This window comes from Cinclus cinclus, chromosome 14, assembly GCF_963662255.1.
Source record: "Cinclus cinclus chromosome 14, bCinCin1.1, whole genome shotgun sequence".
Taxonomy (NCBI): domain Eukaryota; kingdom Metazoa; phylum Chordata; class Aves; order Passeriformes; family Cinclidae; genus Cinclus; species Cinclus cinclus.
The window spans coordinates 16,837,820-16,965,408 of NC_085059.1; the positions used below are offsets into that span (position 1 = coordinate 16,837,820).

General features: G+C 46.4%; 7 protein-coding genes across 12 annotated transcripts; 4 read left to right on the plus strand and 3 right to left on the minus strand.

Annotated features, from left to right (window-relative positions):
• The first annotated feature begins 742 nt into the window (after positions 1-742).
• CYFIP2 (cytoplasmic FMR1 interacting protein 2) lies at positions 743-40,873 on the plus strand. Of its 5 annotated transcripts, none has more exons than XM_062501881.1 (30): positions 743-859; positions 2,869-2,958; positions 3,038-3,115; positions 4,656-4,757; positions 5,436-5,617; positions 5,930-6,026; positions 6,698-6,826; positions 8,171-8,275; positions 11,146-11,237; positions 13,983-14,100; positions 15,505-15,624; positions 15,934-16,059; positions 16,972-17,138; positions 17,419-17,566; positions 17,903-18,056; positions 18,583-18,739; positions 19,473-19,569; positions 20,116-20,192; positions 21,050-21,158; positions 21,465-21,584; positions 22,233-22,432; positions 22,894-22,981; positions 29,835-29,978; positions 30,820-30,910; positions 31,560-31,690; positions 34,769-34,841; positions 35,353-35,447; positions 39,300-39,538; positions 39,996-40,143; positions 40,706-40,873. In XM_062501881.1, the coding sequence occupies exons 1-30, from the start codon at positions 743-745 to the stop codon at positions 40,871-40,873; spliced, it is 3,762 nt and encodes a 1,253-aa protein (XP_062357865.1). The 5 variants fall into 5 exon arrangements, with proteins under 5 accessions (XP_062357865.1, XP_062357866.1, XP_062357870.1 ...); XM_062501882.1 differs by having other exon boundaries at positions 11,149-11,237; XM_062501886.1 differs by lacking the exon at positions 4,656-4,757.
• Positions 23,807-24,469, minus strand: FNDC9 (fibronectin type III domain containing 9). Its single transcript, XM_062501845.1, has one exon. The coding sequence runs from the start codon at positions 24,467-24,469 to the stop codon at positions 23,807-23,809; it is 663 nt and encodes a 220-aa protein (XP_062357829.1).
• An 8,862-nt stretch (positions 40,874-49,735) lies between the features above and the next one.
• Positions 49,736-56,623, plus strand: NIPAL4 (NIPA like domain containing 4). The gene is made up of 6 exons (XM_062502039.1): positions 49,736-49,772; positions 51,454-51,702; positions 53,554-53,610; positions 54,576-54,666; positions 55,760-55,920; positions 56,019-56,623. The coding sequence occupies exons 1-6, from the start codon at positions 49,736-49,738 to the stop codon at positions 56,621-56,623; spliced, it is 1,200 nt and encodes a 399-aa protein (XP_062358023.1).
• Positions 56,624-58,201: 1,578 nt separating this feature from the next.
• On the minus strand, positions 58,202-90,527 carry ADAM19 (ADAM metallopeptidase domain 19). Its single transcript, XM_062502165.1, has 23 exons — positions 90,464-90,527; positions 90,148-90,227; positions 87,019-87,089; positions 77,658-77,736; positions 76,535-76,611; positions 74,405-74,597; positions 73,914-73,979; positions 72,578-72,649; positions 71,579-71,745; positions 70,607-70,691; positions 70,222-70,361; positions 68,881-69,058; positions 67,964-68,053; positions 66,578-66,773; positions 66,220-66,328; positions 65,539-65,731; positions 64,893-64,973; positions 64,055-64,163; positions 63,817-63,952; positions 63,532-63,598; positions 62,777-62,983; positions 61,289-61,435; positions 58,202-60,552 (listed from the first exon to the last, which is right to left on the minus strand). Exons 1-23 carry the CDS (start codon positions 90,522-90,524, stop codon positions 60,478-60,480), a joined length of 2,679 nt encoding a protein of 892 aa, XP_062358149.1. The 5' UTR covers positions 90,525-90,527; the 3' UTR covers positions 58,202-60,477.
• A 4,753-nt stretch (positions 90,528-95,280) lies between these two features.
• SOX30 (SRY-box transcription factor 30) lies at positions 95,281-102,655 on the minus strand. The gene is made up of 5 exons (XM_062502081.1): positions 102,049-102,655; positions 100,574-100,813; positions 99,158-99,331; positions 97,552-98,029; positions 95,281-95,650 (listed from the first exon to the last, which is right to left on the minus strand). Exons 1-5 carry the CDS (start codon positions 102,653-102,655, stop codon positions 95,281-95,283), a joined length of 1,869 nt encoding a protein of 622 aa, XP_062358065.1.
• A 381-nt stretch (positions 102,656-103,036) lies between these two features.
• On the plus strand, positions 103,037-108,121 carry THG1L (tRNA-histidine guanylyltransferase 1 like). Of its 2 annotated transcripts, XM_062502082.1 has the most exons (6): positions 103,037-103,212; positions 103,943-104,119; positions 104,573-104,742; positions 105,438-105,526; positions 106,134-106,241; positions 106,813-108,121. In XM_062502082.1, the coding sequence occupies exons 1-6, from the start codon at positions 103,037-103,039 to the stop codon at positions 106,972-106,974; spliced, it is 882 nt and encodes a 293-aa protein (XP_062358066.1). In that variant the 3' UTR covers positions 106,975-108,121. The 2 variants fall into 2 exon arrangements, with proteins under 2 accessions (XP_062358066.1, XP_062358067.1); XM_062502083.1 differs by lacking the exon at positions 103,037-103,212 and having other exon boundaries at positions 103,990-104,119; positions 104,668-104,742.
• A 1,893-nt stretch (positions 108,122-110,014) lies between these two features.
• Positions 110,015-117,494, plus strand: LSM11 (LSM11, U7 small nuclear RNA associated). The gene is made up of 4 exons (XM_062502340.1): positions 110,015-110,417; positions 114,378-114,517; positions 115,277-115,360; positions 116,860-117,494. The coding sequence occupies exons 1-4, from the start codon at positions 110,015-110,017 to the stop codon at positions 117,244-117,246; spliced, it is 1,014 nt and encodes a 337-aa protein (XP_062358324.1). The 3' UTR covers positions 117,247-117,494.
• The last annotated feature ends 10,095 nt before the right edge of the window (positions 117,495-127,589 follow it).

Sequence of the window (127,589 nt, forward strand, 5' to 3'; positions counted from 1 at the left end):
CACACAGGTTTGTGGTTCCCTGGGGTAGGCGCCAGGGAACTTTCAGAAATGTTTCCCTTTGATTTCATTTTGTGTATATTTTTTCATTTATGCAACTGACGCTGTTGGGCAGGCTGGGACTGGGTAGGGGATGCCACGTCAGTGGTAAAAGCAGGGAAATTTAACAGCAACTTCTTTTTCTTGCTGCTTGCAGTGGCACAGCTTTGCCTGCACAGCACTCGAGCCTTTCCAGTTCACCTCTGGGAATTAATGCAGTTGGTTGTTTACAGTTTCCAGGGCTGTTCATGTGTGTGAGAAGGAGAGCATGTGAGTGCCAGCATCCGTCATGCTTCTCTAATCAAGCTGCTTCAGGAGATATTCTTGACAGCACTGCTTTGCATTTCTGGGCACACACTTTCACCCGGGGCTGCTAAAGCTGCACTGCAGCACCCAGCTGTTCTGCCTGAGAGAGTTTTGCATAGAGTTAGGAGAGAAATGCCTCGGTGGGTAGTTGTGTTTCTCTTATTCTGCATTCCTGGTCTGCTGTTGAATAACAGGAGAGAGATGACATAGAGATTTAGGTTTAACGCATAAGAAAAGGGAAAACAAATAAATTGAGATTTTGTCCCTTGCAATGCCAGCCAGTCGTGGTTCTGGTTTTGTCCTTTCCCACTCAGTCTCCTGCCTGCTGGCTGCTTGTCTTGTCTGTCTGTCACCCTCTCTTTTGCTTTGAATTTAGCAGGGGAACTGAACACCCGCAGCCATGACGACCCACGTCACGCTTGAGGATGCCTTGTCCAACGTGGACTTGCTGGAGGAGCTGCCCCTGCCAGACCAGCAGCCATGCATTGAACCTCCTCCCTCCTCCATCATGTACCAGGTACTTCAGCTCCCCGAGGCACAGGGTAGGGAGAGTTGTTCCAGTGTCTCATGCAAAGCACAGGGCCACACAGTGCTGTGAGAACCAGCTGAAAACATCCGGGGTTCAGCGTGTGGAAGGAAGCATTCAGAACAGATATAGCCACAAATCTGTTCCCAAGGACTTTGAAAGGAAGGCACCAGAGACTGGTGAAAGAGACTTTTAAGGCCGAGCAAAAATGAGGACCAGAGTGCATGAATGGGTTGGAAGCGGGAGATAAGATTTGCGATAACAGCAGAAAGTTCTCAGCAATGTTTATTTGTGCTGGTATTTCTGTGCTTCCTTTTCATGATCGTGCGTGCATCGAACTGAGCAGGGCAGGCTCAAAGTCCTGCCTGACTTTGTCTGGCCTGTGCCTCTGGCACAGCTAGAGCTGCTGGCTTGTGAGGGAGGGCAGCTGCTAGAACCACTTCTCTGCCCTGAACAACTCAGATTTAGCTGCAGCTGCACTGACCAAGCAAAGCTTGGCAGGGGCCCAGGGCATGGCTCAGCTCCTGCTTTTGCTTCCACAGTGGGATGCCTCTGCTGCTTGGCCACCACACCCTGCCCTATAGCACACACCCAGGGTTAAATATAACAGGGGGTTCCTTTCTCCATCCTGCCACTCCTGAGTTGCTGGCTCACCCATGGCAGTGTATAAATACACCAGCACTGTGATTGTTGTGCCTTGTATGCAGGGCTCTGGAATTACATGATCTCTTTCAGCAGATCAGACCCCGGGCTCATTCCAGAGCTGTGGTATCTCTGTGGGTTATCAGACCCAAAGGTCATTCTGGGCTGTTCAAATTTCGGCTTTCCCTGAAAAACCTTGATGTAATTATTTGCTTATCTCTTCTTTCAATAGATTTTAGCCTTTGCTGCCTTGTGTCTCTAGAGGGGCTCAGGGTCCAACCTTATGGCACAGCCTCCTTTCAGGGCCATGAGTGTGTGCACACAGCTGGGCCTAAAAACTTCCTCTAAGCTGGATCTGGAGGTGTTGGCCAAGCCTGTTTCCTCATCATGCTCAGTTTGTGTGTAGCCCTCTCCCCTGCTAGCCAGAAATGCACATGCAGTCTCAGCTTTTGTTGTCACACTGGTCACATGTGATGTCTTGGAGGCACTAAGAAGAGTGGCCCTGTGGCCACAGGTCTGTGCTCCAAGCTTTCCTACTCAGGAAATCAGTTATTGAGGTGCGTGTGGTCACTGCAGTGCTGCTGCCATCACAAGGAGCAGCTCTGGGTGCTTGGGTCTCTGTCTGCTCTGCCCTGCAGCAGATACCATCAGCCAGCCTTGGCAGAGGAAATTACCAAGCACAGAGCATGTGAAGGGCACTCCAGTGAGCCAGGGGAGCTGCTTTTCCATCCCCCACCTGCTTCTGCAATTTCTTGCTCCCCTGTCCCAACCCAAAACTGTTTCACAGCTTCCAGAACAAATGTTTGTCCCAACAACTGTTCGTGCTTGCAAGAGCAACAGTAGCACTGATAAAGCACCTGGATGAGGGCTGACTTTCATATTTATGTTTTCCAGACAGTTCATCCCCTGCTCTTTCTCTGTGTTTATCTCTTGTACTTCCTGCTGACAGGATGTGGTCTTCCCCTAGCAGCCAGGGCACAAACAGAAATTAATAAGGCTGCATCTGTCTTTGCGTTACCAAGCTAAAATCCTTAGAATAATTGCTGTAGCTTTTCTCTCTGGTGTGGCTGCAGTAAAGTTTGGCTTGATTTTACAAGGATTTGTCAGTCTTGACTGCCATATTTCCACAGATATTCCCTGCAGGATGACCATGTGTGATTCCAAAGTATCTCAGGGTGTGTGCATGTATGAAACTGCTTCAGACCTAGAGGTGCAGCACCTCAAATAGTTCACAAGCTCCTCCTGTGCCCCAGCAGCCCTACTAATGCTTTTTGCCCACAAATCTCATGTTAGGCTATACCAGGTGAGCAAACAACCAGCTGTGTGTTTTAATCCCCATCTCTTGGTTTTGCCCACAGGCTAATTTTGACACAAACTTTGAAGACAGGAATGCCTTTGTGACAGGCATTGCCAGGTACATCGAGCAGGCCACGGTGCACTCCAGCATGGTGAGTCCCCCAGTACTGTCCCCACGGTGCTGAGCCTCCAGTGCCTGCCCTGTCCCACCAGCCCCCCTCTGTCTTTCAGAATGAGATGCTGGAAGAAGGCCACGAGTATGCTGTGATGCTCTACACGTGGAGGAGCTGCTCACGAGCCATCCCTCAGGTAGTCAAACCCTTCCCAGGCAGGGGTGCTCCCAGAGCACCTCTTTGGTTTTGTCTTGAGTGTGGGTTAGTTTGGAGTGGAGACAGAAGAGCAGGAAAAGCAAAGGAAACTAAAGCAGATGATGCTGAGACCCAGCCATGAGGAAATTTCTGCTCTTGGCTGGGTACTGTGTACGTGCAGCTGTGCTGCTATTGCCTGCCCTGGCTACACCAGCAGAAGCCTGTGGCTGAGCTGATGGCAAGACAGCAGTACAAATGATTTAATTTAGTGTCCTCCCTGTGATATTTGTGCTTCTCTGAGCATCTTGTGGGGTCCCTACCCTTTAAAGCCCCCTGTGCTCCCCTCAGTGCTGTGTGTGATGGAGGAGCAGAGAATGCCACAGCAGAGGGTTCAGTTACAGATTGACCAGGTTTGATCTTGCAGTGACCCCTGTGCTTTGCCATGGGGCTCATGGATGTGGCCAGGGGGTTCCTGTGCTCGACCCCCCAGTCTCCCTGCTTGGTCAGGTGCAGCTCCCTGCTACATCAGAGACTGTGGCTTCACAGGTGAAGAGCAGAGCCTGCACCTGAGTGTGCACCACTCCTCCCTACCCCGACTGCATCCTCATGGCCGTTGATGCATGGTGGGATTCTCAGGGCTGTCCTGGGCAAGGCCAGGAGCTGGACTTTGATGATCCTTGTGAGTCCCTTCCAGCTCAGAATATTCTGTGATTCTGTGGTACTGCCTGACTGCAGTGTGGAACACCAGGGCAGGGACATTGGATTGCCCACTGCAGAGAGGGCAAGGCTCCTTTGGCATTGTCCCCCTTGTCAGGCTGCCGTGTTCCCCCATGCCCTGAGGATCAGCTGCTGGGTTACTGAAGGTGCACCAGAGCTGTCAGCCCCAGCACAGCCTTCTGGGAGCAGCAGCTGCAAACAAAACCAGAGGAGGACAGAGGATGCCCTGGGCAGATGGTGTTTTCCTAGTAAGTTTGATAATGACTCCAAGTAACTGTTTTGGAAATTAGATGGATGACAATTGAGTAAGTCCTTAAATTTAGCTTCCTGGGAGTCCAGCAACAGTGACTCAGTTCATTGCTGTCAGCCACAAACAAGTCAGGTGATTTTTAATGGATTCTCAACAGAACCAGAGTAATCCCAGCGAGGCTCTAGCAGAGCTGTAACCTGGTGCCTTGTATGTCTTGCAACACGAATCTCAGATAACTTCATGCTACATTCCCACATTATACCTACATTCCCACATTATACAGCAAATCCAGACTCCATACTGCTTGTGTTCTATGCCAGACAAATGCATTCGGAGACTTCTATCTCCCAGAGTCAGGACTGTGCCTTCTTAGAGTGCATGGAGAGAATTTCAGATATGAAATATCCCCTTTTGCTTTCATCTGTTGTATTGAGAACCAGCTCCTTTTCAGCTCTCTCTGTTGTCCTTGGGTGGGGACAGGACTCCCTGTGAAACAACAAAAGGATGGTGCTACAGTGACCCACAGCTGGCTTAGAAGCTGATGCTGACATGGATGATTTTTTTTGCAATGCAGGTAAAATGTAACGAACAGCCAAACCGAGTGGAGATTTATGAGAAAACAGTGGAAGTCCTGGAGCCAGAAGTCACCAAGCTTATGAAGTTCATGTATTTTCAGGTAAGTGGTCAAGGAGAGAGGCAAAAATAATTAGCATCCTAAGCAGGGCTGTGCGATCCTTGCCTGCCAGGACAGCCCCCAGTAGGTCTCTTCCTTGCAGCCACCTGAGCAGAAACAAATCTGAGATCTGTGTGAAGGAAAATCTGTGTGCCCCTTGCCCCAAAATCTTCTATACAGGTTGGGAAAGAGCACACCTTAGCCCTTCAGGTTTATGAAGTCTCAGAGCCCCCACTGTTTGGAGCTAAGGGTGTCACAGGCTCCTGTTTTTTGGGGATGTTGGCTGATGTGAAGAGCTGATTCTCCGTTGCCATGTGGCAGTCACAGAGCTGCTGTGGGCTCCCCATCACCACCTGCATTATAACTGCCTGCAGCTGAGTTCCACAATCGTTTTTAGGTTTTATATCCTTTGAGGTTTTTATGTCCCACCTAAAAAATGCAGCCTGATTGTGCAGAACACCCCACACTCGGGGCAGGTGCAGCTGGAGTGTTCAAGCCCCTCTCTCCCCTCAAGCACTGAGCATGTTTGTCAGCAGTGATTTGCAACAATGCTTCATTGCATGGGAGCAGCTGAGAGAACCTCAGAGCCTCCATCCCCAGCCAAAAAATGCTTATTTTGAAGGAGCTGGTGGGTGGAGGGGGTTGCTATGGTGGTGCATGACCCTGTGCCCTGCCCTGCAGCGCAAGGCCATCGAGCGGTTCTGCAGTGAGGTCAAGCGCCTGTGCCACGCTGAGAGGAGGAAGGACTTCGTGTCTGAGGCCTATCTCCTCACTCTGGGCAAATTCATCAACATGTTCGCTGTCCTGGATGAGCTGAAGAACATGAAGTGCAGCGTCAAAAATGATCATTCTGCTTACAAAAGGTGACAGGGGACAAAGCAGTAGGAATGGGGACAGGACCGTGCCTGGTCTGCAAGGGAGCATCTGCTCTGACCAGAAGTGAGGGCAGGAAGACATCAGGGCTGGAGATGGGGTTTCTGTGCTGTCCCAGGCTCTCTTTGTGAATTTAGGCAGATCTCTGAGCCCTGTTGAGTTTCAATTCCCTCTTGGTGAATAGTGCTGTGATGCAGGGGTCCGAGGCAGCAATATTACTGCAGGTCAGACAGGGAAGGTGGGTGGTGACAGTTTCCCACTGGCCGAGTGACCCTTGGTGATGTTGGATTTGTCCCTTGCAGAGCTGCGCAGTTCCTGCGGAAGATGGCAGACCCCCAGTCCATCCAGGAGTCCCAGAACCTCTCCATGTTCCTGGCAAACCACAACCGCATCACTCAGGCAGGTCCCTTTTCCCTGAGCCTCTGAACCTTTCATGAGTAGAGAGGAGCAGTGATCTTGTTGAGGCTGACAGAACTTCAGAGCAGGCTGTGGCAGCAGCTGGTGGGTCTTTGCCACTGACTCTGGTCAGTGGTGTTCTGGTGACTTTGGTCAGGCTGTGTAATTCCAGCAGTGTCTCCTCATGTGTCATCCTGGGTGGGGTGGCTTTGAAGGTTTCTGTGTCAAGACAAAGATGAAGGTCTAAAAGATGTAAGAAGAGCTCTGGGTGGTGAAGGTTCTGCCAGAACTCCATCCCCTGCAGCTGCCTGGGAACTGCAGTTCAGCCCCCATGGCCCTCCACACTTCACAGGCTCCGTTGGATCTGCTAGCTAGTTAAAATATTGCACAGAAACAGGAGTCAGACAGTTTGCTCAGACACCCTCCTGTACATCTCACTGTCTGATGTTTGGGTGTTGTGATCAGTCTGAGGAAGAGTTGTGTCTTGCAGAGGAAGGTTGTTCTTTCCAGGTAGTACCATGACCTCAGTCTTCTGCTGGTAAGCTTAAGAAAAGCACACAAATGAGGTTTGAAGGAACCTCTTACTGTTCTACTCTTAATCTTTAAAGTGTTTCCTGCCTGGTTTCTGCTGTTCCTCTGCCCATGTGGATGATCTGGCTTCTGTTGTGTTTCAGTGTCTGCACCAACAACTAGAGGTTATCCCTGGCTATGAGGAGTTGCTGGCTGATATTGTCAACATCTGTGTGGATTACTATGAAAATAAGATGTATCTCACCCCCAGTGAGAAGCACATGCTCTTAAAGGTAAGGTTGGTCCGTGCCTGTAGAGCTGGGTGCTTGCATAGTTTCACTGTTGTTTTAGTAAAATGAAATTCACTCCTAGGATAACATCTCTTCAATTTCTTGATTTTTTTTGCTCCTTTGGTCTGACATGCATCCCTTCTCTGCAGAGACAATGTTCTCTGCTCACACAAGTTGCTGTGAGTGCTCTGCAGGCAGCAGCAAAGCTACTTTGCTTCCTCTTCTTCCTGTTCCCTTTCTGATCCCTGGTGCTTTGTGTCCTCTGCTGTGGTACCTCAGTCCTCCCACTCACCACTTTTTGTAGCTGAGCGGGCTGGACATGGCCCTGAGTTGGGGATGTCCCACCCCAGTGCTCTGAAGTGGCAGCTTTGCTGGGAGTGCCCAGAGCTGCCTCTGTTCCTGCCTAGCTTGGAGCTTCTCCCATCAATCCTCTGCTCTCCTTTATGGCCTTCTCCCTTATTCCCATATAAAAATCTTCTTCCTCTCTCCCTTTCCTCTTCTCTTCCCCATCTCCATCTTTCTGTTTTCCCCACAATCCTTCCCAATGCTGCCAGCAGCTCTGTCACCCTGGTACTAAGCACATGCTGGGTGAGAGCACTGGTGGGTGCCCTACATCATCCAAGACTGGAAGGGGTTTTTCTATTGTGCACGGATGTGCAGAATCATGGGCTTGATCTGTGTAACTGCAGAGGACATTGTAACATCACCACCAACTTTGTAAACCAGAATTTTCTTCTTAATGCCCATTCCCAGCAATAATTCCCTGCAGATGCTCCCAGGTTTGTTTTTCTGGCTGTAAAGAGTCCTCAAGATAAACATGCCAAAGTATCTCTTTGTTGAGTGTGTTTGTCTTTGCTGTCACTCAGTTATTGGCAATGATTGCAGTCGCTATTGCCATAAAAACTTCATTACAATGCTGTGAGTCAGCTCAAGTTCTCTGAAGGGTAATACAAGGAGTTTGATTCTCTGTAATGATTTGTACTGAATTAATGGGGGGGGGGGGGGGGGAGGAATCATTCCAGGAGAGTATTTTCAGTTCTTCTCCAGGAGTAAACTTCTGTCTTTGGGTGGAGAAACTTTTGGGTTGTTATGTGGAGAGAAGAGGAACAAATAACCAAGGGAAGCATCCTTTGTTTTTGCACACACAACAGAAGCAGTCCATCGTGTGTCCTCTGCCTACCATGTGCATCCTGGCAGATACAGGCAAATTTTAAATGTTTCCTCATGAGGGTCAGGTGGCAACTGGAACCTGAAATGTTCTTTCCTCAGGCTGAGTGATTGAGAACTGCCTTTGACTTGTGCTGCTGACTTCATGCTGATGAAACCTTGCCTTTCCATCTTCTCCAGGTGATGGGATTTGGCCTGTATCTCATGGATGGGAATGTCAGCAACATTTACAAGTTGGATGCCAAGAAGAGAATCAACCTTAGCAAAATAGACAAATTCTTCAAGGTCAGTGACCTGTCTGTGTGAGGCTGGTGTTTATTGCAGACCAGTGGATTAGCAGCCTGTACCTCTGCACGTGCTAGCAAAAAACAAACCGCAGGAATCATGTACAGGTCCAGAAAAACCCAAGGGTTGAGAAACTATCTAGGCCAAAGGCTGAGGAATGGAATTGCTGTGAGCAGGCCTGGGCACAGAGCTGCAGCAGGGGTGAGGTGAGCAGTGCTGACCCTCAGTGCTTGCAGGGCTGTGGATGTAGAGCAGTGCTGGGACTGGCTCTGGAACTAGTGGGAGCTGCAGCTCTGGCTGCTTCCTGCTAAGGGGCACAGGATGGAGAGGCTGTTTCATGGATGGAGGAAGGATGTGCCTGTCTGACATGGCTTCTGTCTCTTTGCACATTCCTGAGGCAGGTTTGCAGTTTCTGTGGTTTCAGGCTGCAGCAAACCTGGCTGGATTGCTGAGGTCTGTGTGAGTGATGGTTCTGCTTCTCTCTTCCTCTGCAAGCTGCTGAGCTGAGGGACAGAGGGCACAGCTGGTGAGCCAATGTGTGATCTGGAAGTTTTATTTCATGTATAAACTGTGCTCCCTGCAGTGCAGAAAAAGCTTTTGTTTCAGTTTGTGCCAGCTGGGATTTGGAGGTGCTCAGCAAGGTCTCCAAAGGGTCACTCTGTGGTTTGATGAACTTTTTTTGTCTTGTCTGAGATGTGGATTTTGGGGAAAGGCCCAAAACCTGGGTGTTGCCAGTGGCAGGGTGGGAAGCAGCTGCACAACCTCTCTCTGCTTAAGCACATCTGGCCATGGTCTGATCCACAGCTGGAGGCCAGGCTGCATTGCCCTGAGACCACTCAGCACAGGAAAGGTTTGGGATAGCCCTGTTGGTGGAGAGGAGGGCTGAGAGCCACACAGCACCTCAGGGAAGGTGGTACCTCCTTTCCACTGCTTCTGGGCACAGCCTGGGTCTGGGAGGCATTTTGGGTTTGGAGCAGGTCAGCTGTAGGAGGCATGGTGGGATCTAGCAAAAGACAAATGAGTTGGTGGCAAAGAGCAAGAGGACAGCAGAAGAATTTTCCAGATGGAGCAATTAGTTTTCTTTGAGACCACCTGAGATTGAGCAGTCTTTCCTGAGTCCTTTATTAATCTTTCCTCTGAGATGGAAAGATTAGTTTCTGTTGCCAACACTTGCTCCAGATCAGGGAAAATGAGAAGGCGATGATTTGTGGGAGGGCACAGAGGGCTCCTTCCCCTCATTCTTCCTGAATCCTGAAGTACCAGGATTCTCCCTGGTACTTCACTTAGAGGTGGGGTGAAGAGCCTGGATGGAGAGATTGGTTGTGGTGTTGGATAGAGAATATCTCCCTGCTTATTGCCCTGAGGTTCAGTTTACGGGTGATGTGCTGGGTGTATGCAGAGGAGGGAATAGGTGAGCCCAGGTTTGATGGAAGGTTGGTGTGCTGGCTGCTGCAGCCTCCCCTGAAGTGGGGGTCTATTTACCCCAATTTGCACCATTTCCTGGTGACAGCCCTGAGAGCAGAGGGCCACAGTCACATAACAGGTATCTGTTCATGGACAGGGTGATGATGAGGTGTTTAAAAAACCTCCCATCACTGGGGAGACTGCTCTGCAAAAATTATTTTTCATGTCATTCTTTAGAGTCTTCTGGTTTTTCCCTGATTCAGCTTTGCTAATTCACCTAAATCTTTAAATCAAGCCTTCAGTGTAATCTGTAGAGTTTGGTCATCTTGGTGCATTCAGACAGATTTGCTGTTCATTGCAAAGTGCTGTGGGCCATCAGAGAATGAAGTAAAATACCTTCCATTGCATGGAGTAACTTTCTCCTTTCCAGCTTGATTTCCATTTGCACTTCTCCATCATCTGCCATGGTCTCACCTCATCACTTAAGTACCACTCCAAACTATCAGATCTCAATAAGGAAAGACCAACTACTCCAACCACGTCTGCTTATTGCCTTCTGATTAAATTTCTAGTGGATTGCCCCAAATCTGAGTAGTGAAAATTAACTACCCCGTCATTTAAACCTTTTATGGAAGTGCCAGTGGGAATCCCTGATGACAGCATTACACATCCTGTGCAAAACTCAGCCTGAGAAGTGTGTGATAATAGGACATTTTAGGGAATTTACCCTCATCTTCCCTGAATTTAGGGGCAAGGCTTTTGTAGCTGGGTGAAGCTTCATATTTTATAGATGAGATGTCAGTAGTCCTTGGTTGGATTTTGTTTGCAGGTAGAAGTTTAGTGAGGGAGGACCTGTCTTAGCTTGAGGTATCTTCAAAGAACTTGGAATTTATTTCCCATCCAAAACCTTCTGAGATGTAAGGGGCAGGCCATGTTGTATTGCCTGTGTCTTTCTCTTTATGGAGAAGTTTTAAGACACATCACAAGCAACCACAGTGCTGAGTCCCTGGGGAAGGCTGACACCTTCCTGGGTGTCCAAACCAGCAATGTGCTGGCTTTTCACCCCTCTGTTCTCCTGAAGGATTAGGCTGGGAGGCAATAAAGCCTGCTCAGGACCACATTTCTCTTTTTTTGTTGTAAAAAGAGCCTTTCCTCTGGCTGGTGACAGCACTGAACCGTTCTGGCCATAACCAGTCTGGTAGCAGTGAGCCCAGGGCTCCAGAGCATCACAGGGGGTGATGTCCTCCCACAGAAAGGCTTGTGATCATTCTCAGTCATTCCCTAGGTGTGAAATGACCCTGGGTCCAGGTTTGCACTTTGCTTCAAACAGCCTGACACTTTCCAAAGCTCCAGAGGTGCAGCATGCCTTTTTGGAGTCCCTTGTGTTGTTCTGGTGCCAGGCTCTCTCTTTCTCTCTCTCTCTCTGTCTCTGCCGTGTTTCAACCATCTTTTGTTTTCTTTTCCAGCAGCTGCAGGTGGTTCCTTTATTCGGCGATATGCAGATAGAACTGGCCAGATACATTAAGACCAGTGCTCACTATGAGGAGAACAAATCCAAGTGAGTGCCTGCCATAATGTCTCTTGGCTTCTGTGTGTGTCCTGAGGGCCCTGCAGGTGTGCCCGTGTGTGTGTCCCCGTGAGGTGTGAGTGCCAGCTCTGTGTGCCCGTGTGTGCCTCCCTGTCCCTGCATGGGGAGATGTCCTGGGGGTGCAGGCAGGGCGGGGAGGGGGCTGGCAGTGAGGCAGGAGGAAGGAAGGGTGGCTGGTGCATGGACTGGGGCAGTGCCGAGTGCTTGCGAGCTGTGTGAGTGTGAGCAGTGTGTCCCTGCTCTGGGGAGATTTTAATCCACAGTTTGCAGCCCGAGGACAAAATCCTCCAGAGCATGAACACAGCAGTGGATCTCTGCAGTAGCCAGGGTGTCTCCTCTAGCTCAGGCAGGGTTCATGAAGAAGGACAGCAGCAATGAAGATTGAACCAGAGGCGCTCAGATGCTCTGGGAATTAATGAACTGGGAAAGACTGAATGTGGTACTAACAGCTAGATGTGGCACTCAGTGCTCTGGTTTAGTCACAGGGTGGTGATCAGTCAAAGGTTGGACTTGATGATCTTAGGGGCCTTTACCAACCTTAATGATTCTATGATTCAGAATATTGTGAGAGAAGAGTAGGAGTGGAGAGCTCAGGAGCAGCCTGGGCTCACGGGCAATTTGCTGCTGCCCTCAGATGAATCCACAGACGTTGTTTCAGTCACAGCAGGCACGTGAGAGCCCCCACTTGTGTTTGTAGCTTTGCATCACACTCAGTGATCACCAGAAGAATCGTTTTTGGGTTTGGATATCCTTGGAATAAGGTTTGCAGCCACATGTGAGCAAAGCCTGTCTGAGCTGTGTCTGGCTGTAGTGGCAGGTGGCAGCCAGGTGGCTTTCACCAGGCAGTGACCTGTGGGATTTCCACCTGTGGGACTGTTTTGTGTGGAAATCAGGTTTCTCTGGTGTCTGTGAAGAGCAGCCAGGCCAGGCTGTCTCTTCAGCTGGACAGGAACTAACCTGCAGTGTCATCGCTTCTGTTTGCTTGTCCCCTTCCACCCTGGAGGGTCTGGCTTCTCTGCCTGCCAGGAGCAGCCCTCCTCCCCTGCCCTCCCAAAAACTGGTTGAAAAGTGCCCATTAATTGTTCAGGAGAGGTTTGAAAGCAACGTGGCAAAACTCCTGAGCAAAAAGTTTTCAATTAAAGTTTGGGGGGGGTGAAGAGAGTAAAATATGATTCTGTGTAATGTGAATGTAAAGAATATTTTTGAAAACTCTTTTTGAAAGAGAAAAATTGTCTGAAGATTTGCGCCCTTTTTACCCCAAATCATTCAGAAAGCACATTTCAACGAAACAGGTGTCAGCAGCTTTCCTCGTTTTCTCATCTCAAAACCAAGGAGACTCATGGGCTGTTTTACCTGTGCACAGTTTTAATGTGTGTCTTTGAAATCTGTCTCACCAGGTCTGTGTGCCATACTGTGCTAACCAATGTTTCTTCCTCACTCACTTGCCTTCCCAGCAAATTGCATGGGACTCCCAACTCTAACTCTGCCAAGGTCTTCTGTGTAATCCCCATTTCTTACTAATACTGTTTTTGTCACTTTCTCTCCCTCCTTGTCTCCGTGCAAGTGGAATTAATGAGTGTTTTTCCCACATGGCGCTTTGTTTCTGCACTGTGGAGTAGGTTGTGTGTGGCAGGGAGGGCTTAGGCAGCCCTGGCCAGTCCTGCTAACCTGCCCCAGCCTGGTGGGGAGCACATGGAAACGGGTAAGAGCCAAACAGGGGGACTGGGGGAGGATGGATTTCACAGGGGATGATGTGGCCCAGCATTTCCAGGACCTTCTACCACCACAAATACTGGCAACAAGTGCAGTTAAGTGTAGGGATATGTGCATGTCCATATCAGGGGATCACCTTCATTTGGTATGGCCAGTCTAAAGTGGAGAACAGGATTATCATAAAATGGACAATCATTTAGGGGGAAAAACTTCTACATTGTGGTGACAGAGAAGGACACAAGAATTTCACTGATAGGCAATTGCTTGCACAAAACATTTTGGTGAAGCCATTCTGGTTCTTTATCTGGGGTTAATACATTTCAGGAAGAAAGGAGATACTAAATTAAATAGCACTGGTTTGTCCCATTCCTTCATACAACTGTGGCTTGGGAAGGGGAGTGCTGCCTTTTTTTTAGGATGACATTACACTGTTGCATGGTACATATGGCTCGATGCAAATGAAAATCTAGTTCTGGTAATCATATTCTGCTTATCATTTATACTCAGGGCTGTTCACTGAGCTGGTAACATGAGTCAGAACCAAAAACAATGGAAAGGCTAGTTCTTGCATAGTTTTTCTTTGCAGGAGAAGGCAGCACAACCCAAACCTGGAGGGAAGACCTCCTAAGGGGATGATCATCCTCAGGTTTAGCAGAAAGGATGCAAAAGATGCAGGTCTTTGAAGTTCATCCTTCCTGAAAGCTTGTGCTGTGATAGCCTGGGAAACTGCCATCTCTGCCCTTGGGGTAGGTGAGCCCACATGGAGAGCAGCCTTCAGGGTGGATGGAGCAGGCACATTGAGGCTGAAAGGTGAGGCAAGTGTCCCCATGAGCTGTGCGAGACCACCCCTGGAGGACCCCACACACCAGAGAGACGACACAGGCTGACCTGTACCACGAGAGTGGCATGCCTGGAGCGCGCTGAAGAGAAGAGAGCAGCCGTCCCGGGGGTGTCTGAGTGGAAGCTGTGACCTGTCCTTGACACCGTCGCTCTTTTGCCCAGGTGGACGTGCACTCAGAGCAGCATCAGCCCCCAGTACAACATCTGTGAGCAGATGGTGCAGATCCGGGACGACCACATCCGCTTCATCTCGGAGCTGGCGCGCTACAGCAACAGCGAGGTGGGTACAGCTGCACTCCCTGCAGCCAGGGAGTGACGTGGGCAGGCCTGGACAGAGCAGTGTGACAGTGGCACTATTTAATTAGTGGGTTTTTTTGGTTTGTTTTTTTTTTTTACTTAGAGGTAGGATTAAAAGATACGCTAAGGAAATGGATTTTTTTGTGTTCGGGCTTGGTTGTTTATTAAATTTTATCAAAAAGTACAAAGCGTTCAGCAGCACTTCTAGCTGCTTGCTAGAAGTGAGGAAAATGGAGGAACATCTAGCTGCTTAAAAAGTCCAGTAGAGAATTAATACCTATATTATTTATCCTTTTAACCCAATAACCAAATTCCCATGACCCTCAGTGTGACACTGACTGACCAACCAGAAACTACTGCCTGAAACCTGTGAAGAAGAAGGAAGATGAGCACCGAAGGAGACACTGCCTAAAATCTTCCACCTTGTCCCATACTTATTGCTATATTATAAAAACCTCAAATTTAAAGCCATTTACCATGTGAAAGCACATACTTCTATTTAACTACACACTCGTGATTTTAACTTTATCACTTAAATTAGAAGCTTTCTCCAAGGTCTCAGGTCAAAGGCAGTGCTCTCCAGGGGTTCAGTGCCTGAAAGCACAGAAAGCTCACAAACCCCAGGTTTCTGGGATGTAACATGGCAGGACCATGGTCTGTCATAGATGTACAGCAAGGACAAGAGTGGAACAAACCGCTCTGGATGCAAAAATAGAAAAACAAGTTACAGAATGCTCCTGCAGGTACAAAATCATGTGCACCAGATCTGCAGCAACAGCTTCTGCTCCTTGACCACATCTTTGTTAAAATAAGAAGAAAAAACCTGGCAGCTATAATGTTTAAAATCAGGCAAATGTCAGAACACCAGTTACACAGCCCTATCAGTCAAGGCTTTGAGGAACATTTAAGAAGGCATCTCTGTTCTTTTCATTACTCAATGCCAGTGCCCTCTCTGATGCCACTGGGACTGTTTTTTGCACACCTGTGATCCTCATTCATCAATGTCAGTTTAACAAACCATAGCATTCTCAGTTGCTTCTTTTTTGGCATTTGTAAGAGTTTATTTGAACTTTAATTGGTAAAGGACTCTCAAGGATTTCAGTACTGTTAGACCATTGAAAAGGAATGGGTAAGTGGAATAAAAACAGTCAGTTATTTGCTCTGAGGTGACAGGTCAGGCTCATTTTTTTTTGTAGGGAATAATTTGACTGCCTGTGTAAAAAGAGCCTTGCCAAGGTCCCTTTTCCTTATGCTTTACTCAGTTTTAGCTTGGTCATACAGTCAGGAATTCATTTCAGGTGGGATTTGGGAGAGAAATCCACTGACTGAGTGAAGCCCCTGCAGCAAGTTGCTGACTGTAGCCCTGACCTGATGTGATGTCTTCCAGGTGGTCACTGGCTCAGGCCTGGACAGCCAGAAGTCAGATGAGGAGTACAGGGAGCTCTTTGACCTGGCTTTACGGGGACTGCAGCTGCTCTCCAAGTGGAGTGCCCACGTCATGGAAGTGGTGAGTGCATCCCTGCATCTCTGAAAGCAGTTTGGGATGAGTCTGGGTCTGGAGCAACTGAAACTGTAATTCAAATGCTGGTGGAAATTCTTAATTTGCAAAGTTTTGACCACATCAAAAGGCCTGTCAGAGGCCTGGTATGACTGGCAGCCTCCCAGATAGAGAAAACCAATTCACTAAGTGATAATAAAACCAAGAATGTCAAACTGTGGTTATGTCTAGGGAATGTTTCTTTGGCATATGGCCTAGTCTTTCTAGCCTATCTTCTTCCTCATTGCAATGTTGACATGGTCTCATTCCATCTTCTAGTACTCTTGGAAGCTGGTTCATCCCACAGATAAGTTCTGTAACAAGGATTGCCCAGGAACAGCCGAGGAGTATGAGAGAGCCACCCGGTACAACTACACCAGTGAGGAGAAGTTTGCCTTTGTGGAAGTAGGTGCCACTTGCACAAGAGTCAGAGCCAGTCCATGCTCGTTTCCTGTCCATGTTCCTCAGGCCAGGGAAAGAGAATGGAAGGGTGTTCTCACCATACTCTGTCATTCCTCATCCTTGTGACCCATGTTAAGGGATTAAGGGTTCCCACATCCCTTAATCTGTCCTTTAAATTGCCCCTGGCCAGCACTGGGTCTGTCATGGAGCCAGCTGACATTGGCTCTGTTGGACATGGGGGGAATGTGAGAAGCTGCTCCCAGCTGCTTCCAGCAGCTTCTCACAGAAGTCACCCCTGTAGCCTCCTGCTTCCAAAATGTTGCCACACAAACGCAGAACAGGGGGCTCACAGAGCAGTGTGATCTGGAGCAAGAGCAGCAGCTGCATTCAGGAGCTGTGCAAACAGCAGAGATGCTCAGCCAGCCCCCAGGACACATCAACTCTCAGCCTGGCTGGCTGTAAACAGTGGGAACAGTCCTCTGAGCCAGGCTCTGGGAGGCTCTCGCCTTCCTCCTGCCTTACTCAGTCCAGGGTGGCTTGGATGTTGCCTTAGGGCTTCTTCCACTGTTCTGTTGGGCAGGGAAGGCTGCGCCCTGTGCAGATGCAGCTCTGTGCAAGCTGCACCCACTCATGGAGCATGGGCAGTTTCCTGGGATTGTGTGGTATTAAAGATACCAAGAGATCAGGAGTGAAAACAAGGGACAGGGGCCATTTGCAAGAAACTGATGGTATAAATGCTTTCCTCAGCTTCTTGTGACCTGTAAAGCAGCCAACACTCAAAAATTAGCAGCCTGATCACCGGGCTATGCTACTTGAGTAGAATTAATTCACCCTGGATCCTCTCAGTGCTGGATTTATCCCCTTTTCACACAATGGAAAAACAGCAAATACATCTGGGTTTAACTTTTTCTTCAGGTGATTGCCATGATCAAAGGCCTGCAAGTGCTGATGGGGAGGATGGAGAGTGTCTTCAACCAGGCCATCCGCAACACCATCTACGCAGCCCTGCAGGACTTTGCCCAGGTCACCCTGAGGGAGCCTCTCCGACAGGCTGTCAGGAAGAAGAAGAATGTTCTGATCAGGTCAGTGTGTCCCTGAAGGCAGTGCAAAACCCATCTGTTTATTAGTGTTACACTTTGTCATATACAAGCACCTGGCCCTGTGTGTGCTCCAGTACACAAGCAGCCAACAGTCCTTTGCCAGCAGCTCCTCCAGAGGTGCCTTTTGACCTTCATCTCACCAATACCAGCTGTGTATGATCCCACCTCAGGCACCTTTCCTCTCATATGTGCACAGCCATAGGTGTTTTCATCTTGAAGTAAAATCAAGCTTAAGCACTGCTTTCGCTCTCCCCCCATCCAGTGTCCTTCAGGCAATTCGGAAGACAATCTGTGACTGGGAGGGAGGTCGAGAGCCTCCAAATGATCCTTGCCTGAGGGGTGAGAAGGATCCCAAAGGTGGATTTGATATTAAAGTCCCACGACGAGCTGTGGGACCATCGAGCACACAGGTAAGTGAATGTCTGTCTCCTGTGTGGGGAATTGATGGTCTTGGAGCCATGTAGGAGTCTCCCACCCTGAGGATTAGCAGCTGTTTCCGTGCTCTGTTCCACAAAGTCTTCATGCTGTTGTGTGTTAAATGTTGCTGCGGTGCCTAATTTGTTGTGTAATTCCCAAAGCCTCTTCTTTAAGGGGTTTAATTATCTCTGACTCTGAAGGGTAGTGGCTTATGTGTGCAGAGGGTGGTCACCACCTTGGAGAAGTGTTACTTTCTTGTTCCCAGAACACCAAGGCTGTGTGTGATGGTGTCTGGAGAGTGGTAACTGCATGTCACCTTTTTTCCAAAGCTTTACATGGTGCGGACCATGCTGGAGTCCCTCATAGCAGACAAGAGTGGCTCAAAGAAGACACTGAGGAGCAGCTTGGATGGGCCAATAGTCTTGGCCATTGAGGAGTTTCACAAGCAATCCTTCTTCTTCACCCACCTTCTCAACATCAGTGGTGAGATTATGGCAGGGGGAAGCTTGAACCCAGCCCTTGCATGCTCAGAAAGGCAAAAGCATATCAGCTTTGCTTCTCACTGACCTATGTAGAAGATTTTCCTTGATTTTTCCCAAATGTCCTACTTCTGCCTGATTTGGGCATGCTTCTGTGTAGTCATCATTGTGTGAACAGAGCTGTCAGCAAGAGCAAATAGCTGCAGGTGGTAGTTTATTTTCTGGGGCTGGACTTTCCTTCTGTCCCAGACAGATTGTGGCACTGGGCACAGTTATTCTTCCAGAATAACTCTGAGGCATTTGAGTGTTCTCCCTGGCCCTCTAGAGCAAAGGGGGTGATCCCTTCCTTCTTCTTGTATTACCAAGTGCTCAGGCCGCGTGGACATGGTCTGGATTTAAAACCAGAGACGTCCTAGAAAAGCATTCCATACCCAAAAGCAAGGCTGCAGCAGCTGCCTCCTGTGTCATGCCCTGACTGCCACCCCCGGGGCAGTAACGTGGGGGTAACATGGATCCTCTGTGCATTCCAGAAGCTCTGCAGCAGTGCTGTGACCTGTCCCAGCTCTGGTTCAGGGAGTTCTTCTTGGAGCTGACCATGGGCCGCCGCATCCAGTTCCCCATCGAGATGTCCATGCCCTGGATCCTCACAGACCATATTTTGGAAACCAAAGAACCCTCCATGATGGAGTAAGAGCTGATGGGCTCCACTGGGAACACGCACGTGCTGGGGTTTGGGATTTTGTTCAGGAAGAAGGGTAGGCTGGTGATGAGCAGTCTTTCTGATGTGGGAGGTACATAGATGTTCCTTGGTCTGCTGTCACATGAATGTGCTGTGTGAACACCTCCCTAGCAGACACAGGGGTGACTTCCTGGCACTGGCACTTCTTTGCATCATAAACAGCAGCTGGCAACTGTTGGGATGTGGGCAGGACACGGTGGCACTGTCACCTGCACACAGCACTGAGACAGATGTGTCACCAAAGGGGGTGACACACCACCCAGGCTAAGCCACCTCAACTTTTTTTTTATATGTGGGATAAATGATGAGAGGAGTTGCTGTTTGGCAAGTGTAATCATCTTCATAATGTCTTCCTTGTTAGGAAAACTTGGTTTTCTGTTGTATGGGCATTGTCAGAGCACTCTGGAGTGAGGGCAGGGTGAAAGCTTTTTTAAGGGCAGAAAAGAAGCAAGTGTTAATTGAGCAACTCATAATTATCTCACTCCCAGGTTGTTGGGTTGTAGCTGCTCCCTGCAGAACCCAGGGATAAAGAGGGACTATTTGAGGGGCTGCAGGGAGTGGCAGGGATAGGCATGAAGTCGGAGAAAAGCCTTTTTTATTGCATCAGGCAGGGCATGACTGCAGTTTGTGCTGATAAGCTCCAAAGTTAATTTTAGATGTGGTCTGTGTTCTTGCCCTCAGGTATGTGCTGTACCCCCTGGATCTCTACAATGACAGTGCATACTATGCTTTGACAAAGTTCAAAAAGCAGTTCTTGTATGATGAAATTGAAGCTGAAGTAAGTTCTCTTCATCTTTATTATATAGAAAAAGCTCACTGGGGTCACACTGCCCTCTTTGACCCAGCATTTTTCTGGGCACCTTTCTCCTGAAAGAAATATTACATCAGACTGAGAAGTTCTAAAAAGATCAACATTTCTAGAGACCCTACAGACTCTCCTGATTAAAGGCCTCAGCTCAGGTGTACCTATAAGGGAGCCATGGAAGCCAAAAGCTGTCGAACGCTGGGGACATGAGTCTGATGAGCAGAGGGTTTGAAACATTGGAGGAAAATGAGAAATTCCCTGAGAGGGAAGTATGATGGAGGGTGGGGAACCAGGACCTGTAAGAACATGCAGAAACTATGGAGAGAGAAATATAACTGCAATTTTCTGCTTACCTTCAGCATTGTGAAAGCTTCAGTGTGGTTTTTGGATAGTGTGACCTTTAATACATGTTTGTGTTAAATGAGAGATCTGTGTTGGTTTGTACTGATCTTGCATGCGTAGGAAGGAGCTGTTCTGTGCTGGTGACACCCTCACCAAGTCTTGTTTTTTCTCCCCCAGGTGAATTTGTGCTTTGATCAGTTTGTGTACAAGCTGGCAGATCAGATCTTTGCCTATTACAAAGCAATGGCTGGCAGGTAGGAGACCCTGATTGCTGATGGTGACTGATGATATTGCTGCATTCAAATTGCTGTTAACCAAAAGGTTTCCCTCAGGGAGCAGCCACTGAAGAAGACAAAACATAGATCATCCCTGTCCCCCAGAGCTGGCTGTCCACATCAGTCTGGTGTAGATGGGGAAAATTAATTAAGGAGACACAGTTAAAACTGAAAAAAATAATAATTGGCATCCAAAGCTGTCAGAGTACAGTTTGTGAGAACAGCAGAAAAGCAAACTGAGCTTATTACAGGCATGCTCTTGCTTGGCTTCTGTTTGTGTACCAGGCAGAGGACTGGAAACCTCCCATCTCTACAAAACAGGAATATGCACTTGTCCTCACCCTAGTAAAGCAGCAGGACTTGTTCTCCCTTTAGGGAGGTCAAACCTTTGTGGCATATCCTCATTACCAATTTAAAGGGCATGGATGAAATCTAGTGAGAGTCTTCTTCTTGTGGCTCCAAAGGTGAACCAAATCTTCCATGTGACTGCAAGTTCTGTCTCTAGGTCACATTTGGCCTTAGAGAAGGAGGACAATCCCCATCACCAACCAAATGTTCCCACAGCAGATCTTCAAGGAGGGAGCACACCAGGGGAACCACCCAGTACCTGGCACTGATATCTTTCAGCACATTTTTTTATCTTTTTTAATGTTTTAGCCACAAAATACAAACAGGGCAGTCCCCAGATGACAACAACTGCTCCGTGATTTAGTGTGCAGAGATTTCTTGGCATACAGAGCCAAGATTAAAAGACGGGCAAAAACAGTTCTGGGAAGATGCACAAAGAAGCTGATAGTGTACATTTCTATTCTCCTAACACTGCTTCCCTTTTTTAGTGTTTTACTGGACAAACGTTTCCGGGCTGAGTGCAAGAATTACGGGGTGATCATTCCATACCCACCATCCAACCGCTACGAAACGCTGCTCAAGCAGAGGCACGTCCAGGTAGAGTGCAACCAGCAGGCTCCAGTACTCATCACCCCGGTCTCTTTTCCTGTTGGTGATGGAGAACATCCTAGCTGAGATCAGCTCTGGGCTGAGGAGGGTTGAATCTGTTTGTGGCACAAAAATGAGTTATGCTCCACATTTCCTTCGTTCCTTCTTAAGTAAGCTGCACTCAACCAAAACATTTGAGCCGCCACTTTCACATTTAAGGAGACTTGGAGGTTTGGTTTTAATTTGTGTGTTGACTGAAAAACGAAATACCTTTTCCCCATCAGTATATAACGTGCAAATCTCTTCTTTTGCCAGCTGCTGGGCAGATCAATCGACCTGAACAGGCTCATTACCCAGCGCATCTCTGCAGCCATGTACAAATCATTAGACCAGGCCATCAGCCGCTTTGAGAGCGAGGACCTGACATCCATCGTGGTAAGAGCTTCTATTGACTCTGAGTATGAGCAGGGAGACTAATACACTGCTGTGGATACACAATCAACTGTCTTCTGTTTTGAGCTCCCCTGCAGTAGGTTTCAACCAGCCATGTGTCTTCCTTTATGCTGCTGAGTCTTTACCGTTTCTGTTTGTGCAGCTTTAATTGCATTATTACCAGACCATTAAGTATCTGTGTAAATCAGAAGGTGACAGTCAACAGTTAGACTTCGTAGAGCTAATAAAAGACATTCCTGTAAACTGGGAGAAGGAGATCTTGGCTTTAATTCCCAGTTGGATGAAGGTGGCTGTGACATTGTTCGCGTGTGTACAGGCTTTGCTGTCTTTGATATGTTACAGGAGCATCGGAGTCAAGTAGTGTAAAATTACCAGTTTCCACCTTCAGAGGATTCTGAGGTGAAAGCCAGGCAGTGCTCAGTGGGGAACAAATTAATTCTGCTTCCTGCAGGTTCACAAAATACTAGACCAGAACCCCCTTGAGTGGAAGTGCAAAGTGGCCTTGGCCACTGAGTTAAATTGATATCTTTAGTTCTGCGTGCGTGTGGATAAAAAAAACATTCCCCTGACAATTAAATCAGCTGTTTCTGTTGAAATACGTTGCATTTTCTGCTGCTTTATGTGCTGCAGGAGCTGGAGTGGCTCTTGGAAATCAACCGCCTGACTCACAGGCTGCTGTGCAAGCACATGACTCTGGACAGCTTCGATGCCATGTTCCGCGAGGCCAACCACAACGTGTCCGCGCCCTATGGGCGCATCACCCTGCACGTCTTCTGGGAGCTCAACTTCGACTTCCTGCCCAACTACTGCTACAACGGGTCCACCAACAGGTGAGGAGGGAGAACAAGGCCACCTGAGACCCTGCTTTTCTTTCCAGAAGGTCAAACAAGTCGCATAGAATTGACATGCGTTGTGGCGAGGTTTGTGAGATGCAGCAGTTACTCTTAAAATGAAGTTGAAACCCACCATCTTCTTTTGCTCTTGAAACTGTTAGTAACCAATTCAAGCAGCAGTCAGGCAGTGATTGAAGTGGCTCAGGGTTGGTTTACTCAGCAGGAGAGCTCTGATAGCTGCTCAGATATTGTTTTCTCGCCTGCCGAAAATGAGAGGAAATTTCTCTTTTGGTAGGTTGTACACCTACCAAGGACTGTGGCAGGATTTTGCATTCTAGTTGATGTAGCTCTGGTGATGAATTTTAACCAGCCTGCAACTGCGGGTCATCGCAGCCCTGTGTGTGCTCAGTTAACCAGGCTCTGACCACTTCCCTCCCCATCTCCCATGCTCACCACAGGTTTGTGAGGACAGCGATCCCCTTCACACAGGAACCCCAACGGGACAAGCCAGCCAACGTCCAGCCCTATTACCTCTACGGGTCCAAGGTCAGTAAATGAGCCACAACAACCAGCAGGGGTGGATGTTGGAAATATTTATTTAGGAAGAGAAATAAATGCAAGGACTAGTTCATCCACAGAGCGCTGGGTGTGAATGAGCAGGGTCACATTGCTCTGTGCAACCAAACAGCCATGCAAGAAGCAGATTCAGTGTGCTGTTGCTTTTGTATATTCTTCTCCATAAAATGTCCATTTTAAGGGATGTCAGCACTGCTCTTGCTTGGTGTTGGCACTGAGACTGAGTCACATCCATCTAAACACTCACTCAGGGAAGTGAGCCAGCTGGGGCTCTGATGCAGTGATGCTCCCCAGGGAAGGTGTCACTTCAGGAATCCCATTTTCTGTTCAAAATGGGAATTACTAAAATACTTGCGTGTGCACTACTTAATACTGACAAAAAGCTTTTGTCTCAGGCTGCAGTGACTATACAGGTGTTACAAAGGGCTTGGGGTGTGATGCTAGTGGAGGGGCACTCAAGTGTGAAACTACCTGAGTGGAGTTCATTTCTTGTGCACATTGATTGATGACTCTGAAGTGAACCTACAGCACTGATGCACATGAGCTAATGACACTACAGTCTGCCAAGCTGGGCTGTTCCCAGAGAGCTGACTTGGTTTCTTTTTTAGAAATCCTCAGCAAATGAGAGTATTTTTGTCACTTGACAAAAATCTTTCTCCTGTGACCAATGTCTATGCCTCATGTTCACCCTGGGACAGACAGCTGCTGTGGACACACAGACAGTCCTCTTGGCAAGAGCTGGAAAAGAGCAGGACAAACCAAACCTCTAAGCAAGATTTTGGGGGTTTTTTGCTTTCATTGAAGACCATGCTGTGGCAAGATGGCCCTTTTATCATCACTGTTTTTATAGGATAAAAAACAGTGAGGGGAGTTATACGGGCTCTCTTTCACAGAACTGGAGCTCCTCATTAGCACAGTGGTCATGGGCACTTCCAGGAGCTCCTCTCTCAGTCCATCACTCAGTGGCTCCTCTGGTGAGCTGCTTCCTTCCACCACTTCTTCAGGGCTGCTGTCGGGGTGTTTCAGCCTGGCAGCCCAGTGGCACCTTGCAGACCAGAACTGCAGGCAGCCATAGGCCAGGAGGGCGAGGAAGCAGAGGAGCAGGAGGCTGCTCACCATCCACATGGACGTGGTGGGCTCGTGCTTGGAGCCGCCGAAAACCAAGGGGATTTTGTCCAGCGTGTGGAAGGTGGTGCAGTGGTTGCTGGAGGGGTAGGAGTTCTTGCAGGTGATGCAGAGGACGTAGATGGTGGATGGTGTGAGGCGGTGCAGCACCAGGGAGCTGAGGGGGTGCGGGACGCGCTCCTCGCGGTGGAAGTTCTGCCGCAGGTAACCGGCAAAGACGCTGTTCCAGTTGGGGCGGTACATGACGTGGTAGTAGTTCTCTGGGCAGGGGCTGCTCATGGCCCAGGACACCGTGGCACTGGTGTAAGTGATGTTGTGCACTTCGATGTTCATCGTGCCCCTGGAACCAGATGCAGGGAGAGGCTCAGTTTTCTGATTCGTGTCAAGGCTCAAAGGACACCAGCATCAGTGAAGTCTTTCCACTGACTTTTACTCTCCCTTAGACTGGGTTCAAGTCTGTCCTGGCTCACTTAGGTTGCACGCTGAAATTACAGAAGACAAATCCTGCTGTTGCCCAGACTACTGTATCACTCTTTCTTCATAACAAAAACATCCAGTTGGAGCACGGGGTATATATTTTGCTCCGGTTATGTTTTTTTAAAAAATCTCTGACTGCTTGTCTGTATCAGAAACTTTTTTAGCTTTTTGTTTCCCACAAAATAAAAAGGATACTGCAAGCGTGATTAACATAAAGTAATCATTAAACTAGCTCCAGCTTGCCTCATGAAGCTGCCAATCAACAGATATTTTGATTTTACGCCTCAATGCTATTTAGAAAGCTCCATAATGGTTAATTCACTGTTTTAAGTTGTCGCTGCATTTTCTGTACCTTCCTTGCTTAATAAAGTATAAACTCTTTCTGTTCCTGCAGCATCTCACACTGCACTAGCACAGTCTTAAATGTGAAATCTGTAGGTTGGTGACATATAAAAGCAGTACCTTTAAGGAAACACAAATATATGAATAATAAGAACGAAGATGGAAAAAAGAAACTGCCCACCTAACGAATTTAAACATTTAAACTGATTTGAGCCAGAGAATAGTAGATTATGATCCCTGATGGTGCAATGCCCAGTAGTTTTTTAATACTCTTTGAGCTGTGTGGCTGTTTAGCAGCAGCCACAAATTACTTGAACCCATCTCTCCTTTAGATCCCCAAAGTGCTCTCTGAGCCTCACTGCAGGGTTCTTCTCTCTCCCAGCCAGCAAGTGCTCAGAGCAGCACCTCTGTTCAGTTGAGCTGGTTTGTTCTTTCCTTTGTCCTTTCTCTCTAAGAATAACTAACTTTCCTTTAATTCACTCAAGAGTGAGCTCATCCTAATGACTGCTTGTCTGTTCTTACATGAGGCTACAGGTGCCCATGCTGAGCCCTCCCAGAGCCAGCACTTACCTCCAGCCAGGTCAGGTCCTCGGTGGCCCCGTGGTGGTGGCTCTGGTGACAGTGTCCTCAGGCAGTGCCTTGTCAGCACTCCCCTCCCTCCTGTCTCTGCTAGATCCCTTCCCGAGCATTCCCTCCTTTATACCAGGCTGGGCTCGTCATCTCTCACCATGGCAACCAATAGGAAAGGATGGGCAGGCATCTTCGAGTGATTTGGGAATGTTATCCCTGAAAGCTTCTGTCTGGGAGAAGTGTGCATCTTCAAGGCAGGAAAAAAACAAGCCAGGTAGGGGGTTTTTTTGGCTTGTTTTTGTTGTTTTTTTTTTTTCCTGTATCCACAGTCCATCACTGAGCCTCAGCAGGGTCTGGGGTTACAGCCACGTTGACACATGGAGTGAAATCTGGGATCCTGGCCCGTGGTACACATTGACTCAGAAACTTTAATTCTGCCATTTCTTGCACACTTAAACTGCTGATTTAAGTTAGGGCCATAAGAAGTACGTTTTAATCCCTGATGGTGCTGCAATTTCTAGTAGCCTTGTAATATTTTCTAAACTCTGTGATGGGAGTAGGAATTGGGTTTTTAAAGATTTTGACCTCTTGCTGAACTATATGGGATTAAGACCCACTCTTCTTTGAATGTCTCTGACCTACAGACAACTTGGGGATGTCCCCTGTCAGTCTGGTAAGAGGGCAGGAGGGAGAGGCACAGCCAGTGCCTGTGGTGTTCAGGGGAGCAGGTCGAGCCTGTGGCCAGGAGGGGACAGATGGGCCTGGCTGGGAGAGGCTCTGAACAAGTCAAGTGACTTACTCCTCTCTAAAGCCAGAATGTGCTCAAGAGGAACTTTCCCAGAAATGTTGATGCTGAGTTTGGAGTTACTCATTCCACTTTCTAAGATACTCTCAGCTGTTGCACTGAAATTAGGTTGGCTGGGAGCCCTGACTTGTCTTGGGCTGTGTACAAGTTCTTTTTTTGTCTCTGAGGATATTGCTCTTTCAATAGCTCTTCATTTTTTCAAGGGAATTCTGTAACAGTCAGTACCATGTATTATCTCTCGCTGTTCAATTTTAACAGATAAAATTCTCCCTGCCTTTCCTCAGGTGAGCTCAGACAGGTCTGAGTGATGGCCAACAGCAAGGTGTAAGACATGGAAATAGAACAGGCGTTTGGTTTGCTTCATTTGTTGCTAAAGCTTCTCCAGAGCATCACTGGTAACCTCCTGAGCTCCTAAAGCCATGCTGGGACCTTGCCCAGATGCTCACAATTACAGATGGCTGTCCCTGAGACCTGGGTGCAGGGTGGGCTCTGTAGGACACTGGGAGCTCTGCCCCATGCTGCAAACCCCAGCCTCCCATCCTTCAAATCTGCCCTTTTGGCCCCAAACCAAGGATGGGGCAAACTCCGCAGTGTCTGCAGCAGCTGCTGTTCCCAGGAAGTGTCAGGGCCAGGCTTTTACTTTGCTTTTCTGAGGGGTCAGAAGCAGCCACCCAGTGTGGGGGAGTGAGCTGTGCTGTGCTGTGCAGCCAGCTTGTGCCTTCAGCTGCTTTGTCTTAAAATACCCACTGGTGTCATTTTTTACATCCTACAGTCTTTACCCCCAAGCTGTGTATCTCACCCTTAAATGGAGCTATATTTTTAATTGCTGGCAGAGCATTATTATTAGACACAAGCCTGCTGTTAGTGCACTGTTGGCTCTGCAGAGAGCTCCATGAGCCCACCTCATCCTGCAGACAGGCAGGTGTGAATCATCCTGCTCATCTGCAGCCAGTGCACATCCCAAAATGTGTCTTCTCCCAGTCAGGCTAATTGCTGAGACCCCTACTCAAGGGAGAAGCTGGTGGGGAGCTGCTCTCCAGCCCCTTTATCTCATTGAGGAGTGAGGGGGTGCTACGAGGTGGGGGCTGTGCAGCAGCACCAGCTGCTGGCTGCCTGTACAGCCAAATATCAGCCCTGCTGTGGGAAAAACCTGACCAGCTGCACCATAGCTGGTACCAGTGGTGGTAGCCCATCTCAGGGGAGCAAGGCACACGCACAGACAGAAGTCTCCTAGCCATGGAATAGCAAAGAGGCCTCCAAAAATGAATGTGGATTCATAAGCCCGCTGAAATAAGGATTTTTTTTATTCCTCCAATCTGGGATGAGCCCCAGTGTGCTAAGCCTGGGGAAATAACAGGGTAAAGGAGCCTGCAGGGAGGCATGGAAGGAAGGTGCAAGGAGCCATCTCTGGGTCATTTGGATCACTCTGCAGCACTGGCTTTCTGGGGACACCTGGGGCTGGGACAGTGCCTTGCAAAAGTTAAAGCAACAAAAGCTATGGGAGTATGGCTGGGCTGGGGCCCTGGAGCGCTGACTTCCCTCTGGGATGTTCATGTTGGCCATTTGGCAAATGTTCCAGGTTGGGCATTACCTGGTGTTCAAACAAAAACACTTTTCAAAAAAACACATTGCAGTTTTTCAAATGTATCAGGGTGCATAACCAGTGGTTTTGGGTCTGTCTCTACCAGATTTTTAAGGACTCAGTTTTCTGAGGATGCACACAGAAGCCTAAGCAGGGTTCTCAATTCTCTTAAGAGCTGGTATCCAAAGAGCTTTGAAAGTAGGCTTCTGTCTGCCTAAATAATTCTTAACTCTGATACATACTCAGAGCCCTTTTCTTTTTTTTAACCTTTGATGGGAGAGAAAGTTCTTGCTTATTGTGAATGAGCTTCCAAGGTGGTCTTTCTGCACTTAATAGTGTTTCAGGGCTATTTACACCTACCAGGAACAAGAGGTGAAATTACATTTCACAGAAAATTGGGGACTTTCTGGCTGTGCCTTATTTCTGCTGCTTCAAAGAGCACTTAGGAATTAAAGCACGTAACAACCTCCTGGACCACATCTGTAGGGCTGTGACAAAATGAGGGACAATTAATTGATTAAAATTACTGACAAGTCTGTGAAAGCGTGGTCAGTACATTGGTGAAATTCTGTAGTTGAGAGCAAAAGAAAATACTTTTCCAATTTTTAACAAATGATTTTGTAAGCCATTAGCAGCTCAGATGAAGTGCTAAAAGTAAATCTTGTGGAGTGAGTCAGGAGTGGAGGATGAAGGGAGCCTCCAGCTGGGGTTATTGCAGCAGTGGTGGAGCAAAGACAGCATTTTGCCCTGTTCTGCTACTCCAACCCTTGCTCCCTTTCACCCAAACCTCCCCAGTGTTTTCATCCCCCTGCTCCCTTGGCTCCATTACTCCCTGTAGAGTGGAGTCTGCAATATCCACAGGGAAGCATTTGGGATTTAGTCTGATTTGTTTCCTTATCTTTGCTTTACCTTTAGGTAAGCATGAGCCTGGGGTCAGTCTCTTGTGCTGAAAGGGGCACTACATGTCAGGATCTGCTCCGGGATGGTTTTTTTGCTGTTCACTGAGGCTGCAGTGGAGATGTCATGGGGAGAGAGTGCAGCCCCTCTGCTGGGCTGAGCTGTGATGCCAACACTTCCATTGCAGAGCCCTCTCTGAGCATCTGGTGTCTCAGCTAAACCTGATTCTCAGTACTTTTTCTCTACAGAACACACAAGTGAATTAATTCCCCCTACTTCTCTTTGCCTCACACCAAATGGATCCTGTAAATGTTCCAATGATGAAATGTAGCAGCAATTTCCATTTTTCCAAGATGACACTGATAGAGTACATTCCTGGAAATCACTTTCTGTTCTCTGCTACTAAGAATTTTTGTGGGTAATGTACTGGGCACCATTCTCCCTAGACCAGTGTCAAATTCTTACCTTGTCACAGATTCATGGGAGGTCTGTTAAGTAGAGGCTGATAGAAAGCTTTGCAGGATGCAAAAAGGATCTTTTCTGTGTCTTTTCCATCTGCTCTTAAACTCAGCTGCTTCAGTTCCTGCTTTTCTTAATAAACCTCATTTAAAGCAAGTGCTTATAGGGGAAAAAAATCTGTTTGCTTAAATGTATATACAACTTTTCATTTTTGCAGAGAACCATTTGATTTTGAAGAGGCAAAGGGCCACTGAACTGAAATATTTGGTTGGGAGTGTATGGGAGAGTAAATTACCTTGGAAATGAAAGTGGTGTTGCTACATAGCAGGATAATAAAACCTTGTGACATGGCAGTGTTGAGGTTAGAGTATATCTGAGCACAAAGGAAGAAAAGCAATCTCTTCTCCTACAAGAAGCAGAGGCGGGAATGGCTATTGGTATCATTATTTCTCCTCCTTCTCCTCCTTAAAAATGATTTGTAGTGATGGAACATAATACTGTGATAAGAGAATTACAGGTGTGGTCGATGGCCCTGTCTGACTGTCACTGTGCTTCCACTCTCCCAGCCCCTCAACATTGCCTACAGCCACATCTACAGCTCCTACCGCAACTTCGTGGGGCCACCTCACTTCAAAACCATCTGTCGGCTCCTGGGCTACCAAGGCATTGCTGTGGTCATGGAAGAGCTGCTGAAGATCGTCAAGAGCCTGGTAATTCTGAGCCTGGCCCTGGTGATGGAGAAAACCCAAAGCCTGGATAGGTACAGGCAGTCAGGATGGGCTTTGGGATCAGGGTGTTCGCATCGGGCACCTCCATGGCTCTTGATCCACGCTGGAGCTCTTGGAGCCGTGGGCTGGTTTTCACTGGTGAGGAATCCCAGTCATTCCTGTGGGATGATGGAGTGATTCCAGCAGGATCAGATAGCGTTCAGCACAAAGATTTTATGGTTGACTAAATGGAATTTAGTGCATTATCTCATATAATGCATCCACAGGGTGCAGGTGTCTAACTCCAAATGACAGCAAGGGCTTTAAACTAAGCAGTGTGCTCTGCTCTAATCCATGTGTGTCCAAAACATCAGATCTGCAGAAACTTGCTCTACATGAATGTAAATTCTTTATTAAACTCTTGAGTATCCAGTGATCATTCCTCAGGTGGAAGGAGCATTTCCTGTGCTAGGGAGTTGAGTTCTTTGGCAGCTCTGGTGAAATGCTTTTTGGGGTAGAAGCACAAGCCAGCTGCATCTAAAACTGAGCATTGTTTTGGATTTCAGCTTCAAACAATGCAAACACAGCAAGCTGTATTTTGAAGTCGGAAATCCATGCAGCTGGGATTTATTCTTTGAGAGGAAGCTGTAAAAGCACTCTGACTCCATACACTTGGGCTGAATTTCATACTTGAGTGAGAATCCAAATTAAGCAAGTTCTTCTCAGGCTCCAGCTGAAGTTTCATCCTGTGCTGTCAGATGTGGACCCATCCACAACCAGCCTCTTTCAAACCCAGTGCCAGGAGACCTGGCATTCCAGTTTAACCTCCCTTTGTCTCCAACAGCTCCAAGGCACCATCCTGCAGTATGTGAAGACTCTGATTGAAGTAATGCCCAAGATCTGCCGCTTGCCAAGACATGAATATGGCTCTCCAGGTGGGTGCTGCTGATGGATCCTTGAGCAGGAGCTCAGCCACGTGTTGCTGCACATTTACTCACACTCATGGTTAATCCAGGCTGGGCACCTCTCCTGCCAGTGCCACTTTCAGCCAGGTTTGCTGGGATACTTTCAACTGCTCTGCTTTTGACATTGGAACATGTATAGGAAACCTTTCCAGGAAATCTCCTGCTGGAAACCTCCTTTTGAACACATAGATGGCTGATAAGGGGATGTCTTCTGGTAGCCTCTCGTATGTTTTCAGGATTCTGTAAGCTTTTGTGAGTTTACTGGTATTTTTTAAATGCTCTACTTAGCTGGTGAAGAGATTTTTTGCAGCATGGCTGCAGTCAGAAACTGTGGCTGCTGTACATGAGCCAGCACCAAGTCATCCATCAAAGTCTGGAACTCATTCCTCCTCTGATGAAGAAATCCAGGGAGTTTATATGACTTACTCCCTATTTCCCAAGGCTTACTGAAAGCAGGATAAGACACTGCATGTTAATTCTTCCCAATGCCAGTCTGCGTGTATCCATTTAGCAGCTGAAATTCGTGATTAAGGAAATACCAGACACTGATCATCTTTTTATCCAAATTACTGGGAAGTGATTATAATCTCTTTCTGACTGTCCTTCCTTCTCTTTTAAGGAATCCTGGAGTTTTTCCACCATCAGCTGAAGGACATCATTGAGTATGCAGAGCTGAAGACAGACGTGTTCCAGAGCCTCAGAGAAGTGGGCAATGCCATTCTCTTCTGCCTCCTTATCGAGCAGGCTTTGGTAAGGCAAAACCCCCACACCAACACAGTACCCGAAATTTCCAGCTCAAGAGTAGAAGTGCAAGTGGGTTCTCCAGCAGAAGAGTTTGGGAAATGTTACCTTCCAGCTTCTCCTGTGGTCAGGGTCCCTCTGGGGCTGTGTTACTGGAGTCTTTGGGCATGTCCATGGGGATGGTGTGCCTTGGCACTGGTCAGGCCTCTGGGATGGCTGAATCTGAATACTGGAAGATCCAGATTTCATTCTTGGACCCAAAGATGCCCCTTGTTTGTCCTGCTTAGAAACAAAACGAACTGGAGTTAATTTCTAGATTGTAAGCTCTCTGGGGCAGGGATCAATACTTTTTTATATACTTATTTGTACAGTGAGAGGCAGATTTGATCCCTCTGCTCTTTTGGGGTGCCAGTGCAATGGAAACAACCTGATTGATTGTAGTGGTGAAATGGATAAAGCAATCCAACAGGAAGGAAATCTGCTGATGATACATGTCCTGTGATATCTTCACTGAAAATTTGGCTGGAGTAACAACTTGGTATTGTCCCCTGCACAGGAGTTTTATGTGCACAAGTCTCTCAGCTCATGTGATGCCCTTACTAAAAAAGGCTGTGGCTGAGTGCCACTCATCTTTTTGCTTCTAATTTTTCACTTAACAAATTTACCCAGCAATTAATTTATCTCATAATTTGGCCCAGAGCCAACTGAGGAGTGCTAAACCACACAATTGTACATTAAATGTGCATACTGTGTCATAATGGTTTGGGCAGGGCTGTTTCAGTTTTTCCAGAAATATTTCAAAATTACTCCCTTAGCAAAGACAGGACTTCCAAGCAAAACCAGAAGTTTTGTTCAGGGCAAAGCCATAAGAAAGTTCAAAGATTCCAAGTTTTATCTGATCATAGAGCACAGAGAAAACTAGAAGGCTCTGCATGTCGTCAAAATGGATATTTCTGCCTTTGCCTTTGCATTTTAACTCCAGATCTAGAGGTTTTAAAGTATTGGTACAATGTATCAAACATTCAGTGAGCAGTTACTGGATAAGATGACGAAAACAAGAGGTGTGTATCACCTAGCAGCTTGGCTTTTATAGAATTTTATGGAATGACCAGAGTTGCCAGCTATATTCTGGCAGTTTCTGTTCCTTTCGTGGCTTTGTCAGTGCTTTCTGCTGTTCTCAGTGTTGGGTTTTCTGCTGGATGCACTGCATTTGCCTTTCCTGTGACATCTTTAAAGGGACACTCAAGGGACATGGTGGTTTCTTTAGAAATCCTTCATTTCAATGCAGAAATGTTCCTTCAGCCCCAGGAACTGTACATCAGCAGTGTACTGGCATTTTAGAATAGCAGAAAATACAGATGGTGGGAATCTGGGGATCCTTTAAGGAAGGCTGCCCATCAAAGTTCACATCTGCCTACTTTCTATGCCAGACAAAGCGTCTCCTTGGATCCTCTGTTTTTCCTCACAGTAATAGGCTCGGAATACAAAGCCATTTTGCATGCAGTGGGCACTGGTTCCCACTTGCTGGAGGATGTCAGATGCACAGAGCCATCACAGAACAAGATTTTTCCCTCTAATGGAGCTCTTGTGCAGCAGGAGGAATTGCTTTTATACTGCGATTACCTTCAGAGCTGTCTAACTGATCTAAGGCTGGTGGTATTTGCTGACAAAAAATGGCTCTGATGCAGATGTCCAGTCTGCTGCATTTTACCCCCTTTTTATTGTTTAAGTTTGAGGAATGAGGGGTTGCTTGGGATGAAATTTCTAAGCAGAATTTGTGCTCTTGGTTAATGGGCCTTGGGGAAGAGGTCTGTTAATGACATGAACTAATTTTGGGACAGATATGAGGTGAATGCAGGCTGAAAATGGCTGAAAATGCTCAGTTTATTAGAGGAAAACAACAGTGGAAGAACATTCACCTAGCAATGAACAGTGTTTTGCAAACAAAATGACCAAGGTGACAGGCCCACTCCGTTAGCATCAGCACCTCTGTGCCCATGGAGGGGCCCCAGACTGTTCCTGTCCCTCCAGCACTGTGTCACAAACTGCACTCCCACAAACTTGCTCTCATCCCAGCATCCATGCGCCAGTGCAGCCTCCTGCAGCTCCATGCTCCACTGTCCTGCTGGCTGGAAGGGTGGTGTCCACCCCTGCATCCCAGACAGGCCCAGCCCAGTCATTCCATCCAGCCCCGGGTACCTCCTGCTGCGCTGTCATGATCTGCTTCCCAGTGTGTCTACATCTCTCCAGTGAGCTCAGAACTGAAAGCATGTCCTAGGAGGAGCTCTTGTAGGGGCAGGCTGATGCCTTGTCGTGACACGGTGCCTCTGTGTTGAACAGCTTTGGTTTCCTCGCTGCTGTTGCCCATTGCAGACTCGTGTACAATGTACTGTTGGCCATCGCTCCTCAGTCTCCACCTGCCTATTTCTAGGTTTCTCCTCCTTGTGCATCTGTGTCTGGGATTATTTTTTTCTCAAGTGCATTGGCATGCATCCCCTCAGGTGGCATCTCATGGTGTTATTCCTCTCTGGACTTCTGTTTTATTCTTCCTGGTGCCTGCACCACGGGGATTCTGATAGCCCTGGCTGAGAACACCACACCAACAGCCAAATAATTTCAGATCAGTTATGATGTACCTATTTGCAGAAGAGCCTCATGTCAGTATGTTTTTCATGTACACTTCCTAAAACAACTAAGCCAAAGGATAATTTCTACCTGGGTACTCTCTTAAAGAACAGGTTGCAGGAATTAATTCAGGGTAAGATGAAATGCAAACTTCTATATTCTTTATCCCCTCTTACTTTCAGAGCTAGTAAGTAGGACAGAAAATCAGTATTAAGGTCTGGCCTTGTACAGGCAGGAAGTAACTTATTTGAGTTAGGGAAATTTTTCCTGACTGAAGCTTAAGCGTTACTTCCAGTTTTAGATCATTTAGGTTCAAGCCACTAGAGTTACTAGTGAGCTGGGTTGGATCTGAATAGGTGCTGTAGGTGTGATCTGTTGTAGTGTTGCCCAGGCCCCTGAGCCATTCACTCTCCCCCATAGGTATTTTTTAACTTACTTTATCTTTCTTTCTTCCTGCCTCAGTCCCAGGAAGAAGTTTGTGATTTGCTGCATGCTGCTCCCTTCCAAAATATTTTGCCCAGGGTCTACATCAAAGGTAAGAAGCTGAGAGGGAAGCAGTGGGCAGACTCAGAGGTCTCTGCCCAGAGGCTGTTTTCTCTCCCATCTCTGCTGAGGATTAGCTCTGACCCTGCTTCCCCCTCCAGAGAGATCAGTGGATACAGCCAAACATCAGGTGCAACAAAAGCCAGGGGTGCATTTCCTGTAGCATAGTTACAACCTGAAACCTCAGTCAGTTTGGGGGTTCCCTTAAGGTTTGGAAGCCATTTCACAGCCTCTCTGGAGAATGACAGCATGAAATGTCCATCTCAACAGGAGTGCTCGGTAACAGGGACACGCTTTGGACATGTGTGATAAAGCTGCTGCTGAGACTGCACTCGCCCATCCCTCCCTTCTCTGCATCACTGGTCCCTCATTGCTGTGGTTTGGCTCCCTGATCCCACAGTCTCCTCGGATGGTTGCTGGGGGGCAGCTCTGAGCAAACTCTGCGGAAAGTTGCGGGTCTCCACTTCCTCCTCTCATTTCACTGTTTGCTGCTCGCTTGACAGAAGGAGAACGCTTGGAGGTGCGCATGAAGCGTCTCGAAGCCAAGTATGCCCCACTTCACCTGGTTCCCCTAATAGAGAGGCTGGGCACTCCGCAGGTAAGGATTGCATTGGAAGGGATGGCTGTTGGAAACTCGTAGCAGTCCCCACATGACCTGCTTGGCCTTGGGAAAAGTGATCCTTTGTTGTTTTTTTTTTTGATTGATTGGTTGATTGATTTTTCACCCAAAACGTCAATTGGACGAATCCTTGCCTGAGCAAACACTCTTAAGGGAAATTTGTGAGTTGGTCCAGAGATGTGTTGCTGCCTCCAGTCAGGAGGGCTGTAAGGCAAGTGTGCTAGAAGCCAGTTGTGAATCAGAACAACTCCAAAATCCTCTTCTTCTCCACTTTAAAAAGATAGAGAATTGCTGGAGTGGTTTGAGGAGAATCTTTGCAGGGTTGTCATAATCAATTGCCATCACTTTTGGGGACCCCATTTTAGGACTGCAGTGTGGTCCATTTAAGCTCATCCCTGTCAAGGAGTACATCTGAGAATGGTTTCCCCCCCAGCACATGCTTAGAGCTTCAGCACATGCTTGAAATTATGGCTCCATTTAAGTATCTTCTTGACGTGGGTCTCAGCTTGGGAAAAGATCTCTTGTGCAGAAACTCAGTACTGTTTAAAATATCTCCATAAACTGATCAGTGTAATGGGCAAAAATTGAGCTCCGTTGATAGTAATAATCAAACTTCAAGTGCCCATTTACTTGGGTTTGATGGGATAAGAATCTTCCAAAGTATCAAATGAATCAACACCCTTTTCCTGTAATGTACTGATGAGGGAATGGAACAAACACTCAGCTGGTGTAGGAGGTGACAGATCTATGGCAGGCAGAAAGTGGTTGATATTTGTTCCTGTATTTTTTTGTCATGGATCAAGGACATTTTGAACTTTGCATCGTTGGCAATCATCTGAAACAGAGAAATTGGCTGGATAACTGAGGACTTTGTCTTACTTTGTAGACACTTCCTTTTAAAGGAGATGCTCAAGAAAAAGAATTCACCTCTGTGTTTTTGTGTCTTTGTGTTGGTCTTTCTATCTCTCCTTCTTTCCATGCAAAATCATCATTGAATTCTGCTATTAGAGTCCACTCGTTGCTTATCTCTGCTGTAGTTATAATGAAAACAAAAGATATTTCATGCCCCACTAAAAAGTTATTTTTCTGTAAACTGTTCCCATATTCATCACACAGGTACAGTTGGGTACCAGATTTTATTTGTTTTTTTAGCTCAAATGTAAATGAACACAAGAATTGCTTTCTATAGGTGCCTCCATAGCTTCTAAGCTTGCTCCTTTTATGCAGTTTTGGACATGCATTTTGGAAATGCAGTTTTGGACACAGACCATACAGGATTTTTTCCTGCAGAATGTGTAAATGCCTTGTAGCAATTGTCCAGAATCTAAGCTGAAGTTGTCTGCCCAATGCCTCTCCCAAAAGGTGGCCCCATGCATAAAATAGTGGGGATCTATTGGTTTTTTCAGGTTTTGGGTAGGGTTCTGGCAAGTTCACCAGTAAACAGGCTGTAAAAGAGGTTCAGAAATTGGAAGATCAAAACTGGATTTGTGCAATGGCAGGAGAACTGCCAGTGATTGTTGTAAATAATTACTTTGCATTGGAAATCCAGAAGCAGCTGTTTGATGGACCATTTATGAAGAACCAGGGGGGTCAAAATGGTTCATTAAAGGAATCCTCTCCCTTTTAATGCTGACCATAAAGGTATTTAGTAAGGGGTTTTCAAAACTGCTTGGTCAGGCTGGTTTCTTCCCTGGAAATACTCGGAGCCTTTGCTTCCGAAGACAGAAGGAATAATTTGAGTCAGTACAGTGGCATCCTGTGACAGTTGACCTTGAGAGCATCCTTCCTCTCCTGATCTTAGGAATCAGTGGGAGCCCAGACTGTGAGGCAGCTCTGAACACAGGACCAACAGCTCCCCAGCTGCTTTGCCTATGTTAAGATACCTACTCTAGGATGGTAGTCCTCTATCAAAGACTGGTCTTATTGTGATGAATTTTAGAACCAAATTCTGTCTGTGAATGTGCATAACTGAGTGGCACTACCTACACTGGAAGCCAGATGCATCCCTTTCTAAATTAAGATTTCTTCAGAAATCGTGTACTAAGATCACTGGAGAAGTTTGTTCTCAGAAGTATCCCTTTTATCACTATGTTTTAGCTAAACAGTAATGCTAACACCTAATTCATATTTGAAATGGCTCTGTTTCTACTGTGCCCTCATCTTGCCACGATAGACCTGTGTGTGATCTGTGCCCATAAGAGCATGGAGCAGGCAAGGAGAGGGACAGTGTACAGCCTCTAGCTAAAAAAAAATGGATGAAATAAACCTTTACTTGCCCAGCAAGCACATGCAGGTGTGTGCCATAGAACCAATGATACCATTCCTGCTTTTAACAGATCGAGGGATCCCAGACCATATGTGGCCTCTGCACTTGATAACAGCTTTCCCTTGATATTTGCTATTAGTTGAACACTCATTGAGCTGAGCTCCCCAGAACTTCCTTGCAATTGTGGCACAAGCAAGAATTGAAACACTTTTAGTTTCAAGAGCAACCAAACTTAAAATGCTTGAGGTTACTGCCAGCATAAATTGGTTATCAGGAATGGGGATGTGCAGGCACATCCATGCATTTTTCAGAGTGGAATGAACACCCAAGTAAATCAAGCATAATTCATGTTCTTAATGTCTGGCCAGGACATGTGCCTGCCCTTTGTCCTAGCTGCTGCCAATCCCCATTGTGATTTATTGAGATAACATTTTTACAGGCATTGCAGGGTAATTGAGCAAATGCTTTAAAACTGCTTAAAACTCCAGGAGGTGGTCTGGGATAGGGTCTCAGTCAATGTCACACTTGCTCTCCGTGCCTGTTCCTGAGTGGTGGGAGAGGTGAAAGGCTCTGCCTGTGCAGCCACTCCCCAATGAGGTGAGCATGACAGAGCCAGAGCCTCCCACAGCCGCAGGCACGGCTCTGACAGCACTCAGCTCCCATGCCATGAGTTATTCTTGGCAGCACTGCAAAGAGAAGTCAGTCCTGCCACTGGAACAGCAGGAAATGGGACAGCTGAGAGGATACCAGGGCAGTGAGAGACCCCCACGCCTGCACCACTCAGTGAGCTTGGGGAAAGGCTCTGCTTGCTTGTTTTATATCTTTTTTTTTTAACCTCTTGCAGAGCAGTGAGGCTGAAATGAAGTTAATTCTCTTTTAGTTTTCCTGTAGTGTAAAAGCCAAAATAACTTCATCCAGTGGAGCTATTCCAGATTTGTATATCTAAATGTAAGCAGGGATGTCACAGAAATTACCCACACCTGCAAAGCTTCCACATCTGGGGAAAAATTATTTGGCTTTCTTATAAACCACAGCTTTTTTCAATATCAAGTTTGCAGTGGCTTCTCATCTTCCTCAAAGCTTTTTAACCTCAACTACAAAAGAAATCAAGAAAGCTGTAGGCTCTCTGCATTTTGAAGGGATGATGGTGATGCCCTGGGAAGCAAGGTGTCCCTGTTCTTTCCTGTTTTATCTTCATAATCTGCAGAAATCATGAGACTAATCCCATGAAATGAAAATCATGAAACGAAACGCTGAGTAGCACACTAACGGGGCAGAACAGCATGCTAGCAGAATTAAGGATCAGTATTTCTGGACAGAGCTTTGCCTTCAGCTCTGGTGTTCTGATGTACATAGTTATTCCAAAAGATACTGAGGCCAGTAAAATAGAGCAGAGCACAACATTAAGCCTGCTGTTGGAGGTATGAGTATCCTCTGGTGGGAAGTGCCATGGGAGCAGCCATCAGAGGTAAGGTTGGACCGCTGGCGAGCGACCGGGCAGCGTTAAATGCGGTGGGTGTGGGTCTCGTCCTCACTTGTGTCCCTCTGGCTGTCCCTGTCCTCAGCAAATAGCCATCGCCCGGGAGGGGGACCTGCTGACCAAGGAGCGGCTGTGCTGCGGGCTCTCCATGTTCGAGGTGATCCTGACGCGCATCCGGAGCTACCTGCAGGACCCCATCTGGCGTGGGCCGCCCCCCACCAACGGCGTCATGCACGTGGACGAGTGCGTGGAGTTCCACCGGCTCTGGAGCGCCATGCAGTTCGTGTACTGCATCCCCGTGGGCACCAACGAGTTCACAGCAGAGTGAGTGTCCCCAGCCAGCCCTGTCGCTGCTGTCACAGCGCCGGCCAGCGTGCCCTCAGCACAGTGGAGCCTCTGTGGAGCTAGAAGGGGAGTGTGGGTCCTTGGTGAAAGGACTTTGTTGTGCTCAGCTTTGTGTTGCAACAGCTGGAAGAAAGAGCAGGGTAAAGGGACGTGCCCAAGGTGACGGGCAGGAGATGGGTAGATGGACCAACAACCCGACACTAGGTCCTCACCCATCTTACCCCGTGGTTCACCCTATCCGGCCTGGCCTGATGTAATTCTGTATTGTCTCCTGAGTTCGTTTTCTCTAGGTGTATACTCACTTTCTAGGAGCAGGACTGAACCCGATCTCCCTTGGAATTCACCAAAGAAAGTTCCTGATGCCATGATACTTCTCTTGCCTAACTCTATCCTGTCATCTCTCCCCACCCATCACCCTGTTCCTCCCTCCCTCCAGGCAGTGCTTTGGAGATGGTCTGAACTGGGCAGGTTGCTCTATCATTGTTCTCCTTGGACAGCAACGACGCTTTGACCTCTTTGACTTCTGCTACCACTTGCTGAAGGTGCAGAGGCAGGATGGAAAGGATGAAATCATAAAAAACGTGGTAAGTTGAAGGGTGAGGTCCCAAAGGACCCAAGCCAGAACACCTCTTTCTTTTTTTTATCCTGCTTTGTCCAAACTCATCAATTACAACAAAGCCTGGTGTTAATCTTACTCCTACTGGATGCCCGTGCTGTAAGGTTTCCATCTGCAGTCTCAGCAGAGAGGCCAAGGTTTTAATTGGCTTGAAAAATCAAATCTTTTTTCTCCCAAAGCTTTTCCCTTCATCCTGGGGTTGGGAAGCTGGACTTGAGGAGCTAGTATGTCCATCAACCATCCTGTGATCTCAGTGGCTTTATCAATAAGCAGTTGGGAGCCTGGACTTTGGAATGGTTAACTTAGGACCACTCACTGATCCTGTTAATGCTCTGTCTTGAGTCATCAAACCCAATAATGAATCGAGTCACCAGTCCCTGCGAGGTGCTAAGTGGAACAGGAACATGTGTTAGAGCTATTTTGCCTTAGCAGAGCTTTCCAGCAGCAGGACACTGGTTCTGCTGCCTCCTAGCTGGTCAGATGACATAAGACCCTTCATGTACTGTTTCTCTCCCTCACCATCCCTCCAGCCCTTGAAGAAGATGGCCGACAGGATCAGGAAGTACCAGATCCTGAACAACGAGATCTTTGCCATCCTGAACAAGTACATGAAGTCGGTGGAAACAGACAGTTCCACGGTGGAGCACGTGCGCTGCTTCCAGCCCCCCATCCACCAGTCGCTGGCCACCACCTGCTAGTGTGGACACAGAGCCTGCACGGGTTGGGAAGGGAGCAGGGACTGAACCCAAACCAGCTGGGAGGGGTAAACTTGATGGTGTGAGGCCTGACAGGGGAGTGAGGCTGGGTCTGCCTCTCCACACGAGGACACGTCTTCCCCTCAGCCCTGTTTGAGTGCATGTTCCTCTGTACCATCCCTGTGATCGGTTTTACTCGTAGCTTTCAGACTTGAGGGGGGGTGGGGGTGGGAGGGCAAAATGTGCTTTTCTTCCATGAAGTGGTCCAGTTTTCCCTGTGATTCACCCAGTCCACACATCGCTCTGAAGCCATAGTGCAGCCTCGGGTGGGAGATTTCCACGCTCCCATGGCACCGGGAACCCGCTCCCACCGGGACAAATCAACACCCCCGTGACACGTGCCACCAGCCACGGAGCAGGAGGGGCTGAAGATAAGTCCCTGCTCCACTCTTTGACGGGAAGAGGGGATGAAGGCAGGATGTCACCCATGGCAGTGCCCTGAGGCTCGAGTGCTGGGTGCAGAGGAGCCCTGCCAGGCTGGTTGTGGATGGATGCCTGACCCAGGGTGGGGTGAGCTTTGTGCTCTCTGCTATGTCCTTGGCCTTGCCAGCAGTTGTAGGGGGAGCTTTGGCATGTGGGCTTGAGAATAGCAATGGTGCAGTCACCAGATAACTCCTCAGCACTTCAGAGAGCTGGGGAGAGAGAAAACAGCAAACAGCCTGGCTTTTTCCATGCTATGGGACGTCCACTTATTTTAGTGCAGAGGTTCTCCCCTGAAGACATATCTTCCATGGACTAAACCAGGTTTCCTGTGGACTACAGAGGAGGCTGCATTCATGTGAATGTGCTCTCAAACATTAGTTTGGGTGGAAATAATCACTGGTGCTGATAGGATGCAGGTGTAGTTACCTTGAACATATGGAATCTTTGTTCTTCAGCCAAGGGTGAGAGCCAGGGTGTGCAATCTCTCTGTGTTCTGGGATGCTGTTTCCCTTGGTTTACACAAATTCCTAATGGCACAGCGAACAAATACCTTTCTCCAGAGTATGATGACTACCAGCAGGGCTTAGGAAACTTCCCATCACTCATAAATTATGTGATTGCTTAGAAAAGATAAAATATAGGATAAGCTTTAAAAAATATCCAGAATTTTCCAAATTCGGAGATGTTCAGAGAGACCACTGGAGTCTGTTTCCTTTTCTCACTCAGCTAATCTAAGATCCCTGGATATTGACAACAAAGTCAGGTGGAACTTCAAGGAGGATTTCCTAACTCCTGGTCTAACCTGCTTCCCCTCAGTAGTGTCGTTGGAGTGATACAAAAGCTTGTACTTGATGTGAAAGGAGATCAAACCATGTGCTCCAAGAGGAAATTATGCCAACCTCACCACTGGCAGTGTTTCCTCAGCTCTAGCCTGGCCACAGCAAAAATTGCTGTATCCAGATGTGATAATATATATTTGTTCCATGCATTTCATCATGCCTTGTAAACTGCATGCTGTTACAGATGTTAAAAAGGCAGAGCCTGGGCACTTATTTTCTCAGAGGGAACATATCATTAATTAGTAGAAATATCCCAGCTGGAGTTTTTGTCTTAGGAAACAACAACCAGCAAACTACTGCTGGTAAGAGGAGATCTTGGTGTGTTTTTTGTGCTCCCAGACTCTCCACCTCCCTTGATAATCAATAAATATCCCACAAGTGCTGGACATTTTCACACCTTGAGTTTCTTTTAATTGCTGAGACAGACATTTTCAGCTGCAGGGAGGAAATTGTGCAGCACAGTAACCTGAAAGTAAAATGAAATCCCAGGAAGTCTGGCTGAAATCTTGGAGTGGCAGGGAAGGACCCAGCCCAGCAAGGCAAGTTCTTTCCTCCATGTTGTGAGGAAGAGCAGCAGAAGAGCATCTGGGGCTTGCTCTCTACTTACTCTTCCACTGCGGATGTCACTTCTGGCATTCCATCATGTTCCAACACTCCTGCACTGGAGTGAGGGTACCTAGATATATATATATATATATATATATTTTTAAAAGGAAGAGAAGAATCAAGCACTTTATTTTTTGTGGAAAACAAGACGCAAGGAAGATTAATCCAACCAAGATCCTGTTTTTCCTGACCTAATTAGTAAGTGCTTGTTATTTTGGTATGAAAGTCTTGCTGAAAAGTTGGCACAAGTCCCTGTCTGGCTTTCAGAGCTGCCTCTAGGCACAGCACAAATTAAGTATCCTACTACATCTGGCAAGCTATGGAATGCTGGAATCTTCTTGGAATCCAGCATGAATAAGAAGTTGCTACAAAAGGATGAACTGTACCACATGGCCCAGTCTCAGCTACCTGGACAAAATGGGATATAATAAGGTGACTTTAAATCCCTGTTTTCATCGGTTTAGGTCTGGAGTGAGTCATGAGATATTTCACCTACTAATCTGCAAATCTCTTCGCATTCTTTTCTGTAGTTTTGCCATAATTCCCTGAAACACTGCAAAACACAATTGCACTGGAAAGTTGTTGTACTTTTACAGGCTGTGCTTGAAAGAACGGTAGTTGAAATCTATTTGTTGCCCTCGGATTTGCTAGCAAAAATGTAAAATCCCTCTAGATTGTTTTGAGCAAAATGTCAAAGTGCATGAACAAAATGTAAAGTGTTTTGGCTGTAGAGTGTATGCAAGTCTTTTGCCTTGTTGCTGAAGTAGTATGAGATATCAGCTAGTAATAATCACAGTCTTAATTTCTGAGATTTGATGTTACTGTCCTTTGATTATCTCAAGGGTTAAGCTTCCTTAGCTTCAGTTTTCTCACCCTCCTTGTCTGTGTATGAGAAAGGTCCAGGCTTAGGTCTTCAAACAACTCCATGATAATGGATATTTTTTCCTCCCGTGCTTTTTTAAATGTCATAATTGTTAATGGAAATAGGGAGCAAATGTGTAAGAGTAGGGCTAAGTAGTAACAGATTGCCAGAAGGTCAAGCATATTCCCCACACCTGCACACTTTCTGCCAAGTTTGGGAGTCTTCCTTGCAGATGTGCTTCAGTCCTATATTTTTCAGTCCTTTATAATCTGCAGATTTCTAATGTTGTTTTCCTAGGAAAATGTTGACCCTTGTCTGAATCCCCCCAAGTCCACTGACAATGGACTTGCTTTTTTTACCTATATTTTCTTGCTTATACTGAAGTAATCTGCAAACTCCCCAGCACTCACCAGCCACCCCTTGGAATGTATACTCCAAAGAAAAGTTGTTGGCTCCATGCAGGAATTACAGGGGGAGAAAGGATGGCCTGTGTCAGGAATGAAGTAAAACTAGGTAATTTTAATGTTCCCTCTGGCTTTGCCATTATAAAATGTGACTATTGGCAGTGCACATGCTTTTCTGGGATGATGCTACACTTGACTTGCAATGCTACAATGGAAAGGGGCAGCAAACTAGATCAAATTAAGCACTTCAGTGGTTTTCCTTTTAAACTCTGACAGCACTTAATAGCATTGAACAACATTAGTCCTTTTCCTCCTGCGTTACTCCAGTCCAGTAGGTTCATGTGTGTTGGAGAACAAAAGAGAAAAGAATCGAAGGTGTAAAAACCCAAGAAAATATTCTCAAAAACTCTTGTCAAATGTACCATATTTGTATGAAAAGCTGCTTGAGTTATTTTGTACAATGAATTTTATTTATGGTGAGGTATATTTACGCTTGTGATCTGATACAGTGTTAAATTTTTGATCCATATTTGCTATGCAGCTGAAGATGATATTTTTGTTTTGTATTATTTTGCTGTTCTAAAATTCAGCCAACAGAAGCTTCCATCTCCATTAGAAGTGCTTCTGCAAGAATAAAGCATCTGATACCTGGTGATATGTCCCGTAACACAGCAACCAACAATGTGTACAACAAATGTGGGATGACTTTTGTGATGAAGAGAAATAAAAATTTGGCTCATTCATGAAATGGGCAGAATTTACCTTGTGGTGTCATCATCATTGTGATAACTGTTATTTGGGGAGAGGTTCCAATTGTACCTAGCACCAGAAAAAAAAAAAAAAAGCTAATTTGATAAAAATGTCAAGCTTTTGTAAAAACCAAAGGACAAAAACACAAGGCTCTGTGGCCAACACCAAAGCAGGCATATTTTCCTATCAAAAAGTTCAAGATTTTTGAAAATAATTTCCTTGCACAACACATTTTTCATTTTAAAACTTGTCTTAATATGAGGGGGTCAGGGGAGGGAAAATCATACAATCATTTTTAATAGACCTTGACAGGCTCTATTCAAAGCTAAACTGAGGAGCTAATTTCCTCTCATTACTGCAGCCTTGTCAACTCCACAGGGGTCCTTTTTAATCCAGGAGATTCTCCTTGCTATTATTTTCCCAAATTTCCATTTGAGACAATTCTTAGTTTTGTGTTGAAAGCACCCGAGGAGCAGCTGTGGTTGTTGGCTGCAGAGGAGAAGTGGGAAGCGAGGGGAAAAGATCTGGGAGCTGAGGAATTGGGGAGAAACAACTGGCATGGATCTATGGGAGTTGGACTCCTGTGCTCATCAGCTCCAGCCCAAACACTGTCACTGGTGTTCCCTTTCACAGCTTCTTCCCAAGGTTTCCTCATGGGAGCAGCTTCATAGCTTAAGAGGAACAGAAATGCAATGATTCTTCACATAAAATTGGAAATGAACTTTACACCATGACCGGGCAGCTCTGTTGATCTTTCCAGTGTGCTCTCAGGCTGTGCTGCAGCTCTGGGTGACATCCTGTTGTGCAGGACTGTTTGATTGTTCAAAGTTGCCCAATGTTTACTGATTTCAACATGGTTTTGCTACAGGGAATGGCAGAGAGGAGAGCAGGATTTCTTCCTGCATCATCCACTGATACTGGGCAGGTTGTTTGGGCTTTATCCTTTCTCCCACCAAGATTTATTTTTTTTTTCTTTTATTAACTAATTTTAGCTGCTGTGCCATGGACACCTCAGTTCTCACACCAGCCCTGTGAAGTGCTGAGAGCTCACATGGTCTCACTGGAGCCAGAAGCAATGCAGGGTCCAAGGCTCTGAATTTTGAACGACCAACCCTAAAGGAGCAGTATCAAAGATACAGGCCCCCATCTTTCTTCTTCCTAATGCTCCTAAATATGTTTACATCTCCAGATGAAAGTCACTTCACCAATGCAGAGAACAGTTCATTAATGATTGTTTTATTCTTTCAATAGCTTAACAAAATTACCCTTTCTGTGACCTGCAAGTCAGGAGTGCCTTTCACATGCAGCTTTGCTTGATTTAGAGTTCTGATGCAAACGCCTCCAGATAAGAAGTCTGCAAACAAACGATCTGCTGATTACGTGTCACTTCACCCACCGCAGTCCATCACCAGCCCACCGCTCCTGCTCTGCTGACATGTGGCTTTGTGGGCCCACAGTGACCTGGATAAAATATTCAGCAACCCCGGGAGAAAGGAGCCAGGATGTGTTTAATGGCCCCGTAGCCCTGGATCACTCAGCGGCTCAGTACAGACCCCCAGGTGCCTGCACTGGCATGGGGAGGGCAGGACTGCAAGGGCTGGAACCCACCATGGGTGTGGCAGGCTTGGGAATTGTCCCTTGGTGCTGTCTTAACTCTGGTGGCACCAAATGACAGCCACTGCACGCACGGTTACCTTGGGATAGGCTGAATTAAAAGCTGTCTGCTCATCAAAGTTCAGTCTTTCAAGCTTTGGGCATCCTTTCATGTAGTGCTGCAATCATCCAACACCAGGCAATTCCCTTAACCCCAACCTTATAAAATCATTGCCAGAAAAAGGGTTCACCCTCTCTTTGAAGCAGCAAACAGCTCCTTGGAGCTCTAAAATGATACAAAGCCAGAGCAGAGTATTAAAAAACTGTTCAGAAACTTTCCACAGAAGCCATGCCTAGCAGACATCAAAAGGCAAAAGTTTCTATCACCTGTTAGCAGGATACTTCCACCATTATTTTTAAGAGAGGACAATTGGTACTCAGTAGTTTTCCATCACTTTTTCCAGAACAGAAGAGATCAGCAGACGAGCAGGGGAAGGAACAACCTTTTGATGTTGCTGGAGAGGTTATTTGCATGCAAAGCTGCCTTGTTCTGCTCCCTGGATTCCAGTTAAGGTTTTGGCCTGGAAGCCAGTATTTCAGGAGGAACTGCATTGTTAAAAGATGAGCTGCTGAGGAAGACTCCCTGATTTCTGATGAGTTATTTTTAAGGCAGCATCTGATGTGAGTATCAACCCATGAGGTCATAGCTTGGAGCTAAATTCCCTTAATTACAGCCTTCCCATTAAAATGAGGATATGAAGCAATAAAAGAGGCATTGGCTGCATCCCTGTTTTATTGTTATCAGTCTCAACTTGCCCTTGACTAAGCACAGAAGGTTCCACACCAACCCTACCTGCTCTTTACTCCCATATTGCCGTACACAGCCTTGCTTAATCCATCAAATGCAACTCTTGTGACTTCGTGATTTTATAGACTGCACCCCCCGCAGTCCCTCTGCCAGAAAGAAGGAAATACGTGACACACTTGTATCCATGGCTGATTTCCAAATCTGGCTGAAGCTTCTCCCTCAGTGGCGTCACCCACCAGTGGTGTCATGCTCCTTCCCCAGTGTATGATAGAGCCAGCTCACACTGCAGTGTCCCCTCCTTCTGGGGACTTTTTGTCCATCATGTCTCTCTTCCTAGGACTTAGAATGGCTTCTTTTGGAGATCTCACCCCTTGTCAAATCTGGCAGAAGTAGCCCACAGACCCAAATTTATCTTTGGGGATGAAACACACGTGTATGTGGTCATATGAGCCTTTTCCTTTAGGAAATCAAGCTGACAGGGGAAGCTAAAGATGTAGCTCAAAGTGCCTTTTTCTTCTGCCTGCACCATGCTGTGGCAGTAATGCATGAAGCTGCACCATGACCAAAAAGATTATTCTAACCCCAGATCTCTTTCATAAAAATTTGTTTCCTCCTTCACACCTCTTTGTGCACAGTGAGGGCAGATGTCAACAACACTCATCTGAAAAAGCTTGGAAATTTTTTTGGACACAGTTTAACTGCCAACAACCACACCACAATTAGGCCTCCCCAGCTATGAGCAAGACCTCAGGGTGTTGGAAAAAGCCCAGAAAAGGGGAGAGCCCAAGTACCAGAGTGAACAGGCAGAGCAGTCTGTGAGGGGACAGGGGACATGAATTCCCCCAGCCAGCACAGGCAGTCAGCACTGCAAACACAGAAAATACTTGTCCCACTTCACCATCAGACTGGTTTTCTACAACCAGCCCTGTATTCACACATTACATTAATAGATCCTAACCAGCATCAGCCAGTAAATTTACTAAACAGACGCCAAATTCCACCATCATCATCTTGCCCAGGGTCTTGTCCCTTTTGGTTGCATAATAAATAACAGCAGCAGAAGTTGCTTCCAGAACACTGATAAATTAGCACAAGTTTCATTTCCTACTTCAAAACCTGCTGCCATATGATTTGGATTGATTATCAAGTGCCCTGTAATAAAGGAGAGGACGTGGGATTTGGCTGGCACAGTCTCTCCCAGGCAGTGACCCACAGGACTGTGATGGATGAACAGACTTGATTAAAATCAAATGACTCACAAAGCACTTGAGCATTACATTTGCTGGAGAAAACAGTTGCTCGGAGATAAGATCAGGCGCTGAATGAAGGAGTCATGAGGTGTTAGCAACGCTGCAGCCTGATGGTCTAAGGGTAATTCCTGTAGTAACAGGCAATTTATTTTATGGGGGGAAAAAAAAGGCAATTTTCCAAACATGTTCAGATCCTGCAAATCTTATATCTTTATATTGGCTTATGACAGGGATCCTTTCTACCTATAAATGTGGGCTTGTTGAAGCAAAGCTTTTGTTTCACTATTGGTTTTACTTATCTCTGTCGACCTACAGCAGAACCTGGCTAATGGCAAAGAAAGGACTTTTCTATCAGCAATAGGTTTCTATGTACACACAGCCAAAACTGAGCACAAATGCAGGAAGGGGGGCAGAGGGGAATGGGGATGAAGGCAAAACAAGGCAGAGAGCGTGGGGATAAGGCAAAGCTGATGTGCCACACACTGAAACATTCACACACCAGAATCAGCAAGGGGGGCTTCGGCTGCCCGGGGACGGGGAATTGATGGAGATTCCTCTTCTCCAGTCTGAACAAACCAAGTAACCTCAGTTGCTCTTCACATGGCTTCTCCTCCAGACCCTTCTCAAACTTCATGGCCCTCCTTTGGATGCTCCCTAACAACTTCACATCCTTCATATATTCGGCTCAAAAGGCTTGAAAGTACCTCTAAACTCGAGTCCAGCCATTAACCTGACATCGCCACTAACATTTCTCTTGTTTCCCTTTAATTTCTATTTCCACCACGCCTGTGTTCAGCCCCTGGCTTTGCACAACCCCTCAGCGCACACCAGGCTCCCCTAACCCCGCACCTGGGCTCACACACCTCCTGCTGCCCCAGCGCCTTCTCCAGTCCCTGCAGCAAAGAAAACACCCTCCAGAGGAGAAACCCCTGCAGCAGGAGCCTCATCCCGGCTCCGATGGAAGGGGCAGAACCCACCGGAGATGCCATCAGACAGGCGGGGACGGGGATGGGGACAAGGACCGGGAGGATGGGGACAAGGACCGGGAGGATGGGGACACGGGATGGGAGGACGGGGACAAGGGCTGGGGATGCGGGGACTGGCCCTGAGGACCGTGCCAGGCTCGCCCGGGCGTTACCGGCGCTCCCAGCCCAGCGAGGGGCTGGCCCGGCCCGGCCCGGCCCGGCCCGGGGGAGGAGCGGGGCGGGCTCAGGTGTGCTCTGCCCTGCCCTCGGCCCGGGATGCGCTGAGCGGCCGGAGAACGAAGGCAATGGAGCCGCTGGAGACGAACAGCAGCTGCAGCAACGGTGGGTGCAGCCCCGGGGCAGCGGGACCGGAGCGGGACCGGACCGGGACAGGAGCGGGACAGGTCCGGGACAGGTCCGGGACAGGTCCGGGACAGCGCGGCCGCTCCGGCTCCGAGCCCGCCGCCCCCCTCGGCCTCATCCCCCGGTTTGGGGGCTGTCCTCCGTCACTGCTCTGCTTTGGGTTTTCTTCCTGCCTTTGGGGGTTCTGTTCCTTTTTGTTTTTTTAAGTCTGTATAGGAATGGGGAAACGTGAGCAGCCGGCACCACGCTGTGCCTGCCTTAAAGTGCACAGAGAAGGCAGGAGTTGTTTTTTTTTTTTTTTCCTTTAAGGATTACTTAATCCAGTCGGTAATCACCTCATCCCTTATGCTTGTGCCCGGTAGTACCTTGTGGAAATTTCCACCCAGCCGAGGCAGCAAGTTCCCCGCCTTATTCCCCAGGAAATATTTCCGCGATCAAAAATATTTTTCCTAGTAGGAAAAAAAATGTTATTAAGGAACCCTTGGAAACTCATCTAGAAAGTCACTGGTATTTTTTTCCTTTAGAAAAACGTTTATGGCCGGTTCAGATCCAAAACCTCAGCTGTGTGTGTTGGAGCCAGGGATTGCAGCTGTGTAAAATCTAAGCCAGGCTCCTGGTTCAGGAGAGATGTGGGGCCCATGCCCAGGTTCCTGACACTGCTGGGAGCAGTTCAGCCATTCCATACTCTGCCTGCAGAAACACAAATACTTGCTCTATAATTCCTATGCGAGTTGAGGGGGAAAAAAAAGAAGAAAAAAAGAGTCTTTTACTACAAAGAGGCTTGTGTACTCCACCTAGCTGCTCTGTTCCTCAGGGTCACAGTCACACCATCTTTACTACACTTGGAGTAAAGATTGCAGTAAAAGATGTGCTGGGTGTGGTAGGAGTGTCAAGGGAGGAAGAAACTCAGCAGTTTTCCCACCCCCATGCAGCAACACACCTTGGCCAGAGCCACAGGGCTGTGATGCTTTTGGTGTTAGCAGAACCTGTGCCTGCTCTCAGTCCTTCCACACTGGCAGGACTGGGTTTGCTTTAGGAGCACTCGGGCACTCTGCAAATAGGTAGAATTAAACCATTATACAGTAGAGGAAATTAATTGTCCGAGATGAATCTGGTGCTGTCTTATGACACAGCTCAGCGCACAGAGTAGGAACAGATGCACAGCTATAGTGTTGGCATCACTCCACATTAAACCCAAAGTTAGAATTGCAGATGAGCTGGCAGGTGTGAGGATTAGCTGGCTGGAAAGCACCAAAGCCTTTGGATCAACAGGGTTAAGTGTTGATAAGGCCTAGTTCAACCCCATAACACTGAAGTTTGGTGGAGATACTCTGGCATATAGATTTGGAAATTCAAACTATTTTTTAGAGATCCTTGTGGCCTGCCAGCTCAGTATGTAGACTCATACAGTGTCGAAGAGATGCTTGAACTGCAGGCCATAAATCTGTCAGCACCCTGCCATTTCCACATGTGAGTAAAGAGGTGTCCTGAGCTTTGGGGATCTTTGAGTGTTGTTAGGGTGACAGCACGGGTGGCTGTGCAGGGGGACACCTGAATGAGCCTAAGGGAATAGGGACACTGTTGATAGTCATCAGTCATTTGCTGTTTTGTAGGGACACTGTTGATAGTCATGTCAGTCATTTGCTCTTTTGTCTCCAAGGGTCTCTGATCACCCTTTCGTGCCTTTCCCACCGGGTCGTGTGCCAAGTGATCAGCAGTGATGTCCCATCTGACCCTGTCCTTGACAATGGGACTTCAGATAGCTCCTGGATAATTCGGCTGGAAAACAATTATGGATTCTACATTGGCCTGGGCTTGGCTGTCTTCTCCAGCTTCCTCATTGGGAGCAGCGTCATCCTTAAGAAAAAGGGACTGCTCCGGCTGGTGGAGAAGGGAGGCACCAGGGCAGGTAAGGCGTTCCTGGGGGCAGGAGGGGGAGGGACCACCTGTTCCTAGGACTACAGCACAATCCACATTTCAGCACGCCTAGGGCAAGGGAACCCCTCTGGATACAGTCCATCTTCCATCAGCCATGTCAGTAGGAGCTTTTGTGGATGCATCTTTGTGTGTGAGACCCAAACAGCAGTGCTGTGTGGGAGCCGAGGAGCTAATTTACAGGTCTGGCATTGGAAAGGAGTTAATTTACAGTCTCTGTATTGGAAAGGAGCAAATAGCAAGTGATGTCCTGTGCCCGAAGTGCCCCACAGCAGAACAATGCGTGCCCATCACTCAGGAATGTGAGAGGCCAGGAGGAAGCCGAGTGCTAAAAGCTCTTTGAAATGGGTCCTTTTGCACAAAGCCACAGCTCAGGGCCGTGCCCCAGCCCGGAGCAGAGCAGCACAGCCCTGACCCCACTCCTGCTCTAAGTGAAGCACCAGGCAGCTTTGGCACAGGTCACCGAGATGAGGAGATGAGGATGCAGGGATTGCAAGAGCCGTGTGTGAATGCAGGACAGGCCGGCTCTGTGGGAACTCTGGATTCAGAAGGGATCCTTTGGAGCTGTGTTGCACAACAACCTGCAGATAACTTTCCTCTAGCACCAGGCTCTCAGGGCGAGGTGTGTGTTTATGTGTACACACACACATATATATACTTGGATGGGCAGTGGTGGAGCAGCACTGCCTAGAGCAGAATTGCACTGTGGAATTGGACACATCCCATCAGCATTGCAAACATTCTCCAGCAGCAGGGTAAGTCCTACCTGGCAGCTGACCTACTTGCATAACTGCAAAATAGAGCAATGATAATTAAAATACTGCTGCTTCCCCGTTCTGGCCTAGGAACAGTCGTTAAATAATCTTCCAGAGGAAGTAAATATCACCATCCCCGTTTTACTCTGTGCCCATATGGGAACACAGAGGCATGGAATGCTGAAGTGACTGTCCAGAGACAGCCAGCAAAGCTTCCAACAGCAGCTCAGCCACTGGGTAGTCTGGGGTCCATCTCCATCCTCTTGTCACTGGGCTGGTTACATATGGTTGCTGAACACAAATAGGTTTGCTTTTTGACATCATACTTGAACAATGAAATATCAGTATTGCTTCAACTGTAGATGTGTCTCTCCTCCTTCCCTCCATGAACTCTTCCCACAGCAGAGCCAAGTGAGTAAAACAAGAGCAAGCCCCTCTCCATTTTTCAGAATGTTTAACATTCTGAAAGGAATTAGAGATTAATGATAGAAAATTGTAGCTGACAAAAAGAGTTCTTGGGAAAAACCTCGACCGAGCTGAAAGACCCTAAAACAAATAAATCAGCAATATCTGAGAAATACCAGAGCATAACATCTGAACTTCAGCATTTATTGGATTGTTGAGGAACCAGAAGAGACTGAACTCTAGCAAATAATTTTACCCTGTGTCCCGAAGTCTTCCTGTTCAACTCTTCATTGCCCCTTGTCCTATCTCCCCCTGTAATCTCTCAGTCTCAGTGTGTCACCCCTGCTATCTGAACACATCACTTTTCTCCGAGGCAAGCCAAACACTGCTGTTACTGACAACTCCAGTCAGGTCAGATTTATCAAAAACATGGACTCTCCCTGACCCAGCAAAATCAGGGTTCACTGAGTCAGCCAGCTCAAGCTCCTTATGTCCAACAGCCTTTGGGTTAGAACCAGAATTGGATTAGCTCCCAGCACAGTCCATTCTTCTCTGTTCTTTGTGACACTCTTTGCCTTGCAATTTATCCCTTTCCAAAGGGACAGTCTCATCTCTTGCTCTGAAGAATATGATTATTAACTCCTGCATGTGCTTTTCTTCCCCAGGAGATGGAGGCCATGGCTACCTAAAGGACTGGCTCTGGTGGGCTGGCTTGTTAACCAGTAAGTAGGAGCTGTTTCCCTGAGTTTGCAGCTTTTCCAGGGTCTGTCCTTGTGAAACAAACTGAGCATCGTGCTTAAAGCCTTTTTTCTGTTCGAGTTCCCCCATCCCCAGCAGAGGTTCCTCAGGGAGAGGAGAGGCAGTGATCCACGCAGGATCTCCCTTTCCATCCTCCTGCAGGACTGGCAGGACCTGCTAGCTCAGTTTTACCTGATCAAAAGCATGAAAAGCCAGGTTTTAATAGGGCAGCTGGCAGGTCTGCCTGTGTACCAGGCACAGGGCAAACAGCCTCCCCTGAGTGCCTGGGGGCTCCGGGAAGGTTTCCTGCTGCAGCACAGGGAGATAACAAACAGGTGTTGGCAGCACCTCCTTCCTTGAAAAAACTTGCTTTCCCTTAAAACAAGACTTAAAACCTTTATTTCCTGCTGCAGCATTCCAGTATCTTCTGGAATTGGACCCAAAGCTGCGCGGAGAGGAGCAGATTTTACAGCGGGGTGTTTCAGAGCCCTCTTTTCTGGCTCTCACCGTGGCAGCTGCAGCCCAAGGTGCCCCACAGTCACAGCTGCTGTGAGCCAGCACAGCCCTCACTGCCCAGGGACGGGGACAGCCAGAGAGGGACACCACAGCCCCAAGGACAGGGTGTGGAGGGGACAGGCAGCCTCCAGTGCTGGGGTTCCCACAGCCTGGCTGGGCTGGGGGATTCATGAGCCCACGTGGGGCAGCCCTGACCTGGCCAAGCCCTGGCACCCCCAGCCCTTCCCATGGAGGGCTTCCCTTCTCCAGGGGTGCCTCTTTGAATTTGAAATAGATTTTTCACCTGCTGTCTGCCCCTGTTCAGCAGCAGGATGAAACCCTCAGCATAAAACCCACTCTCCGAGTGACATCTTGCTGGTTTGCAAACCCCCAAGAGAAAACACAGAAAGTTCTCTGTAACTCACTGGTATTTATTTTTCTTGTGTTTGTTTAGTGGGTGGAGGGGAAGCTGCCAACTTCGCTGCCTATGCCTTTGCTCCTGCAACTATTGTCACGCCTCTGGGGGCTCTGAGCGTGCTCATAAGGTGATTTTTGCCTCTACAATTTGCAATTTGCCTTTTTTTTTTTTTTTTCTTGTTTGCTTGTTTGTCTTGTAAAAATACACTAGAATGGATATTAATATGATTTATTCCGCCCAAAGGAAAAAAGTCTCATGTTTTCTAAAAGACACTTTAACGGTTGTTGTCCTTTTGGGAGATTATTAGGGAACCATTGAATTAAGTAACTTGCCCTTCTGGAAATGCTGGATGTGAAGAGCAGCCACATACACTGCAGGTTAAGTTATTGCAAATATCTGCATTACTTCATTCCTTATTCCAGCTCTTTAACCATTCAGGGTTGGTGGGGTTTTGATGTTTGTTTCTTTTGTTTCGTTTTAAGAGGGTCAGAAATACCAGGCTTGTTTTCAAACTGTCCTTCACTTGCCTGTTATTTTACAAGCTTTTAGGGTCCTCTCATGTTTTTGTCTGTTCTCAAAAGGGCTGAAACCCTATTTTATTTCTTTATTTTTAAATAGGAGATTCCTACCAAAATACATAGCTTTGGCCACTTAAGGTTTTATAAAAAGACTCTATTATGAAATGAATAAGCAAACTAAGAGTTAGGACTGCTCTTGCCCCAGATTTTTTTTTTTTTTGGACAACTAGATATTTTTGCAGATATATCTGTAGCCTCAGTAATTTCAGAGTTTCTCTGAGGCTTAATAGTTCTGATGATTTAATTAAAATTAACATAGCTTTTTTGCTTTTTTGTTGTTAGGTTCAGGTGGTTTCTGTGGCCCTTGAAGTAATTTTCTTGAGCACTAAAAGCTTAATAATGCCCAGCAGTGACTAAATGATTCTGCCAACCCTGAAAAAGTATTTCAGAGGACGTGCTAAAACATTCAGCATTTTTGCACCTTGCTGACACAAGAGTTGTGATGTGCAGGTCACACCTGCACCCCTGCAGGTTCAGCTGTGATAGATGCCATGTGATTGTGTATTAACCCACTGGAATCCAACTAAATTACACCAAAATTGCATCCTTGTATCACATCAAGCATTCTTAACCTTCTTAGGGCTGCTGTTCCTTCTTCAAAGGAGTGCAAAGCACTGGCTGATGTTTTTGTGTCCCATGCAGTGCCATTCTGTCCTCATATTTGCTTGGAGAACGGCTCAACCTGCTGGGGAAGCTGGGCTGCCTGCTGAGCCTGGTGGGCAGCACTGTGATGGTCATACACGCCCCAGAGGATGAGGAGGTCACCACTCTGGAGGAAATGACTTCCAAGCTGAAGGAGCCGGGTACGCAGCCAGCAGCATTTTCCCTCTCGGGGCTGGGCAGTGCAAGCCTCTGCCCATGCCCACTGCTGGAGTTTTGAGTTCTTCTCTCCCTCCTGCAGGTTTCCTGGCTTATGCTGCAATCCTCCTGGCCCTCTGCCTCCTCCTGATCTTCTACCTCGCCCCCCGTTATGGCCAGAGCAACATCCTCATTTACCTCACCATCTGCTCCGTCATCGGCGCCTTCTCCGTGTCCTCCGTCAAGGGTTTGGGAATTGCCATCAAGGGCTTCTTTGCTGGCCAGCCTGTGCTGCAGCACCCACTGACCTGGATCCTGGTCATCACGCTGGTGGCATCCATCACCACACAGATCAACTACCTCAACAAGTCTCTAGACATTTTCAACACCTCTTTGGTGTTCCCCATCTACTACGTGCTGTTCACCACCATCGTCATCACCACTTCCATCATCCTCTTCAAGGAGTGGGTCACCATGACTGTGGTTGACATCATTGGGACAGTCTGTGGCTTCCTCACCATCATTTTGGGGGTGTTTTTACTCCATGCTTTCAAAGACATGGATGTCAGTTTAGGGAATTTACCCCAAGTCCTTCAGAATGAACAGCCAGCGCCGGTGACCACAGATGACAAGAACATCCTGATAGAGGTGGACAACTCCAGCATTGCCCCAGAGGATAAACCCAAAGTATTCATGCTCTACACTTAGGGTGTTACATGCAGGGGGCTGGAGGTAGGGTGGGTGATGTCAATATTCCAGTGCCAGGGGAAAATTTTAAAAAGGAAAAGTAGAAAATGAAATTAACAGTGTGTTTTCCAAAGTCAGATCTTTCTCCAGGCTTTTGGATGGGATCTCTGTCATGGTGTGGCAGCAAGGGATGTGTTTAATCCTCTCTGGGCCCTAATACATACAGCCACTGGAAACAAAAATCCTCTAGAAATATGATAGTGCTGGAACAAAACTCCTCTTTGAGGCCCCTTCCCATCTCTTATTCTTGGCACGGCTGATGTTTACCCTTCACTCCTTCCCCCTGGTGGCCATTGATGTCTTTGTGTCCAGGCCTTGATGGATCATTGATAAGTGGTTTTTGTCTTTTTTTGTTTCCTTTCTAGACACTTGCATGAACTCAAAAGTGCACACCAGCATCTCAAGAGGAGGTGAGAGACAAGGACTGAATGGTGCTATTCAGACTCTGCTCATCCATGTTTAATCACTTGCTCTGCAAATAAGAGGGCAAGAATATTGGTGAATATGGGCAAAACACAGTGAATTTTGCAATAGCTGCTTACTCAGGCTCAGTGATAGGACTCAAGCCATGAAGTGTTTTTACAGAGAGATCTTTTTCAGCTTTTGTTTTTTTTGTTTTTTTTTTTTTTTTGTGAGGTGCAGGAGTTTCCCTGAAGCAGTGCTAATTATTTTTATGAGTTTTGTTTGTTTGGATTTTTGTTTTTTTCCTGAGCAGCTCTGGTGCCCAGGCCTTGGTGAAGTTGCTGGGCCTGACCCAGACTCCACCTGAGGAAGGGCAGGGGAGATCTGGAAGGGTAAACCCCATGTCAAGAGAAATTCTACCATTGTCTCCAAAACTTCTTGTGACAATTTTTTCAGTCTGAAAGACCAAGTGGCTGTAAATAGTAAGTATTTTTTTCCCTCAGGAAATCTCTTGACCTTGGAAAACCCCCCAAATTCTTTGAGCCCTGTGAGGTGTCCTGCTGTCCTCTGAGATGCTCACCTGATTCTACCTGGGTGTGAGCATCACTGAGCAAATCCAATGTGGGGCTTTGAGAGAGAGGACAGTGCAATCTCCTATTCTGATAACATTTCAGTGCTATCTTTTTGGAATGTGGAAAGGGAAATAAAGGTTTTTTTAAAAAAAAAGTTGCAGGTGGATCTGAAAGTTTTTCATTATTCATCTTACTAGTGTAGCCCTAAAGGATAAAGAGGTTGAGGGACAGCTGAGAACAACAGAAGGAGCATCTGTAACAGAGTAAAACGGCAGCGACCTCCTTTGGTGGCAGAAAATAATCCAAGTCGCTCACGTTGGCTTTGGCATCCTAATCAGTGTGGTGCTTAGTGCATTGTATTTCGGGAAATGGCTGTAAATGGGACTCATCTTTCTTCACTCTAGAAGTACATTGCATTAAAGCAATCCTGCCCTGCCTGCAGAAATGCCATGTAGAAAATGAAGATTTGAACTGAGGTAATGAAATAATAGACAGTGAAAGAGTATTTGTTAATGATAACTAACAAATTTTATTAAAACTAGGCAAAAGGCACAATGAATTGCATTCTTCAAGTATTTGCATAGATGCATAGAGAGTATTATTGTAAACCATTAACATGTGGACACGGGAGAAAGTGAGATGTATTTTGGTATAAGTTCTCCCAAGTAATATTATCTTTCCAAAAAATCAGGTTTAACCATCTTTTACTCCTCCTGCAGTTCCCCTGGTCTCAGTCACTCAACTTGCACAAATCTGAAAATTTAAAAGGATTTATTTAAAACCACCTTTTGGACATTTTTGTGATATTCCAGCAATAAAGTTTTCTATTAGAGTTTGGGCAGGTCCAGTTGTTCTCTGAGCATTTTTTGAAACCTTGATCCCATGCTCACATGAAATGCAGTGAAAATAATTTTAGTGACTTTTAGTGGCCATTTGCTGAAGATCAGGGGTTGGAGCAGAAGTGCTGCTGCCCTCAGTGAGGGCTCAGATGTGAGATCAAGTTCATGTGGTTGAATCAACAGTTACAGTGTATGTACAGTCCTGCTGCATTGTATGCATATTACATACAAGGAAACAACAACTTTGGGGGTTGTTTGTATATACATTTTTATATGGAATATAGCCCAGCTATCAAAAAAAAAGACAAATATTAGGAAGCTGTTGTCTTTTACTTGCCCTCCCTTATTTCAGAAAGAAGTTTTTTTTAGATTGGTTTGTTTTTCAGGCACACAGAAGGTAAGAAAAGGTCTAAAATTAGTAAAATGAGGAATAATCTGTGAGAATTTCAAGACACACCATGTGAATTGTTTCCTTGTGGAGAAAGAGGTAGTAAAGTTGTGAAAACTAATGCGACCTAAGTAATCCTACAGATACACTACTACATATAACTACAAATTTAATGAGTTCTTAGGGTTGATGTGGGATTTCTTTAATGAGCAGATCTTAGGAAAGAGAACCAGCAAACAAGACTCATTTTCTTTATGCCAATAACACAGTTTTTCACTCATGTGGAGCAGCAGTCATGCTCTTTAAGGATTTGTCCATAATAAATCAGACACAAGAGGACTGTTGTAACCACAGCTCCAGCTTTCCCTGTGTTCTCCTAGGAAATAATTTCAAGGAAAAAAAAAAAATCTGGCATAACAAAAGGTCTTATTTAAAATCCTGAGGAAATAAAAAAAGCCCCACATACAAAAGCCAAACTATAAAATTCAATTCATAAGGGAGGGTCCTCAGGGTCAGAACCATCAGCTGTGTAAAGTGCACATAGACAGCTCTCTCCATCCATGGCCTGGAGAAAAAGCCTGGAGTCAGAGAGCTGCCCTACAAAAGCACCATACATTGTATTAATATTCTGGCTGTTTCACCACCTGGGCATTTTCCAGGTAGGTTTCTCACTGGTTTGGGGAGCAGACAGCCCATGCTGAGTTACAGCTCAGCACAGACCAAAGCCTGAAGAGACAAGCAAAGGCATCTCGTGCTCACGGTACCGCACACTGCAGAGGGCTCTCAGCACTGCCTGCTGCTGAGATTCCTGCTGCCCTTTTGCCCTGGATCTGGGCCAGAGCTGCCCTATCGTACCTTGAGTGTGTCCTAATGACATGGACTGGAGCTCACGGGCCATGCTGGGGCTGCTTTTGGGATTTACAGCACCAAGGGAAGACAAGCGAGTGCTGGAGGATAGAAGGGCTGCAATGCTCCTGCTGAAGAGGGGTTATATGGGTAAACAATTAAATAAAAAATAATCCCCTCTGCTAAAGCTGACCAAAATCCACAGTGACCCCATAAACTATATTTCCACTGCTGCCTGTTGGGGCCCCACTTGCCACCCCCTGTAAACAGAGAATAAACTGAAGAATGTTATTACCAGCTGCCTTCTGCTCTCCCCAGAGGCAATGGGTTCTGTATAGCACCAATATGCTCCTGCAGCTGCATGGGGGGCTGAGGAAGCCAACAGGGCTCACATGAAAGCCCATCAAGGCCAGCACCTGCACTCACAGCTTGTTCTCCCTGGTAACACTTTAAATAACTGATTAAAGACACGTGAAACCCACATCACCCCATCCCTGCTCTAGATATTGCACAACAATATTTAAATACCATATAAACAAGTCATCCCTATGTGGAAAAGGCAGAGAGGGTCCAGCTGAGCCTGGCGTGTACCTGGGGCACTCCTGCCATGCCTGACTGGAGCCTGGTGAACCACAGAGGGAACAGGGGTGGGGCAGGAGGAGAGGAGCTGGGACACTGTCCGTGGCAGTGAAGGTGTGAGTGTGTTTTTGGGTGATGAAGGCCATCCAGTGGCCTCTGAAGATCAGAGCCAGCCAGGAACAGGCTGCTTCAGGAATGCCCACGGGAGCCTGGCTGTCCCACTTTCAAGTTGTTCACTGCTCCAGCTGTCCAGGCACCAGCATTCTGGGTGAGATGGAAAAAGGGGAAAAGGAGTGAGCACTGGCGGAAGAATGAGCCCTGTCCTTGCCCTCTCCTGGAGCTGATGTTAGCCTGCCTGCATTCACAACCCAATGCATCACGTAGGAACTCTCCCACAAGGAAGTTTCTGCAATTTTCTCTGTTTTCCACAGCTGCCTCCAGTGTATTGCAGGCTGGAGACACACAGCTGGGCTGTGTGGAGATGTTTTGTGTTAAAGGGCCCAGTTTGCAGAGCACTGAACTCAGTGCCTAGAAGTCCCTCATTAAGTGCCTGTGTTCAGGATGGTTTTTTGTGAAACACTCCCTGCAGAGAAAGCATCTCCTTAGCCACAGCTAGAGAGGCTGAGAAGAATTTTTTTTCTTTACTGGGATCTTCAAGTCTTGTGTGAATTTTCATGTTTTGCTGCTCTTCACTAACACTTCTGGGTCCCACAGCCCTTGACCCCATTGCTCTGCCCCACTCACACAAATGTCTTGCCTGAGGAATTGTTCAGGGATGTGGAGGACTGAGTTCTTTTGTTGCTTTGCTCAACCCAATAAATTGTCAATGTGAAACAGGCAAAAACAGAGAACCCTGCAATAAAGTTGACCAACCCACAGCCTCTCTCTCTCCACCCACCTGGGCTGTGCATGAAGGTGTGTTGCAGACTGATATTCCCTTCAGAGTGGTTTTATTCCCCAGGGGTGAATGGTGCTTCCCACCACCCCTCTCAGTGCCCACCTCTGCCACAGGCTGGAGGCATCCTGGAGCTCTGGTGTGCCCAGGAGGCAGTGGGACAGCAGGGCTGCTCCCCTGCCAGCCTCTGGATCTGGATGGGATGGGATTTGCTGGCAGAGCTCTCTGGGGTGGCTGGGGCCTTGAAATATCCTATGGAACAAAGAAATAGTTTTGAATTTAAGCCTTAAGTTTTGGAAGTAATAGATAACTCGTGTTCCAGAGCCTTTTTAATTAGCCACATTAACTGATGCACCTCGTGGCTGGAAGCAAGTTCCACACACATACACTCACTGTTTGTTTCATTATACAGTGCCTGTAAACACTATATATATGCACGTTCTTGTAGCCATACAAACACACACAGACCCACAAACAGTTATTTGTTTGTGCGCACAGCTATCCCTAATAGGATGCTCAGAGCATTATATTTTCCATTCATCTAATGAATTTCAGTGGAAAGCATGTCTCAGGGGGAGAAGCTGCCCCCACAAGAGCCAATTGCCTGTTGTTGCTCAGGCTCTGTGCTTAGCTGCTGCTTTACAGGTGTTGATTTAACAAACACAGCTGCACTCACGACTTGGAGGGCACCCAAAACCCCTGCAGTCTCCTCAGACTACACATAAATGCAATGCTTGATGGTTTGGGGATCTATTGCTCTCCAAGGATCTTGCCCTGTGACTTCAGGAAGGACAAGGCAGCCTAAATTCCACCAACTGCCAGGTCTGAAGAGTTCCTATAGGAATAGCAGGAGAGCAAATCTGGCAGATGCTGCAAACATCTAGGAAGCACACTGCAACTCTCAAAAAATGACATTATTTTCCCTGTGTCTTCCCCGACTCGTGGTCCTCCACTAACCCAGAAACAGCAAAGTTTCTTGTGGAAATCCTATGAAAAGTGTTCCATCTCATAAGGCTGACTGAGATAAAGAGACTGGATGTGTTGGGGAGGGAACACAAAGGAGATCATGGGGAACTTGTCAACAAGCAGCTGGGAAGGATACCCATTCCTTATTGACAACTCAGCTTCCTGCTTTTGTTTTATTTTTCTTTCCTGCTGAAATGCTGGCTGTTCACAGGAACAATGGAGCTAGAAACAAAACCCTTTCACTAAGATTTTGCTCCACAGGATTTGTTTTCCTCTATGTCCTTCAGAGAGAGACTGCCTGGGAGCCAGCCTCCTGCTACCTGCTGTAACTGAGCCCTTTGCTTCTTTGTGGGCCCCAATAGAACAATGTTATTTTTCTAAATGGCTTTAAGTCAGTCTGAGTGACTTACCAGTAAGAATGTGGACTCCATACTAAGTTTAGAACAGAGCTGTCAGCAAAAGAAACAAACCTTTCCTTTTAACCCTCAAAATAACCTCATGGAGGGGATGCTCACATAAGAGGGGGTCGGTTTGGGTCAAGACTAACAGCTCCCCTGGGGCGAGAGGCTTCACCAGAACAAACCTCCCACCAAACAGCATCTACAGGACAGCAGCAGGACTCCATACCTGAGGAGCTGGAGGTTTGGGAGCAGGAGGGGCTGGCCTGCTTGGGGGTGTCCTTCGGGGAATGTCCTTCGGAAGCGCTGGTCCCACGGGCTGCCCCATGCTGCAGCTGGGGCTGCCAGAGAAGCTGGGTGGCTGCTGCCTGCTCATCTGGAGCCCCAGAGCTTGCTGAGAAGGAGGTTTGGGTGGGATTTCAGGGAAGCCAATCACCTGTGCAACAGAGCCACAAATCCTCATGTATTTCCACTTCAAACAATGCTTTATACTCGCTGTGACGCTTCTGAGGATCTACGTGAAGTCTATGAGCCACAGGGTAGAAAATATTGCCTGCAACACCAGAATCTGACGTGTATGTCTAGTAAGTGTTGATTAGATGGACTGGGACAGCTTGGGATCATGAGGCAGAAATGGAAATCAAGAGAACAGAGTAATCCAGGCATCAGTGTGACACTTGCAAACAAACCCAGGGTTTGCCATTTCTCCAGTTTTGAGATGGGGGCTGTGACAACAGAGGATCCAGCAGGAGTGACAAGCAGCCACACAGGCCTGGTCAGATCCCAGCTCCTGCCTTTGAGGAAATCACTAGGAACAGGTGCTACACTCAGCTAACGCTGACTTCCAGCCATGGGCGATGTCTGTCTCCTTTTCCCATCCTTTGATAAAGCCACTCCCTCACTCCAGTGTGAGGGGAAACCACATCCCACACCTTGGGGCAGCTGCATCTCTGCCCTGCAGGAGGAAGGTGACCCTGCCCTTACCTTCCTCTGCTGCTGGGGCGTTCTCAGCTTGAAGGCAGGGTTTGCATGCCCAGTTCCAGAGGTGTCGCTGACAATGAGGGAAAGAAAAGTGTTAATGACTTGATATGTTTTCTCCTCTATTTTCCTGTATTTACTCCTTTTTCTTCACTGGAGTGAAAAAATGAGAAGCCAGTAGTGACTATACCAACAAATCAGTTTAGTGACAATCCTCACAGCATTTGCAGTGCCCCTTCTGTCCTGGCAGGAGGGGGGACAAGCAGACAAGGTGCAGCACTGACAACTTACCTGAACTGAGGTGTCTTCTTCAAAGAACAGATGGCAAATTTACCCCAGCATTTCAGATAATAGAATAAAAACAAGATTCCTTTGAGAAGGAGAATGGGAGCCAGGATTGCCAGAGCTATTACAACCGCTGAAGAGCCTGAGAACAAGAAATTAAGAGTTTGTAAAATGGAAAACTCTCTGCTCCCATCCAGCTCGAGTCCTTCTGATGTGGTCCTGCCCCAGAGCTGGTCCTTCTCACCTTCAGGCAGAGGGGGACCACTGTCCAAGCTTCCTCCTGTCCCCTCCTTGTTGCAGAACGGGGGGGCCCACCCCTGGTTGCAGTGGCAGTTTTTGTTGTTGTTGCACACCTGGGGTGGGAAGATTCAGAGAATGAAGTGGAAGCTACTAAGAAACCTGCAAGTGAAAACAAATTAAGCCCTTGCTGAATTAAACACTACAGGAGAGACTCCTGTGTGCCTGGAAATTCTTTTCTTCAGGGAGTGGAAGTGCCCTTCATTTCCTCAGAAATTCTCTCTCTCTCCAGAAGACAAGGGTTCTTCAGCTGAAGTGCAAATAACCCAAATTCAGCAGAAAAGCAGCATTTAGAAATGCCTTTCTCTTATGTCTAAGCTGAAGGAAATGAGTTTTCCCTTTCATCGAGTGAAGATTTCTTATTTTTCAGGCTTAAGAGTTTGGCTCATTGGTATTTGTCTTTTCTTCTCATCCCCTGGGGGCTTTATCCCAAAGCAATTTGGGATAAAATGCCCTAAATGTTACTTTTTGTAACACTTAGTAAGTCTGATAGTTTCTATTCAATCTAAACTGGACCCAGGATATTTTGCTTTAAGATTAATCTTTGTTTTTCATTTATTGCAATTCATATCCCTCCAAGAGACCTCCTTTAACCCTATATCAGAGGGACATTCACGGACCAGAAAATGCATCAAACAGGAAAGAAATATGCAAACTAATAGCCAAGAAGCCAAAATCCAGAGCAAACCTAAGGAAGGTATAAAAAGAGCTGAACGAGCAGCCACAGAAGAATGGAAGCCCATCCTGCTTCAGCCTGGAATGAAGATGAAAAAGAGGACACTTACTCCATGCCCATGGCACTTCTTGCTACAGCTCTCAGAATCAAAGATGATGGACATGTTCTGGCAGTGCCCCTCAAAGCAAACCTGCACAGAAAGCATCCAAAAACCAGTGTTAGCTCTTTGAGTTATCTACCATGTCACTGCCTTGTGCTATTTTGTCACTTGCAGGTCCCAGACACCTTGGACATACAACTAATTAATTCCCTGGGGCAGAATAACAGGAAGTGAAGTTAACCTGGTTCCCGAGCGAACAATTAATCACTACTGTAAATCCCAGCCAATGTGAATCAGAGAGAAGTGGGAGCTCAGCTGGCAATAGCTTGGCCATAGCCACAAGTCCCTGAAGGAGCTCTCACATGTCTTGGTTTCCAACTGTGCCTCATCTTTAAGGGAGACAACTTCAACCAACCAGCAAATCCCAGACTTAGCACTAGCCCTGAGCTTCATCTGGCAGAGACATAAAGCCTTTGGTGTGCGTCCTTCCATTGCTTCTCCAAAGCCTCTAAGGAATTATTTTTCTAGCAAATACAGAAATCTCCTAGAAAAGCATTAGATGTAAAAAAATATTAGCTTGATAACCACAAAGCACATTCTTGGTGGAAAAGAGACACTCTGAATCTCCCCCAGGGCACTCCAGGCTTGTACCTACATGATGGCTCCCACATTTTGTTCCTGTCAACACCAAGCCAGGGTCCAGCATCTCCTTCTCCTCGCTGTCAGATCTGTACACGTGGGTCCCTCGGCAGCGCTGCCTGTTCACTGTGGTGTCTATGGGCACTGCATTGGGCTGCAGGGGTTTGAAAGCAGAGCTCTGGCACTGGATCTTCCCGCATTTAGCATCCCTGATTTCAAAGGAAAGGCTGAAGTGATTATTCCTGGCTTGCTGAATGTTTTGCAGACATGAGCTCTAAATGTAAATTAAAGCAGCAGTGCTGAGTCACTGTTAAATGAGCAGGCAGCTCCCAAGAATTATCCCAAGCAGCAATGTCTGATGGATACTGATGGTATCACCCAACAGTCCCCATGGATGGCCAACTTCAACAAAATCAAAAGTAAAACTGAGAAAATTCTGTCTTTTTTAGAAAGCTATGTTTATCTAAGAGATTAAAAAAAATCCCCCCTCTTCTGTTGCTTTGGAAGAATATCAACTAGATGTTTGAAAATGGTGAACTGAAAGCTTCAGCTGTAAGGGCTCCAAGTCCCACAAGGATGCAGCTGGTTTCACAGGAGGCAGAGGGAGGGAGTGAACCAATGCATGGACCCATAACTTTGTAACATATAAAAACATCTTTTCCAGTGAGCAACTCTGGGCTGCCACTCTGCTCTGTACCTCATCTCACACTTCCTGTAATTCCCGTAGATGTCCTTCCCACAGTTCCCATAGATGTCTCCAGCAGCATTGACCTTCTCAAAGCAGGCATCTGGTGCTGGCTGTGCTCCTGCACGGAAGAGACTCGAGTGGCTGCTTCATCTCACCCCATGCCAACCACTCACTTGTCCTTTTTCTGGAATGGTTGGAGCATGGGGAATTTTTTGCTGCCTCCTCCATGTGAGTAAGGCAGGAGAAAAGGCTCCTCAGACTCTGCTGCTACCAGCAGGTATAGAAGGCGCTCCTGCCTTGCACAGGGTGAGGAGTAGAGCATTTGCTGGTTCAAAGGACAGCGTGTTTTGCTGCAGACAGTCCTTACCAGGCCCCCAGAGCTGCACACACTGGTCCCTGTAGGTGAGGCACATGCCACTGTAGCAATAAGCCTTTCCTCCATCACAGGGAGCCCCATCAATCTGGTAAGAGTTGAGGGGGCAGAACGGGGACTCGCCAGTGCAATATTCTGGGAGGTCACAGAGTCCTGAGCTCTTCCTGCAGGGAGTTCCTGGAGACATCAGCTAAAAAGAGACAGTGTTAAAAAAAAGCAGAATTATTGCTTGGCTCCTCTGTGGTTTCATGTCTGTAGATAAGGCAGAACCATGAGTGTGTCACTTGGTCCTCCTTGTCTAAGGCTTTTCTGAGGTCAGCAATGACTGGTGCCTCTGGGACTTCATTAGCTGTGTGAGCAGTGTAGAACAAAATTAGTGACTGGATCCCTTCCCCAGGTAGTGATGAGATCATGCATGGAATGTAAGGCTGCCAGACCTCATGGGGACACTGATCCATCTCACTCTACCCTAGGGTAAGATCCAATTTACCTGAACTATTTCTGACAGATGTTTGTGTAATCTGTTCTCAAAACCCTCCCTGGCTGGGAAGTTTGTTTCTGTGTTTGCCTGTCATTGCTGCTGGAGGAATTTTCCTGATGCATAACTTATGTCTCCCTTGCTTATGAATTTACTCAGTTCATTCTTCTTTTGTCCACCACACATGTGGAAAACAAAGGGCATTCACAGTTACATCTGGGACATTGTTCAAAGTGAGCCCAGGTGAATTTTTGGAAATTGTTTTCCCCATGCTCAGGATAGATCAGAAAGAGCATGCATTCAATCTGCAAACATAAAGGTGATCTTGAGAGAAATATTTGCCCATGTTTTTTGGGGGTTTTTTTGAGGTTATTTGCTGTCAAATTTGAGATCTTTGGCTCCAAAACAAGAAACATATTTTGACCAGTCACTATAAGGAAAGCTGAGATTTTAAATTATACTCTTTGCCAGCAGTTCTTCAGCAAGAACCTGAGCTAAAGGAATTCAGCTGCAACCCAGAAAAAAGGGTTCAGAGCAAATACAGCATCCAGCCTAATCCCTGGAGGAAATGTTTGCTCCAAGAGCTCTATCCAGATTTCTTCTAGAGCCAATGGAGAGAATATCAACTCTGATTTATCCCTCAGTGTTTAAGAGAGGCAATGAGACTTTACTCCAGCAGCCTTCACAGATCATCTTGGGATATCACACGAGTCAATTTAATCAGACAGAAGAAATGACCCCACTAGTTTGATTACACTCTAGGCTGTTGCAGCTAAAGAAAAAACCAAACCAGGTGAAGAGTTAAACTCCATACTTGGAGTTTAACTTCCTCTTCCAGTTTTCAGCCTCACACTTGCACCCCTGTTATTCCCTTTCCTCTTAGGAAAACCCAGAGGTCCCACCTTGCACTGATGGCAGCAGCTGCCATGGGCACATTCAGCACCAGGTTTCAGGGAGCAGGTGCTGGGGTCACAGCAGGGGTTGCTGCAGTCCTGGAAGACAGAGAGACGCAGCAGAGTTCACAGGGCAGATCTGAGGCTGGTGCTGCTGTTCTCTCACACGACGAATCGCAGAGACACCTTCCCTTCCACCTTATCTCACGGTACCCAGCACGAGCTGAATGCCAGCACTGCACATCCACCCTCTGATGGGATACAGCTGGCTGTGCTTATCACATCTGGAGAGTCTGGGCTGCTGGCTCCAGCTCCCTTTTCTCTTATGAGACAAAGGATGGATCTGCAGAAAGGAGATGCAGTGCTGAGAGAAGTCCTGTCCTTAACAGGAGTGGAGCCATAGGTAAAGTGAACTTATATATGAAACTGCAACGTCTTGAAGAATTTTTTTCTCTGAAAGGGCTGTTAAGCATTGGGGAGGGCTGCCCAGGGAGGTGGTGGAGTCACTGTCCCTGGAGGTATTCAAGAAATGACTGGACATGGCATTCAGTCCTGTGGTTCAGTTGACAAGGTATGATGGGTCACAGGCTGGACTTGATGATCTTGGAGGTCCTTTGCAACCTAAATAAATCTGTGATTCTGTGACCTAAAATCACTTTTTAATCTCCTTTTCAAACTGAGTTTTAATCACCTCTGTTCAGCCCTGGACCACACCATCCCTGGGTTCTGGGATGGATTGTGCCTCACGCTGTGAAGTCAGATGTAATATCTAAGAACCTTGATTTACACTTACATAAAGGGAAGATATTTTTGCCTCCTGCACAAACGAAAGCTGATTACAGATCACATAACTGTATTTACAAAATACATAATAAAAACACTGTGTCCCACTAAACCCCAAACAGTTGGATCTGAACACTTTTTACCTCCACCTCTCCACAGTCACACTCCTCCCCCTCTTCCAAGTAGCCATTTCCACATTTCCCTCCACCATACATTCTTTTGGTGTCTGGCATGTTGGAGAGGCACATGCCTCCACCAGACTGCAGATACTTCTCCAGCTCTTGTCTGTTGCACTGGTTGAACACCTTGGGGAATGGATGCCTGAATATGAACAGGGTAGAAAAAAAAAATGAAGACAGGTCTGGGCAATGGTTTAGAGAAGCAGAAAGGAGCACATGAAAATCCTGACAAGTGCCAAAAGACACAGGTCTCTTCCTGAAATTCTTGGAACTGTGCTAAAGCAGATTGTGATATCCTGTGCACTGCACCTGAAAATAAGGTGAGACTGCACTGCAAGATGGTTCAATGATATAATTGCCTTACAGAATAAGCTTTATAGAACTAAAATATGCTGAGTTACATTTGACTGTGATTTCTGACAAGCAAGGCTGTCCTCTCCTCAATACTGGAGCTGTGGCTTATTCCTAACTGCTTGAACAAGCCTGAGAATCCAGCACTTGGCCTGTGAATAACTGCCCATGAGCCTAACTGCTAAAAATAATATTAATTTTTCCTATCTACCACCTCATTTTGAAGAATGTGAATACTGTTTGTAACATAAATTATTAATTTCCACATTATTAATTTCTATAACAAATGAATTAGTTGCTACAACGCCTGTGCACTCCATGTTTTGTTGTGCATGTGTGTGGATGTTGTGTGCTCTATGTGCATACCACTGTGCCTTCACTTCTCACCCAAATGGTTTTGGAGGAAATGATGCACATAAAAGAAGATGCTTATAAAAAAAACAAAACAAACTGTTCAAACAGAGGAAGGTTTGTGAAAATGGTTAATGTGGCTTTAAGCGTATGGGTTTATGTTTCGTGACTGCATTGTAGAAATTTCTTTTGTTTCCTCATCCAAAATCAAATTCTGAATTCATATGGGCTTCTAGAGCCACTTCTGCTTCCCTTTTCTCTCAAAGACTTCTTTCCTGTTAAAAACAGGCTCTTAGAAAACAAGGAGAATTCTAAAGAAAAGGGAACAGGAAAATTTTCATTTTGCCTGACAGTTCAGAGCTCCACTTTTAAATGCTGCCATTACCTTAGGCTAGTCTCAGACAGGAATCATTTCCTTGGGAAATACTAAATTGCTACTGCTCCATCACCCAGGGTTTGTCCCTGCGATTTTTTTATCTATAAACACTGACTCCAGCAGGCAGCAACAAACCCACTTTCACTCTACATTTCTAGTTCTTACTCCAAGGCTCTTGTAACAAAGCCCTTTGCATTCATCCCTGAGCCCATGCAAGATGAACTCACCCAGTTGCAGAAGCCATGATGCAGCCCCCATCTGCTGCAGGGGTGGTACAGCAGCCAGCAGAATCGTGATTCATGCCAAAATTGTGTCCCATCTCGTGGGCAATGGTAGCAGCAACACCAATGGCATTATCAGAGTGGTCCTGTGCAAAGTCAAAGAGGAAAGTCAACATTTACCTGTGCCTGTCCTGTGCACCTCTGGGTCAGTGGGATGAGGGGACCTTCTCATTTGTACACATAGAAAATATCTACTGAAGGTATTCTTGCCTATGAACAGGTGAGTGGAGAACTTCACAGGAAATACTTTCTCCCTGGGCCTTAGGAGGCATCTATCATATGTATTCACTGCTGGCAAGAAGCTTTATATTGGATATTGGCAATTACTTACCATGTTTACTCCTCCTGACTGGAAATCAGAGCACATGGCCATCACGGGAGCCAAGCCTACTGTGGTACCTTTGAAGGGCACACCCCTGAAATCAACCCAGAAAAGAGCATGAAATGGCACTGAGGCACTCGAGGAGGCAGGCAGAGAAATGCACCCTGCAGTGCACAGCTCCTTACACAGTGTCTTTATAGAGGCTTCCAGTGCAGGACATCACAGCAGAGCTACAGAGCCTTGAGGTCTGTTTATCTTGGACTGCTACTCTGTTTTATGGGCCAGCCAGACAATCCTATTTTTTATAATGGTTTGGTTCCAAAAAGTGTTCCTGCTGAGCTTTGCAACTAGCACAGAAAAGACTGTTTCTGGATGCCTAGCTGAATACTGTTTGCAAATACTTAATTTACCATAAGCCTGAAATTTGTCAGCTTGGGATTTGGGGACTTGAGAGAATAGTAGGTAACACCTCTGAGGTGCAGCCACGCTCTGCTCCTGCCTCTGAGCTGGAATTCTGCCCCGCCCTTACAGAATCTTTGAAATTGGAGCCCTGGAAATTGTGCTCAGGACATGACCAGAGGGAGAGGAAATACAGTAACGCTAAAGGGGAAAAAAAACCAACCGAAGGAAACAAGGAAAAAGGCATTGTATCTCTGCATATCAGCCCTAACAGGTCCTCTGACCCATCCTGGTGCATGGATTTCCGTGGAAGAGGTAAAGAGATCTGAGAACTGCTGCAAATCTTTCTTGCAATGCCATCTGCATTGCTGGCCAGGCTACTGGCCATGATGACATCAGTGGCCCATCAGTCACAGGCCATCATCAACTGGCTCCCAGCACCAGGACTCCATGTGTCAGTGGGATGGGTTAGGAATGAGTGCTTTCCACAAAGCCACTTGAAATCCTGGAAGGATAAAATGGTACAAACTGGCTTCCCAGCCACCCAAACCACTGTCTCAAAAACAGGAGAAATGAGCTTACGTGATTAGTTGAGCATTATCATGTTTTCTGTGCAGCCTCTCTTTGCTACTCCAGGCCAGAAAGGACTTGAGGGTAGAGTAGGGATTCTCTGTTATATCAAATTTATCCCCATAATTCCAGATCTCCAGGCCTACCAAGGCAATCCGGATATTCAAGGCCCTGTAAAACTAAGATACAGAAAAGAAAAGAGATGATAAAATGAGCACCATAAAGTTATTTTTACTATATTTTAAATCTTGAATATATACTGCTAATTGTTACTAGAGATCCCTATGTCCAGAGAAGATGCTCCCTTTGGAAGTGCATTTCAGCTTAGTGCTGAGCTCTGCAGACAAAAATGTGCAACCACCCAAAAACCTAAACTCAACTGAAATAGAGACATTGAACTTCCATTTTTGAATGAATGGCAAAGACATAATCTGGAGAAATGAAGACTGGAGACTGACATATTGTTTCATCTATGCAAAATTGTCATATGTCAAAATTCCTGAAAAGAGTAAGGAAATAATCTTCTGTCCACGTCAAGACCAAACAGGAGAAGCATTCATGAGTAGTGGGGTGAAGGGAGTGGTGGAATGAGTTTAAGGGGAGCAGAAAGGGAGTAGATCTGAAAAACAAAGAAGTTTTACTTCAGCAGCACTAGATACCACTGCAGGGATGACTTCTGAAAGCTCTTTCCAGCTCTGCTTCCCAGGTTTTCTACTATTTCAAGTGAATACCTCAGCCCCTTTTCAGAAAGCATTACTTAGGTAACAGTACCTACAAAGATGTAGCAAAACACGAGGTGCTCATGCTTGCTCCAAGGAACGGAGATCCCCCCACCCTGCTCTGGATTTGCAACAAAACAATTGTTTGGAAGATGCTGTCCCCAAGTCACTGGGGAGAAGTGCCAAGACATTATTCTTTCTCCCAAAAAGCCAGCCTTCCTCTGACCCAATTAGTTCTCATATTTCATTATCTGAGCCTTGCTTTCCTCCCTTTACACACAACCAATCTCACCTTATCTACATAATTAGCAGCCTCCACTAATTTCTGCCGTGTTGCTTCGATGCTGAAACGATGTTTCTGAAACTGAACAAAAAGAACATGTCAGGCAGCACCAAGGCAGCTAAAAAGAGCTGAAATGTGTTAAAACAAACCATATTATTCTGGAAATAAGAGGGTAACTATGAAGTGAAGTCTCCCTGCACTGCACAGGTGACTTGAAATGTTTAAGTACAGGTATATTCAGAATTTATCCCTGACACACCATGGCAGTGATGGTACTCAAGTGGTGGCACAGTGGAACAACCCAAAATTACCAGTGCCCCCAGAGCCAGGAGCTAACAAAGAACTGGCAAATGTGCCAGGTAAAATGTGTGATAACAGGACTTCATGTCTGAGGTCAAGGCTGCCTGAGCTCTCATCACGTCTCACTCATCCAACCAATTTGCCTATTTAAACCACCTGGCAATTAATGAGTTAATTTTAGCAAAGTGGCAAAATGCTCATATTTTTGTTTAACAGATGACAAAATCTGTGACTTTTCTACTTATAAGGGACACAGCAAAGAAAGGGCAGTTAACACTGTGAGACTGTCCCAGTTTTTCTGATCAAATGGTGAACAACATATGGCAGTTCCTGGGTATTATGTGTTTTCTCAGTATCACTGGTGTCCTGCAGCCTAACAGAGAAACCAAAATAGGTTCTGCCTCTTTAGCTTTGTTCAGAATAAATTATAGCCCAGAGCACTGTGTGGTTTTCCCTACTGGAGTTTCAAGTTGTAAATTATGGATAGGACCAGCCTGGCTCCCGTCTGTGCTGGAGATTAAACAATCAGTAAAACACTGTGTGGTTTGCACTGTCAGTGTCTGGCCTGCCATCCAGGCTGGGGATGGGGGAGGGACTTCTGACTTCACTCAGCTTCTCCCAGACCTATTCTGTGATCTGGAGCCTTAAAAATGTCTATTTATATATTTGCTAGCAGCTCAGAGCAGAACGTAATCATGGTTATCTTCTCTAGAGATTAAGTGTACTGCAGTTAGAAGCACATCACTCCTGGAAACCCCCAAATTTCCCTATTCTGAAGGCAGACTCTCCCAGTCATAACTAGGACTGACCACTATTACCCTGGAGAACCAGAACTGACAATCAGCCCTCATCCAAATCACAACTTGCATCTCTCCCCGGGCCAGGACAAAAGCAACCAAGACACAGCTCTCCCTGTCTGCTGAGAACCACTGGGATTGCAAGAGAAAACTTGCTGAGCCCCAGCAGCCCTCCCTGCCCCAGGAGAAGCTGCAGGTGGGATACTCTGTGCCCAGTGCTCCATGGGTATAAAAATCCCATTTCTTACCTCTGCATAATCAGCCACAAGCAGGAGCTCCACGTACTTTGTAGCCTGCAGGGTGTCCCGTTTCATCTGCAGCAGTAATGACACTGGGTTATTGGGTTACTCCCCCTATATTCTCCAAGAAACTCTTCATAAAATATATGTAGAGGTCATTTTCCCCAGTTTGTTACTCACTGGCCATTCACCCCACCCCATCATGCACAGGGACCTCAAAACGTGATTGATTTAGGGTAGCCAAGGTCAGTATAGCTACAGCAAGTGCCCACAAGCCTGTCCTCAGCCCACCTTTTGTTCCTGTATCAGATGTAGGAACAGCTACAGCCACCACAGCCCCCAACACTCATTTACCTCCCTGCTGGAGCCACTGTTTCACCATCAGCTTGTTAGAAAACCCTTTAAATATCATCCTTCATTTCACTTTCTCAGCTGTGCTCCTAAGGAACAGGTGGGATATTTGGAGCATCGTGCATGGACTGAGGCTGAGCCCTGCTCACCCTCTGGCCTGGTGATTTCATCCCACTTGTGAAGTTCCTGAGCCAATCTTCAGCTGCATCCCCAGTGCCCTGGTAGCCACAAGCTCCTCTCTGCAACTTCAGGTTGTCCACCCTGTAAATCAAGTGCTGGCTTGTGCTGTTGGGAGCTGGCTCCAAGATATAGCTGGAATTGTCGCTCAATATGATAAGTCCTCTGTTGAAACAGGAAGCAATAAAAGGGAAAGTTAATTACTATCACAGCAACTAGAGACAAATCCTTCTGCTGTTGCTGAGCTCCCATCTGACTATGGCAAGACACTTAACCTTACTAGGCCAGCCAGTTCATTAATAAAAAGGGTGGGAGTATTTTGCGTTCAGAGGGGGAAATCCCTGAGCTTCCATATAGTAAAATCCATTCAGTGGGCCTCAGACATTGAGAGGCCATTAGAGCATGCACTGCAAGCTGAGAAATTTAACTTACAGCTTTTTCTTTAGGGGCACTGAGCAGAAGCTTTTCTACCAAAAGAAGAAATTTGACTTTAACAGATCTGACCTGAAAAATGTGAAGACTTTGTCAACAGGAAAAGCAGAGTTGTCTCTGGGTCATGCACACACCCAGATGGTTCTAGTTTTCTCAATGAGCATCTTACAGCCAGGAGAGCTGGAAATCTGTGTGTGATGCCCTCTAGATGTGTGGCTTGATGGGCACCACCCACACTGTGCAGGCTCCGAGTGAGAACAGCCACGTGTGCTCAGCTCCTGAGCCTCCCCAGCAGTTTGGAAAAGATACCAAGGAGTTACCAGCAGACACTGACAGCTCAGGGCTGCAGGAAGCCTCTGCACAGGCACACTGAGCATCTCTGTCCCTCTGGAGCTGGAAAGCAGAACCTAGGAAAACACAGGCTGAAAGCACAGCACACCTGCGACTGCTCTTGCTTTTGGAGTATTTATTGCAAGCCACAGGTGGCTGCACTGTCCTGTCTATCTCACTGGGCCCTTTGGCCTGTGCTACACTCACTAAGATGTCTCAGGTTTGCTTTGGCAGGGGCTGTTTCCTGGCTGGAGCCAGTCCCATCAGCACAACTTCCAGCCGGGCTCCACAGCAGATGACCACTAATGTCAATAAAGCCTGTGTGATGTTTTGGAAACAAACTCTGAGCTGGTGTAAATCAGTGCAGCTCCTTGGTCACAACAAACCTCTACATTTAGTCCTGGCTGAGGACACAGACCCCCTTTTCCAGCCGAGGACTCCATTACTCCCAAAATAAAGGTTTTACACACACAGCCCTGGCACCACCCAGGGAGAAAGCAGAGAGCAGAGCTGACAACTCAAGGGAGAGCTCAGACTTGAAGACTTTGCCCCAAAACACACCAAAACAATTGCCAGCTGTGAGAAACTGGGGGAAGGTTTCTGCACAAGTGTAGAGCACTGGGCTGTGATGTGGTGAGTCCTGTCCCTGCCTGTGACAGATGCAGCCCTGAGTCACTGACAAGAGTCTTTTGTTGCAGTGGGCTCAAGTTAGACTCAGTCCTTGCAGTCCACACTTGGGGAAGGGTCCATGGTTAGGAAGAGGTCATGGGTACTAATGATGCCCCAATTCCTGCATTTTTCCCAACATGCCCCTTTTTATGCCTAGGTTGGGTGGCCTCTGAGAGCTGGCCCATCCACTCAGAGAGAACCAGGGCAGCCAGGCTGCTGCGAGAAGAGCAGGGGTGGCAGCACCTGGGCAGAGGCATTCCCATGGACATTGCCAGGGGCATTCCCAGAGACATTCCCAAGGGCATTCCCAAGGGCATTTCCAGGAACATTCCCAAGGACATTCCCAGGGGCATTCCCAAGGACATTCCCAGGGCCATTCCCAAGGGCATTCCCAAGGACATTCCCAGGGACATTCCCAGGGCCATTCCCAAGGACATTCCCAGGGACATTCCCAAGGACATTCCCAAGGACATTCCCAAGGGCATTCCCAAGGACATTCCCAGGGACATTCCCAGGGCCATTCCCAAGGACATTCCCAGGGACATTCCCAGGGACATTCCCAGGGCCATTCCCAGGGCCATTCCCAAGGACATTCCCAGGAGCATTCCCAGGGCCATTCCCAAAGACATTCCCAGTGGCATTCCCAGATTCCCGCAGCTCCAGGCACTCACCGCAGCCCTCGGCAGGTGCTGAGCGTGACACTGGAGCGCTCCCAGCCTCGCACGACCCCGTGGTAAAAGCAGTGTTCCTGCAAGGCAGGGGGAGCCAGGGTTGGATGGGATGGACACGGCACATGTGCCGTGCTTAGCGCCACCAGAACGCTCCCGACACTCCGCAATCGTTCCCTTCCCGCTGCATTTGGCAGCTGATCACCGCCTCTACATCTCTGAGGCTCCGCAGCGAAATTTGGCCTTTCAGCTGCCGTGTGCTGCCCGTGCCAGAGCGTCAAACAGCTCCTTGTTGCCAGCAAAAAAATGGAGAGCTTTGAGTCCCCGGGGAAAGGACTCGGATGGCTGCGGCACTGGGGCAGACCCAAAGCTTTGTGCCCGTGGCAGGAGCTGCCATCGATGGCAGCTGGTCCGGGGTCAGACCCCAAGGGATGTGGCTCCAGCCCCGGAGAGCTGACACCGTGGGCACTGGGGCAGCCCCAGTCTCAGGGCTGCTGGTGAGACAAAGGCAGCCTCTGGCTGGGACAAGGAGGCTTTGGGGCAGAAACACCAACATATTCATTATATCCCTTCCCCTCACCCCGGGGCAGCAGTAGGAAAGATGATCTCATGGGGATTTTATCTCTTATTTTTGCTTTGTGACCAATGCACATCTTTGTGCTGCTGCAGCACTGCCAGCCAAGCCTGTGTGAGATCAGTAATTTATGGGGTTTTATACTGAACGGGAGCAGGCTTATAGGGACTGTTTTCCCCAAAGGCTGGGAAGGTCCCCAGCGTGGGGAACTTGGTGGCAAAACTAAAAGCAAGAGGGTGAGCAGTGTGAGGAGTAAACAATTCCCCAGCACCCAGAGAGAGGGGAGCGATGCTGGTGGCTGACCTTGATTCTCGTAACAGAGCTCAGGCAAAACAGAAAGATGTTTTTACCATTTTTGGGGGATGGAGCAACTTTCCCACTGGAACCTCCCAGATCAGAAGGCTGGACTGCCCTCCCCTTTAGCTTAAAGCTGTGGGGATCTGTGCCCACAAACAAAAAGCAAAAAAAAAGGCTTAGGAGGAAGAGGTTCACCAGCTTCTCCAAGCCCTGGTGTCCCATGCAGGCACAGGAGGGAAGGATCTCTGCACTCACCGTGTGGGTCAGGGGGGTGCTCTGGGCTTGGCCAGTCTGGCTGTAGTGGGTCTCGGTGTAGCCTGGTGCAAAGAGGTTTCTGCAGACACAGTGGAGGGGGTGAAAGAAGGGTAAATTTAAAAATCAATATGCTAAGACCTTTCTTTTGACCTGGATTTCTGCTTCTTAGGGGTGCTGGAAAATCAGCTAGATTTAACCTGAAGTCAGTGTAAATATTCCTCCTGCTGTGAAGCACTCCTGCTGTGGATTTGGGGCAGTCACTGGCAGGTGAGAGACAGGGATTCACAGGACACCAGCTGTGCTCTCTCACTCTGCTCTCAGCGTGCCCCTCCTGCCAGGCTCATGATCAGGGAGCAGTGGCAGCTCCTGGTGGCCCAGAATCCATGGCAGGACCATCACCATGGGCTGTGCAAAGCACATTGTGATGGCACATCTGACCTTGCCACTTCCATCTCTCTGCTGCCCTGGTGGGAGCTGAGCACCTCTCACAGAGCACATCCTCTTCTGGAAGGGCCCCACAAGCCATCTAAGTGCTCTTTCCAGCCATTTATTAAATCAAAACAATAACAGAGAGCCTGGCCTTGAATTCAATTAGGCACCAAGATCCAGTTCCAGCAAGCTGCAAGTGAACAACTCAGTTTTACATGAGGACTTTTAAAGACTCAGCATCCCAACCTAATCACTAAGCCTTAATGTGTACAAGTATCTGTGCAGAGTTTTCTTTCTATTGCCAAATTATGCCCCAGATACACTGGGATTAAATTCAAAGCACAAAGTCCAGCATAGCAAGCACAACACAGGTCAGTTCAGGACACGTCTGGGTGCTAGTGTGAATCCTCAGCTCAAACCCAGACTGTCTCCACTGCCCAAATCTGAGTACAATCATAAATCAATCTGTATCTGCATTTCAACTGCTGCCCAGAAGCCAATTCACATCTTTGTTATACGAAAATGCTGATTCCCCAATTTGAATTTGTTCATGTCATCCGCATGTACACAATATTCTCCCTGTCTTCAACCCCGGATCAGACCAAGAGCCTATAAAAGGAGCTCCTGTGCACTGAATAGAGAGCATTTTGATTTTGTTCCAGAGGAAACAGCCTTCTCCTTTTTAAACATCTGCATTTGTTAAACAGTGATGTAAAAGTACAGCAAGTCAAAATCTGGGCCAAACCAAGAAGGTCATATCCTGTGTCCATCTCAGCAGCCATAAAATGTAAATTTAAAGCAGTTTTCAAAAACAATAGTTTGTCTTGCAAAAATTTGGAGCAGGATCACAGAACATGCCCTATTGATGAAGCACTCCCCTGCAGCAATCCCACGGTGCTGTCAGGCCACCAAAAGTGCCACATTTGCCATCCATGAGGATGCTACATGCACCCTGGGCAACGTATTGTCAGATGCAGCTGCAGCTCAGTCCCTTTGCATCCCTGTTTAGAGCATGCCATGCACCAGATTTTAGAGCTAAACTGCTAGAAAGTAGGAAAAAAAAGTTTTCTTCTTTGCCTGATTTCTCTGAGCTGGATGAAGAAAGCTGTATCACAAGAAAACACAAAGATGTTTCCATCTTGGTTTTTGGTACTTGTCAGTCAGATCTTATCAACCTTGAAAGTATCTCCATTTATAAAAGGAAGCGGGTGCCTGTGATATCTAATTAAATTACACCAGAACAACAGGAAACAAAGCCTTTTATCGGTGTTTGAAAGAGCTTCACCCACCTGGCATCCCAAGGCTCAGACAGCTGAACAAGTACCCACAGCTTAACAACAGACAACTGTGCCACTGTTGTGTTTGATAGCATCTGATGTCAGGAAAACAGCCTTTTATCTCCACTTTTAAAGTTCAGCATAGCCCAGGAAAACTCATTTTGTGTCTTTCTGATGTGTTAATTCTTATCACCAGATCAATCATCAGAAGGCGAGGCTGCTGCATTCAGCTGTCCCAGGTCTCTAAACCCAAGATAAGCAACATCCCACAGAACATAACTCCCTTCATCTCCCTGACTGCAGCAGCTAGCTCAGCAAGGGCACAAGAAACAAATATTTAATCAACAGATTGCATTAACTCGCAGGAAATTGCCCTGAGCAATGCTCTGGCAGGTATCTGGCCTGTGTCAGGGGCAGACAGTAAAGCAGTGTCATCTGCCCTGTGCTATTAAAGCCAGACACGGTGGATTTCCAGTAGCTGAGGCTTTGCACAGCCTGCTTGTTTCATTCCCAAACAAGCACGCTTGTGTTTTCCTCCTGCTCTTTTATTCTTGGAAAGCATTAGCCATGAATAGCCACTTGATCTCCCCTTCTCCTCTCCCCTGGGAGGCTCCTCAGAGCTGTGACTCCTGCCCAGCCCTGGTGCAGAGCACCAGAGCCCAGGGCACAGGATGAGGCCACACAGCACAAGGGGTGTGCACATCCCTTCCCACTTGCACTCAGGTTCCAGCCCCTCCTCGAGTGGATTAAGGAGCTTTGCTTGAATTTTCAGGAAGACTTATGCAGCTGCTCAGCTGAAAGCCTGTGTCATCTCCCTGCTGCAACACCCAAGCCTCTCTGCACCAGCTGAATCCTACTCAACACCACAGGGTCCCTAAGAAAAGTCCAGTTTTTATTCTGAGCTTGAAACAGTCCTATTTTGAAGACAGTTCCCAGCCTTAATGTAGGGAGAGCCTGGGGCTCTTGCAGCACTGCCAGAAAGGGCTATAACAGGGGATTGCACAAGGTGTGGTGGGGAGGGCAGTGAGGAAAGAGGAAAAACAGGACATCTTGCAACATCCTTGGTGTCTTATTTTGAGCCTGTAAAATTTCATTCCCAGCCCAACTCACTTTTTTAGCAAGCACCAAGCTTTTCACCAAGCCGTAAATAAACAGCAAACAAACCTTGTCACCAAGAGTGCACCAAAGTTATCAGCCAGTCTTGACTCTCTTTTCCCAGTCAGATAAACAGCAGAGAAACACCCATACCCCAAAACCTTCTCTGCCATCATTTCAGGACAACATCCCTGCCAGGTTGAACAGCTGACACCAGGGGAGCTCAGCCCTGCAAAGCACTGATGGAAGTTTCCAGAAGAACACAAAGTTCATCTCCTTGCTGGAGAAGGAGAGTCTGGAAAAAAAACCTGCACAATTTGGTTCTTCATTCTCAGTTACATTACATGCTTCAGTGACCACTTCTCAAGCAGCTCACACTGAAGCTGCAAAAGTCTGGATGCAAAATAACATCACTTAAAGGCTTCTGAGATCCAGTCAGGCAGCTGGCACATCGCTAGCACACATCATCTTCCTAAAAGGCAGCACAGAGACTCTCATTAGAGGAGTTATCAGCATGAAGAATTGATGAAGTCAGAGACAAAGCTGCTTTGGGACAGGAGCAGCCTCCTTTGTTGGAGCTCGATAGCAGCTGCAGCTGGTTTGGGGCCAGGAAAGCTGCACACGAGCACTTGGGATGTTCTAGAGAAGCCTCACACCTTTCCAACAGGGACCAGCTTTCGGCAAGACCAGTGAACCCTCAAGATCCAGCTCAGCCTCCAAGCTCAGGGTGGAATAGCCTGCTCTTGGCAGGAATTGCTCCCCAGAAAGCTTTGGGAGCCAGGTTGGATAAAGCTGGGGAGCCAAAGGCCGGGAGAGTGGCTCGGTGCCATAATGGACAGATGGGCTGGGCCGGTTCCTGCCGGCGGAGCCGTGCTGGTCCCTCTGCAGCCTGTCAATGAGATCAGTGTTTGACACGAAGCCTTCCTCCCTGGGCTGCTCCCTGCCTGCAGAGCTGACAGCACAGGGCAGCCTGGGATGCTCTGCCAGGGGGTCACACGCTTCACTCGTGGACTCTGGTGGCTTTCAACAGGAGAGGCTGAGGGCAAGCCCAACTCTCTTGGCAGGCAGCTGCCCCTGTGGCACTTGGGGACAGGGAAGGGACATGGCTTTCAGCTCATCTGGCCACTGCTGAGGAACAGAGGAGCAGCTGGGGGAAGAGGGGCTGCACGGCACACCCAAACACTCCCAAAAACAGCAGAAGGAAAGCTGGACCCTGCTCACAGGACCATGTCCTCTTGAGAGAGTGCACATTTCCCAGCTGCTCTAGGACAGAGGAGAACCTCACCCCTATTTTCCTGATAAATGGGAGCAGTTTTGGCTATAAAACATCACTTCTCAGCACAAGCCCAAGGGGAGCTCAGGGCTGCCATGAACACACTCAGTTGCACCAGCCTGAGATCACCCAGAGTGCCCCAGCAGCATTCTGCTGCTCTTACTAATTAGGGCAAGAAGGACTTTTAATAACTCTGTCCCATCAGCAGCCTTGTTTGGAATCATTTTACAGAGGGGCTAGTCTGCATGAACAGCTGCCAGTTTAGAAATACCCAGCAGTATCTAGGAGATGGACATAGTTTTTATTTCCTCCCCAAAAACAAAAGCTAAATATCCCATGAAGCTCTCATGAGAAACACAAACATTGATTTTTCATTTGTAGGACCAAGAGAAGTGAAGCCTGCAGTCTCTTGCATCTCTCTCAATGTCCCTTTCCTCAAATCACAATAAATCTGTCCACCCAGGCTGCCAGCAGCTGGGGGTGGAGGGAATTGATTTTCCCAAGAAACTTTAGACATGAGATTTCCATCTACAATCTGTGGTCCCACTCCATTGCCTCTCAACAGGATCCAAGTGGGGTAAGAAGGAGAATGCGAGCTCTTGCCTCTCAGTCACTTAAATGTTCCCTAAAGCCAGAATTTATTAACAAAACCTGAAGTGGCCCCATCTTGAATACCACCAACACATGACTCATGACAGCACAAGCAGGCAGGCCTGCTTTCCATATCCACCACTAGTGGGAAATGGGAGATTTCAAGCCTCTGGAATATTGCAGTCAAGATCTGGCACTTCATAAAAACAATGAAATCCAATTTTTTTTCTTGGTGAGTTCCATCCAGATGAATCCTGGAGCTCTTAAGCTCCCTTCCTCTAGAGCTTTTGCTAAGATCATGTTTATTGTGTAAACACAGCAGTTTGGAAGGAAAAAGTGGCTTCCCAACTATTGAGGTGGAACTAAACAAGCCATTTATAAGGCCTAGGAAAGCTCACAGACTAAAAGACTTCTCCCACCCACAGCATCTGTGACATTCACTGTGTAAATTATGTTACAGGACCCAAGCAAGATTTGTCACATAAGCCTTGGCTTACCAATAGGAACCATAAAGGTTGCCCAGAGAGGAAAAAGGAAATGAAATAAATGGAAAACTGGCTGATAATGAGTCTGTGCACAAAAGATTTTAAAGGCTCCATTTCCCAGTCTCTTCCTCTCTGCCCCACACAGAGGAATCACTGAATATCCTGAGGGAATCAGGAAGGTGAAGAGCAGCTGTGGCTTTCCAGGTCCCACCCCTGTTTTTCTGATGAGTCCAAGAGAGAATAGAGCAGGATAAACTCAATTGCCCCCTCTGCATAACCCTTAACCCCTGCCCATGAAGGAAGCCCATTAGACACTGATGATGTGCAGCCCATCAGTGGAATAATCTCATATATCCTTCCTGCTCAGAAACAGGCAGCAACTTCCTCACTCAGTTGGTAGGCAAGGCCCTGGAAATGTGCAAAAAGCTGGAAACACTGGAATACAAGTGACACACAGGTCTTTCAGTGCACCACTGAGAGCATCAGGCTGGGTGGAAGTGCTTGTCACCTACCCGGTGGGGACAGCAGAGCCTGGAAATGATACTGCTCCTAATCAGAGTGGCCTAAAAACAATTTTCTGTTGGCTCCTGAGGTCAGACCAGATGGGCTCTGGACCTCCTTTGTTGTGTCTTCAGGCAGCTCCTGCACATCTTCACTGGGGCTCTGCCACCCAGTGCAGGGACCAGAAATAAAGAGCTGAAACAAACAGCCCCAGGCTGTCCCAGGGATTCACCCACAGGCAGGGACACCCCCTGGAGAAGCCTCCAATACTCATGGCAGATTTCCCAAGCCTGGAGGAGGGGAGAGGGAAAGCACTCTTTGCTCCCACTTCTTCACTGAGGTGGGAAGACAAATTCCATGCAGGTTTCTGCAGTGCAAATGGGAGCTCTCCACTAAGAAAAAGCCCACACCAGGCAGTGCTGCCACACACATTGAAAGGCTCTCAGCCTGTCCCTGCTTGGCTCAAATCTGCTTTTTATTAACAAATGCAAATGCCTTTAAAAAAAGTCACTTTTCATCCAAGGTTTGCAACTCAGATTCTTCCGCTCCTAAGCCCCGGCCAAATTTAAAGCTGCTTTATAGGCAACTCTCCATATATTTGTTGTTTGTGCAGCTTTGAGTTTTCCAATCCCACAGCTGCAGGACATGGATTTGAGTCATTTAAAACAAGCCAGAGTCATTTGAGTGATATATTTTGTCATTATCCTGAAATGTTAGTGTGTCATGAACTCTGCTTGAAACTCCAGTGTGCTTCTGACTTCTTATCAAATTCCTGGACAGGAAATAATGCAATATTATGTTAACTGCTAATGCAATTACTGTATTCACAGATATATGAAGCCCAAATGCAGATGTGTCATGGGCTCATTACAAAACACTGGGTTGGGCAAAGCTCTGAAGCAAGATGTGCAATAATTTCTGTGTTTCACCTCCGTGGATGAACACAATGTCCTTTTTCATATGAAATATGAAATTGGATGGTGTGAACATTTCTTTCACATATTGAAACTAGAATGTTTCTTCTAAAGCTACCATCCCTACCAAAGTACAGGTTATGACACTTCCCCTACATTTCCAAGCAATTTTATCAGTTGTCGCTCCAGAAGGAGAGTGGGAATGTGCAATAAGGCTGCCTAATCCACCAAGAAACCTGAAGCAGTTTCAGTGGCTTGGCATAGCTCTTTTCTAGTTTTGGGAGCCACTGGGTAAGTCGTATCCCAACCAAACCCAAACTATGCCAATCATTTAATGCTTTCCTTGAATGATGGGAGCCTGGGATGTGGATACAAGAGCAAAATGTGGGCCAGGTGGGAGCATCATTCACATCCCTGTGCTGAGCCCAGGGACAGAAGGGTAGCACAGCACCAACCTCAGCAGCAAAGCTGGCTTCCAAAGGCTCCTCTAAGTTTAAGAGCAATTAAATGGCCCAGTACGCTGAGACTTATTTTAGTTTAAAAAGTCTCAAGTGCCTTCCTTGAAGTTGCAGTTCTCTTATGCTCATTTTCATGTGAATCTGCAACCTGAAACTTCAAAGTTTTGTACAGCTTCGATGGGGCACTTCCCACTTGGGGGATTTCACTTTCTCTCCTGCTGCCTGGGCAACGAACTCCTCCCAGAAGTCCTGGATGCTGCAGCTACTCAGCACTCCAAACCTCATCCAGAACCTCATCCAGAACCTCAGCTTCCCCTGTAAGACAAGCAAGGGCAGTGATGAGCTCCTGGATGCTGTGGAACAACCCCAGGCTGGGCTCTGCCTTGCCACACTCTTCAACAAAGAGAGGAGGTTAAAAGTGCTCTGTAGATGCTGATAAATACACAGGGCTCCCAAGGACTTCATAATTCTTCTTTAAATCTCTAAACTACTTCAGCACTTTCACAAGGCTCTGAGAGGTGGGGCCTTTCCCCTAATTGCATTTTGTGATTGTACCATCACCTTTCTTGAACAAGAACTTGAGGACTGGCAGGACTCCCACATGAAGCACTGCTATCTGTGAATCACCTGCATTTTCCACCGAAAGTAAAAATTAAAAGTTCCAACCAAAACCAGTTGCTGTATTTCATCAGCACTTGTAAAGGAGACCCATCCTGCAGTGGAAGCGTGTGCACACATCCAAGCCTGTGTGTATACATCTCAATGAATGAAAACTTATTTTAGGAAACAAGTACAATAGGAACCTTCTATTATTATAAGTCTGTTTACTAACACCAGCAAAGGGTTTTTCTGTGCTGGAAATAGCACAGCACCTCTCCCATGAACACCTGGACCTTACATCATCGTGCTTGGAGCTCAAACAGATCAACTCGGCAAGGATCCTTTCTTTCCCTGACCAGCTTCTGCTGGGCCAGAAATATTCACCTTTGCATAGCAACTACAGAATCAGCAAGACCTGGCAGTCCTGGAAGGACACCAGAGGCTGTGCTGCTTCCAGGCTCAGTTCAGAGCTGCCACGGTACCACTGTCAGCAGCAGCAGCTGTTCCTCCAGACACGACTGGCTTAGCAGTGCTCATGGTGCCTGGTCTTATTTTCCCAGCTGAAACATGCTAAAAAAACCACAGAATTTATAGCTGTTTCTGTTTAGTTCTACACTGGTGCATGACTGCCTGTGAAAAGCATCCAGTTTTTGCAGCACTGGAACTCTCAAGTAGCTTTTGTGATTTTTTACAGAAAACACCTCACATAGGAGGTACTCATCTTCCATCAGCCATCGCATTTACTGCAGACAGTGATAAAAAACCCTCTGGTTTTCCTCCAAAACACTCTGAATATCATTTAGGTTTATGCGCTGCCATCAGAACTATTAAGATCTTCTGACAATTCACTCTTTCTGGAGGAAAGCTGAGCCCTCAGTCTATGTGGCTGGCATGCCCATAAAATACATTTAAAATATAAACAAGGGGTCATTATTCCAAGGTTATTATTCTTACTGATTCTAGCAGACAAATATTTGGTTGTATTTCCATAGATAAATCTTCAAACACATTTAAGAATAAATAAAACACCAACAGTGCAAGTGGACTGCTGAGCAAAGACAAGTTCCTTCCAGCTAAATTCCCAGCTGCTATTTCACTACTGGAAACTAATGTACTCACAGGGCAGAGGGGCTCTGGGGTGGCCTCCAGACCAGAATCCTGCTCCCTACCTTAATCTCCTGCAGCTTCAGCTGAATTCAATATGCATCACACCCTATGATAGCACACAGCATTGCTCTCACATGCCTGAGAGGAGGCTGCAATTCAGTTAATGCAAAAACAATTTTTAAGTCTGCTTTAGCATGAAGGGCACTAATGGAATTGGAACTGTCAGATCATTTCTCCTAGGAAGCAGAGCAGGACCTCTTTGGATCACAGCAAATTAAATCCCCGTTAGAGTCACACTGACTCTAAAGAACTGAGCCATTTGGTACATAGGGAGCTTCATATCAGCAACATTTTCCAGTTAATGTAGGAAGAATTATGATGCAAAAATAAGTTTATACACTGAGGGCCAGGTCACCATCTGTTTTTTTTTTTTTGCTGACAAAGCTCTGCTATAGTGTGCTGCTTGGCTGATTAGCATCTGAGGGGACTTGGAACAACCTTGAAATTCAGTGAAGGACTTCCACATCCTGCCTTTATCAAAACCCTGTTGAAGTCAGTGCAGGCTTTCCTGTTGATCTCACTGTATTCATTATTTAAGTGGGATCACAGTGCAGGGCACAAGCACACTTACCTATTTTTCTCCAGTTCCAAGACGAGCTCCCGACCTTCTGCCTTTACTGTAACTTCAGCTCGGAGTGGATGCTGCATGCAGGAGAGAGGGTGCCTGTTACTCATACATCATATTTATGAACACATCCACAAATACAATCTGGAAACTGCAGCTGACCTTAAATCACCCCTTGCCTTCCTCCTACTTCAGACCTGGAGTGATGGGGAAGGGAAGGGATGCTCCCAGCTCTAGGCATGCTTCTGCATCTCACAGCAGAGCCAGGCAGAGCCAGGAAAGCAGTGCAGGCATCTGCTGGGATGCTGTACCTGAGCTAGAGACACCACCTGATGTCTCAGGAGCAACAAAGTGCTCAGGCAAGGCAACAAGTCCTGCTGCTGGAGTGCTTGGAGGTGCAGTTGGATGGGAAGAGCTCCTTGCACCTTCCTCTTTGTAGACTGTGCTCAGCACAGCATCACAGGACATCCCAGCTTGCCCCAGAGGCTGAAGAGTCAAATATCTGAGCTAGCTAGCCAAAGATGCCTTTGTTGTTACAGCAGGAAGACATTTTTAGGAGCCTATTTCAGGATGAGAGGAATCACGCTTCTTCCAGAGATTTTCACATTATTCCTTTAGTCGAACAAAGTTCCAGAAAAAGGCAGGGAACAGGGACCCTTGGATGCCTCCAGACTCCAGCACAGAGTATTTCAGGCCTGCCCGGGGACTGCTGGTGCACCCTAATTTCTATGGCAAATGCATACACTAACCCCAACATTTAAAAAAGAAGGAAAAAAAAATCATTTCAGAGACAAAGGATAGAATAAGATTTTTAGAGAAGCAACTAGAAGAGGCTCTGAGGTCTGCAGTTTTACCTCCCTCAAAGCAGAACCACTACATAAAGTCAGCTTGGGGTTTCCAAGTCTGAATGCTTTCTTGTAGAGAAAATATATGGACGAATTCCCCAGAAGAGAAATAGCTCCTATTAATATAACAATGCACTTTATTCAGATGGAAGGAAAAAGAAATCATGAGGGTTGGTGAAATTATTAACCCATTGTATTTTCTAAGTCAGTGTTGGAGGAGACTTTGCAGAACAGAACATTGAAAGTGAAAGACAACAAGGCTGACTGAATAGGATGTTCTGCCAGCCCAGAGATATGCTCATTTGCCATTTCAGCAAATGCAAATATCTCTTCTCATCAGCTCCCTGCTCATATTCTGGGTTTTGCTCATCCTTTCTTCAGTTTCCAGGATGTGGCATCAGACCCACGCAGATGATGCAAAACAAGTAAATACATTTAGGATACACAAAAAGGCATAATTGCAAGAAACAGAGCTTCTTTTACTAAATCACAGGTGCTCAATTCACCTCAGGGTAGGTCTGTGCTTCACTCAGTAACATGAAAGCAGTGTAAGTTTGCTTTGCTCATAGCTGAAGGTCTCCATCACCATAAAATCTCTTCACAAAGGTTGAGCAAATATCATTATTACTAATATCACCCTCACTCCTCCTTTAGTAATCCCACTGCTTCACTGCATCACTTGCTGTGTAAATGAAATATCCCAACTGTATATAAGCTTTGCTAACACTCATTTCAGAGCCAATGGGAACTTGCCTGAAACAAATCAAGTGTGACCCCTGAGACTCAGCAAATTTATATAAGGGGAAATGCTCTCCAGATGTATTTGCATCACTATCAATAACAGAACCAAAACTTGCAGGCAGTATTGCAAGGGCATTTTAAAAAGAATTAAGATCACAAGAGAGTCATTGTAGGGTTTTTTGTGTTTTTTTGTAATAGGACACAGTAAGTTTTAGAAAGTCTCATCATATGGAAAAGACACAATAATAAATTCCCAATTAACACCACTATATTCAAGAGAAATGGCATGTCTCCACAATGCTGAGCTTCCTTTTTTTTCTTTTTTTTTTTTTTTCACCATGTAGAAAACACCCTGTGGACTTTCCTCTTTCTGTTTACCACAAAACTGCAATTCCTTCTTGATTGCAAGAACACCGTGGCTGGGAAGCTTGTGTTCTGTGTTTGATGATGTCTGGACCTCAGTGGTTGTCAGAGTCTGGAGGGTATTGAGACATCACTTCATTCACCCATGGAACAACACAGGGGTGTATTAGCACACAGTGTCTGAGACACAGACAAACCCACCTGAGCTGCTGGCTGGCTTTTCTTACCTAGTGAAGCACCCTCACAGCTGGGATTCACAGAACCAGAGAACAGTTTGGGATGGAAGGGATCTTACAGATCATGTTGTTCCATCCCCATGCCATTGGGCTGGAACACCTTCCACTAGGAAAGATGGCTCCAAGGCCCATCCAGCCTGGCCTTGCACACATCCAAGGATGCATCCACAGCTTCTCTGGGCAACCTCTCCCAGTAACTAACAACCTCAGTCAGAAATTTCTGCCTAATATATCATCTAAACCTGCCCTTTTTCAGCTTCAAGCCATTCTCCCTTGTTCTGTCATTCCACACCCTTGTTAAAAATCCCTCTCCAGCTCTCTTGTAGCTCTTTTAGGTACTGAAAGGAGCTACAAGATCTTTCCAGAGAGTTCTCCAGGATGAACAACCCCAAGTCTCTCAGACTGTCCTCACAGGAGAGGTGTTACAGCTCCTGGAGCATCTTCCCTGCCCAGCCCTGGCCTGGCTCCAGCAGGTCGATATCTTTTGGGTGCTGGGGATGACAGACACAGCACTGTAGGTTGGGTCTCACCTGACCAGAGCAGAGGATCAGAATCCTCTCTCTTGTCCTGCTGGTCAGTTATTTTGAGGCAGTCCAGGACACAGATGTCTTTCTGGGTTTATCTCCTCCTACAGCAGATCCTTCTATCCAGCTGTTCCCTAAGTGCTACCGATTGTATGGTCCCACTCCCCTTTCACAGGCACAGATCAGGTAGACACAGATCGGGGCTTTGAGGCATGGCAGAGGGTGACTGTAGTTCCCAGATGCTCCAGCCAGCTCACGCATCCTTTCCTGCGATCTGCAGGAGCTACGGCACCTCCTGGCTCATCCCGGCAGCTCAACAAACCCGAAACGCGCATCGTGCGGCGCTGCGCTACAGCGACAGCCCCCCTGTCCCCGCAAAGGGGGGTCTGCAAACAAAACAGAAACCGAGCGCTGGGCGCGACCTACCTTGGGACTGCCGGGGCCACCCGGGGCTGCCCAGCGCGGCAGCACCACCTCGGGCTGGAGCCGAGCCTCAGCGGCCGCGGCTGCGGAGACAAGAGGAGCGGCTCAGCATCCCCGGCCCGTCCGCAGCCCGGCCTCAGGCAGCACCGAGCCGGGGCGGCAGAGGAGAGGAGCTCTGCGCTGGCTGTAGGCAAAGCAGGAGGATCCCCCAACCCATCCATCCCTCCATCCATCCCTCCATCCATCCCTCCATCCTCCCCCGGCCGGAGCTCTGGCGCGGGGCTGTCGCTCAGCCCCAGACCGGGCACCCCGCACTCACAGGGCGGTGGCCACAGCAGCAGCGAGAGGGCGAAGCCGCAGAGCAGCCCCCGGCCCCGCATAGCTCCGGGCAGGGACCGCTCTCCGCCGCCGCCGCCGCCCTATAAACCCTCCCCTCCTGTCCCCTCCCACCGGCCCGCGGCTCCGCGCCCGCCCCGCAGCCCCCTCCTCTCTTCTTCTCCCTCCGCACAGCTCCCGGTGGTCTGGAGGCTCTGCCTTGCTGCTGCGCTGGGCTCTGTCCCCCCTCGGGGCAGGGGGAAGCCTGAGCCCCTCCCTGAGGCTCCCTCTGCAAAACCTCCCCTCCAGCGCCTTCGCCAGCGCGGAAATCCATTGTGCCTCCAAAGCTAGGAAAAAAGAGGGAGAGCTGGGGGAGGGAAAGAGCTCGAGAGTTGTTTATTTATTTGTCCGCTGTATTTATATGTAATCTTAGCATAGCTGATCCCATGGTTCCAGAGACTCCTGAATTTCTCCATTCCTGGGAAATACATTACTCCTGGACCGCTGGAGGGACACAGGATAGATTTTTATGTGCCTGTATAAAAGGGCAGAAGCAAAAGCGTGTTCACTGCCTCTCTTCCCTCATGGTCGATGAGGGAACCAGGCTTAAGGAAGAACACCCTTAGGAACATCCACAGCTCGTTTTCCCGGTGCTGCCCTTCGGGGATATCCCAGTCACCGCCGTGAGGCTCCCAAAGGAGCATCCCTGTCTTCTCCTGCATCCTTCAGGGCTGAGCCAAGGCTTGAAGCCCACACATCATCTCTTTGCTGGATCTCTGCCGTTCAGGGAGCTGAGCACCTGGGGACTGCACGACTTTGTCTCACTGCTGAATTATGCCGTGGGGTCGGGATCACACCCGGACAGGAGAGTCCAGGTTAGTGGAGCCAGAGGTTACCAGCTGCAAACACTGGGGGACTCCGTGGTGCTGTAGGAGCTGCTGTGAGCCCACAGAAAGCAATTGCCTTCCCTGTGTCAGCGTGTGGCTCCCAGCCAGCTCAAGTGTAGCCCCACTCAAGGCTGCAAGGGTTGGCTGAAATGGATTTTTATGGGGTCAGCTCCGAGTGGCAGGAAGAGCCATTATCTCTTAGCCACGCTCTTCAAACAGACATTGATCTGCATTATCCATTCAGCCCTTTCCATTCATCTCTATCCTTAAAGTGTCTGTGTAGGTGAACCACCAGGGAAATGAGAAATGGGGAGAATTTGCACATGGATAGGTTATAGGTATATAAGTAAATCAGGCTGATAGGAAGTGAACACTCACTTCAAAATAAAGGTTTGCCAGATAACAGTAATGATTTTGTCTCTTGTCCAGAGGATTATTTATGCTATCGAAAACTCCAATATCTTTTGCACTGAAGGTCTTTGCAGGCTCCTGCCAGGGATGCCCAAAGGAAATGTGACTGTTCCCATTTGCAGACACCATTTTGGTTCATATTTCACACATGTCCCCTTTGTCCCCCAGCACTTCACAAACTTAATCTCTCTGATCTGGTGAAGGTCATTTTATTCCTGATATCACCCTGGCAGAGGAAAGTCAGGCACTCTTAGGGACACCTAGAGGGAATAATCAGGGTGAGAGGGCTGTAAGAGACATTTCAGCTGACCCACAGAGAGGTCATGAATTTTCATGACACAACTAAATCTTCTTGTTTCAAAGAGCAAAAAATACAGGGGCAAAATTTCAGCTCTTTTCTAATCATATGGAATATCCCGAAGGGAAATCTTGACTTTTTTTTTTCCCTGTGCATTCCCCTACTTATTTATAGCTGCCAGTAATATGGAAGAAAACAATGGCACTATTGTGCATGTCTATATTATAAATAAGTAAAAATGCAAGCCAAATTTAGACACAAATTTAACTACTCTGCTTTCATTCTTGCATGAAATTTCTGCCTATCCAAAGGGAAAAAAAACCACTTTGATGAGGAGCATGTATGCTTGTACTAAAAGATGGTCACAAATCTTTTCAGTATAACAGATCTTCGCAACAACGGCTCCATATATTTCTCTAAAAGAAGATCAACTAAAAAAAAAAGCAGATAATTGAATGAGCCTTATTTTAAGATTATTAAAATATTCAGGACAACAACCATCTGCTGGTGATTGTTTTCAGTGTTCAAGTATCATAAAAATAAAATATGTGCAGTATTTGCATTTGTTATATAGTGATATTTTTACCTTTGGATCTTGGTAATATGAGAATTGATATCTCAATTTAAAACCACCAGAAACTCACTGAATAAAAATATAACAACAGGCTGTCCAGTGGTTATATATAGGTTAATCTCTCTCTCTATATATATATATATATATATGATATATCATTTACATTATTGAGATATTGTTGCATGGAAAAATTCAGGATATTTTAGCCTTATTGACAGTGCTCAGGTGCTGTCTGGCACAGGGTGAGTCAGATCCTGCCTGTGCCCACCTCTTCAAAAGCTCTTAGTGAAGTCAGTGGGACATTTGCTGGATTTCACAGAACAAGGTCAGACTTCTGGTTATCTAAGAATTGCACAGGCTCAGACTCATTTCCTCCAGGATCCAAACTGCCTGATTAAGAGTATCAGCTGGGAATTTCAAGTCTGCTCTGTTCCCTCATCTGTTACATCTCCTGTGGCCAAGGCATGGAGCAGCAGCCTCTGTGCAGCACCTGGAGCAAGGGTCCCTCATTAGGCTCCACAATGAGGTGTTTCAGCCTCCCCAGGCAGAGCTGATGACAGAGCTTTTGCAGAGGGGGTTCTGCACTTGTTTGACAATTTTCAAGATGATTTAATGCTGTTGTTGTTAGCTGGGGAGCAAAAGATGACGATTCTCCCTTTATGTTCATAGTAAATCAGGAATTAGGTACCCGGAAAGAAATGGACCTAGGGAGAGGAAAATGCCTGCTCAAGAAATGGACTTGAGCAGAGAATGACTGAGATGTGTACCAGAGCTCAGTAATATTTAATTGGAACTCTTTCTTAGGAAAAACTGTGGAACAAAGTTCCTGCTGGCACTGAAGGAAATGTTACCCAGAATCAGTCTCAGGAGAAGGGAGAGGACTGTCCTGCCTAAACTCTGCACTGTGGACAGTCTCACTCATGAGAGAAATGGTACAGCTTTGGCTGACTTGAGCAGAATGTGAAATCTCCCCTTTTACAGAACATTCTCCTGGTCCAGATCATTTGAAACGACCAAAAGAAGGAGGCTGTGAATCCATGAAGGAAACTGGAGATTCAAGAATTAACTCCTTTATCCAGTGTCTTAACTGTTGACAGCAGCTTTGGCTGATGCAGAATATTCTGTTTAGCTTTGCTTTTCCACCACCCATGTAGGACAGCAGGAATATTTGGTAGGGCCCTGGAGCAGCTGTCCTGCCAAAGAGGGAGAAGTGCTGTAAGATGATCAGGAGTCAGACAAGGGCTTGTCCTGATGTGCTGATAGCAAAAGGGTATCAAAGCACTCTCCGTGCTTCTTTTAAAGGGTGTGTCACTGCTACCACTTTCTGCAAGTGAACTTGAAGATGATTATTTCTGCAGACACATTTTTTAATTCTATTTCCACATGTGAAACACTATAATCCTCCCTGTGCTGCCTGCAAACTTCTCCAAACAACAGTGATTATACTGAAACATTTAATTCTAATAAGAGAATGGAAACAGGCATAACAGCACAAGGGCTTTTAAAATCATCCAGTCCATAAAACTGTCCAGTAATTTTGGAGAAAAAAGTTGTCTCTGTAAAGGGATAGTAGTGATGCACTGGGAAGCACTGAGTGTCTTTAGACTTTTACAGTAGCAGGAGAAAAACAAACTTTGTACAGAAAACCTTCACCTGTTTTTCAAGCTGAGAAGGACGAAAAGTGGTTTTTAGTTTAGATTAAGGTAAACAGTAAGGAAGAAAATAATTAAAAGAGAGTAGAACATGTCCCTCTTATGTCCCAGTTACCCCTTGCACTGACATTAAGGCTTGCAGGAGGGCACACAGCCACCAAGACACTTCACTCATCTCAGGAGGAGAAGTAACTGCAGAGATACTTGGCACTTCAGGAGTCTGCTTTATGGGAAAGTTTTTGGGCGAGCTGAAAATCACCTAGAAATGGGAACTCTTCTATCGTGATTTCCCAGCTGCAGGGCTGCCAGACACGCTGAGGGATGATGCAGATGAAGCCAGGTTTGAGTGGGTTGTTTGTGTAACTTTCACTTCTGTTGTAGACAAGACAGAGAGCCTTCAAGAGAGCTCAGCTGAGGGCTGGCTGCAGTGACAGAGACCTGCAGACACAGATGCCAACAACCACTCCAGCACATCAGCCCTAGCTGGGAGGAGAGAAGGGATCACCCTCACGTGTAGTTTCCCATTATTATGTCCAGGATGTGTTAAACCAGTTTTCTCTTTCTCTGAGCTTGGCAGAATTAATCACAGCAGTTGTGTACCTTTCTAGATTCTGGTGCATTGAAATATCTGATATCCTACTCCACGGGGTATAAAAAGAAAGATGGGAGAAGAAGGAAGTTAGAGCTAGAGAATAATCTCACAAACAGCTGTTTTATACCCTGAAACATACTTGTGGAGGAATTTGTACACTTGGCCACATGTATTCCTGCAGGGTTGATCAGCTTTCAGTGAGAATTTAGAAATGAACAGGTATTTTCTGCTATTTGTAAGACTTTCCTCTTATTCAAACAGCTCATCAGACTCTTCAAAATTACCTGTGCAACTTATTAAAGCTACCTGGGTTTCCCATTGAACACACTGACTGAAAAGGTGGTGTTGAGGAAAGCATTTATTTCCCATTTTATAGTATTTCTCTGGATTATGAAACGTTTTAAAAATTACAATACTTGAAAAAACTTAACTTCCTCTTCTTCATCACTGTCAGTTACATTGACAATATAAGTGCTGGAGGGAGTAGATGGAGAGGATGGCAAAACCTCCTCTACCACTTCCACATCCAGCTGTGGCAGGGGGCTCAGAACTCGCTCCTCACTGCAGGTGCTCTGACAGGACACAATTTCAGGGCTCCCACAGACATGCTGGTTCTCAGGTAGCCTCTCTTCTGAGTATGCCCTGAAACGATAGTCTTCATCCAGAGTGGAAAATATGACCTCCTGCCTCTGGTTCCTCTCTTCATAAAAGCCAAAGCACTGAGGCACTGAGCTGGAGAAATTCCCATAGCCAAATGGAGCTCTGAGTGGGAATGTACTGCAAGGGAAGAGATTCAAAGTTGGCTTTCAGAAATGCAGGGCTGCACAATGACACTGATGTACAGTGCTACTCAGCTTATCCTGTCTTTTAAAATACACAGATTTAAAACCATGCCTCAGTTCAGCACTAGGGCCATAGCAAGAGCTGTTCAGATTCCATTTCTGTGCATAAGCATTTCTTCAACTTCATGCACACAAGAGGTTGCTCTGAGGACAAACATAAACCCCACTGTATTTATCAATCAGATGATACCACAGATAAATCAGCAAGCAGTGAGTTAACCAACATACTCAGATTAATAAAGCATCAAAAGTCAGTTTGTGTAATTTCTGTATGCCAAAATTTGTGACAGACCTGGGGTAAAATGCTCTTATTTATAATCTTTAGTGAGTTCTTGCATCTGTTACACTGTTATCAAACAGGACAGAGAATCCTTGTGCCTAATCCTCAATGCTAATATTTAAAGAATGCACAGTGATAAATTTTTAAAAAGTAACCACATAGTAAATTGCAGGAAGTTACTATGTCAAATGGAACTGTATTCCTCCAGTGGCAGATGCTTGAATTTTTATTCTGATGCAGAATGACACAGGGATTGTAATTTACAGTGTTTCAGAGAAATTCACTACATTGGGAAGAACACAAAATATGTGAAGTAGTAGAGCTCCACAGTGCAGGCACTGTAAAGGCATTGCTAGAATATCTATTGAGGTTTCAAGGGGACTATTCATCATTCCAATCTAATATTTAAATTTTTAGTGCATATGTCTGCCCTTTCAATTCAGAAATCATTACTCATGTATGCAAGAAATGAGTTTATAGGACAGAGGACTTATAAATCGTTGTATTATAAACACTCTGGTGTTAGCAAACCTGACAGCCTTCAGAAGTCCATTAATGTGTGAAATCAGAACAGTAGTCTTTTATGCTACAGGAACTCTTCTCTCTCAGAGGCCTCACAAAACTGTCTCATTTCAGACACCAAGGGCTGAGCAAAGATCATTTTTAGCCATTTTGGGAATATGTGTCCTGTGTTTCTTTAAAGAATCTCAAAAATAGAAATGTCTAGTATTACACTCATCAGCTCATGAAGTTCTTCTGAGTTTGATGGGTCATCATTAGCCCTAATTAAAGACCAGGTGGTCTTATTGCCAAAAGAACATACTGGTTGCTGCTACTAGTGAGAATTAGCAGTGTATGAACAGGCAAAATTTAAATCTAATAATCATAATAATTTGTTAGGTTTGCTACTGCACAGTCATGAAAGAAAAATGATGCCTGTGAAGAATAAGTGTCAGATGAGCGGTGTTTGAGCTGCCCACCTGCACCAGGGCACTGGTGCTTTCTGTACATGCTCAGCTCAGCAAACACCCAAGGGACACTACACGTGTTAGCTTGGAAATTCTTTGATTAGGGGACCTCTGATTGACTGACAAGGAAGAACTAGGAATTACTACTTACACAGGAATTCTGCAGATACTTCCCATCAGGCTGGGTTTCAGAAATATTAGCACTTATGTCAAACACAGAGTACCCAGGGGACATCTCCAGGATACACCTACTTCAATTCTCTCTGACCATTTTCAAAATATATTTACATTATCTCTACCTAATGCTCTTCTGCTGAAATCAACTGCACTTAGACCCATAAAGTGGGAAGAAGATACTTCTGTTTTCCATGGCCTTGGGAATGCCAATTACTGCAATAGTTCTATGGAGCCTTCAGTAACTGAACATGTTATTATGAGCAGGCTGAGGCCAGGGGGTCCCACCACACAGCAGCTACAGGAAGGTAAGAACTCCTCTTCCTCTGAATTCTCCACTTGCTGTCTGCAAGTCAAAAGACTCTCTGCCTTTCAGTATTTTTTTTTTTACTGGTATTGAAATAATTTCATTACCTTGAGGGGAAACAGCGAGGTCCAGGTATAAAGGAAGGGTGGCAAAATGTAAACTGAGGAGCTCCTCCAAACAAACTGTCTGGTTGTCCAATGGGAGCAGGCACATAGGCAGGTGAAGGAATAAAAGGGGTAGCCTGGGGAAGAGCTATGCCTCTAGGAAAAACAGAAATCCCTGGGATCTCACTGTTAGAGACAGAAAACCTGCCACTAGTGCTGCTGATGTTACTTGGGTTTCTGTTGCTGAAGCTCTCAGCGAAAACGGGTGCAGGTCTCTTCAGGGAGAAATTGAGCCCAGGTGACACAAAAGCTTCTGTCTGAGCAGGTTCAGCAAAGTGCTGTGATGAAACTACAGGGCGCAGGGGCAGGGTTGGAACTGCAACAGCCACTGATGTGGTGCTTGCAGCCGTGGTCTGGAAAAGGGTCATGGGCCCAGTGTGCTGGATGGAAGAAGCTGGCAGACAGATGGCAGGAGACTCACCTTCAGGAAACAAAAGAGTTATTTATCAGACATGAGCAGAGAGTTCTGATAAACAGCATCACAGCAAACCACAGCACTTCCACATAGAGACAGAGAATTTCTTCAGAAACTTTCCTGGCAATTCACCCTCATGTCATACAGATCGTGTGTTCTGACAAATGGGTTTGGAGCCCACACATTCAAGTTTCGTTCCAGAGAAACCCAAGGGAGGAAGGAAGGAAGTGGCTAATGAGGGTCTATTGGTCTGTGAGGCTGTGTCTTGTCCTACTAAGGCCCCACAATGGAGTGGGGCTCAGAATACCTCACAAGTCTACAGTGTGAAAGGAGCCAAATTATAACAAATCTGTGCGCACCCTAATCTACAATATATTTCCTTATTTCATCAATAAATATACCCACTACATAATTTTACTTTGAAATGTTTTGCAGAGCACAAACTTCAATGGACACTCTCAAATCCCACCTCAACAGGGTTGCCTTTACAGGGAAATATTTCAAAACACATTGCATAGAAATTTGCAAACATAACTAACTCGAAACTTCACCAGAACAAAGCTGAGTATTCTTTTGCTTTAATATCTCTGAGTATCACCACACAGCATAATCAGGCATTTCATTTTCTTGTCACATTGCAAACGAAGCAGCCCTTTCCAGGATGCTTAAAGAGGAAAATGCCACTGCCTGGATCTGAGCTATTTGCTGTTGAAATCCACTATCCATGCACTGACAGAGCCAGAGCTCTTTCTCTAAGGAATATGCAGATGAGTTCTTACACTGGTCCGGGGGCTCTCATACTATTTCACTGCCAGTGTGGACTTTTTGTAAAAAGAAGAATCCTTCCAGGGTATCTGTGAGGTGGAGACCAAACAAGGGAAAGAAGCAGCTGTAGCTTAACATCTTAAGTAAAAAGGAAGTGTTGGTAAATAATGACAGCTTGTCTGGGCAACCTGTGCCAGGGCTTCACCACCCTCACAGCAAAGTTTCTTCCCAATACTTAATCTAAACCTACTCTCTTTCAGTTTGAAGCCATTCCTCCTGGCCCTGTCACTACCTGCTCTTGTAAATATGAACTCTTACTGGAACAAGGAAATTCTGAATTTTTAAAATAATTCACTACTGAAAACTCACAGACTGGACGTCCAATACTGTTCTTAATGTTGGAGTTGACAAAAGAGTAAGTAGGTGATGAGAAGGGCAGGGTGCCAGCTGGATTTGCAGTCATGGTACTCTGGGAATTGCCCGAAAATGCAGCAGAGCCAGGTGGTGGAGAACACTTCTTTTTGTTTGGCTGATAAACCCAACCTGTCAGAGATGAAAAAAAGATGCAGACATCCAACATTTTGGATGGTTTCATTATTTATCTAAAGCTACGTTATCTGTAATTCTGAAGGATCTGATAAGACAAGTCCAAAATCTGCTCCTTCAGGCAATAGCAATGCTCCACTTGTTTTGGTGAACTGGAAATGGGGAATTTTACCAGGAATGGAAATGAAATGTTTGGGTATTGTTTAGAAGTTACCAAGTAGTAGCTGCTTGTGAGAAGAAGAAATATCAAACACTGGGAAGTGATGTGGCCCAGCTGAGGAAACCACACGAAGCAGAACATGACACTTACTGTATCACGGACTTTTAGTGTGGAGGAAAGCCATGACTATTCAAAATGTGGTCTTTCCTCATTGTTTCCTTAACCCTTTGAGTCTCACACATATCTGCAGGTTACAAGACACAACAGAAAATGTGACCCACTGGGAACCCTGGATAGATTTTAGAAGAGCATGTTTACTTTTGCCCCAAACTCTAACAGACATAAGAATATATTATGAATTTACACTGAGCTGCTTGATTTCTTACACAGGTTAACTCTTAATGCAACTTTAAAGAAACACCTTTTTTTTTTGAAAGGTGCAAGGAAAGAGGGAGAGTGATGCTCTTTTCCTTGTTTATGACAGATTAGCAAGATCATGAACAAGCAGCATTATGTCAACAGAGAGAGAAAGAATCACACCTGGTACCTCAACAGCTTTTTAAAAGTGTTACTTATGTTCTGTTATTTTCTGGATAAATGAATCTGTTAAGGGTACAAATTTTAACACTTGACAAAGGGTTGAGAAACCATTTTCACACCATTATTTGGGAAACTCAAGACTACATGTTGAAGAATCCCACAGAATACAATGCTGTTTGTGCTTCCTGTGACATTTCCCTTTCCTGCTTTTAAGGAATGGATGCATGTGTCACCACAGGCCACCTGGGCAGCTGTTTCTGGAGCAAGGAAACTGATGCAGCAGGCCACGTTCACAACAAACACTCTCTGGCCATTAGACTACTAAAGCATTCAGAAGAGCTGTTGTAGTTGCAGTGTTCTAAGCACCAGCATTTTGGATGCCTAAAAAAATTCATAGTTTCAAGCACACAGAAGGACTGTGTGCTTGAAATATCTGTATTTTCTTTTCTATCTCTATTAATTGCTAAAATGCGAGAAATCATTTTTCCAAAAAGCCCTGCACTTCTAAAGCATTCAGGTAAATAACTTAAGATGTTTACCAGGAAATTCCTCCCTGTGCCTCAGTTTTATTTTGTTTGCTTCCTCATAATACGGCTGTTTCTGCTCTTCAGTGAGTTTGCTCCACTCCAGGCCGAGCTGAACACTGATCTCTGCATTGTTGGCACCTGGGTTGGCTTTGGCCACAGCAGCCCTGTGGATCCGGGCCCACACCATGAATGCATTCATGGGACGCTTCACACGGCCGCTTTTGGTCTTGCTGAATGGAGTGTCTGGCATCCCTGTGTGCAACAAGGCAAGGGAAGATCATCACCTTCCAGGGAATACAGCAGGACACACACAGCACTGCACCCTGAGGGTATTTGGCAGCAGCACCACCGGAGCTTTGGAACACATGAAACTCCGTGCACATTTGGAGAGCAGTTCCTGCAAAACCCTCCACTGCCCTTCACTGACTGCACGATGAATCAGTTACTAGGCTTTTGTTACATATTTTTTGTTGCCAAAAAAAAAAATAAAAAGGAAAAAAAAGAAAAAAAAAGAAAGAAAAGAAACAGGGACTGCTAACACACTGGTTTGGATTTCAGCTGGCTCATTTTCTTATGAATTTATAAACTAATTGTTGTATAGCACAGACCACATGACTGCAAATTAATTATCACCACCAGAACTTTGTAACCAAAGTCCTAAGGATGCAGGGACTAGCAGTAAGGATGGTGAGGCTGCTTAGTCCCACATATGTGCAGTCCCTGCCTTTTCAACTGTGGGGTTTGGGTTTCTGCTTGAGTTTTGTTGGGCTTTTTTAATATACTTCTCTTTTTTAATTTTTTTGGATTGGACCCTCATTTTGTTGGAGGAACCTGTGTTCCCAAATGATTGTTACATGATACTTGGCTTTGGCTCTTTGTAAACACAGGCTGCATTTAAATTGTCTGGCAACATGATGAATCCACAAGCCCCTTAAAACTGATCCCTGAGGAAGCAATTTCCTCCTAGAAAAGGCTTAGAATTTAACTCTTTCCTATATCATCTTGGGTTAACTCTACCACCTTTAGGTTAACTCTGACACTTATCATTGATAAAGGGAAAAAGTCTTTAAGACCTTACTTAAGTAATTAATTTTCGAAGTCTAGATATTAAAAAAAGCTTCTAATATAGATGTTTCAAAATGCTCTTAACATGTCCAGATTTTTCAGAGGTATAAGAGTACTTTATAGCTTTAAAAACCAAGCAGATTCCTGACCCTCAAACTGCAATCACAACTCAAGCATAATTCTGAGCACTGTCCTAAGGGGTTTCATGCAGACAGGGAGCAATGTGGCAAAACTGCCTTGATTGTAACAAACCACTGCAGAGCTCTGTGCTCCTGTGCTTTTGTGTCTTAAACTGTGCACGAGTTGTGCTAAACCCAGGCTACTTAAATGAATGGTTTTCTAACACGACCTTTCCACCTGTGTTCTCCTGCCTGATAACCTGTCACCTGTGTGCCACCCTGCAAACTCTCTGAGCATAATACCTGAATCCGAGGGAAGGACTGTGAGGGGAACGTTTTTTGTTTCAATCTTTGGCCGCTGCAGTAGAGGCTGCAATTGAACTGGCATTTGTTTTACCGGCCCTGGAGCCACATGCATCAGCTGCGAGGGCAGAGGGCCTTGCAGCTGTACGTGGGACCTGGAAGGTAAGGACTGAAACAAGACCGGGATATTCTGATCTTCAGGAGGGTTCCCAAGCTCGCACAGGGATGCAGCCGGGGCATCGCTCTTCTCCACCTTCAGCGGGCGAGCCTCATAGGCCAGGTTGGATCGCTCCGTTTGGACGACAGCTCTTCTCCAGGGCTTATGCCCAGTTTGCTCCAGGATCTTCTCCTCGTTCTGGCGGTCACCGTTGCCCCTTTCATGGTCGCTTTCTCTCCCGATCGCATTCCGGGCCTCCTTCTCAACCGCCGGCGGAGCCGAGATGCACCTGCTCTTCTTCGCCGCTCCTTCGCTGCGCGGGGGCCGGCCCGGGTGCTCCGGCACCGGAACGCGCAGCCCTCCGAGGGGCCCCGTCACCTCCCTGTGCCCGGGGGGCGAGGCGGGGCTCTCCCGGGCGCGGAAGCGGCAGTGCCTGACCCCGCGCTCCATCGCTCCGCTGCCGCTCCTCGGCCGCCGCCGCCGTTACGCCAACGCTCCCCGCGGCCCGCGCACCGAACCCGCATCCCGCACCAACCGCGGGGCGCGCGCCGAGCCCCAGCCCCGCCGGCTCGGTCGCGCTGTGCCCCCGTCCCGCGCCCACCGGTGGAGCGGCCCCGACCGCCCATCCCGTGCTCGTCGCTCGGCGCGCTCGGGCCGGGGCGCACGGGCCCCCGGCCCCGGCTCCGCTCCCCGCAGCCTCCATGGGCGCCGTTGCCGGAGCCGCCCCGCGCTCCGCCCGCCGGCTCCGCCCGCCCTCCGCCGGCACCGCCGAGCGCTGCTCCGGGCCGCCCAGAAGGGCTCGGCGCTGCTCTTTCCGCTTCCGTGCCGGTCATGCTGCGCTGCTGCCGGGCGGCCGCGGCCATCGCTGCCCGCTGCTCTCCGGCATCCCCGCGGGGCCTCGCCATGGCCAAGAGCAAGTTCGAGTACGTGCGGGACTTCGAGGCGGACGACGCGGTCCTGCCCAACTGCTGGATCGTGGTGCGGCTGGACGGCCGCAACTTCCACAGGTGCGGGCGGGTGCGGGCTGAGAGCGCCGTGCCGACAGCAGGGTTCTGCCTGCTGCCCCGGGCTGTTGCTGACCGGGCTGTGCGGGATTAGAGATCCTCGTGTCCCCCATCGGCCTCTCCAGGGCACGGAATTCCACCGGGATTTTGTTTTCACGGGAGGCTTCAGAGGCGGGTGGTAGGGAATGGTCCCAGTAGGGAAATGGTTCCGGTGCCTTGGGTGTGCTGGGGAGGGACAGCAGCTGCTGTACAGCGGTGTGTATTGGTGTTTGGAGTCAGTGGCTGTGTGGCATTCACCTTAGGATAAATGGGGCAGAGTTCCCTCTGCTGATAGACAACAGGGGTTCTTGCTGGGACATCATCTCTGATTTTGGTAAAGCTCTTGAATTTTGACAACTTTATTGGTAATGTTGTCCTTACTGGACTGAATACTAAAGAGACCCTGTGAGGAAGGGGGTTTTCAGAAAGTAGTATTTGTTATCCATTTCCAATTAATATACATAAACCAGCTGCTTTGAAAGTCTGGTTAGGGTCAGATACTTGTGGGAAAAAGAATGGGTTATCCAGAGTGGATAATGAGGATTTTTGTTCCCACTTTTCAAACCTGGAGGGAATTCTTTCACCAGTATTGACAAAATCAATATTCGTATAAAGCAAATGTGAGGAAAATGAATGGGTTAGCATTTTTGGTAGCTTTTTAAGGGATTCTTATGCAACCATTTTTGCTTTGAAGGTTTTCTGAGCAGCATGAATTCAAAAAGCCAAATGATGACCGTGCTCTGCACTTGATGACCAAGTGTGCCCAAACAGTGATGCAAGAACTGGAGGATATTGCTATTGCTTATGGACAGAGTGATGAATATAGTTTTGTTTTCAAAAAGAAGAGCAGGTGGTTTAAAAGAAGAGCAAGGTAACAGCTGCTTTGATACTGAAGTGAACTTGTTTTTTAGCATCTCTTTATAATTATTCTTCAGACTTGCCTTTACCTACACACAGAGGTTAGGAGGAGGGCTGGTGCTTAGACTGCAGTTAGTTCAGGTTTTTCACGTGGATTCTTTTCATGTGATCTTTCAGGAAAATATGTTCAATAATACTGAGCTTGTAAAAAAGTTATATCAGCAATTTTGTATATAAACAATCAAAACATTATAAACAGACATTCCTTGAAGAAAATGTTGCAGTTCTCAGTATCTCTGTTGTTCAAAAGTTGTTCAAAAGTCTCTGTGCCTTTCCTCATCTCTTTGGCCATTATTTAAGAAATGCTGCTGTCCACTAGAGTTGCCACTACTGCTACCTCAGATAACCACAGATACATAATTACACTCATGTATTTCTTTCTTTTGTTCTCTCCTGTGTTTGCAAGTAAGTTCATGACTCATGTGGTCTCCCAGTTTTCCTCAAGTTATGTGTTCTATTGGAAGGATTATTTTAAGGACCAGCAGCTTCTGTACCCACCAGGATTTGATGGACGAATTGTGTTGTATCCCAGCAACCAGAATTTAAAGGACTACCTTAGCTGGAGGCAAGCAGACTGTAAGTGTTCCTAGAAAAGAAAGATTCGTGCAGTTGAGTTCACTTCCTCTGAACAGAAATGTCCTTTCTGACAGAGTGTTTGTATATACAGTTATCAGTGAAAGAACAGCAGGTAGGGTGGTAGTTTTCAATAATATTACACTTGTTCTGGGCTTTGTGTGGATACTGGCTGAAATTCAAAGTGTTCAGGCTCCAGCTAAATTTGTTGTATCCTGAGAGTGAGTTCAGCACAAGAAATATTAGAACTGCTAATAGAAGTAATAAATTAATTTCGATGTTCAAAGTTGGCTTAGCTGAGGTAATCTTCTGTAATGAAGAGATATCAATGTTCAAATTTACAGGTAGTAATCAAAAGGGCTGAATATTCCATATTTAGAACAGACCACTGGATTTGTCTCTAGACCTTTGTCAGTACCTAGGCCATATTGTCAAATGAAAATAATTTACTTTGTACATAAACACCCTTCAGCCTCTGCTGTGCCCTTTTCACTTATGAAATCTGTCTTCTAGTCATGATATGAAGTACCTTAAAAATTTGTTGTAGACATTGTATCTTTAGAAACTGATTATATTAATTCCCCATTTCTCTTGGCAGTTTCTTGGATACGGCTCGGGAAATAAAGCTGTTTTTTCCTGAGTAGTCACTCATATTTGGTATATAATCTTCCTCACACTCATTTCTGTGTTTTCTCTAGGCCATGTTAATAACCTTTATAATACAGTGTTCTGGATGCTTGTCCAGAGAAGTGGTTTGACACCAGTGCAGGCGCAGGAGAGGCTCCGGGTAAGAGTCTGATGAAGTCATGGTTTTTTACTGCTAAAAATTAAATCATAAGATTTGCAAAATGTCTTTCCTGCCCAGGAGCCCTGGCTGGTCTGTTCTTACTGTAATAATTTCATGGTGTAGTCAACAACTTTTTCAATTGCACAATTCAATTTATACCATTAGCAAATAATGTAATTTTGATCAAGCATTAGCAGGATTGTAAGTTCTTAGTTTGCAGTTTCAGAAATCTTAGAAATGTCATAAAATGCACACTATCCAAACACATGAGGAACAGTGGCAGAATTCAGGTCCTGTTGATTGCCAGTCCCTTCTGTTGTGTTTTGTCTCCTTGTTCAGACCTTAGTAGTTTATTCCTGTTTTCTTCTGGAATTTGTTGACTGTCTTCCATTTGTCTTGAAAATTTGATAAAAACCCTCTCAGTTTTAACACTCATTTGGCAGTTGTAATTAATTCCTATATTGAGAGAAGCAATTAAACCTTGTGACTTAAAGGTGAAAAGCCTTTGCAAATGTCTGTCTTGCTTCCAATATTCACCCCTCCTCTACCCTAGAGATACAATTCGTTTGTTTTCTGTAAGTGTATTTTTCTTTTCCTTTCCTCTCAGGGAACTTTAGCTGGAGATAAGAATGAAATCTTATTTTCTGAATTCAACATCAACTACAACAATGAACCTTTGATGTATAGAAAAGGAACTGTCCTGATATGGCAGAAGGTAAAAAATCATATGGCCACTCGAATTTGGGCTCATATTTAAAGTAGTTAATAATAGTTACACTGTGGCAGACAGACTGCACTGTAAGAGCAGCACATGTATCTCCAGTGTATGTCTAGGAATAAATATATTTTAAAATTAACTGTATTTGCCATGTAATTATGTGTAGGATGACTCATTGTTTTGGAGATGTTTTTGAGAGCTGTTTCTAGGAGCATAATATAAAAACCAGTCTCTGAAGTCTGGCTACGACCATTGAGATGAAACATGTATCAGCAGATGACAATGTGTGTATCTTTGGGGCCAGGCCCTTCCCAGGATTAGGTCCCAAGTATATCCATGGCAAAGGAATTACAAACTTCTGTTCAATAAGTAGCTCAGCTCATAGTTGGCTTAGTCCCTTTCTTCTTTAAGGTAACTTGGAAATGTTAATTGTTCTACAATTGCATCATTGATTTAGTGGGAAAAATTTCTGTCCTGTGTTTTTTTTTTTAATTACATTCTTTTTTATTAGTTTTTGAATCCGCTCTGGAGCCTTTCATGTTTGCTAATGTGTCAACTGTATTTTCAGGTAAATGAAGTCATCACTAAGAAAATAAAGCTGCCAAAGGAAGAAGAAGAGAAAGAAGTGGAAGTAACCCGGACTAAGACTAAAGTTGTTGCCTTGCACTGTGACATCATTGGGAACCAGTTCTGGGAGGAATATCCTGAGATTCTGGCTGAGGATAGTTGATATCTCTGATAAGCATAACTGGTAGTTTACATTTTGCTCTGCTTGGGTTGTTGGCAAGTGAGGAATACGAATGGTGGCTGGCAGAGTTTGACCTGTAACCCTCAGCAGCAGCTGCATTGGGTTTGCCACTGTTGCTGCCTAAAAAGAAGACACTGGTGCTGTCTGACATACAGGATATGCCCATGTGGAAAGCTAAAAACATACTGTATTTTGAATGTTAAGAATTCATCATTAATTAAGACTGTTCCTGCCTTGTATATGTGTATTTGTAAGAAAACATATGTAGAAATTTCCTGTGTTTCTATAACATTTAAACAATGAGGTTTTGGGGTTTTTTAACTGTTGGATTATGAAAAAGCTTGCATATGTGAACAGAAAATTAATATTTTGATTTTTGTTTTCAACTGAGATGGACCAGAATACTTCAGTTGGGATTGAGTATTACATTTCAAGGCTGGTGTGTTTAGTCAGATGAGTGACAAACTGTTCAACTGCCTGATATCTGATTCTTACTGAAATGCAATGGAGTAGCCCAGAAGTTTTCTATGGTTGATTTTGAAGGTATTTGTCAAATGTGCAGGATTTTTATACTTATATAAAACATAAATAATAGTACCTTCCCTGCTGTGTTTCATTATGTGGCCTTTCTCATTCCTGGGACTTGTACTAGTAAGTTGTGATAGTTCCAAACAGTGAAGTTAATAATAAATATACTGTACAGGCTGGAATTCTGTTAGGACATGGATAGATATCTTTCCTCATATTCCATGACCTGGGAATTCACCGATCTCCTATTGTGCACAACACAGCATATTTAAAAAAAAAAAAAAAAAATACAGCACACCATATCAGAACATTCCAGGTGCCTGGAAAGAGGGATCCAACAATAATTTGTGCTGCTGTTTTCTGATCTCCCTGGGGATGACACAGACAGAGCAGTGCTGCCAATCCATGCTTGTTAGAGGGAAGGGAGGAGCGTGTGTTGTCTGCTCTATGCACAGTTCTGTTCTGCTTTAACTGTCACTTAATACCCTTAGTCAAAATCGACCTCTCAGAGCAGAAATATTTCTGCTAATGGTTAGGGGCTTGTCCCAGTGTAACTGGAACTGGAGGGAAATAACCTATTTCAGTGTTGAAATACAACTATAATGATAGGTGTTTATGTGGCTATTACTGCTTCTAACCAAGCTGGTTTCAAACACATCCCAAGACAGTAACTAGGCCAGTTGTTGCTAATGAAGAGATGGTCAGCAGTTAGGACTGGCCATAAAAACAGAAAGAAAGGATCAAGTGTGCCTGAAGAAGGTCCAGTACTGAGTTAAATTGCCATAAATTCTCTTATCAGCCTACTTTGTTTCCCCTTTCTGCAAAAGAATTTACACATTTAAGGCAATGTCTTTTTGGTGTTTTTATTTTTAAAAAAAAACCCTCTGATCAGGTGCTGATGTAAACTTCACGTTTGCAGGTTCTTCCTGAGATTAGGCAATGTGTCTGTGAGTTTATAATAACACAGGGCTCCCCACTGCTGCTCTGTACTGGATAAATACATGCAATGAGAGAATGCATTTTGTTATCTTCTAACAGAAATGCAATTTACTTGACTTTGAAATTCCATGTTACTGCTTGGTGCCTGACTTTGGACATTATGTACAAAGCAACTGTTCCAGAACTGGTAACAGCTGGATTTACTCAGCCTGGTAACAGATGAAAGATTTAAAAAAATAATTTGGCAGCCATGATTTATATTTGGAAAGTATTATATAGGTTTTTTATTTTATATATTATGGCTGCCTGATACATACTACAGTATCTTTATGTATGTACACTGTGTGTGTGTGTATTAAAAAAAAAGGTCTGTATTAGGTCATAGTGGTCTAATTAACTCATTGTTACAATAATATGGAGTAAGTCAACATGGCTGTTCCCATATGGATGCAGACTTCGGAATCAAAATAAGGAGTGTCTGTACAACCATGGCCTTTAATTTGTATTAAGATAAATGCTAGAGAAGGAAACTCCCTGTGGTATCCTCATGCATATGGTGTACATGTATATGACTCCTGTAGGGAAAAGTAACTATTCCCAAGGCTCAAGCAGCAGCCTGGTGTTGGTGGCACACACAGCACACAGGTATTTCTGTAGCTGCAGGAGTCCTGCTTGTGACCCAGTGAAGGAAGGTGTTTCCTCTGAAGCTGGTGAACAACCTGTGGCTAATGTATTGGCTTAACAAGAAGCATTAAAGGTATGAGAACCCATTATGAAACATTAATGGAGGTGGTGAATCATTATAGGAAAACCTATAAAAAAGTGTTTCCTTGCTGTTCCTCAGTGAAATGACTGGGCCCTGTGTATTCTCTTATGCATTACGCCGCAAATAACATTGCAGCTGCCTGTTGCCCAGGTGTCATTTCATGGCCCGGGGCAGGGGGATCTGGTCCCTGATCCAGGGATGGTCCCCGGCATGGGCTGCAAGGGGAGGGATGCACCAGTGGGAGGTAATTGAAAATAATCACAGATTTGTTAGGGTTGGAAGGGACTTCTGGAGATCATCCAGCCCAACTGCCCTTCCAGGGCAGGGACAGCTGGAGCAGGTTATCCAGGATCGTGTTCAGGTGGGTCTGGGATGCCTCCAGAGAGGGAGACCCCACGCCCTCCCCGGGCAGCATTCCAGCGCTCCGCCACCCTCAACGTAAAGAAGCTTTTCCTCATGTTGAGGTGAAATTTCTTGTGTTTCAGTTTACACTTGGCGCTGCTCACCGCGAAGAGTTTGTCACCATCCGTTTGATCCCAAACCCCCTTTTGAATCTTTTGGCTAAGCAGGCCCAGCTCCCGCGGTGTCTCCTATAAAAGAGAGATACTCCAGCCCCTTCACCATCTTTGGGGCCCTTAGCTCTCCCGGGTGCCGGAGGCAGCAGGGAGGTGTCCGCGCTGCCCCCGGCCCCTCCCGCCCATGGCGGCCGCTCCGCCCTCAGGCCCGCGGCGTTGCGCGGCAGCGCCCCCTAGCGGCGGCGCTGTGCGGCGCGGCCGGCCGCAGCCCGGCATGGAGGAGGACGAGGCGGGCGCGGAGCCGCGGGGCTGCCGCCGCCGCTCGCCCAGCCCCGGCCGCCTGGACGTCAGCTCCAGCCGCTTCGACCCGCTGCTGGCGCTCTACTCGCCGCGCACGCCGCTGCCCTTCCCCGCCGCGCCTTGCTTCAACAACCTCGCCGAGTACGAGAGCTTCCAGCGCGGCCTGCGCCGTCCGCCCGGCCGCCGAGCCGCCCCCGCCCGCCGCGGTGCCCCCTCCGCCCGCGCGTCCCGCCGGGGCCCGCCCGCCGCAGACCCCGAGCGCATCCAGCGCCTCCGCAGCCTCATGGTCAACGCGGGCCCCGAGCAGGAGGGGGCTGAAGGCGGAACGGCGACGCGGCGGCGGCGGGCACCGCGCAATGTCCTCACCAGGATGCCCCGTAAGGAGCGGGCAGCGCGGCCCCGGGCCGGGCGGGCGCAGCGAGCCGGGGCTGAGGGGCGGCAGAGGGAGTGAGGGCCGGGGTCTTGCTGAGGTGAGGCGAGGGTTGCGGGCGGGCCCGGTGTGGAGTTGAGCTGGAGTTTGGGGGTGAGGAGAGAGCGATGACTGCGGGAGCGGTTCGGTGACAACGGCGTGTGGGTGGGTGGTGTGGGGGAAATGATTTAGTTTGATGGGAGATGGCACTTGGGTACAGAGGTACTGGCACAGGTTGCCCAGACAGGCTGTGGCTGCCCCATCCCTGGCAGTGTCCAAGACCAGGTTGGATGGGCAACAACCTGGTGTAGTGGAAGGTTTCCGTGCCCGTGGCAGGGGGATTGGAATGAGATGGGCTTTGAGGTTCCTCCCAGCCCAGACCATTCCTTGATTCTCTGAAATGGTGTGCAGGAATGAGGAACAGCATTTCACAGAGCTGCTCACGCAGAGATGACACTGACTTCGTTGTGGTGTTCTGCTCTGTTGATTGGTGAATTACATACATCCTCTTGGTTTTAAGGAGAAAAAAGATGAGACACTCTGTTTTCTCAGAAGTACTATTTTAAACCACGCCGATATTTGGGTCAGTCCAGGGCGTAGCTAAACCATAACCACAGGGTAGGTCTGTAGCACACTGCTGTTATTTGGTTGCTAATCAAACATCCTGCAGGTGGAAATACTGCCATTTCTGATAACAGCTTGGCAGAACAGTGGAATGAGGTGTGAGACAGCTGTGATGTAAATTCATCAGCTGTGATGATGATATGTATTTCTTGTAAAAATGTTATGTGTGCAGTCAGGGTAAACACCAAGAATCAAATGGCAGTGCTGTCAGGTGAGATGTAACTTTAGTACGCTTAATTAAAAATACTGGGATTAATTTTAGAATCAAATTATCTTTTTACCATCCCCTTATTTTTATTTTTTCCTAAAAAGGCAAAACCCAGAACATTCAATTCCGAATAGCCAAGGCAAAACCACCTTTTTCTTGCTTAGACACTAAAGCACAGTGTGTTCATTGCTATAGATGCTGCATGATCTGAAGTTTCACAATTAGTGTTGTGCACAAATGCAGAGGTTCTGTTGGCACAGGATTTTCAGAAAACCGACCTTAAATATTGATTTTGGATCTTAAAAAAAAAATATCTCAGTTTGCACTGGTGATGAAAACTGAGGGGAAAAAAACACTGTAGAAATTAAGAACAATTAAGAACACATTACTTAATATCCACACATCCATGTCTGGACTACAAAGAAGACTGGCACAACTGATACAGAAAGTGCTATCCAGCAGCCTGGGGTGTTTTAAGAGTGATTTATAGCCAAAATTGTGTGCTTTCCCTGTAATTGAGGGGATGTCTGCACTACAAGTGCTTGGAACTTGGACTGTGTTGGATCAGTTCAGGAATAGCTATTTATCATTACTTTGTATTCACCAAGAGGCAGAGAATTCATGTGCAGGCAGATGGAAAGGTGTTTGACAGTGTTCTGAGTTATTTCAACTTTTCTCTTGAGGTTTTTCTAATTTTGTCTCTTAACAGAGTCTGCCCTGAGGACAAGGGCTTGAACTTAACCAGAGTTTAGATCTTTATTTTCACCCTTTTTGGGGTGCTTGCCCTCTGCTTACAGTAGTTTTTGAATCATTTTTCAGAGTCCTGGTATTAAGCATGTGCTTATTTTATGCAGTTAGGGGTTGGATTTTGAGTACCAACTAGGTAACTTTTTTTCCTATCTATTGAAACATTGTTCATGGTGGACCTTAACAACACAGAAGGCGCAGACAGCTTTATTCTGGTACTGAGCCTGCTCATTGTAGCTCTTGGGGCTTGCAGAGGAGTTCCAAAAATAAATGCCTTGCATTGCTGGTTTTATTTTTTCTGAGACTGTCAGGATGTTGAAAGGCTTTTGGATTATGTGTTCTGCCCTTTTGCTCAGCTAAAGCTTCCATGGAGGAGTCAGAACCTTACACAGCAAGGAAAAGTAGGCAGAGTATAGATTTGGTAGAGCTTTGTAGTGTTTTCCTGGGTGGTGTGACACGGAGGCATAGTTGGAAATAAGGGTTGGATGTAGAATTCTGTAAGAAGTGTAGATAGAGTTCCTTAAAGGGAATTAAAAGGAATCAATTAAGGGGATATTGGAACTTCAACAGAATATTTAATTTAAAGGTAATATTGGAACTTAAAATCTATAAATAACTCTGGATTTTAAATTATATAAGTTCTCAGGGTTGGTTAGAAAAAATACTGTTTTCTGATTGGAAGCATCAATTTGATATCGTGATGGTGTCATCTGTGGTTCCTGTGATGGATCTGTCAATCCAGAACATAAGTTTGTTTTCAGTTCACCTGAAGGAGACACAGAGACTCATGGAAAGACCCCCTAAACAAGGCTGGGAGGTGCTGAGACTGCTTATGCTCTGTGTGAAACCAAATTTCCTGAAGTTATCCAGCTGGAGAGGGCTGGCAAGAAGACAATAGATCTCAAAAAATAAATGTGATTAGGTTAATTCAGAAGAAACTGATTTAGCTTTCCCTGCTGTGGCCATGAATTACCCTACAGCACAGTCCTGCAGATCAACTGTTTTTTACACAGTCACTTTGCACTCACAAGAAGCATTTTCTGGTGTGCAAATTAAACCTTGAATGCACAGTCCCTAAAAGACAAGGTGAGAGAGCATCTGTGGCTCACATATTTTATTAATGTGGAAAACCATATGAGATTTTAGACCAATTTTTTTTCCCCTGACTCTTAGTAGGAATTGTTCAGCAATCCTGGGGCTGTGTTTGCACAAGCAAACAGGTACCAAGGCTTGGGTGGAAGTTTTTAATAATATCTACCCCTCTAGATAAGTTACACTTGCAAAGATTTGTGGTGTGCAGACAAGGCTTGTGTGAGCCAGGCGAGCTGTACTTCTTTACTGAATTCCTCCACTTTTGTCCTGTTTAAAGCATTATTGCTGGGGGGTTTAGTGTGGTTTAATTGCTGGCTGCTCCTTAGAGTAATTTTATTTCCTTGCCGAAGACTTGTACGACTTTGAAGGATGTTCAGCTGACTGCTGAAATCTTAACTGAAACAATGCATTTTCATCAATTTAAACTGGTCCAGTTTAGTAAGCTGAAGGATTTTGAGTCATTCATTGTTTCAGAAATCCCCTTGTAAAGAAAAGGAACAAATCTGCTACAGTTCTTTATTTGTAACTCGTAACTAATCTGAGGTAGCCTTAACCAGGCATTTGTCTTTTCTGTGGAACTAACTGCCCCCATGAGCTTTCTGTTCCCCCTCAACCACTTTTATTTACAGTTGGGATTACTTGGCATGTTTTTGAAATGTAGCAAAAAGATTTTCAGCTAAGGCTGATTTGCCTGTGGGCTATGTAAAGCAAAACCTTCGTATTTTCTGAAGTCTTGGTTCTCTCCATTAAAAGAAGTTTTGGTGGTCTGGTAATAGCAACCCCAGTGTGCTACAGTGCTTGGGGCTTCTTCATTGCTATTGTTGTGAACACAAGTGTTGTGCCAAGCTCTGCCATACTTGTGCATAGAGTGGATTTCTACATGGTTTTTAAATAGATAGATATTGAAGGGAGAGTTTTTACAAGAATATGTACTGACAGGAAAAGCAGGAATGGCTTCAAAGTGGAAAAAAAAGTAGGTTTAGATTAGATATTAGAGAGAAATTCATGGCTGTGAGGGTGGTGAGACCCTGGCACAGGTTGTCCTTAGAAGCTGTGGCTGCCCCATCCCTGGAAGTGTTCAAGGCCAGGATGAATGGGGCTCTGAGCAACCTTGGTCTCGTGGAAGCTGTCCCTGCCTGTGGCAGGGAGGTGAAAGATGATCTTCCATCAATCTTTCCAACTCAGGCCATTCTACCATTGTATTCTGTGATTCTGTGTGTTTTGGTGAAGACTGGTGATGATCTCTTTGTGTTCTAGTCCATGAAGGCAGCCCGCTGGGGGAGCTTCATCGCTGTGTCCGAGATGGTGTCAGAATTAATGTCCACATCCGCACTTTCAAAGGGCTTCGTGGAGTCTGCACTGGCTTCTTGGTTGCATTCGACAAATTCTGGAATATGGTAATTATTGTTTCAGCCCTTGATTTGTAACTGTTACATTGAGAACTTGAAATTTGCAACAGGTTTAAGCAAATGGCATGTGGGGAAGGTTAATGTGCTTTTGTGGTTCACAAACTAATTTGCTCTGGTACCAAGTGCTGGGTTTCAGGCTTAAGTGGTAATTGGTGTTGGACTCGTACAACTGGGAGGTGCCCAACCATCTTAGAATTTTGAAAGAGAAGTTTTAGGTGAGAGAGAATCTTTGAAGTGCTCCCCACATCTTCAGAGGTTTTGTATAAGAACACAGGAAAGTGGAATATGAAGAATATCAGAACCTTCCAGAGCTTTCTCTGCAAAACCCAATCTTCCTATAATGATAGGTGCTTCTCTGTTTTCTCTCACTAACATCACTGAGCTACCAGTGACAAAAGCTTTTCCCTGTTTTCTACCTTGTGAAGATCTTAAAGGCAGTAGATGGAAAAGCAGCTATTAAATATTTGTGAACCTGGAGGTATGGAAAGTTTGGAAGTGGGGAGGAGGGAAGGATTTTGCAGGCAAGGATCACAGAGATTTTGGAAGTAACGCAGAATTAACTTTGTTGCTGCTTTTATACCTGAGCACAATTTAGATGATTAACAAACCAGATCCAAAGAACAGCTTGTTCCTGGGATGAATTTTCTCTCAGAACATAATTTCATAATGCTTTGACACAAAGCTGGTCCAAAGCTGCTTCATGTTTTATTTTCATTTCAATCTTTCAGTTTCTTTTATCTTTTTTAGGCCCTTACAGATGTGGATGAGACTTACAGGAAACCAGTAATGGGCAAAGCCTTCTATGCAGAACCTCAGCTCTCACTGACCCGAGTAGGTGACATCTCCTGTTTTCTTTCATATTAGGATCTTCTTTTTCAAAGTAATAAAGGGGGCCATTGATTTGGAACCCATGTTTACATTTGAAATATTTTACCTCCTTTTATTACAGATTACTCTAAAATAACCTGAACTGAGCAAAAAAATACCCCAAATGTTTTCTGATCTTTCTGAAAGTACTTTACTAATTCAGTGTTACTAAAGCTCCACTTTAGATTCAGATCAGAGTTGTTGCCACTGCTTGATGTAGCATGCTGAGCTTCTTGTTCACTCAGTGGGTTTTGATGTGGGATTTGTTCTCTGTGGTTTTTTGCACCTGCGACTGATCAGGTCCACGTTTGTCTTGCCAGGGAATGTGGCAGGGAATCCCTGTGGTACTCAAGTTCCTCATGGCACAGTCTGTCTGCAGCCAGAGAAACAACACAGCTCTTTGGTCACTTGAGCTTCCAGTCTGGGTACTGTGAAGCCCAAGATCTCCAAAGCTCTCCACTCTCTAGGATCCAGCTGCAAATAGAGTTGTTTACCACGCTGACAACTGAAGAGATGATAGATGAACTTCTGAACAATGAAGGGGAAAAAAAATGTGACAGGGCAGTGCCCGTTGAATGGCAACAGCTCCGGGCCTTTTGAACATCAGAGAAGCATCACAAAAAACATTTAAACTGTTTCATTGTGAGGAGTTTGCTTTCAAATTCCTGCCATTTAAATCTGTTTTCTCATAGATCCCACCCTTCCTTTTTTTAAAGATTAGTTAAAAATAATCAAGTTGTCATTGTTCCTTTAGCTCACTCTCTCAGGCACTGGCTTTCCATCCTGTTGCTGGGAAGAGAGAGGCTAACCAAAAAACTCATTTGTCATTATATCATAAAAGCTTGTCTGCTGCCAGAGTAAAAGCAATTTCTTTTCCACTTTCAGCACCATGTATTCTTAGATTAATGAGTTCACACAGTGCTTTGGGTCTGCTGCTGTAGCTTTTATCATTTTTCTGTTTGTGGTCTGCTCACCTCCCAGAATACCAACATGTCATCTTTTAGTTTGTTTTGGGGAACACAAAAGATCCCTTCGTTTTTCAGTGTACAGACTTTGCTAATGGAGGCCCCTTATCTTAGGGATTCATGGGATTCAAGGATGGAAATTTCTCTAAAACTGTCTGACAGCTTTAAAAGAACATGGGGAAAAGTGAGTTGTAGGAGCAACTTGGTATCTCTGTTTCTCCTGACCAAAGTTAAAGGCTGCCACACAGCAGTGTTACTCCCGAAATAAAGTTCCTTGGTGCTCACATTAAGACAGTCATGACCATACAGGAGACTCATTCACCTTCTGTCACTGACTGACTTTGGTAAGCAAACGTGGTCTTTATTGCTGGTGGAGATTTGTCACTGTGTCTTATGAGCTGATTTGGGATTGTACATGAAAACACAACGTAAAACTGTGGAACAAGTGGCCTCTCTTGTTTTATAAATGTGGTCACAGATACAACTGTTCTTTTACAGCTGTTTGACAGACTCAAACTGCAGGAATCCTCGGGGAAGAAGGGAGCTGACTCAAAGACTGTCTCAGAGGAGCTGGCCCTGACAAATGACTCTCAGACACTGAGTTTGAAAGTTGGATCTGGACGAGGGAGAGCGGAGGAGGAGCGCGAGAGGCAGAAACAGAGGAGCAGAGCTGGAGAGAAGAAGACCCCAGGTGACAGGAGTGAAGCTGATGTGGGCAGCAGGACTGCCCACACAGAGGGGGCCAGTGCTGGTGGGGCCCGAGCTCGGAGCCAGTCCCGGAGGAGAAGGCGGCCCAAGGTGGATTATCAGCAGGTGTTCACACGCCACATAAACCAGATCTTTATTCGAGGAGAGAATGTCTTGCTTGTCCATTTAGCACATTGACTTGGCTGAGCCTTTGTTAGCATATTTGTTTGATAGCATGACTTGCTGCTGCAGCTCCCATTGCTATTTAGAGTTGTGACTGAGTAGGATGGTACCGTGGCTGGTTTCCCATTGCCACCACAAGGTAGGGGAAAGAATTGTAACTTGAGCATCCTGGACTTAATGCCAAAGCAGCCCCCTTAGATCCCTGCTGGGGTTCTCAGGAGAAGGTCAGCAACGCAGTTGTTTCTGTGATATGAGGGAGTTAAGCACAGATCCCACTGTTTCTTATAAAGAAGCTAAATGGAGAGGGTTGCAGGAGAATTTTGGTGTATTCTGTTACAGGAGCTACATGTGGCACACATTTAAGAATAAGATAAATAGGACCTGCAATAAATCAGAAATGCTCTTTTGCACATTCTGAGTAATATCAATAGGAAATTGCTAATGAAACCAACAGTTTATCTGCTGCTGTTACGTGGCTGTCCTCTTTTCCAGACATAATTCTGACAGTCATTTTGAAATAGTTTCTAAAACATAGGAGTCACAACTTGCTGATGACTACTGACCTCTTTGCCACAGTTAGCTCTGTAATGCCCTGTGTGATAGGAAATCTCTTAATTGTAAACTGCTCTTTTAATGGGCAATGGCAGGACTGTAACTTGTTTCCAGTATCAAAGCTTAGGCTCTCTTTGTAATTCTGTGCTTTGGACCTGTGTCACCAGCAAGCAGATGATGCAGCTGATCCAGAGACTTCCCTGTTTATCTGTGGGTGAAGATGGAAAACTATCCTTTTATATTTCACCCACTTGCTACTTAGTGTAGCTGGTGAAGGATTGGGTTTTTCTCTAGTGTGTTTGTGCTGAGCACACCTGTCCTGTATTTAAACACCTTTCAGGCTCCCTCTATTGAAACCAGAGCTGCTGTGTCTCCAGTGGTTCTAATGGAGCAGGAATCTTCGTGAGTCTTTCCCATCTATGTGAAGGATGCATCATCTAATTCCAGCTGAGCTTTGGAGATGTGTCTGAAAAGGTTTTGAATTATAGAAGTCAAACTCAACTCATCAGTGTTTGATTTTAGCAAGGCTGTCGAATTATTGCAGGTCAGGCCAGGGTTCTGCAGGTATAAACTGCTTTCCAAAAAACCTACGTGCAGAAGTTTGAGGGTAAATGAAGCTGTTCCATTATGTAGCCTGTTCCCTTTGTTGTGAAAGGAGATTTCATGCTGCTATTCTGTATTCATCTCAACTGCCTCGTGCTTTGCAGCAGCTCTGTGTGTTTAAGCTGAAGTTGGGAAATTGCTTTAGAGCAGGATTTATATTGCGTATAAATGCCCTGAGTTCTCAAATTGAGTGGCTGTACTGTGGGTGACATGAATTTCTGTTGCTGCAGATGCAGCATTCTGCTTGCTTGGTGGTTAGGGATATGTCTGGTGTTTGGGTGAATCACAAAAATAATTTAGTAGGCATTCTGGACACACAAAGCAGCTGTTTGCCTCTGGGGGAAGCTTGAAACTTATGTCAACATTTCACATGACATGGGGCTTGATGAGCTCAGCCACTGAGCTCAAAGCCAAGTTCAGCCTGGGACAGAATAAAAAGTACTGTTGAGGCAAAATAGTTTCATCAAGGGTAAAAAAGAAAAGAAAAAAATTGAATATTCTCTACAGCTTCTTCTGAAACATTGCTTTACTGCTGTAATCCCATCCCTCTGTGAACAGAGACTAGGCACTGGAAAGTTTCTTCTCATGGAGGTTCTTGTTTCCCCTGCCTTCTTTACTGTTCGTGTTTGCATTCATGTGCTCTGCAGCTTTCCTTTTTTTTTTTTTTTTTTTCCCCCTGCTCTTTCTCCTGTCAGTACTTTGTCTCCTCTGGACATTCTAAACTCTGATTTAAAAAGACTGTTCTTGTTGTCCTGGCTTCTGCACCCTTTCCTGGTTGGTTTTCAATGTACTGACCAGAACCCTCACAAATTACTAGGAACATGTGAAGCTAGAAATAAGGTGCTTATCTCTGCTCCTGACTTCCCAGCAGCTTTTATTGCAAGTGAATGTTTTCCTCCCTATGTTTGGGTTGTGGGGATTTTGCTCTCTGTTTTCTGGCAGCGCTGTTTTTATTTCAGCTGCTTGGGATGACTCCTCTTTGCCTTTTCTATTAGTACCAAAGGCCACTGGTTTTGACCTCTCCTCTTCCCTTCATATTTGACCAAAGGGTTTCAGATCACCCTCAGGCTTATATACAGTGACAGCTCATTGAATTCTTGCTTTTCTTTACCTCATATTCTTAATTCTCTTTGTCTGCCTAGTTCATGCCTTGTGCATTAACTAAGATACAACTACTAGGAATGTTTTTGTGGCTGTGCTGCCCTTCCTTGTCAATTGACACTTCCCCGGGTGTTCAGTTGCTGCTGGAAGTCTCAGCATTTCCTTTCCTAACAGGCTTTTCCCTGAAACCTTACAGATGTTTGTTGCTTCACATCTATAAGTTTCTTTGTTTACATTTTTATGAAAAATGCTGGTGCTTAGACTTAAGTTTGTGCCTTGGTTTTTATATCATCCCTGACCCGTTCTTCCAGAATCATCACCTTGGTGAGCAAACCTGGTTAAGGATTATAGTGTATCTACGTTTTTTGCACTACCTCACTGTTAAAATGTTCCTCCTCTCATCTGTGAAGTTGGTTAAACTGCTCTCTTCCAGTTCAGATTTAATGAATTATCTGTTGGTTCTTCTTTTGTTTCCAACTTTCCTGTCCACTTTTCTCATTATTTCCAATCTGCTTCCCAAATACTGCTGCTTCCTCTTCTACAACTTAAGATCTTCCAAAATGTCTTCCTTTTCCCACTTTTTCTGGCATTGTATATTTTTAAAATGCAGTCTCATGGACTTTGTCTCTTTCAAGCATCATGATTGTGATGAAGTAAGTGATCCTGTAGGCATGTTGTCACTTGCTTTTTCAATACTTCAGATAATGTTGCTCTTTAAATAAAATTGAATGTCATGTTCTGAAATGGATTCTACCTCACTGAAGTGTTCTCCTAAATCTTTTAAAGAAAACAACTTTTGGAAGCGGATGAGTTTTGGTTTTCAGTGTTTTTGTTGTTTTTTTTTTATTGTTTCTGGTTGTTTCTATGGTTTTCCTTTTCCAAACTCAACATAAAATTTTTTCTTCAAAAAGTTTTTTGCTCCCAGCCCTTCCTCTCTTGCTGCAGTGTTGCTGTGAGCACAGACACACCAAATTCTTTGTGCTAAGGAATGAAGAGTAAGAAACAGAGAGCAACGTGAGAGTGAAAAAACTTTGGGCAGATATGAAAACCTCCCTGGAAAGGATCCACAGGTTTCCACCTGTCCTGTATTTCTAGGACTTTGCTCAGTCTGGTGCTCATCAATGTAGTTCTTAAATTGTGTTTGGGGTGAGGTTCCCAGTTACTGCAGAGAGCAGTTTCCTGCAATAACTTTGAAGAAGTGTTGGGATAATTGAGAAAGTTTTAAAATAATTTCTAATTTCTGGGTTTATTTCTTAGGAAATGTTTTTGCACAGGTGCTTCATTTTTTAACAAACGCTTCTTAGGCTGTGGTAGTAGAAAAGGTAAGGCCAAAGGGGGGAAAAGCTTATAAAAAAGTGTGGGTTTGGTTCCTTCTCTCAAGTGATTTGTCCAGCTTGTTAATTGCCTGGAAGGTTTTTTCCTGACCTAGAGTGAAGTAGTTAGCATGTCCTCTGCAGGTGATTACTGAATTAATCAGTGAGTGCTGCTTTCCATCTGCTTCTTCTCCTTTAGTCTTTGGATTCATTGTTTCTTTTGTAGCATTCCCTCAGCAGGGCAGTGTCCCAGCAGGAACAGGCCTGAGTGCCCACTCGTTTTTACCCTTCCCTAAGGAATGTTACTCCATCCACTTTTGAATCCAGAGAGCCTTCAGCAATTCTTGATTTTTATACTGTTCTCTTTAGACTTTTTGGAATTATTTGGTCAGAAGAATTCTTTATCTTGGATAATGTTACTTTTGGGAGTAAACTAATCTTTTGAAAAATAATTTTGTTACTTATTTTCCTTCACAAAGTGCTAGGTTTTCCTAGTTTGTTGCTGTTGCAGTCACCCACTTGCACCAGTGAATCACTGGGGGAAGACGTGTGCAGGATAAAAAGAGGCAGAGGAAAAAGGTGTCTAATTTTTATTGAATTTGACATTCTGTCCAGTATTCTTCCCACACCCACCCTGTTTCTTACTGGCACTGAACTGGGCGAGACAGGTGGAAATTATTTCATCCAGAATCTTGAAGGAAAATGGAGCATGGACAGCAGAAAACAATGAGTTATGAAGATGTTTATCACCAGGTAAACTTCCTGTCTTTGATTAAACAAATCAGAGTTATAAGCACCAACTTACACTGCAAGCTCTGCCACTGCATAAAATTGGAAGGCAGAGTCCTGCACCTTTTCAGAGGTGATGCAGTAATTCCCTCAGCCAGGACAGCTCGTGCCTGAGAAGCTGCTCAGGTATATGCCAGTGTCTGCCTCAGAGCATAACTGCAAATACTGCCAATTAATATGAGGATGTTTTCTCTCCTGCCCGCACTGCCAAGTGTAAAATATGAATGCTGAGGTCTGCAGCATCTGCAGCCCAGAACTGCTTCAGTTCATGCTTTCGCTTTGTGACATTGGCTTAAAATATTTCAAGTTTGTACAAACAGCAATCCTAAAACAGTCTGTTAGAACATTAAGAAAGGCTGCTGCTGACTAGAAATAGTATTGGAAAGTAAGTTTTTACAGACTTTGTGAAATTCTGATTGTAGTTAAAGTATTGCAAACCAGAAAAGGCTGAGTTGGGATTGTTCAGCCTGGAGAAGAGAAGCTCTGTGCTGACCTAATTGCAGCCTTTGAGTACCTGAAGGGAGCTTACAAGAAAGATGGAGAGAGAATTTTAACAAGGGCCTGGAGTGCCAGGACAAGGGGGAATGGCTTCACATTGACAGAGAGTAGCATTACATGGGATATTAGGCAAAAGAGGGGAAAGGAATTACTCAGGTGGTGATAACTTCTTGAAGTGGGAAGGGGTTTCTAGCCTGTGTCTTGGGCACAATCCTGCCAGCACTGGGCAGTTGAGCTCTGTAGATGAAGAGGAAGATGCTGAGCCAGCTCTTGAGTGCAGCCTCCCTTATGCTGTGAACCTTTCACAGCATCTGAACTGCCCCTGGAATCTCTGCTAGGCTCCACCCCAATGACTGACATGTTTGATCCTGCCTTTTAACATTTTGCAGAGGAAAAACAGTGGGAGAAGAAGGAAGCTAGCAAATTTGCCCTTTTGAGGTGAGGATGGAGCAGGCTTGGTTTTCCTTATTGGCTTCCTGGGGTGCAGGAGAAAGGACTACTTTAAGGGGAAATAGCAGAGATGATTGTCTCATGATGTTTACAAGTCCTTTCAGATGTCACTGTAAGTGCTCTTGCTCTAAGCTGGTGGAAGTGAAGGCCTGTCAGGGAAGGAAAATGCCTCCTGATGTTCCTGGATAACTATCTTATTAGCTTCTAGATTTCTGGTGTACACTTGGATGACTTTGTTGAAAAAAATTAGTACACCTGAGACTTTCAGTCGGTCTTGTATTCGTTTAGAATGAAAAGTAGTTTGATCAGTTTGTGTGAAAACATATCCATCCTTTTTTTTTCCTCTGAAAAGATCAGTATTCTCCCTCAGGAAAGAAATGAAAGCTGCTCCTATAAAGAGTGCTTCTGATTTCCACTGCTTCAGAGCAAAGTGAAGCTGTGCCAAGGTGTCTTCAGCTGACACATTCTGAGAGGACGAGATGAGAGAAATGTTTAGTTTCTGTAAAACTAAAATGGGCATTACACGGGGAGCAGATGAGTTGACCTCTTTTGAAGTGGTGCACACACCCACTGTAGTTGCATGGGTTGGGACTTGTTAACCAATCAGTCACCTGTAAAACTTCCTTAGGGAGCCACAAAGGAGCAGCATGAGCCACCAGACTGATTGGAATTGGAGTTTGGAAGTCAGGGGCTGACAAATTCTGTTCTCTTCACTGCCTCTCGCTCACTGAAGGCCTTGGCAGGTCGCTTCCATCCCTCTCCCTGACACTCTGCAGCTGTAACACATCCAAGAGCAATCCTTGCCTGTCTTTCAAGGAGCTGGGGAAGTGGTAAATGCTGTACAAGTGCCCGGTGTTGTTATCAAAACTCTCTCTGTCAGGTAATGCAGATACATCGACCCTCTGCCCTCTCCAGGCTCGTGACTGTTAGTTAACCTCACCTTGGCACACAAAAGCCATGTGAGGAATCAGGTACAAAAACACTCCTCAGTCTTGAAATCACTGACATCCTCAAGGTCACATTTGGTGACTTCAATGTCTGTTTCACAGCTGCAGTTCCATGTTTGGGTCAGATAGTGATAAATGAGGGTGTAACTTGTTTGTAATTACTTTTTTGGCTTCCTAAACATTTTGTTTCTTAGGAAGCTGATGCTGCTATGAACACATTGGATAATACTGAATTTGCAATATTCTGCTCTCCAGATATAAATGTTTATATTTAAAATTGCTAAGACTGCAATGCAATAAATATATCCATGTAACAGTTTGCCTTAAAGCATGAATTCTTTTGTGCTCTACCAATACAGTGATGTGTATTGTGTCAGTGAAGGAGCTGACTGCTGTGGTTAGGACAGATGCTGGATGTGGAGACCCCCAGGTGTAAATAAAGCACTGCTATCTAATCACATAACTGAGGACAAACCAGTCATTTGTGTTCAAAAGGGTATTAACCTACAAAATAACAACACTTGTATTTTAGAAATGCAGAAGGGAAGTGAACTTCATGTTGATCAATGTAACCACCAGTGGCCTGATCTCACAAAGGTCTGTTACCTTAGTGTGTGGTCTTCCACAATGCCATCAGGAGATAGTTTTCCAGGAACTGGGGAAGTCCAGAGCCAGCATCCAAGCATCTGCTCCAGTGTGTGCATAGCCAGTGGGGAACCTGACTTCCAGGGGCGTTTCTAATCCCATGGTAAGTGATGCTGATACATTTGGACCAGAGATGTCTTTTCAGGGAGAAATTCTTCCTTGTGAGGGCGGTAAGGCCCTGGCACAGGTTGCCCAGAGAAGATGTGGCTGCTTCATCCCTGGGAGTGTCCAAGGTCAGGTTAGATGGGGCTTGGAACAACCTGGGATACTGGGAGGTGTCCTTGTGCATGGCTAGGAGTAATTCGTATTGCAGCCTGGGAACTGTGGGATCAACAAGTGCTCCCTTTCTGTGCAGGTACCCTGCTCCCAGGAACCCCATCCCAGGCAGAGGCTGGAGGGATGCTCCTGCTCTGTGGAGGGGCCCCCCTCTCTGGGAAAGGATGGGGGAGATTTTCAGGACTCAGGGTTTCTCCCTTCCACGGGCACTAAGTGCTCCAGAAGGGTCATCCGAACACTCCCCTGTGTGCTACAGCCCTTCAGGCTTCTCTTTATTCCACTGGGAATCTCAGCCAGAGGGCAGCGCAGCCATGGAAGCGCCAGGCGGGCTCTAACGAGCAGGAATCCGCTGATGCTCCCGCTGGAAAAAACGGGAGATTCGGGCTGGAGGTATCCCCAGCCGTGCGGCGTGGGTGCTGCGGGGGTGGGCAGGGCCTTTCCCGGTCCCTTTCCCGGTCCCTTTCCCGGTCCCTTTCCCGGTCCCTTTCCCGGTCCCTTTCCCGGTCCCTTTCCCGGTCCCTTTCCCGGTCCCTGGAACCGCCGTGGCGCCGCCTGGCCCGCGCCCCGCCAGGGGGCAGCAGCGCGCAGGGAAACCCCGCGGCGGCCGTGAGGGGACGGAGGGAGCGCTCGGGGCAGCGGCACCGCAAACACCCCCGGGAGCCGCTCCTGCAGGGGCCGGCAGGGTCCGTGTGTGCCCCTGGCTGTGTCTGTGCCCCCGATGTTTCACACGGCCCCGGGTGCCGTGTCTCCCTACCGTGTGAGCGCTGTTCGCGCAGCGTCATCTCTCCCTTCGCAACAGGCCGAAGTTCCCCGCTAAAAGCAGCCATGGCTGGAGTCACTGGGACAGAGTCCTCACACAGTCACAGGATCACTGAGGTTGGAAAAGACCTCCAGGATCATCGAGCCCAACCTGTGACTGATCCCCCCACACACACCTTGTCAGCTAGACCAGAGCATGGAGTGCCATATCCATCGTTCCTTGAACACCGTCGGGGACAGCGACTGCGCCACCTGCCTGGGCAGCCCTCACCTCCAGACCAGGGCTGACAACAGGAGGTGATGGCATGCATTGCTCAAAACTCAGTCCCTATGCGCTGGCAAATTGACTTCTGGTTAGCAGCAGAGCCTGCAAAGGGAGCTCCGTGATGGGCAAAGCATCACTGGATTTGTCACAGGGAATGTGCAGACACAAATCTGAAGACCTTGCAGAGAGGCAGCACTTGGTGGAGGAAACCATGGCCAGGCCAGGGAGGAGCGACAGCACAGCTCTGCCAAGAACTCCGGTGGGTGCTTTGGGTACAGGAGCAGAGGAGTCCTGTAGCTGTCCAGCAGGGATGAGGACGTGGCTGGAGGAAACACTGGCTGTGGGAGGAGTGCAGGAGCTGGTGTTGGGTCTGCTAAAACACATCAGGAAGCAGTGACTGCTGGCACTGCTGCCCAAGCTGTGAAATGGCATTCTGTGGGTATCCTTACCTTGTCACATATTTACAGGCAGAAGTCACAAATCGCTTATACACAATGATGCAGTGAAGCAAATCCTATAAAATACTGCTGTTTGAGAATGTGGGTGCTGTGGTAGAGTTATGTGTAAATGCACCAGAACAGGCTGGAAGAAGGAAACCAGCCCCCTGCTGTCCTGCCCTTCGGGAGATGAGGCTCAAGCTCTGTGCGTTTTTTCCATCAGAGCCTGGTCAATGGAACAATTGTACAACGTGTTGATCAGGAAAAGGATGTGGAGCTTAAGTGGAAAACCTGATGCTATCGTGCTAATGGCAGAGAGCAGCAGGAAGGATGGCAAACAGGATACTCACCATGCTCAGAGGAAATATTGGAGTGATGCTGGGGCTGCAGGGCTGGAGTCAGGCAGGGTCCATTCTGTGAGCTGGGACAAGCTGGACCCAAAGGCAGAACGTTCCTGATCTTACACTTCTCTGCTGGGAACAGGGGGTCCTTACTGATTCTTTTGGGGAAAAGTGAGCAACTGTTAGACAGCATCCCAAAGCTGGTGGAAAAAACAACTGGAGAAAAACTTACAGTTGTCTTGGAGGCTTGGAAATGAGAGCAGTGGGAAGCTGAAAGAAGGGGTGGGAGATATTTTGGCAGGATCACCTTGCATCCAGAACGTAAATGTGAGAGCAAGAAAATGGCTTTTAGTTGTCTTCTTTTGGAGGAGTATCTCACAGGTAGGGGGTCCCATCTGGAATAAGGAGCAGTTAGTGTACGTGGCATAGTTACTGACTGCATCAGGAGAGGGTGTTTGGGTGAGGGGTACTGCCTGTGATTGTTTCTGAAATTTCCCGTGTTTTTAGCGTTTTGAAAACCAGCTGTTTAAAAAGTTAGTATCTCAGCTGGGCAGAGTATGCTGGTCCAAAGGCAGGTGTGTCACCCCGGGTGGGCTCTGGTCCCCTGCCCACGCTGTGAGGGCTGCCAGGTGATGTTGCAACACTGAAGTGAAACTGGGTGGTGGAGTCAAGGTGCACTGAAACAGATCGCTGATTTAACTTTCCTTGAAATCAGCCCAGCGGTGGAATTGGAGTCAGCTCCAGACCCCCCCTGTTTGCCTTTGGAGTGGGATATTCCAAAGTGTGTTCCTTGGTGTGTTGCTGGTACTGCAGTAACTTTGTGTGTGTGTGTGTAGCCTTATTTACAAATGTTTTGCATCTGGGTTTGCCCAGCCTCCTCATGTGCTGACAGTTTTATACTGATAAGATAGTGGCTATTAATTAGTTTATTTTAAAAGCAGCCATGTGCTTGTCATTCCTTGTTGGGTCAAAATGCTCAGAAGTCACCCATTCCTCAGCTTGCTGTTTTAATTATAAAGACCCTTAAAAGAGGGTGGTTTTTTCTCCCGCTACTGCAGTTAGTGCAGCAGAGTGTGAATCACTCGCTGAGAGCATCTTCCACCCCGGCCTCACATCTATTAGCAAATGTAAACTAATGAACAAATAGCTGGTGTTTGTCACAGTATCCAGTGTAAGGGTTTCCCAAAACCGCTGCAGGCTGACACGGAGAGATTGCAAAGGGCTGCAGCTCCTGACCTCAATAAAGGCCTGGAAAGTTTTTGCTGCCTAAAAAGGAAATTCTTCTGGTAATGCAGCACTTTAATAGCCAAAACTATGCCAAGGCTTCTGCAGACTGGGTGTAACAATGTCTTTGTTTCACATGTGAATGCTGTTCAGTAAAG

Bases quoted from the DNA above. Each gene is read 5' to 3' on its own strand.
- CYFIP2 (XM_062501881.1), top strand. From the start codon at position 743: ATGACGACCCACGTCACGCTTGAGGATGCCTTGTCCAACGTGGACTTG. The intron at 5,618-5,929 runs GTGACAGGGGAC...TGTCCCTTGCAG, and splicing joins GATCATTCTGCTTACAAAAG to AGCTGCGCAGTTCCTGCGGA. The intron at 22,433-22,893 runs GTGAGGAGGGAG...TGCTCACCACAG, and splicing joins TACAACGGGTCCACCAACAG to GTTTGTGAGGACAGCGATCC.
- ADAM19 (XM_062502165.1), bottom strand. From the start codon at position 90,524: ATGCGGGGCCGGGGGCTGCTCTGCGGCTTCGCCCTCTCGCTGCTGCTG. The intron at 63,953-64,054 runs GTGAGAAGGACC...TCTTGTTCTCAG, and splicing joins TGGTCCCCCTCTGCCTGAAG to GCTCTTCAGCGGTTGTAATA. The intron at 62,984-63,531 runs GTAAGGGCAGGG...TCTGTTGCACAG, and splicing joins CGCCCCAGCAGCAGAGGAAG to GTGATTGGCTTCCCTGAAAT.
- LSM11 (XM_062502340.1), top strand. From the start codon at position 110,015: ATGGAGGAGGACGAGGCGGGCGCGGAGCCGCGGGGCTGCCGCCGCCGC. The intron at 110,418-114,377 runs GTAAGGAGCGGG...TTTGTGTTCTAG, and splicing joins TGTCCTCACCAGGATGCCCC to TCCATGAAGGCAGCCCGCTG. The intron at 115,361-116,859 runs GTAGGTGACATC...GTTCTTTTACAG, and splicing joins CTCAGCTCTCACTGACCCGA to CTGTTTGACAGACTCAAACT.
- SOX30 (XM_062502081.1), bottom strand. From the start codon at position 102,655: ATGGAGCGCGGGGTCAGGCACTGCCGCTTCCGCGCCCGGGAGAGCCCC. The intron at 100,814-102,048 runs GTATTATGCTCA...TGTTGCACACAG, and splicing joins AGTCCTTCCCTCGGATTCAG to GGATGCCAGACACTCCATTC. The intron at 95,651-97,551 runs GTAATGAAATTA...CTTCCCTTGCAG, and splicing joins CCTCGCTGTTTCCCCTCAAG to TACATTCCCACTCAGAGCTC.
- THG1L (XM_062502082.1), top strand. From the start codon at position 103,037: ATGCTGCGCTGCTGCCGGGCGGCCGCGGCCATCGCTGCCCGCTGCTCT. The intron at 104,743-105,437 runs GTAAGTGTTCCT...TGTTTTCTCTAG, and splicing joins TAGCTGGAGGCAAGCAGACT to GCCATGTTAATAACCTTTAT. The intron at 106,242-106,812 runs GTAAAAAATCAT...CTGTATTTTCAG, and splicing joins CTGTCCTGATATGGCAGAAG to GTAAATGAAGTCATCACTAA.
- NIPAL4 (XM_062502039.1), top strand. From the start codon at position 49,736: ATGGAGCCGCTGGAGACGAACAGCAGCTGCAGCAACG. The intron at 49,773-51,453 runs GTGGGTGCAGCC...TTTGTCTCCAAG, and splicing joins GAACAGCAGCTGCAGCAACG to GGTCTCTGATCACCCTTTCG. The intron at 54,667-55,759 runs GTGATTTTTGCC...TGTCCCATGCAG, and splicing joins GCTCTGAGCGTGCTCATAAG to TGCCATTCTGTCCTCATATT.
- FNDC9 (XM_062501845.1), bottom strand. From the start codon at position 24,469: ATGAACATCGAAGTGCACAACATCACTTACACCAGTGCCACGGTGTCC.